At 39.4% G+C, this 103,601-nt stretch overlaps 1 protein-coding gene and 1 long non-coding RNA gene across 2 annotated transcripts in view; one reads left to right on the forward strand and one right to left on the reverse strand.

Moving 5' to 3' along the window:
• Window positions 1–23,644: 23,644 nt before the first annotated feature.
• LOC144316234 (uncharacterized) lies at window positions 23,645–78,121 on the reverse strand. Its single transcript, XR_013382088.1, has 4 exons — window positions 77,726–78,121; window positions 68,411–68,670; window positions 25,803–25,865; window positions 23,645–23,815 (listed from the first exon to the last, which is right to left on the reverse strand). It is a non-coding gene; the product is annotated as an uncharacterized LOC144316234 (long non-coding RNA).
• Window positions 78,122–97,618: 19,497 nt separating this feature from the next.
• The window catches only part of IVNS1ABP (influenza virus NS1A binding protein), a 20,751-nt gene continuing 14,768 nt past the window's right edge, over window positions 97,619–103,601 (forward strand). The window contains exon 1 of the mRNA XM_077901925.1: window positions 97,619–97,919. The gene's annotated coding sequence lies outside the window, so the exon portion shown is untranslated. The remainder of the gene's footprint in view (window positions 97,920–103,601) is intronic.

Genomic DNA, 103,601 nt, shown 5'->3' on the forward strand with positions numbered 1-103,601 from the left:
TTACTTCTACCATCCTGCTCTGAAATTCCTGAAGTTCCTCTTACTTCCTCTCTGGAGTCCATTTCCTGTCACAAAATATTCAAGAATGAATCTTACACAATCACCTCTCATTTACCCTGATCCTCTGACTCTGCATCCAGGGTTTTTTCCCATGTCAGGCTGCCCCTCAGACCCTCACTTATAGATAAGTTTCATTTTATGCTAACCTGTATATGTCTTTTGCATGAGATTCTTACCCTCCATCCACACTACCCCCCAAAATAATTGAGTATCCATACATATGATTCCATAAAACACTAACAGGCAATTCACTATGGCACAGAGAAGTTTATTTTTCCAAACAAGTAAGACAAAAAGCTTAAAAATAATAAACACATTATACTCATGCATATGAACAATATAAAAAATAATATATGTGTTTTCCTATTGTTTTCCTTTGCAATAATTTCTTATTATGTCATATTTCAAAACAAAAGCTAGTTTCCATAGGAAGGTAAAACAGATTAAGTCAAACAATGAAGAAAAGAGTAATGTTCACCAGGTTTAGATTTGAAATCTTACATAGCTTTTCCAAAGATACTGATGTTTGCTGGCACTTTACTACTTTTAATCTTTAGCATGAAATTTAAACTTCTATGGAGATAAAATTATATTTAAAAAAACAACACCCTGGTTTCTTCCTGGTGTGATCCTTGGATAAATTTCTTCTGCAATTCTTTCCAATGTGAGTAATATATCTCTTTCTTTAGCTTTTTAAAATAGATTAGATTGCAAACTGTCAGGAAGCATCAAGTGACAACTAAAGCAAAATAACATATGAAGGTTTATTTCATGTTTCTCAAAGTATGTTCCACTGACAATGCATTCGTTAGTAATGATGTTTATGACAAAGTCTATACTTTTGTTTGGGTTATGAATCATTTATTTATGACCTTTAATAAGAACCAGACATTGCCTCATTACTGTCTAAGAACTATGTCTTGCAATGAATTCTGGTAAGGTCTATTTTTTTGTTCATTTGTGTGTCATGTGTGTTAAAAATTAACAGTGAGATTATTAGGTGACCTGTTCAGGCCAGTGATCCTAGGACTATAAATCTGGCTAGTAAGCATTAATTAATTTTTATCAGAAATTTGGGTATTCCAAAGGAAGAATTACTGAAGTAGTCAGATTCCTTAGCTTTACTGGCCATCATTAATCACATAAACCACAAAGCAACTATATTCCAACTTTGGTTACCTTAACTGCTCAGAGGATATAGACACAGATTAACTAATAGCACATTCATTTGTTACTTGTTCTTGGCATTTAAGGTATATTCTTGAACCAAGAGTTCGATTGATTAGTGAACTATTACAAGGGCAGGAATGACCCTGAGTGGCCTAAACAGTTTGGAGCCAGGCAGACCTGCATTTCAATCTCAGCTCCACCTTGTGCCAGCTATGTGACTTTAGGCAAATTGATTTATCCCTTAGCTTCAGTATCTTCTTCTGAATATCAGAGTGCTAACATGTAACCTCAACAAAACTGCAGTCTGGATTTATTGATGTAAATGTAGGTACAGTATCTGGTTCCCAATGTTCCTTTCCCTTGAACAATTTTACATTGGGAATCAGTGGCAGACTCCATCATATCACAATTGCTAACTGATTTGCTTAGGTATTCCTAGAGTATTTGCCTATATGTTGCCTCTTAGAGACAAAAAAATTTCTAGGGCTTTGAAGCTTAATGATAAAACCATCTGATAACCTCTGTCTGATGACACATTTTATGACTAGAACTCCACTTGCAAATGCTATTGAGCTAAAATAATAAAAATATGAAAGTCTTTATGAAAGAAAGTAATACCTGTGGGCCCAGCTAGATTTTTTTTAAACTAAATTTAGTCAGTTTGTAATACCCACTGAATTCACTAAAGTATATGCTTCAAAGCAAGGAGAAGGAAGTGGCTATCTCAACTACAAAACAAAACAAAACAAAATGATGATGTTGAGAATGCAGAAGAAATTAAGATGAGATCAGAATAAACACATATTCCATCAAAATGTTCCTCTGGCTTCGCTGATAAGTACATGGTAAATGCCACACTAGTCAAAACAATGTTATTTCTGACTTGGTCCCCAAAATAGAGAATCACAAATTAAATTAGGTTACATTCATACAACAAAGTTGTATGCAAACATCAAAAATGATATTGTAGAAGAATATTCAATTTATTTATTAGAAGCATATTTAATAACATTGAAATATGTTAATAATTGATGAATTGATGATATTAAAAAAGAAGCTATGAAACAGTATAGGTAGCATTCTTCTAATAAAGAAGGAAAGGATTAACAGATGGAAGGAAGGAAAGAAAGAAGGGAGGACAGAAGGAGAAAACACCAATATATTAATAGTAGTTTGGATCATAGAAATTTGGGTGACTTTTTATTTTTTTCTAGCTTTATTGAGATATACTTGACATATAACAACAGTTAGTTTAAGGTATATAACATTATCTTATACACATACATATTGTGAAGTGATTAGCACAAAAAAGGTTAGTTAACATATTCATCATTTCACCTACTTGTAGTTTCTGTATGTTTTTGTGCACACACTGGTGAGAACATTTAAGATCTATGCTCTTAGCAATTCTCAATATACAATACAGTATTACCTATAGTCACTATACTGTATATTAGATCCCCAGAATTTATTCATCTTATAACTGAAAGTTTGTACCCCAAACAAATCAAACTGGAAATCAAACGCAATATTTTTTGTAGATTTGTAAAATCAAACTGGGAAATCAAACTCAATTTATTTTATTTCAAAGCCCAACCTCCTAACACTCTATGTATAACTTTCAGATATTAGAATAATCACCTCACTAAGTTCTGCAATAAACTGGCCACATATGAGGTACTATATTTAATTCTACACAATTTAAAATGAATCAAGAGGAAAGTGAAAAGAATTCTATAAAGTCTATGGACTAAGAAAATCAAGAGAAAGAAAGGTTGGTTTAGGTGGAGAAGTTAAAACTCATGAAGGGCACAAAGAGAGGGGTAAATTATTTTCTCTTACTCCTGTCTCATCTACTCTGGTTCCTCTAGGGAACAAGCTTCCCACCACCACTCATGGAAAGCTACATCTAGCCTTTCATGACTATTATTGGACTTAGATATTGAACTCCCAGTCCTCATGGTCTTTATCACACAAGAGTCTTCTTGGTCTTTGTAGGCTCTCCTAGAACTTCTAGATAACCCTTCCCAAGATCATCTCTGCCTCTGACCATACCATCTTCACCATGATGTTTTCTTAAGTTCGTTTCCTGGTAACACACCAACCAGACTGAGCTGGCCTCAGACACTTCCCTCTCCTCTCTACAATGCCATAATGAGGAAGCCCCTCTATACCATAAACATGTATTTTCTTACCTGGCCTTGCTCCAGAGATCAAGGGCTAAAACTGACAGGATTTAATCATATTTTGGCTTGCTAAAGAGATATTTCTAATAATTTTTTTGTGTGAATAAAAACTTTCACAGTTCATCATACAATGAAGACACATCCCTGGAAGCATGGTATGTATACTGCAGAGTGAAATCCTCATTATGTGATTACTCAGGTAGCACAAGCTGCTGAAATAAATACCAAATTTTTAGTAGCTTTAAACAATATAATATTATGTCTCTTGTATTAATCAATGAGAATGTTTCTAATTGACTGGTAGCTTTCCTGCATGTGATGATTCAAGGACCCAGTTTCCTTCTATCTTGTGCCTCCACCATCCTCAGAAACACATAGGTTTGTTTTGTTTGTTTGTTTATTTAACCCAGCTAGAAATGATAGAACAAAGAAGATGTTTCTTAATGATCTCAGACAACAAGTTATTTGTGCCAGATTCCAAAAGTGAGAGCTAGTCATATACCCCCACTAAGGTAAAAGGGGAACTGAGAAATGTAATCATTGGCCTCTGCCAAGAAGCCACTGCCCAGTAACTATTCCTCACTATGGAAGAGGAGTGCAAATCTTTGGTGAGGAGCCCATCACTGCTACTGTCATTGAATAATAAAATAAATGGGCTCTAAGTACTGTCTTTTTTAAAAATATTTTTTATTTATTCATGAGAGACAGACAGAGAGAATGAGAGAGAGAGAGAGGCAGAGACACAGGCAGAGGGAGAAGTAGGCTCCATGCAAGGAGCCTGACGTGGAACTCGATCCCGGATCCTGGGATCACGCCCTGAGCCGAAGGCAGACGCTCAACTGCTTAGCCACCCAGATGTTCCTTTAAGTACTGTCTTAACTCTAATTTTCATATCCCTCAACTTTCATAAAGGTTCAGCATACAAGAAATATCCACTTGTATTTAACTGCAAACTCTTCAAATTTCTAGAGTTTGAACATGTTAATCATAAGCTCTTGTATTAGCCTTTAAGGACTTCGAGGGCAAGAATTGACTATTCTAAACGTTCTTTACTCAGAGCCTTGCACTCTCTCCTGCATGTAAAAACTGTCTAAGTATTTGTTGAGTAAATGAATGGAGCATTATATTACCCAGAGCTCCTTATACAAAATGAACCTGAATTCATCCTTGAATTCAATGTTAGGTATGTTTGTTTCTCAAGATAAATTGCTATGTCTGTCTGCTCCTACCATATTAAGCTAGTCATGATTCTATGAGTATAAAATACCGTGGTATTTCATACATTTGCATATAGATACAGCTTCCTCTGCTTGGATTACCCTATCCCCAATATTCACCTGGAAAATGCCTTCCTCTCCCTCAAAAACTGGCTCAAGAATGACCAACCACCTCTTCTCCACACAATCTTACCCAATTCTCCCAAAAGACTTAAGTGCTTCTTCCCCTGTGTGTCCATTATACCCATTACAATTCTTATTATAATTTATGATAATTATATGCTTATTTTCTGTCTCTCCATTAGATTATAAACAATCTAAATGTAAGAACTAGGGGCACCTGAGTGGCTCAGTTGGTTGTGTCTTACCCTTGGTTTCAGTTAAAGTCATGATCCTGGGGTTGTGAATTCAAGCCCCATGTTGGGCTCCTCACTCAGCCAGGAATCTGCTTGAGATTCTCTCTCCCTCTTCCTCTGCCCTGCCAGCTTCTCTCTCTCTCTCAAATAAATAAATTTTTAAAAAATAAATAAATAAATTGCTTTTTATCTTTATGTTATCAATATCTTGGGCACTATCTTATATATCAGAGAAGCACAACTAATATTTGTTAATTTATATATTGTAATTGTTTTAATGTATTCCATGCTTAAATAAAAACGTATAGGTACTTAAAGAATGATATGCCTTCCTCTCTCATTTCCTTTTCCCCAAACACACAGTGACCTGATTTGTTGAAGCAAATCAGAGTAGATAATGAGAGCAGATAATCCTCAATATCATATTTAATGTGGAAAACCTTGGGGCACCTAGGTGGCTCAGTGGTTGAGCATCTGCCTTTGGCTCAGGTTGTGATCCCAGGGTCCTGGGTTGGAGACTCACATCAGGCTCCCTGTGGGAGCCTGTTTCTCCCTCTGCCTTTGTCTCTGCCTCTCTTTCTCTGTGTCTCTCATGAATAAATAAATAAAATCTTAAAAATATATATTAATTTGGAAAGCCTCTGATTCCTCTCATATTGCAATACTTATATATCTCTAAACAGAAGAATACAGTCTTTGTTGCATGACATTACAGTTTCATAGTGACTGATCCCTAACTGGATATTAGCCAGAATTTTGTCGGTATGATAATCACTTCAACAGAAATGGTTTTCGTATTTTTTATTTGTAATGCAATATTTACAAATTTCAAAGGCTTGCTTGCCTTCAAACTGAAATCTTTAACTTTCAGATATTATAAGAGAAGGCAGGAAAAAATTAACATTAACTGAACACTCATGGGGTCCTTGATGCTTTACATACTTTATTCATCAAAACCTTCATCAACTTAGAGAGAGATAAGCATTGTTATCAACATTTAGACATGAGCAATCAAAGGCTTAGAAAGTCTAAAACAATGTTAGAATCAGGATTCAAATTCAGATGCATCAGGCTCTGTGGTAGGCCAAATAATGACCCCCGAGATGTCCATAACCAAATCCCCAGGACCTGTGAATATTACATATGGCAAAATCAATTTACCAGATGTGATTAAGGATCTTGAGATAGGGAGATTATTCTGGATTATCTGGATGGCCCTACTTGTAATTGCAGAGTCTCTGTAGGAAGAAAGAAGAGAAATTTTGACTATGGTAGAGGAGAAGGCAGTGTGACCATGAAAGCAGAGATCAGAGTGATGCATCCAAAGACTACTGGGGTACTTTGGAAGTGGAAAAGGTAAGGAACAGATTCTCCCCTGTAATCTCCAGAAAGAACCAGCCCTGTTGACACCTAGATGTTAACCTCTTAAGACTTCCTTTGGACTTCTGACTTCTAGAACGCAGGAAAACAAATTTGCTTTGTTTTACATCTGTGGGATTTGTTGCGGCAGCAACAGAAAACTAATACAGGCTCCAAACTTAAAACCTATGTAAAGAAATTGAGTGCAACAAAGACTCAGTGCATTCTCAAGAACAAGTCCTGCAACACCACCCCATCAGGAAAAGCCAACAACTGGAGCCATGTCAGACCAGATAGGGAAGTTCCAAATATGAACACCCTCCAAGAACACTTGAGCCGTCATCATGACTATTCCAAAGTAAAATCTGAAATTCTTTAGCCAAGTGCTCCAGGCAATATTCCCAGCTGGGAGGAAGGAATACTGTGAGGGCCAGTCTCTCAGGTAGCCAAGTCATAAAACCTGTAGAACTAAAGAAAAAAATTGAACTAAACCCACAAGCCTGAAGTGGCCAACACAAACCTCAGTAGAACTAGTTGTACTTCCAGTAGCAAAACACTTTTAAACAAGGGCCATATTACATTTCCAACTCTTGGGGCAAAGCCTTGCATATGTCCTACAGTAGCCCCAGGACTGGAATTTACCAGAGAATGAGTAACTTAGAAAAAAAGCTTGCAAACTCTATGCCTAGCCCAGATGGAAAAACAAGCCACTAGCTTTGATGCAGTACAAACTCCAGACCTCATGCCAGCAATAGCCTCCTCCAGGATTACATTTGGCATCAAAATGGAATTATAGTAGTTTGAATTACACATACTTTCCAATGCAAAATAAGTACTACCGTGAACTGAAAGAAAGTTTGTTTATCTCTTCTGTTGTTCATTGAGACGATTCTCACTGGCTCTTGAGGCTGCTGTCCGGTGCACCCCTCTCAGGGGAAGTGACTAAACAGGAAACCACCAACACGGCCAAGAGAAAAGAGAATCTTCTAAATAAAATTAGCTTTTGTGTTCATGAACCCTTTTTAATGTTGATGGATATTTCTGCCTGCAAAATTTTCAGTGTGAGTCTTCTGAAATATTCAAAAAGGTAAGGCTCAAAGGTATAAACAACAAGTTGTCCATGTGGTAAGGCAAGTTTTTCTGGTGGAGGTGGGCTGTAATCTGATTGAGGACAAAATGTAAAACATCATGAGAACTATCATGGGAATCTATAGGGGTTTTAGAAGTAAAGGTTTAAAGTAGTAAAAATATTTTCTAGAAAGCCTTAATGAGACATCTATTCTCAAATTTTAAAATTTTATTTATTCCTTCACCAGTCTCCTCAATTTCTGACATGGTGGGTACAAGAATTGTCAGAAGTCCAGCAAACCGTACCTTAATGCTTTAAAATGATCTTGACCATTTCAGATCAACTACCTCAGAAAATATCTCCCTAACACTCATTAAAATCAAATCAATAGGTAGTAAATGAACATCAGTGATCTGTGAATTGCTGTGGGAGATATGGCAGTCACAGTCGCTACCCTCTCAGGGCTTACAATCTACTAAGGAGAAAGAACACAGGTATGTAAAATATTGACTAACAAAGTTTTAAATAATGGGTAAAAAATAGAAACCCGTAACAATGTAGTACATGGGTAGACAACACATGATTCTATAGACAAAGACCACCATAGGGGTTTAAGGAGAAGGGAATCATATTAAAACAGCAAGGCTAGGGGACTAGGGAATTCAGTTGTTTCTATCATGTTATGGTATGGCTAATGCACAGTGAATAACTGATATGATGGAGAGGGATGCAGACACTGGAGTCATATAGATCAAGTATCAAACCCCAGCTCCACTACCTGCCACGTATCAGATCTGGGCAATTACTTAAATACTCTGAGCCTGCTTACCTTCCTCTGTAAAATGTAGATCAAGCCTACCTCCCAAGATTGTACTGAGGTTAAAGTGAGAAATGCATATAAAGTTCCCAGCAGATAGCGGATATTCAAAAATATTAAAACCGTTTTTTTTGGCAGGAGTTCTTTAGTCTTCAACAAAATTTTTTTCTGAAATTGTTATGACACCCTATTATTCTTGTAAAGACACATTTTATTTCAGAACTCTCCTGCACAGGTAGTGTCATGAGCTTTTGTGATTGCCCAGTAAGGTATGGATTTACAGACTGGTCATCATGGACACCACTCAGAAAGTGATTCTACCCTCAGAAACCTAATTCCATGGGGGCCTGACTGGCTCAGCCAGTAGAGCAATGTGACTCTTGATCTCAGGGTTACAAATTTGAGCCCCACAATGGGCATGGAGCCTACTTTAAAAAATAAATACAATAAAATATTTATCTTAAAAAAAGGAACACTTTAATTCCGGCCATTGCCACAGGACACAGAGAAGCTACATATTTCCTCAATTCTGTGACGCACATTTTCTACATATTAATACTTCTGAAATAGGAATGTGACTTATAAATGACATCCAAGGAAATTTGCCAGGAATAGCCTTTTAAATAAAGTGTTGCTATTAATACAGTAGTTTGTTTTAAAATTAACAGCATCTTGGTCTGGAGGAAATACAGTCATGGCATTAGAAAAAAATGGAACTTCCGTGGAAAATAGAGGTGGGCTCAAGTGTAGAGGCAAAAACCACAGGCTTAATGTACACTTAAAAATTGTTAAGAAATACTTTTTGTTCTACATATGTTACTACAAGAAAAATAATTTTAAGCCACAGAATATGTAACCATCTCCTGGACTAAGAAGTCATTATTGTGCAAGAGAAGAAGCATTGTACATGGCATATTAGAAAAGAACAAAGTCTTCCACAAAAACCAACTAGTTCTCTGCTCTCCAAGCCTATCTTTATGGAAAAGCATATGCATAGCCTAAGACATCTCTACAATTAGTCATCCGAGCTTTATAGCAGCATGTGTTTGCTCCCACGCAGGTGGATCTAGACCCATTGGAGATAATGGTGAACACTCATCTCTTAGTCATACTCAGCGAAGTTCACTTAGTGCAGAAGACCTAGGGAAGGATATTGGAACGCACCAGGGATTCTTCAAAGTGCTCTAGGGCTATGTTATAGCCCTCCAGACCAATATGCTCTATTGGTTCTTCAGGGCAGAACCAATCAGTCCAACAGGTAACTTCTCATCCCATTCACTGAGTCTTGCTGCTGTTTCCAAAAAGTGATACAGTCCTGGTAGTTCAGTATTCCACAATTGGTGCTGCTGGGTCAGAAGGGGTTCAAAAAGGTGGCTCATCCCTCCACACCTCTCTTGGCATATGTTGCCATATGAAACGTCCAGGATTGGGCATTGCCTAGAAAACTTGGCATTCCAAAAGTCTAATGGCCAAGTCAGTCTTTGGAAGGAAAATAATTTTTTAAAGATTTTATTTATTTGAGAGAGAGAGAGAGACTGCATGCAGAGGGGCAGAGGGAGAGGCAGACTCCTTACTCTGCAAGGATCCCAGCCCTGGAACTTCAGGATCATGACCTGAGCCAAAGGCAGATGCTTAACTGACTGAGCCACCCCGGCACCCCATGTAAGGAAGAATTTTGTTTTTGACAGCCCTGTTGTTAGCAGCATCCAGACCTGACTCCTAATTTGTTCACAAAACATTGCACAAGCACCAGCACAGCTGGGGAAGAAGCCGAGTGACATCCACAGAAGAGCTCACCATGCCCACCCTATTATGGAGAGTTGCCTCTGGAGTAGATGCTCTTTGATCAGTACTCTTGCAGGACATACCCTAGAGCCCAATGCAAGAGTATCATCTACGGATTCTCCCCAAACCTCCTTGCCGTCAGTCCTCAGATCTTCTCTCCCTCCAGGCAAAATGGAATACAAGGTAGATTGCTCAAAACTGTCCATTGGGAGGATTTGCCTCCTCCTCCAACCTCTGGAGCAAATGGCTCTGCTGGCACCTCCGTGGTCCATGTCCAATGGGTGTCAGCAGACCCATCTGTAAACTGCACTCAAGCTTTTCCCCTTTGCCTGAATGAAGTAAACAAGCCATGAAACCACAGGTGTGGATGCTACAAGCATTATGGCAAAACCAATGAAAGCAATTGAAATGCCCAGAAATGGGGGATGGTTAAATAAAGCATAGCATATAAAATGAAATAATATGCATCTATTTTAAATGATGCTATATATATTCAATAAGATTTTTTTCTTAGATTAAAAAACTGGTTGCTTTAAGATTATGAACATGCACATTAGGAAACAGCAGTTATCTCATAGATGCAAAATTATGAGACGTTACTTTTTTTTGCTTATTTTAAATTGCGTGCTATGAATATGTATTAGTTTTGTAATATACCTTTAAAATAAAAACCTTTGGTAGACAAAACACTGCTAGCGCTCCTGACAACAAGCATGTTTTGAGTATCACTGAATAATAATGCTAACGTCAGTGGAATGATTTTGCTTGCTATGGAGAGTAAAATAAGCAGGGGGGAAAGTCATCTTCTGCAGAAAATTGTGTAAAGTTATTTTTCAAGAGATGCAAGGTACTCAAAAGGGACTTTCTAAATTTCCAGAAAACAAATTCAGTCCTTATTAAAATGTTAATTCTAGTTAGCAAATAAATTTTTGATACATTAAAAGTATATCTTTATATCATATCCTCTTCTGTAATCAATATATATGCTATACTTAAATCTATTTTATTAGGATTTAAAAAATACACTGACTTATTTGAATACTATATGTTTGCTTTTATAACATACTGTTGACCATAGCAATGACTTGTTTCAAAGTTCAATCCTAATATTGTTTCTATAGAGAAAATACAATTTATATACAATCTCCAAACTGATGTACTTTATTAAAGGGTTTAAAACATGCTACAGAGAAAACTATGCAAATAAAATTATGCAATGACTTTCTTGGCCAGAACCCCCTAAAGATAGATTCTCCTTTATACTCCTGTATGAGGGTATTATTTGCAAATCTTTTACTGTATCCAATTTAGGTGGCCTCTCCAACAGGTTAACTGCCAATAGACAGGCCCACATAAATGCATTTACAAAGTTCATCTTTGTCATTTGGGCCAGAGACTAAAAAGAATATGGTACAGATTCTAAAAAGATTTTCTCCCAAACTGTTATTTTTGTGTTTGATCGACAGTCCCAATTACCCTTCACAAATATACATTCAGTTTCTTTGGGGAAGTGTTGAGGTTATGTATTTAAAGAGAACTGCAACATTACCAGAATGACATGCAATTTAGTCAAAGCATTTTTCTTCTGCATTATTAATGGCTATTTCTCTCCCACCCATGAGTACAGACACTGAGGCTGAGGGGGGCATTTTTCACACTCTTGTATTTGACCACTTCCTATCTAGGGGCCATACATTGACTTACATTCCACTCTCATGTCTAGAAAGAAGAAAGAAAAGTGATTATCATTCAAATAAAATGAAACTCTAAGGGAAATGGCATAAAAATAATTACCTACATAATTTCTTTCCTAGAATACAACATTTCCTATAACATATAACATTCTATTTGACCCAGGATAAAGTGGGATGCAGGTTTCTTATGCTTCTAGAAGGCTTCATTCATCCATATGCTATCACCATGTTTCTCCCTCCCAGCATTCTCTATTTCATTCACCCACAGAATCCTCACTGATTATAGAGACTAACCTACTACAAACTTTGGGAGGGCCTTCTGCCTCTCAAAATCTCCCCCACTGGTCAGAAATTATACCCTTAAAAATTCATTTGGGGGAGTCTTGAAGGCTTTTTTTTCAGTCTTCAACAATTTCACCCCCCCAAAAAAGTAAATACTGTTCCCTAAGAACATCTTGAGGGTGTTGAGGGTGGGGAGGAGCCTGGGGAAGGAAGGAGAGAGGGAGGCACAGAGAGAAAGAGAGAGAGATCCAGTAGGCAGGAGCAGAAATCTTACTGGAGGACAAATTTCATCTGACTTCAAATAAAAAAGCATTTCTATAAGCTACTCAGTTTATTCTGCTGCAGACTCCTTTGTGTTCACATTGAAAACAAAATGATGACAAATAAAAATACCAAAGTTGTAAACTATACCACACTAAAGTCAGAAGTAAGAAAAACGGGAAACCTTAAACACTTTAGTGGAGGGCAGGAGGCAGGAATGAGTTCTGTCTTACTGAGCTATGGCCGGGGTGTTTTGTTTTGATTGTTCTCCAAACTTCCTTCCCCAGTTGCACCGCATCCCTTACACTCAAAGCAGATATTTCTGATCAGAATGTTGCAGCTAAAAGGCCAAATGACGGCCCTCAAAGAACAGCCATCTCAACCACTGAACCATGAAGCAATCACCACAGCCCTGTGCTCCCCCAGGCCCAGAGAGGCTCACATTCTGGGAAGGAGGCACCACCAAGGAAGAAACAGAACTCCACCCTTCTTCCCACAAACCAGTCAGAGGTTCTTCCAGGCTGGTGTTGGGCAGACCAGGAGGGAAAGGATCTGATGATCTGTGTCTTTCCATCCTTTCCTGCACTGCCCCTTTCCTGGAATCCCTCAAATCCCACATCCCACCCTGACAGTCTACCAACAGCATCTCAGTGACCTGGTACAGGCTCACTTTGTCAGGAGATGCTGAACACGGTGAAAAACGTGCTAAGGGACCCTACCTCACAATGGGAGTTGGAAAGCCATGAAGGGAGGTGTCTCACACACACCACTCAACACAGCGTGCACAGTCCAGCCTGAAGAAGGCAGGTTCTCTCTCCACCCAGCAACAGCAAGCATCCCTCACCTGCAGCTCAAGAGAAGCCACAACCACTTCAAACTCTCATTTTCTTCCAAATAACTTTTGTTCAAAACAACCCCTCCCAACTGCCCCCTTTCCTCTATAAAAGGCTACACTCCTCCATTGTTCTTTGGACTTGCCTGCAGTTCACCATAGTTTGCTTATCTCAAATTGAGATTCCTCTGCTCTTACCAAATAAACTCAATTTTCCTAGCTGAATCACTTACCTTTTCCTTTCAAACGTTGACAACACACACACACACACACACACACACACACATACAAAAGCCTTCAGTACTTCCCTATAAATTGCTAGTGATATAATTTATAATCTGTGGAGAAAGATATTTCAGATGGACAACTGTTCAACAGGGTGCCTTCGAAGTAGCCAGTTTTTGTTCTTCCACTGACCCTTGCAAACCTGAGACCCTGAGGGGCCCGGCAGTGACTACTCTTCCTCTAACCCAGGCTTTACTAGAGCGTGCCTTGAGTGCAGTATCTCCTGCTTAAAGACCACCTGAAGACCATTTTACGTGCAGTAGCTGGCTAGGGCTGCCATTACCAAACACCACAAACTGTGCGATTTGAACTACAGAGATACCCTACTATTCTGGAGGCTAGATCAAGGTCTTGGCAGGTTCGTTTTCTTCTGAGGCCTCTCTCCTTTTGGATGACTCCCTTGTCACTGTGTCCTCACATGGTCATATGTCCTAATCTCCTCTTCTTATAAGGACACCGGTCACATTGCATTAGGGCTCACTCATATGACCTCATTTTAACTTAATTATCTACTTAAAGGCTTATATCCAAATACAGTGACGTCCTAAGGGGTACTAGGGGTTAGGGCTTCAACATATGCATTTTGGAAGGACACAATTCAACCCATAACACTATCCTTCCATCTTCAGAAAGGAATTTCAAAAGCCACAGAAGGGTAAAATCACTGTTTTGTGATTGAGCTAGAAAAGTTCAGTTAGGCTTTCTTTGAAGAAAAAAGGTCCTAGCAATCTGAAATGCGGAAGAGGTGTTTCAAAATGGAGAAATCTGTCAGAGATTTATTTCCCTGTTGAGGTTGTCCTCAAGGAGGACATACATCCAGGAAAGAAACCAACCTGACCATGAACCTGCCATGACAGTACCCAAAGGAAGCTGAAGGGTCTCCTGTGTTGTCAACAGGTGGTACAGGATGGGGATTACAACTAAATTGGATGCATTAGTTACTTTGGATAGCAGGCCATGAATGAGACCAACTGAGATCACCCAGGCTTGATGACTTGAAAGAGTAATCTGACCCAGTAAGAGTATCTGGCACTACCTAGATTTGTTTGCCACCTAACACACCACACCTTTTTTTGTTTTCTTTTCTTTACTTTCAGTAACAGCAACAACAATACTAGCAATAGCAATACCACATATTGAACTTTCACTGCAGAACCAGCATTGGGTTCATTGCTCTTTTATACATTTTCCCATTTAATTCTCACAACATTGTCTCTATTAATAGGAAGAAAATACTAAGAAAATATTAATAGGAAGAAAATATTCCCATTTAATTCTCACATTATTGTCTCTATTAATAGGAAGAAACTGAAGTACATTGGAGTTAGATTTACTATTCAAGGTGCCACACCTTATAAGAGGAAGAGCTGGTGTTTGAACCTGAACTCTGACTCCAGAGCTCTTAGCTACTTCTTTTCACTGATGCAACTTCACGAGGCAATACAGTTTGACTAGAATAGTGTTGTGGAGAAACACAGGTTTTAGCCTTACAAAAGGCAGTGTTCAATCCTAGTTCCATGACCAGGGGCAACTTATTTAATCTCTCTATACTCAGTTACCTCCTATATGACCTAGGGATAACTTATGAAACAATCCAATCAAAGTAACTCATAAAGAGTATCATTTTTATTATTACTATTATTATTTTCTCTCTGAGTTCTATTCTATGATTAAACTGGTAATACTGTAAATCAATAAAATGGCATTAAAATACAAAATAAAGTAGTAAATGGGAGTTGCCAGGGGCTGGAAGTAAGGAAATAAGAAAGATATTATCTAAGAGTACAACTTGCAATTAGTAGATAAATAAGTCCTAAAGATCTAATGTACAGTATAGGGATTATAAACAACAATATTGTGGTATTAAATCAAGCTTGCTAACAAACTGGATCTTAATTTTTCCCACCACAAAGAAATAACTATGTGACATAATAGAGCCATTAGCTAATGTCAACAGTGTCAATCATACTGCAATATGTAAATGTATCAAATCAACATGTTGTATACCTTTAACTTTATACATTATACACCAAATATATTTTAATTAAAAATAATAATAAAATACAATTTAAAATAATGTCTTGCATTGCAAGTTCATGTCAATTAGTACTACTAATTTAAAATTACCCTTTTAGCTCATTCTTTAGCAAAGGTGAAATTTTAATGGGCCCTTCTTTTTTACCTCCCTTTTAAAATCACTATGGATTGCTTATTAAATTGCATTTTCATTATCCCTACAGCATCTCAATCTCTTAGGAAGACTCAATGAATAATTTAAAATTTATGTTTAATTTATTATACAGGCTTATAGCAATTCTTTTCATGGACTGATTCTTGTTAAAGTTCTCAAGGCCTCAAGGCACGGGTGGCTCCATTAAAAATGTATTTCTCAGTCTTCTTGAGGGATTCTCTTTAAAAGTGCTGGGATGGGCACATTCATAGTTAATTGACAATAGATTACATGCTACTTTATTCACCACATTTGAAGAAACATTGCTTTTTTGTCTGATAATTAGTTGTGTGTCAGTACTTTCCATTACCTGCTTTTTGGATTATAATTAAAGCATATGACATAAGACAATGTGACTGATTCAACTATTTCCTGGGAAATGGCTGAAGGCAGAACTGCAGGTGTGAATCTGGAGTGGGAGAAAGAGATGCAGAGTGGAAAATCTGTTCTTCTAAATTGGGCCTTAGAAAGTTACAGAAGAGTGGTACACAGTGGGGAGGCCAGGATCCTTCTTTGGCATCAAGCAGATGCTCTGAATGGAATAATGAAAAAGATGTGGGACTCTTTTCTCTGGTTGTGACCACCTGTTTGGAGCCACTTATGCATCCCCATTTCCTGGAACAGAAATGAAGCCAAAACATGGCATGTTTTTCTGCTGAACCTATTTCCATACACTGTCAAATGGCTTATGTTTTATTTACATGTAGCCTGAGTTTGAAGTCTGCTAAGACCTAAAGGGGGCCTTGTTATGTAAGACTTTGATGCATTCTATTTACTGAGTCAAAAGTGTTATTCATTGGGATGCCTGGGTGGTTCAGTGGTTGAGCTGCTACCTTTGTCAGGTCCTGATCCCAGGGTCCTGAGATCGAGTCCTGCATCGGGCTCCCTGTAGGGAGCCTGCTTCTCTCTCTGGTGTGTCTCTGTCTCTCATAAATAAACAAAGAAATAATCTTTTTTTAAAAAAGCGTTATTCATTTATAGAGATATGAAAAATGTGAATACAACCAAGTATAAATCCAAAATAACGTCATCTGAGAGGCATTAATTCTTCCCACATTAGTATGTATCAATATTTTTTTAGAAGGTACTTATGTATAAAAGTTTCTCTTACTTTATTTTGTTCAATAAGGAGTCCAACCAGCCTTGGGAAAACCTCTCCTTGTCTGGCTGAGAGGTTCAGGGAAGCCCTACACTGTTAACAAATGTGGTTTTCACTCTACTTGCCAGACAGATGGACCATCTGATTTAGGGTTGGCTCTAGCATTATCTATTAAAATAACTTTTTTTTTCCCAAACAGATGAAATTATTTCTATTAAGTTCATATGAATAATGGCCCAGGATTAAATACAAAAAAAATTAGGCAATCTATTTGTAAACATTTCCTGGGGGAAAAAATATGGCTATTTTTACTTAGGCCTTATTTAGTGCGGACTATTAAAAGCAGCTGTTGAGAGGCTCGATGTTGATTTCACTCATCATTATGTCTCCAATACCTAGCACAGAATCTGTTAACACAGTAGATTTACAGTATGCGTTAAATAGGCAAAAAATATGTTTTTAAAAGTGAACAGTCCTCAGCATCCTGATTTATCTCATATAATACATTCAGATAGAGAATAAATGTGTTTATTCTTCAAAACATCAACCGCTTGTAAGATATGCTTGCCAGGAGGTCAGTTTCCTTTCAGAGAAGAGAAGCCATTAGCTTTGATGAAGACCTTCTTGGATGCAAATCACAAGACCCAACTCAACCTTGGGAATGGGAATAGGCCTTTCATTTGCAAATTTCCCGATAATCCATTTTTAAAATAAGCTATTTTAAAAATAAGACCCTGAGGGGATCCCTGGGTAGCTCAGCGGTTTGGCACCTGCCTTAGGCCCAGGGTGTGATCCTGGAGTCCTGGGATGGAGTCCCACATCAGGCTCCCTGCATGGAGCCTGCTTCTCCCTCTGCCTGTGTCTCTCCCTCTCTCTCATGAATAAATAAATAAAATATTAAAAAAAAATAATAAGACCCTGGACTTTCAGCAGTACTACTTCATTTTACAGATGAAGAATTAAAATCCAAAGGCTATAATACCTGACATTAATTGACATTATGTATTTAATGCTTGAGGCCCTAAGGTAAATCTGTAAGTGTATTATCAATCCTCACACTGCTCCTGTGGAGAAGGGGCGAATTTAGCCCTGTATGATGCTGGGGGAAACTGAGGCCCAGAGAGGTTAAGTGACTGATCTGATTCCACATGGCTTCAAGTGATGAAGACAATATTTGGACCAAGGTCTGTCTGGCTCCAGAGCTCAGGCACTTAGCCAGTGTCATTTATAGTCCCTGTGCTCTCTTGTCTTCTTCTGAGAGTCACAAAGGCTTTTGTAATGTCCATTTCTAGAATTGGCACTTTCATGAAACAGAGTCTTCTAAGATCTCACTGCAGAACCAGCAAAAATTCTTTAAAAAGAAATGAGGGGTGCCTGGGTGGGTCAGTTGGTCAAGACTCTGACTCTTGATTTCGGATCAAGTGATGGTATTGGGGTTGTGAGATCGAGCCCTGCGTCCAACTCCATGTGGAGCATGGAGTCTGCTTAAGTGTCTCTCTTTCTGCTTCTCCCCCTGTTCTCACTCTCTCTCTCTTTTTCTCTCTCTCAAAAACAAACCTCCCCTTTATTTTTAAGATTTTATTTATTCATTCATGTGAGAGAGAGAGAGAGAGGCAGAGACACAGACAGAGGGAGAAGCAGGCTCCACTCCTGATGTGGGACTCGATCTCGGGACTCCAGTATCACACCCTGGGCCAAAGGCAGGTGCTAAACTGCTGAGCCAACCAGGGATCCCACAAAACCCCCTTTAAAAAAAAAGTAGAAATGATAGTGAAAATGAATGAAACTGAACCCTTTGAGGCAGTGGCCAGGGTGCAGGCACTGAGATTTACTAATCTCATATCAGTGTTTTGGTTCTAGGCTTATAGCCCTTGGGTCCCCCAGGCAGCCTCCCCTGGTTGATTTCCAGATGCTAACAGGCCTTCTTCTCTATTTTAAGCAGGCTGAACTCCTTAAAATTCTTACTATGAAGTCTACATTTTCTTGTCTCTACTCCCTTACAGAAACTGTCCTCCTCATCTGACATGCCGTGCAAGAAGTTAAATATGGCTACGGATTTTTTACAGCAATTCCTATAAAAAGGTGGAAACTGTTTCTCTACTGCCTTGAATCTGGGCTGACTTTGTGACTTGCTTTGACCAACAGAATGTGGCAGAAGTGACATCCTATGACTTCCAAGCCTCGGCTTCCAGAAGCCCTGAACCCTCTGCTCTCATCCTCTTTGGACACTGTGGTCACATGAACAAGTCCATCTGTGAGGATGAGAGAGACCACATGTATAGTCCAGCAGACCAGCCATTACAGGAAACTTTACTGAGACTGAGCCACCAGACTGTGAGCGAAGCCATCCATGACCACCAACAACTGCAAACAACTGCAGAGGGAGATGAGCCATCCTAGCTGAGTTCTGTCCCAATTGTCATGACAAAGAATAGCGACAAACTGAAGAATACTGACAAACGAGTGACATCCTAAGCCCTTAAGTTTTGGGTGGTTCATAATGCAGCAGATCACTGACCCGTGGTCCTTTATTCCGTTCTTCCTAAGACGCCTACCACCTTCTTGTAGACTGAACTTCAAGGTCACCCCTCCAAGAAATTTTCCCTGATGAAAACTTTCCTTGCAAAGCCAGCCTCACTCAGGTTGAAGATGATGCCCTCTAAGGACACACAGACCTAGCTTCCTCCCTCAGTACTTCCCCATCCACTGGCTGATGCCTAGGATCTAGCTGTTAAAGTTTAATTACTTACATAAAAGCATAAATGTCTATTAAATTTTAAGAGTCCCTGGAAGGGATAACAACTTTGTGCTTTTGATTTTGCTCTTATTATAAAAGTATAAGAAATTGAAAGTGACCCTAATGTAAGGTCACTTTCCCAAAGAGAAAAAAAATAATTTTAATGGTTTCTACCAATTTGAATATAAGTCTTTAGGGAGGGACATCAATGAAAGAGTTATGTATCTCATTTCAATGTTTGATTTATTAATTTAAGCAAGCATACATATTTAAAGTAACATTATACAAAACAACATTTGATTTAGAATTATTTCTTTCTTCTACTCTTGCATTCCATGAGGGTATTTGATTCACATTTGCCATATGTGTCTAGTGGCAAGTACTCTCCATATCACTAGAGACACTTTTTGCACCATCTGACAATTTTCCAGATGGAAAACATCATCCTCTCTTCCAACTAATTTGTATGTTTTTTAAACTATAATGCCACCATTGAAGTTTTTATCCCAAGCCGCAAGTACCCACACACAAAAAAACACTAAGACAATGATTTGTCTTAGTCATCCTACAAGTATATATTCATGATCTTCCCAGGGGAACCACTTACAGTATTGCTATGTAAGAGATTTTCAGAAAGCTGTTCATGATGATATCCAAGGCTTGCAATTTAGGGAACAAATTCATTAAATTCATGTTAAATTTCTTTGCTTTTTTTTTTTTTTTTTTTAACCAGAAGACTACCATAATCATCTAAAAGTTCATGATTTCTTTCTTTCTTTCTTTCCTTTTTTTTTTTTTTTTTTTTTTTTTTGAGAAGAGAAAAGGGTGAGGAAGGCAGAGGGAGAGAGAATCTTAAGTAGGTTCCATTCCCAGCCCGACTCAGGGCTCCATCTCACAACCCTAAGATCATCACCTGAGCTGAAATCAAGAGTTGGACACTTAACTCCCTGAGCCACCCAGGCACCCCAAAAGTTCATGATTTCTTAATGTCATTTCAAGCTAATGTGTTTTCTCCAAAGAGTATTTTGTGGTTCAAAAAAAGTCAGAGCATCCCATAATACAAAAGACTCTGAAAGGATCAGAATGTAAGGCAACTCCCTCTTTTCTGAAAGAAATATTTTTGGAGAAAACCAAATTTCCTTATCTGATATAATGTTAATACATTTTCATTCTAGAAATTTCAGATGATACAGAAAATTAGGTAAAAATTAAAATCATTTATAATGCTATAATTAGAGATCATCATTTAAACATTTTGGTTCATTTCCTTCCAGATCTTTCTTTTATGCATGATAATCTATTACATTAAATTCCATCAGCTCTATCTCTACTTAACATTATAACAGAAGCATTTCCCTTATTAGAAACTCTTGGTAAGAAAGATATATCATGCATTCAACCACCATCCTACGTTTATATTGTCTGGGGAAGGTATCTCAAGCAAACCCCAGGCCCTTGTACCCTAGAATACATGGTTTTAGATTCTTTTTCTAAAGATTTTATTTGAGAGAGAGAATGAGAGAGAGAGAAAGCAAAATAGCACACACATAGGGAGAAGGGGCAGAGAGAGAGGAAGAAGCAGGCTCCTCACTGAGCAGGGAGCCCGATATAGGGGCTTGATCCCAGGACCCTGGGATTATGACCTGAGCCGAAGGCAGACACCTAACTGACTGAGCCATCCAGGCACCTCAGATTCTCTCTCTCATTTTTTTTTTAACTTTGTTGGGCATCTACCCATGTAAAATACATTAAAAGTGAATAAAGTTCAGTTCAAAAGAAAAAGACCTGTAAATAGTTGCGTAACATATGATAAAAGGGAGAGAAGGTTTCACAGAGAAGTCAACATTTGAGGATTTGGGGGCTTTTACTCTTTGTTAATTGCTTCCTTTTAGGATAATAAGACTCAATTTTTCAAGTGTTTGCAAAGTCAGAGACACCTACAGGAATCTTTCCCCAGCTAGATTCCCAGAACACCGCGCCTCTGCTCTATAAAAACCAGCTGGACCACACCTTTATTATGTACCAACTGCAGGTTTCCAGGACTGGGGAATTTTCCCTGAGAGCAGGTTGGATAGGGGGGCAAATTACATGAGGGCACCTGGGCCTGCAGGGATGGGCCAACAGAGCAGCCAGGAACAAGTGCAAACAGGAAAGGCCAGAACAGCTCTGCCGCTCCCACACTCATCAACACCTTGCTTTGTGTTTCCTTGTCCCTTGTGCACCACAACGACACCTACTCCCTGTGTGCTCCAGTCCTTTAAAATAGGCAGGCTTCACTTCCCTCCAACAAGCTCTGGAGTTCAGAGGAGATAAGCACAACCTGTACTCATCACGAACTGTACTAAATCTGTGGCCTGAGTTCAAGGCTCAACATCATTACTTACTGTGGGTTCTGTGTGTCCCTGGCTAATTCCCAACCTCCTTAGTGGACACATTCCTGTCCAAACAACCTTACTCTCTCTCTCTGTCAATAGATACAGTCACAGGCAAGTGACAGAGGTGCCACTTCTGGCCACATTGACCCTACAGATTCTTCACCTCAGATCTGTTTCTCCCTTGTACATAGCACTTCGGATTTAACAATTTTCTGACTACCTTAAATGGCTATACTCACTACTCACCACAACCCACATAACTCAGTCTGTTTATTTCTCCATTGCGTGGATCCCTTTCTGAAGCGATCTTTTTTGTTGATTTACTTGTTTATTGTGTGTCTTCCTACTAAAATACAACACGAAAGCAGGAATCTTGCCCAATGCTAACACAGTGTGTGATACTATAGATGGAAGTATGTGAAAGAATAAGTGAACACAGACTAAATGTGGCTCCAGAAGACAGAGAAGTGGGTCCTGGAGCAAGAAAGAACATCTCTGACCTACAAAGCTCACAGTTTAATGAGAAGAGAGAATAAAAAACAAAATAATTGCAATACAGTGTGAAAAGCATAAGCACAGATGTATACGTAGGAACAAAGGTGGTACAGAGGAAGGGACCTAGACATTTTCTGAAGGAAGCGATTTCTGAACTTAGTTTCAAAGAATTAGTGGAAATCTGCCAGGTAGGTAATGAGGGAAATCCTTTCAAGAGGGCCCCTTGGATCTCTATTCTGACCTAAACATTGACCTCATTTCCCTTCCCCAAGGAAACTCAGGTTAAAAATATCCTTAAAGATCACCTAGTCCAATGGTTCTTAAAGAGGACTTTGCATTTTTAAATATGTCCTCAAATTCTCTGATACTCATCTTCCGTGGAGCCTAATTCTCCTCCCCTTACCTGGGCTATATTGACTAACTCATTTCTAACGAAGACTATGTGGCAAAATGGTGAGGTGTGACCCCAGAGACTAGGTCATAAAATGTGGCTTCCATTTTACTCTCTTTCATGGGTCACTCATCCTGAAGAAAGCTACTTGTCATGTTGTGAGTACACACAAGGCAAGGTGCAAAGACCTCTTGCCCACAGCCAGTGAGCCTTTCTAGAGACAGGTTCTCTAGCTCAGTTGGGCCTTCCAGATGACAGCATCAACATCTTGGCTGCAACCTCATGAGACCCAGAGTTCCACACAGACAGAAACTGTGAGATAATAAATGTTTGTTGTTTTAAGCCACTAAATTTGGGGGTGATTTGTTACACAGCAATAGATAATACAAGGCCTCAAACAGTCTGCATTTGTGGGAATAATAACTGTATTCGCCCTGTTAGAGATTGAAACTGGAGAGTTAAAAATATTTATGTGGGGGACCCCTGGGTGGCTCAGCAGTTTAGCGCCTGCCTTTGACCCAGGGCGCAATCCTGAAGTCCTGGGATTGAGTCCCACATAGGGCTCCCGACACGGAGCCTGCTTCTCCCTCCTCCTGCATCTCTGCCTCTCTCTCTCTCTCTTTCTCTCTCTCTCTATGTCTATAATAAATAAATAAATAAATAAATAAATCTTTTTAAAAATGTTTATGTGTTAATTCATTGAAAACAACAGTAATAAATTATATAGTACATGTTAATTCAGAAAACATTTTTATGAAACATTACAATTTTGCAAAGCAAAAATTAGTTACAAGAATGGCATCATTTTACATTTGTATAAATCTCTTTATCACGTTATTTAATGGGAGATATCTGGATTTTTATATATATGTCTGCATTTAATCACTTGTAAAATCACAAATCATGTAACTTCTGAAAAACTCCACCATACACTTGTTGTTGTTTTTAAAGACTTTATTTACTTATTCATGAGAGACACACGGAGAGAGGCAGAGAGAGATGCAGGCTCCCCGCAGGCAGCCTGATGTGGGACTCCATCCCAGGACTCCAGGATCACACCCTGAGTCGAAGGCAGATGCTCAACCACTGGGCTATCCAGGTAGCCCACCATACACCTGTAAGACAGAGTGAAAAAGTCATTGATCTTGTCAAGGCTTTCTATAACACCTGTCACTAGTAGATGCATAAGTCACATGAGAGCATAACCAGTGACTAGAATCCCACTAGTTTCCAAGAAAGCCCACTGCTCCCCCAAAACATCACTGGTGATTAGAATGCTCTTACCTCTGCCACACTACCATTGCTCCCCCATTAGGCTGGTGCATGCTTCTTAAGACCATTCACAATAAGTTTAATCATTCCTTTAAGGCTAAGATGCTTATATAGTTTATTTTAAGGATTATTTATAACTCTACAGTTTACAGGGTACTTTTGCCCATTTTCCCTTAATAAATAGCTCAAAAGAAGAACAGTTCCTGATACTTCCAAGGACCTTATGATCTCTTACCAGACACAAATATTCCTAGAGCGACTGTTTTCAGATTATCAGACTGCCAGAACTTAGAGATGACATAAGGGATGGTAAAATTAAAAGAACACTGAAAACAATCAGTGCAACTTATTTATTTTATTTTAAGATTTTATTTTCAGGGGCATCTGGGTGGCTCAGTCAGTTAGGCATCAGCCCTAGGCTCAGGTCACGATCTCAGGTCCAAGGATCAAGTCTCACATCAGGCTCCCTGCTCAGCGGGGAGTCTGCTTCTCCCTCTCCCACTGCTGTTTCCCCTGCTCATGCTCTCTCTCTCTCTTTCTCTCTCACTGACTCTCTCTCTCTCTCAGATAAATAAAGCAATCTCTATACCCAAAACAGCTCAAACCTACAACCCTGAGATCAAGAGTCACACACTCCACAGACTGAGCCAGCCAGCCAGGCACCCATCAATCAATTCACTTGAAAGCAGAGATTTCTTTTTTCTGCTTAAGGCACAGCTTTCTGATTGCATTAGATATCCAAGTCTTGTGTTTTAAGTTCCTCCTATAGCATCCTGAAAGTTTCATGCATGTTTCCACATGCCTCTCATGCACATTTGGGGTTTAGTTGTTCACCAAAATTGTTCCCCAGGTCCCTGTTTAGAGATGACGTTGGAGATGACGTCTGCTGGTTTGTCAGAATGGAAAGACAAACTTTGTGGCTGGTTCTGAAACATAGAAACAAGCCTGAAAATATTTCCCAAAAAACTATCCAGAATAGAGAATAACGTTTCTCTTCATGTTACCCTAAACTCTGAAGAGAAAGAGCAGTGCTCAGTCAGAGTTAAAACTTGAGAGGAGAAATCCTCTCCTATCCACATCAAAATACGTGGCAGCACTCCTACTACCCCCTTACCCAGAAAGCACACTGTTGATGGGAATGTAAGTTGGTGCAGCCACTATGGAAAACAGTATGGAGGCTCCTCAAAAAACATAAAATAGAATTACCATATTATCCAGCAACCCCACTTCTGGGTATCTACCCAAATGAAATCAGGATCTCAAAGTGCTATGTACACCCCATATTCATTGCAGCATTACTCACAATAGCCAAGACCAACAAACAATATGAGTGTCCACTGACAGATGGCTAAAGAAATGGAATGGAATGGAATATCATTATCCATAAGATTGGATACAATTGAATATTATTCATTCGTAAGAAGGTAGGAAATCCTGCCCTTTATATGGACGAAACTAGAAGGCATTATGCCAAGTGAAATAAGGCAGATGAAGACAGACACTGTATGATCTCACTGATATGAGAAAGCTAAAAAAAAAAAAAAAAAAAAAGTTGAACTCATAGAGACTAGAATGGTGGTTACCAGGGGCTAGAGGGTAGGAGAATGGGGAGATGTTGGTAAAAGGATACAAATCTTCAGTTCTAAGTATTGAAGACCTAGTGTACAGCATAGTGACTTTAGTTGATAACTCTATATTGTATACTTGAAAGTTGCTAAAAGAACAGATCTTATGTAAGCATTCTCACCACATACACACAAAACAGGTAACCACGTGAAGTGACAGATGTGTTAATTAACCTTATTATAGTAATCATTTCAAAATACATACATATATCAAGTCATCACAATGTGCAGCTTCTCTTACAATTTTGTCAATGATACCTCCATAAAGCTGAAAAAAAAAAAACAACAAAGAAAGTGAATATACGGTTACAAAGAAATCATGATGTATACTTAAATAACACAAGTTTATATACTGTCAATTATATGTCAATAACTGGGGAAAAATAAAAAAATATAAGAAAAAAGAAATAAAAGTGAAAACAAAAGGAATTGAATCTACCTGACAGGCATTTGTTAATATTTTCAATGTCCTAATTCAGAAGGCTCCATTCAGAAAAGATACTTCTATTACCTTTCAGGATTTATGGAACAGAACATTGTCCCCCAAAAAAATCTAAATTAATATCACACAATTCATTCAGCTATTTCTTATTCCCCCACTGTATAATAGAGGAAAGTGTAAGATTAGCGATTTACTTTTGATAGTAACAGCTAACATGTATTGGGCACTTACTGTATCAAGGATTGTACTAAGTGCTTTTCAGCTTTAGCTCGTTTAATCCTAATAACTCTACTAAGTACCATTGTTATACCATTTTACAGATGGGAAAACAGTTTAGAACACAAACAGCTATGGTCCCAGAACTAGAAAATGGCAGAGAAGGAATTGAAAGCAATTTATGAAATGCCAAAGTTCAACCTCTGAATCAATGTACTGTACAAATCCAGTAACATGATAAACCTTGAATACATTTGGATTGAAATGGTAATTTTTTTACACTTTGATCTTGGAAATGATGAACTGGGAACTACCTGGTAACACCAGAATAAAAGCTTTTGACTTGTCACAACATGCCTATCATGTAGAAGACCTTGAAATGACCTTCCAGAGCAGGAAAAATGTTCACTTTAACAGTGACTCAAGATATTTGAAAACTAACAAAAGGAGAAAAGAAACAGTAAAAAATTGATTTGAATGCAGAAGAAGGATACTAATTAAAGCCATCTGTGTGGTTCCATGTACATTTATTTACATGGTTATATAGATTTTGTGCATTTATTATATATGTTTTCATTTATAGCAACAAGTTCTTCCCATTGGACCTCTCAGACCACATCTGAATGCTGAGAAGTGGCATAGTATGGGCTTGAGGGCCGTCTTCATGTGGGTCTGAAACCTTCTGCATCTTCTATTGGCTGTGTGGCCCTGGACAAGCCATATAAATTCTCTAACCTCAGTTTTCTCACCTATAAAATGGAGGTAAAAAAAAAAATAGTGAAGGATATGCTTTCAATATAGGATTTAATACATGTAAAGCACATGGTGCTTTGCTTTAATATTTGTACCATTATAATGAGCAATAAGTATGGCCATCTGATCAGTTTTGAACACTTGAAAGAGTTTTGTTTTTTTAATTAGAGGAAAGCACTGTCCTCACCTCCCTCTGTTCTGCTGCTGTGTTTCTAATTTATCATCTCACTTCCTCACCACCTCCCATCCTGGGACTTCTGTATCATTTCAGCAAATACAATAACTTGCTAAAGAGAGGGGAAAGACAATACACAGAATAGAGGACTGGAGTAACAGAAGAATGAGAATAAAAAGTGGAGGCTATTTTTAAGTTTATAAAACAACCTCAGCTGACATGTGGCAGAAATAGATCTACATCGTGAACAGAGAAGGGACCGTTCTTCGTGAAACTTCTTGGAGTGAAAGGGCAAAATGTTTATAGCAGTGAACTAGCCAGGGATGGTGGAGACCAGACCTGACCATTCCACAGGCAACGTTCCTGTCTGGCCACAAAGAAATATCCAGTATCCAGATACAATCACACTGATTGCACCATCAGAACAGCCAAGACATCTAAACTAGGAACACGTGAGCCCAGAGGCATATTCTATGGGATTTTAGAAGACTGAATGGGGAGAACCAAGAGATATCATTCCAGGGCTTGCTACTGGCTTTAAACATATGGTATTAAACATGTATAAATTGGAGATAACACAGACCATCTGCAAAGCGTGCATGAACAAATTAAGTGCTCAGTAATCTTTGGGAAACACTCATGTCTGATACACCTTTTATTAAAGGGGAAGAGAAAGTAGATCACAGGTTCTCAGCTTAGAATGGAGAGTGGGCTCAGCATCTGAGCCTGGTGAGAAAAAAGAAGTTGCTTCTGGGGGCCTGGAGGGCAGAGAAACAAGGAATCCTCCTACGAGCCTGTATTGGGGTCTACACACAGATGTCATTTGTGTTTAGAAGAGTATTTATTATGTTTGAGATTTATTATACAAGAAGAATATTGTCAATGGACCAACTTCTAATGGATAGGTAGTTGGCGAAATACTTATCGTTGACTCACTGTTTGTTCTTGGGAAAGCTATTTAATCTTTGTCATTTTAATTAGTCTGTCAAGCAAATATGGGAAAAACTATGGCCTCCCCCTGCATTTTAGAGAACTGAACCAGAGGGCCACTGCCCATCAGGAGAGCCACCACTCAGCACAGATCCGTTCTTCCAAGTCCCTGATGAAAAACTCTGTTCTGTCACAACCGCCTGTGGAGAAGGGAGGAATGGGTCATGAAATCTCATGTGGAAATTCAAAAGGTGAAAAAGAACAGGTGAGAGTAGTCAGTGGCCTGAGGTATCAATGGAATTTGAGACAAATGGTGAAAAATAAGAAAATATAAGACATAGAAGAAAGCACAGCACAATATCCAAAAAATAGAAGAAAACATCCCCACTGAGTTTTGCAATCTGAAGGCATAAATAAAAAATAACAGTAAAAATTAGGAAGGAAGGTTGAATCCGTGGGGGGGTGGGGGCAGAATTAAAGTAAAAAAGACAGTGTTAAGAAAATTCTAGAAGCTCATTCCAAAAATAAAACCAGGCAGAGTTAAAATGAGGGACAAAAAGTAAAACAGTCATGAATACGGAAGATGTCCTCCTTTTGGGCTCTTTCTTGTTCATTAACTTTTAATTCCTTCCCCTTAAATAAATGATTGCAAGTTATTGTCCATTTCTCCTGGCTTTACAAAAAAAAAAAAAAACTGCCTCACAAGAACCATGAAGCCAGTAATAAGTTGTTTTAATGATAAGTGTAAATTGGCCAACTGAAGAACAGTGCTTCAGGAGGAGTCACGGAAAGTGAGAAGCCAGGAATCTGAGTGTATCTGTATTCTACCCAGCATCAAGCAGGGAGAGAGACACTGGGACTCATTTCTATCCGGACTTTAAATCCTTGCCTCTGGAACCCATGTGAAGTGCATCAATGAAATGGATTTTTTTTTTAATGTGTAAAATTGAGTGTAAGATCCTGGATCCCCTGTAAGGGAACACAAAGTAATCTTTGCATCTCCCCTACCATGCTAAAACTAATCCCGTGCAGGTCTACAGGGGTGCCTGCCAAGTGTCCTTGCCAGGCCCCATCACAGACCCCAAATGGAGTAGGAATTTCTTCTGACCCTGAGTGGCATTCTTCAATTGTGACTTTAGGAGAAACAAACATATTAGCGATGTGTTTTTTTCTTTCTTAAATCACAATCTAAGCAAACTAATAAACTAAATTTATTACACAATTAGTTATAAATATCTCAACTGATAATGGTACACATTTCAACTCTGACCGCCCATCTCTCTGGCTACAGGTGGCTTTGTAGCATCTCAGATCAACTCCGTCTTCAGGATTTTTTTTTCTGATTCTGGATATTTTTTACATGTACATGAATATTCACATGTATGTGTATAGTTTACATGCAACACACATACACAGCCGATGTATATCTACAATACTTTCTAGATGACCTCTGAATTTCCTTAATAGCCAGTTATTCAATTATAAGTGTTTATTCCCCTTGCTAAAAAGGTGTTTTTAAACTATTCCTACTATCCTCTATTCCCCAGTGCTGATCTGCAGAATACATAGAAAAAACTAGTAGGGATCAAGTTAAAAATGCAGATTCCTGGGACCCACCTCTAAAAATCCAGGTTCAGAAGCACTGGGGTAAGGCCCAGAAATCTATATTTTTTAACATATTCCCTATTTTGAGACAAGAATGGACATAACTGCCTGAGCTCCAATATCAACTCCCACTTTTCCTCTGTATTGGGCAGATTACTTTCTCTCTGCCTTCCATGCCCAATTTTGGGGGAAGGGAAAGTAGTATATGTGGCACTAGCATGAGGATTAAGTCAGTTAACAACGGTTAATCCTTGAAACCGTATTAATGGGTACTCAAACATCTTAATCATTTCTTGTCTTATGCACATTTATATAATTGTTTTTGAAGGTTTGGGGTTTTGCTTTTGTTTTCAAATAAGTATGCAACTATTTTTGCATGCAAAAAAAAGAAAAAGCTAACCCTCCTTCCCCCTGGGGGATGGGTTTGGGGATGGGTATGAACATCCCCAAGGCTACAGGAACACCAGTACCCCTTCCTCCCCCATGCATTTATATGTAAGCTGTGTTGTGCAGACCTGCAGCCCACCCCTCACCCCACCCCATGCTCCTCCTGCAAAGGACCAGGCAAGCTTCCAGTCTCAAAGTGGCCCTTCCTCTTAGACTCTTGCTCCTTCAGGGCATGCCTCGACACTCTCGGGAAATTGGGCAACACCCCATAACTGCCTGCCTGGCCACAAGGCCACTTCGCTGTGCCTTTTTTCTTCCCCTTTAGGCCCCTAGCCACCCTATTTCCTGGGTTCCTGCCCTGCCCTCCCCCACCACATTTGCTCTGTGACAGACTCCTGTGCCTTTCCTTTCTGGTATTTAGCACAAGTTCTAATGATATATTAATTTACTAAAGTAATGGAGGCAAGAGCCATGTCTACTTGGCTCATTACTATATTGTAGCTCCTAATACTGTTCTTGGCACAGAGATGGCACTCGGTAACACATTTTAAATGGATGGATGAGCAAACAACTGCCCCCATCTGCCAAGCCACTCCATGTTGCCTGACCCCAGGGACTGTCTCAGGCAACCCGAGTCAGGGGCAGCCGGTCTGTTGTCCCTAGGGCCTGGCGGAGAAGAAAAATTGATTTATGAGGTGGGTGCCCCCAGCAGGACTATCCTCTAGGAAATAAAGCAGCCCCTTCTTTGGGATGGTTCCTGTGCTGCCACTCTGCAATTGTCCCTCCCCAGATGGCAAGAATAGGAATAAATCGCCACTCTTCAAAAGGAACCCCCTCTCTTGACCTACCACCCCCTACCAGAAACACCTCCAAGCATTTTAAACCCTCCACTCCTTTTCCTGCCCACTCCCCCATGCAGACAAACCCTGCCTGAGAGACCGATAGACCTCTCTTAGTCCTCTGTGGTGGCAGGTCCTCTTCAGATAAAATGAAATGGCAATACGTTCAAGTTAATTCTACAAGGATTCTGGATTTTGTAGTGATTTCTAATAAACTAGTGTTTACTAGAAAAAACCATACCTGTTTTTCCAACCAAAATAATCCACCCCTAACTAATAAGTTTCGAGGTTCCTGGATGAGATGTGTTAAAATAAATAATACTTTCATGCTAGTGTGGCAGTAAAGGTGAAATGCTCCCAATACCAATCCATTAAAACATAGGAATTTTATCCAGATACTGCTCTAGGTCTTTATTTTCTAGATCTCCTTTATGTTCATCCTCAAGAAACATATTCACATTACCTAGTAAAAGGGAGAGAAGGTCGGAGTGAATTTTTCTAATTACTTTGCCACCTATGACATGGTTGCTTCCTCACCAGTTACATTTTCTATTCAAACATATTGAGTTCATTTTTGAGTTTCGTTGTCTGGGCCTCAGATTTTTACATAATTTCTAGGCATGGAGCAAAAAAGAACAATTAAAATATGTGCTGGCTCACAGGTTATTCTGATCCTGAGAATTGTATTTGCTTCTCTTTAATCCTCCCTTATTAAGTATACTTCTAAGAAGTGACTTCATGCATCTTGCAACATACCGCACCCTTTAAAGTGGAGGCTTCCGTTGGAGCGCTTCCTAAAACCCTGTGCTGCTTTGCATAATGCTCCCCAAGCCCTTATATTAGAAAAAAGATAGGCATCTGCCCGGTGCCTCTTATCCTATCAGTTCCCAAAGGCACAAAGCATGAGCTACATGTCGTAGTCTCTATACAAAAGCAGGAAAAGTCATTGCCATGGAATCGTATACATTTGTTTAATGTCATTTTAAACTGTCATCAACTTCACTGTCTACTTACAAATCCACCTTCCTACCACCACAGAGGATGCCCAGGACTCTAGGACTCAGACCTGGATCACTCTACCCTCCATTGTTACTTCCACACCTGTGGAAAGCATCTTAGCAAAGATGCTTCTGTGTGAAGTCACTTCTTCTCCTTCTCACTACCACTTTTATCCAATATTAATCCGTCTTTTTTTCTTTAGTCTGAGGTAAATCTGTCTAGAAAAGCTTCAAAGTTTTTCACTTGCTCCAAGAAAAGCTTCCAGAACAAGATTGTCAACCTGGATTGAGAACATATTTAAGCAAATGCAAATTACATGATTTTTAATTTCTTTTACCCAACTTTAGCTAGGAAAAGCACAAAGGACTCACAAGATGAAGATTATACTGAGTTGTGTGCTGGAATTCCAGGATTCCTCATTTTTTTCCCCCTTAATCCTGGCCACTTCTCAAATATCCTTTACTAGTTCCTCCTCATCTGTTTGACACCTTTTTTAAATGTATTTTTAAATAGCTAATGCTGTTAAATTGAGACATGATTTATATGCCATAAACTTCACATGTTTTAAGCATTCAATTCAGTGATTTTGGGGGTAAATTTAAAGTTACACAACCACACTACTACAATCCAGTTTGGGAACATTTTCATCACTCGAAAAAGGTCCCTTGTGTATGTTTCTTAGCCAGGAGCTTAGTCTTGGACCACTGCTCTTTATACTCACATCCTAGATGATCGCATCTGGTCTCCACATTTTAAATACCAGATGCATACTGATGACTCCCAAAATCTATATCCCCACCCTGAACCTCTCCCCTCATCTCCTCTCAGATGTCTAATAGGCATCTCAAACTCAGCATGCCCAAAACTGAGTTTTGATCTTTCACTAAAACTGCTCCTCCCACAATCCTAACCAGTTAATACTAATTGTTTAGTCCAGTTGCCCATGCCAAAACCCTAGGAGCCATCCTGACGCCTCTCTTTCTTCACATCCCAACACCCAATCCACCAAGAGGTCTTATTGGCCCTACCTATAAACTATAACCAGAATCCAGCTACTTCTCATGCCGACACTGCTACCAGCTGGGCCTAAGCCACCACATTTCCCTGCTGGATTTTTGCCAGAGCCCCATTACTGTTCTCCTGCTTCTGGACTTCCTCCTTACTTTCAGAAGCCCAAGTGATTCTTTCATTTTATTTTTTTAAGATTTTATTTATTTATTCATGAGAGATCCAGAGAGAGAGAGAGAGAGGGGCAGAGACACAGGCAGAGGGAGAAGCAGGCTCCATGCAGGGAGCCCGATGTGGGACTCGATCCCAGGACCCCAGGATCACGCACTAGGCCAAAGGCAGGTGCCAAACTGCTGAGTCACCCAAGCATCCCCCAAGTGATTCTTTTAAGTTTTAAGCCAACCTATGTCACAACTCCGCTCAAAACCCTGCAATGGCTTCCCATCTTACACAGAACAAAAGCCAATATGCTTACAGCGGCTCACTGGTCCCCAGAGGCACTCCCCAGGAGCACCTGTGGTTCCCATAAGGCCTCAACTCCTAGCGCTACTCCCCTTGTTCTCTGCTTCAATTTCACTGGCCTCCTTGTTCTTCCTCAAACACATCTGGCTCAGAACTTCGGCACTGACTATTCCTTCTGATCGCAAGACTCTTCCCCAGGAAACTGCCTAATTTCTTTTTATCTCCTATAAGTCTTTCCTCAAGTCTTACTTTTCAGTGAGACCTATCACTATCACCCTGTTTAATACCATAGATTCCCCCCTGCATTCTCAATTCCCCTTACCTTATTCTACTTCTTCTTATTGCATGGAATTTCCCACTCTTTAACTTGACAAGCTGCTTTAAACACTTGACAGGAAAATGCAAAGGGCAAAGAAGAGCCAAGATAATTTGGAAGGAGAATGAGGAAGGATATTACCTCCACCAGATTTGTTTTTAAAGATTTTATTTATTTATTCATAAGAGACACAGAGAGAGAGAGAAGCAGAGACACAGGCAGAGGGAGAAGCAAGCTCCATGCAGGCAGCCCGATGCAGGATTCTATCCCTGGACCCGGGATCATGCCCTGCGCCCAAGGCAGATGCTCAACCGCTGAGCCACCCAGGAATCCCACCCCTAGTAGATATTAAACTCACTATAAAGCCACAACCATTAAAAGGGTACAGCAATGGTGCAGAGATGGAAAAAATGGGACCAATTAAATAGGACAAAGGGCCCAGAAATAAACCCATGTCTACATAGGAACTTGGCAGATGACATGCTAGCATCACAAATCATTGAGAACAAAAAGATTATTTAATAATTTGTGCCAGGGGCATCTGGGTGGCTCAGTGGTTGAGCATCTGCCTTTGGCTCAGGTCCTGGAATCAGGTCCCACATCAGGCTCCCCACAGGGAACCTGCTTCTCCCTCTACCTATGTCTCTGCCTCTCTCTCTGTGTCTTTCATTAATAAATAAATAAAATCTTTAAAAAAATTAACTTGTGCCAGGACAATTGGCTTTCTATTTAGAAAAAGATAAAATTAGATATCTATTTTACATCACACACAAAGTAGATTCCAGAGGGATTAAGGGGCTAAACACAAAAAGAAAAACTTTCAAACCTTAGAATAAAATATAAGAAATATATTTATGGGGGATCCCTGGATGGCTCAGCGGTTTAGGGCATCGAAGGGCATGCCCTTCGGCCCAGGGCATGATCCTGGAGTCCCAGGATCGAGTCCTGAGATGGAGTCCCACATCGGGCTCCCTGCATGGAGCCCGCTTCTCCCTTTGCCTGTGTCTCTGCCTCTCTCTCTCTTTCAGTTTGTGTCTCTCAAGAATAAATAAATACAATCTTTAAAAAAAAAAAAGAACTATATTTATGACATCTGAGTACAGAAAGTTTTCTCAACAAGACAAAAAATGCACAACCATAATAAAACTAAAAGGCAGCCTATGGAGTGGAAGAAGATGTTTGCAAATGACATATCCAATAAAGGGTCAGTATCCAAAATATATGAAGAGCTTATAAAACTCAACATCCCCAAAACAAAAAATTCAATTAAAAGATAGGCAGAAGACATGAGCAGATATTTCTCCAAAGAAGACATACAGATGGCAAACAGACACATGAAAAGATGCTCAACATCACTTACCATCAAGGAAATGCAAATCAAAACTACAATGAGATTTCACCTCACACCTGTCAGAATGGCTAAAATTAACAACATAAGAAGCAACAGGTATTGGCAAGGACGTGGAGAGAAAGGAACACTCATGCACTGTTGGCGGGAATGCAAACTGGAATACAGTATAGAGGTTCCTCAAAAAGTTAAAAATAGAACTACCCTATGATCCAGTAATCGCACTACTGTGTATTTACCCAAAGAATACAATACTATTCAAAAGGATACATGCACTTCTATGTTTATAGCAGCATTATCAACAATAGTCAAGTTACGGAAGAGCCCAAATGCTCATCAACTGATGAATGGATAAAGAAGAGGTGCTATGTATGTGTGTATATACATATATATATATACACATACATACACACACATACACACATTATATACACACACATTATATATATATATATATACACACACACACACTTACATACTATGAAATATTACTTAGCCATAAAAAGAATGAAATCTTGTCATTTGTAAGGACATGGATAGAGCTAAAGAGTAAAATGCTGAGCAAAATAAGTCAGAGAAAGACAAGTACATGATGATATTCATATGTGGAATTTAAGAAACAAAATAGAAGATCATAGGGAAAGGAGAGAAAAAATAAAATAAGATGAAATCAGATGGGGATACATACCATTACAGACTCTTAACCATAGGAACCAAACTGAGGGTTGCTGGAGGGGAGAAGGGTGGGTGATGAGGTAACTGGGTGATGGGCATTAAGGAGGACACTTGATCATGAGCACTGGGTGTTATCTGCAACTGATGAATCACTAAACTCTACCTCTGGAACTAATAATACATAGAGGGTTTAAATAAATACAAATGAATAAAATAAAATTTAAAGGCACCTGGGTGGCCCAGTCAGTTAAGTGACTGACTGGCTCAGATCATGATCTTAGAGTCATGATATTGGCTCCACAATGGGCTCCATGCTGGGTATAGAGCTGCTTGAGTCCCTCCCCACCCCCACACTCATGCATGCTAAATAAATAAATAAATAAATAAATAAATAAATAAATAAATAAAATGTAAATGTTAATATATATGAATAGGCAGAAAATTTACTAAAGAGGAAATTTATCTGGTCAATGTACATATGAAATATTTTCAATCTTACTAAATGATATATAATTAAAGTGATAATGATTTTCAACTGGGTTCACAAAATATAAAAGTAAACCTGATAAGGCAAAGTGTAATTCATAAGAATATAGGGGGAAATGAAACTTTTACACAATAATTTGGTATGTAAGTTGGTCTAACTACTTTGGAGAACAATTTGACAATATCTAATAAAGCTTGAAATGTATGAATGGTACAATCTTATAGGTTCATTTTTAGAAATGTACCTGGAGAAACTCTCTTATATGCACACAAAATTACATACAACAATGTTTATTGCAATTTTGCTTGTGATTGCAAAAAATAATGGGAAATAATTTAGATGGTCATCAACAAGAGAATGTATAAATAATTGTGATACTGTATGCATTGAACTAATCATAACAATAAGTTTCAAAAACATCACTATTAATTTTTTTAAAAGATTTTATTTATTTATTCATGAAAGACACAGAGAGAGAGGCAAAGACATAGGCAAAGGGAGAAGCCAGCTCCCTGTGGGGAGCCTGATGCGGAACTTGATTCCAGGACCCCAGGGTCATGACCTGAGCCAAAAGCAGATGCTCAACCACTGAGCCACCCAGTGGCTGTGATTTAAAAAAAAAAAAAGTACAAAATCATATATTGAATAGAATATTCATTGTGTTAACTTTTATAATACAAGATATTTTAAATATAAACACATCTATTAAAAATGTAAGCCACATACAAGGAAAAAATATATACACTTGTAGATCACAGAAACAGACAAAATCTTTCCTCCCCTCCTAGAAATCTACTCCCCCGTATAATATTTACCACTACTTTCAGTGGTATTTCCCTTTTTTTTTTTTTGAATGTCCAGTGGTATTTCCAAGAAGCAAAGTCTATTTTCCCATCTCTTTAGTCTGATGTCTTTGTTGACACTCATTTTCACCAACAGAATGCAGGGAAAGCAATGTTTTGCCAGAGGCCTTATACATTTCCATTCCACTTTCCCTCTTTGAACCTCTCTGTTGCCTTGTGAATAAGCCAGAGCTAGGTTGATGAGTAATGAGCAACCCATGGCCAGCCAATTCCATCACTTCAAGCCTACAATCAGCTAACCACCAGACACATGATTAAGACCACATCATGATGAGCTAGCTCCCTGCTGACCTGCCAGTTGACCGTAGACACATGAGCAAGCCTTATTAAGATCAGCCCACTCTATCTCATATCAATAGAACCACCCAGCTGACCTATAGACTCATGAATAATAATTGGTTGCTGTTTTAGGACTCTAAGAGCTTGGAGTAATTTTTTACACACAGCGATAGGTAAGTGCTGCATACACCATCTTCAGAACAATGACCTCTTAGGAGAAAGGGAAGGAAAGAGTATTAAGGAGAGACAAAGACCTTTACCTTTTACACTGAATTTTTTAAGAATTTAAAAACTCTCAAATCCTTTGTAAAATGTGGATTGCAGTAACTTGAGTCTGTTATATTATTTCCAGAATTACTCTGAATACTTGAAATGCTGCCTAATTTGTTTAAAGAAACATGCTACTATTGTTTTAATTTTTGACATATTCATATGAATAGAGTAGAACAAGACATGACTACAAGATTTGTTTCATCACTGGGATCTCATGCAGACTGGCTACATAGAAACTTGGAGATATTAAACTTTGACTTATGTTCTTGACCACATGAGCCACCATGACTCAGACTAACTAAGTATTATGGTCACACCTAATTCTGCTAGTAGCACATAAAAAAGAGCTAAGAGAAAAAAATCAAACCCTCAATTAATCATAACTCAAGAAGCACATTCTCTTTCATGAAAAAATCTATTTGGGGAAACAAAGACAAAAATGTTATCAAAGATATTCTTTGATTTTCAGATTAAGCGTTAGCATCAGCGATGAGTCATGCTAATCTTCTCATGTTCAGTATTAAGGTAGGAGAGTAGCTGTACACTTCTGAGAAATATTTTCATCAAAGGCTGGGGGTTTCTACTTGATCTTCATTCTACCAAAAACTTAATTTCACTTTGCTTCCCATTCGGCATGCTCCTTTTATTGAAAGAGTTGCTTCTTTCCTCTCTTTCTTTCTTTCTTTCTTTCTTTCTTTCTTTCTTTCTTTCTTTCTTTTTTCATTCTTTCTTTCTTTCTTTCTTTCTTTCTTTCTTTCTTTCTTTTTTTTTTTTTCCCTATATCTTGCTAGAACATACACTTCACAAAGACAAGTGTATTTGCTGAATCACAAGGAAGAGGGTTTTGGTGAAGATGAAAGAATGCATGTGAAGCCCTCACAGTTGACCATGGGTGTTGCTTAGTTAAATGTAAGATTGAGTTCACCTGCCAATATAAGTATCTAGCAAATTTGAACTTTTGCATTGACTACTGTCAGGTGTAAATTTTTTAAAACTTTTGAATAAAGTTAATTATAAGAAAAAATAGCGTGGTTTATTTCATTTTTGCTGCAATGTAATTCCAAGATTTAAAAAACTCACACTGTAAGAGGATTGGGAGAAGACCTTAAAAATAATCTATGCAAAACTAGGTCTATCAATCATGTTTCAACTATACAATAATTTAAAAATTAAAATGAAAAATAAAAATTTGGGATCCCTGGGTGGCTCAGCAGTTGGGTGCCTGCCTTCGGCCCAGGGCATGATCCTGGAGTTCCGGGATCAAGTCCCACATCAGGCTCCTTGCACAGAGCCTGCTTCTCCCACTGCCTGTGTCTCCGCCACTCTTTCTTTCTGTGTCTCTCATGAATAAATAAATAAATAAATAAATAAATAAATCTTTAAAAAAATAAAAATTGTTACTATTATTTAAAAAAAAAAAAACTAGACTCATCCATAAATCCCAAGTCCCTAATGCTGAAAAAGTTCCACTAATGTTTACGTGCCAAGAGATTTCTAAAGAGCCAGTATCCCTGGTTTTGATAGGATCCTTTCACTCTAAACCCCATAATCTAATTAAATGAAGAACCCAGTCTGTACCTAATACATTGGGTGAAAACATAGCAAGCAATGACCAATCTCTCTGCCATTTGGAGCCAGGAATACAAATACTTCCTTTACATGGAAAGTAATGGATAGAGTGAGACCAACATCATTCCAGGTGGCAAGAGATGAGAAATGGCATTTGTGGCCAAAAGACAAGGTCAAGGGAGGGGATTTGGAAGAGTCTGAGGTGAGACAAACAGACAAAACAAAGTAGGAAGTGTATGCTCTGTGGCAAGTCAAGTCACATATGAGCCAGGCCAGCAGAATAAATTAAGGCTACCCAGAGCTAAGAATGAATCAATCTCATTTATAAACGGGCTAACCCTTTCCAACTTACTTATCTATTAATATATTAAATGCCCTCTTTTTTTTCTGCTGCTTCTACCATCCATAAGTGATTAAGATATAGTTTGTTATCAGTTGTTTAGGTTTAATTTCTAATAAAGAATGATGATACAGCTTCAAGAATAGTAAATCTGAAGGCCAGTATGGCAGAGTTAACCAAATAGCACAATCACCTATTTTAATATTTGAGGAAATAAAAATCAAAAATATGTATCAATAATATTTAAAATATGAATATTGCTTACTATACTTTACATGGCATAGAAGTTTATACATATTAATTCATTTGATAATATAATACCTTTGTGAAAACCAATACTACTATCATCCCCATTTTACAGATGTAGAGATTGAAGCACAAATCCTAGCTAGTACTTGGTAGACCTGAGGTTTGATCCCAAGCAGTCTAAATCCAGAGCTTATATCTTTAACCACCATATGATTCTGCTCCCAAATAGACAAAATAGGTATGTGAGCAATGTGAAAGCAAAAAGGAATAAAAGCCCTCAAGCACTAGACAAGAAGAGTCTAAACTTATGTCATAAACTTTGAAAAGATAAATCTAAAAAAATAGAAATAAAAGGAATTGAGAGTGTCTATTAGTCCTGTTCTTAGTTACCAGAAACAATATTGAATATTTTGAGTAAAACAAATCCAGAAAATTCTTGCTAACACATCTCTCCTCTCTCCCCACTCCACCCCCAGAATTTAGAGATATGTGCACCGATGAGTGCACGGCAGTATCAGGAGGAGTTAACACTCCAGGCTTTACCATTTTCCAGGGCTCCATGAAAAACTGGAAAATGAACTAAAGCCTGAGAGAATCTGTCCAAGAATAAAATGCATTCCCAACTAGTTTAACTGATCTTCAGTATAAAATATTTAACAAAATCTCAGATGAGAGAATGGGGATCAGGTCTTCCAATGAAGACTGCATGTAGTTCTAACCTCATTATGTAGCTCATAAACCATGCTCTGAATGAAGAGAAACAAATCTCAGATGAGGTAGAAAGTGTCCAGAAGAATGCACCTACATCAGAGCAAACTAAAGTTCAGTCCACATTGAAAATGAGCAAGATAAAAATTAATGACTTAGCAAGGCAAACACATACAAAGGATAAAAAAAATAAAATAAGATTAAAAAATAATTTTTTGAGTTCAGAAAACTAATTGAGCACCAAAACCGTACCACTAGAGTAGGAGTGTACAAACTGGAACAAATCCAGGATACCACTTATTTTTATAAAACTTTATTGGAACATGTATTGTCTGTGGTTACATTTGCACTACAACAGCAGAGTTGAGTAACTACAACAGAAACCATATGGCCTACAAAGTGTCAAATATTTACCAAAGGTCTCTTTGCAGAAAAAGTTTGCCAACACCTGCGTTAGAAAATTAATACATCATAAACGAGCTGGGCCTCCTGTCCTGGACTTTAGTCCCCCATCTCTGTGCTTTGGCTTTCTAGTTATACTTTGAAATCATATGTACATTAGTGTAAAATCTAGTATGAGATGGTGGCTCACACTTTGGGCCTTCAAACCCAGCCCCTGAGAACTACCACAGTATTACATGATTTTAAAAATGTACACTTCAGAACCCCAACCTAAGCCAAGCATCTTTGATAACATAGAATTGTAACATCCAACGTTTATTTAGCACTCTATGCTAGGTACTATCGTGCCTTCATAAAACAGAAAAAAATGACAAAAGTGGAATGCAAACAAATAAAATTTAGGTGATATTACCTCAGTGGATAATACTCCCTTCTTTGACAATCCTTTTTTTTTTTTTTAAGATTTTATTTATTTATTCATGAGAGACACAGAGAGAGGCAGAGACACAGGCAGAGGGAGAATCAGGCTCCATGCAGGGAGCTTACGTGGGACTTGATCCCGGGTCTCCAGGATCACACCCTGGGCCAAAAGTGGGCACTAAACCACTGAGCCACCCAGGGATCCCCTAACAATCCTCCTTTATTGATCAATCTAAAGATGAGAAAATGAGGAAGCAGAAAAATTAGGCTCCAAGTTTAAAACACTTTATTCTACTTCTTTAAACATGTTTTATTGGAAGCATCTTTGCAGTAAACATTTTAGTGATTCATCTACGTTATTAATGTTCAGAAAAAAAATGTCAGGCTGCAACCCTGATTATGAAGATTGAGAATGCTTTCAAAAAGTTACAAAGTACAGTGCAAAATTATATGTTACTACTTTAACCTTGGTTAGAAATAAAAAGAAAGCACATTTTATTCTCACTGGAGTTGGATTGAAATTTACAACTTTGAGGAAAATACCCACTGAACTAGCCTACTACTATCTCTTTAAACCCCTAATTCAAGCTTTCACAGTTCCCCTGGGTGTTTCTTATTACTGAATAGATCTTAAGTTAACTTATTTGAAAATAATTATAACGTCTCATATAGAAAGTAATTTTTGTTCAGAAATAAAATTTCTCAGGGCGCCTGGGTGGTTCAGTCGTATAAGCGTCTGCCTTCAGCTCAGGTCATGATCCCAGGGTCCTGGGATGGAGCCCCAAGCTGGGCTCTATGCTCAGTGTGGAGCCTACTTCTCCTTCTCCCTCTGCCTGCTGCTCCCTGCTTGTGTTGTGTGTGTGTGTGTGTGTGTGTGTGTGTGTGTGTCAAATAAAAAAATAAAATATTAAAGAAAAGGAATAAAATTTCTCAACATGCACATACATCATTATAATACTGTCACTATTTTTTATATTCTCTCTGGTCACTGCATTTTCAATTTTAATTGCATTCAAGCACCCAAGATATGTCAGAATATAGTTAGACGTTGTTAACTAATCAAACATTTTATCATTTGTTCTTCAAATATGTATCCAACCCAAACCATGCTCTCCAGGCACTGGGCAAGGTGCCGGAGCCTCTAATGACTAAGCCCCAGGATTTTTAGAACTAAAGTCATGACTACAGATGAGCTCTACTGAGATGCATATGTAAAACAGGTGTAGGAAAAACTTTTCTTCTCATAGGTGAACTCTGATCATTTGGTGATTTCCTGCAGCATTTCTGAGATTTCTTGGATAGTATCGGGGATGAGAGAAAATTGCCAAAATCAGTTAGCAGTGTCTGCTATTGGGCACACGTGATTTGGTTCTTTTTGTATCTTCATGATTTATTTTTGCATGAAAAAAGGACCAAGTAAGGAATACTGGATAACAATATTTATGATATGAGTGAAGGAAACAAAAAGGCAGAAGAAAACTACTCCACAGCAACAGCAACATCATAGAAGCTAAAAGGAAGAGAGTATACAGGAGGAAGTAAACAACAGTGTCAAATGTCATATTCCTTGAAGAAGGACATTTGGCAAATTGCGATTCATTAGTGACTTTCCTAAAACCAATCTCAGGAGAGTGAATATTTCTTTATTCACAGCTATCTACCCTGAAATTGCAACATCTAGGCTGTGTTCATCTGGTATATCCAAATCTCCATGGTATCATTTTTCTCTACAAACACATAATTCTAGGAGCCTGTCTTAATGCCATTCTGATGCTACACTCATACACCTACAATGCCTTTTTTTTACTAAATTTTTTACTTGATTTTTGCTAAAAATCATCTTCTGATTCAATAATTTGAAATATGCCACTACTATACAATATCTACAACCCCCATGATATAAGATTAGCTCTCATCAACTAAAGTTCAATAATGAGTTTTGAAGGGCACCTGGGTAGCTCAGGGGTTGAGCATCTGCCTTCAGCTCAGGTCATTAACCCCGGGGTCCTGGGATGGAGTCCCACATCGGGCTCCCTACATGGAACCTGCTTCTCCCTCTGCCTATGTCTCTGCCTCTCTGTGTGTGTCTCATGAATAAATAAATAAAATCTTAAAAAAAAAAAACAAAAACGAGTTTGGGGTCTCTAGTATCTAATCTATTAATCAATATTTTAGGCTTTTAAGTATATATATTTTTAGTATTTAGGTTTTTAGAATATATATAAATCCTGAATTTGGCTTGGGAACTGCAGTATAATTAATTCACTACAGAATACTTTATCTAAGTCATATTGCAATGCAAAGGGAGAAATAAACATGATTTCTCAATGTGAAAATTCACTAAAACTGGAGACAATTTTGCACACGATTTATAAGACTCACAATGCCAAAGATACAATAGGATGAGTACAGCCAAATCCAATAGCATGTCCATGGCCAATCTGCCACACCTCAATGGTGAGAATCTTGAAATACCAGTATTTCCATTCACACATCAAGGCTTGTTCTAGAGAAAGGACTGAACATAATGTTTCAGATTAATCAAATTTACCCACACTTTTATAAATCTGAAGCAAAAAATAAAAAAATAAATCAGGAGTCAGAGGAATGGAAAGAACCTGAGTTGGGTAGAAATAAACCACGAACAGAGAGCTCAGAGTTGTGACTTAGTCTATTCTCTACTGTGAAGCTGATGAAAATGATTGACTTGCCTGGTCATAGTTTTTACATGTAAAAAATGAAGGAGAAAAGTTAAAAGATCACTGAGGTTCTTTACTGTTTGAATACCCTATACCACTATGAGTCTACGATGATAGGAAAGCAAAGCAAGATATGAAGAGAAATTACAACACAGAAGATCGGCCTCCATCTCAGGCAATAGAAGAGCCCCTGTTTTAAAGATTAGGTTTGTACTTAGGACATTTAGAAAAACTGCATTCAAGTTTACTCAGAAACAAATACTGGTCAGTCTCTGGGGCATTTTTCAAGCTGCAGGGCTATTATGAAGGTAAGCTATGATCAGCTGAAATGTGCCTGTATAATCAAATCATCCTTGTACAAGTAAGGAAGAAGGAAATGCCAATCCATTGCATCATGAGTCATTAAGTGAGTCACTTAAGCTATGTCAATAGCTTGTGTAACAAGAAAAAAAAATCCGTTGTTACCAAATATTAGGGTAAGACTTGTGCCACATAGTTTAAAAGTCAAGATCACAACTTTGTTGTGGCACATACAAACTACCAGCTCACTACTTCATGACTGTACCTTATTACATTAAAAATATTTTTTCCTTTTATTTTTATGTCTGGTAAATATGAAGTCTTCATTTGGGGGCAGTTCGTAAACCTACAGCAGTCTAAAACAGTCTAGTAAAAAGATCCATTCTAGCAAGCTAGTCATTATTCATTCCCGACCTGAATGTTAAATCTTTTAACATCTTTCTCAAAGACCAGTATAAAAAGGTTAATCATATAAAAGACATAAGGTCAGGGGTGCCTGGATGGCTCAGTAGGTTAAATGTTCGCCTTTGGCCCAGGTCCTGGGATCAAGTCCCACATCGGGCTCCCTGCTTCTCCTTCTCCTAGGCTTGTGCTCTCTCTCGATCTCTCTCTCTCTCTCTATCAAATAAACAAATAAAATCTTAAAAAAAAAAAAAGATGTAAGGTCAAACCACTTGGTTTTTTAGAATCATCAGGTGAAATCCAGTTCTGAACAGATAAAGTTGCAGTTTGTACTAACCAAAATGTTGAAAGAGTACCTCACCATATTTGCCATTTAAGTATAATCATTACTCAGTTTTTACTATATTTCAACTGCACTAAGCACTTCACATAAATTGTCTCATCTAATCCTCACGGTAATTTGGGGGGTAAATATCCTCATCCTTATTTCACAGATGAGGAAAGGAAGGCTTAAGGAATGGAATGTCAAAGTGGCAAAGCCAGGCTTTGAAGTCACTTCTCTTAACCTATGTAGGAATGAAAGTGTCACAGAGAGAAAATGAGCACTTATTGAATTCAGGAGAATAAAAACTTGTACTTTCTTGCAAAATCAAGTGAAATTCTACTTACCTGATGGCACTCTGGGATATCCATCGGGCACTCAATAAGTGTGTAGTGACTGACAGCTAATCGATCAAGCCTGCAATTCTATGAGATCATCATCAAAGATGAGAGTTTGGTTGTGATAGCAATTGGGTCAGGTAGGCAGGAAAGGTGTTACTATCCCTTGTCTTACAAAGGAGCATTTACAGAAGGCCAATGAGGATAAATAATGTATAGAAGGTCACACAGCCAATAAGGAAAGAAGCACAGACATACATGTAGGTCTCCCCAAACCAAGTCCAGTGTTCTTCCCAGAGTGCCACACAACCTTCCCAAACAGGGTAATCTCTCTAATCCAGTGAGGACCATTTACCTGTTGTAGTTTATTGCTTAGATTCTTAATGATATACCAAGACTATCTTGAACTTTCTTCCAATCCCAAATATTCTGTTAAGCTACATATTTGTGACTTTGAGTATAGCCTTGAACTGGATACAGCACCACTCTACTGCCTGGAGGAGATGAACTGAACTCTCCCACCATAGAACCCAGAAGTAACAAAGTGTTTGCATATGATGAAGTAGTGATGTTATTAGGGCTTCAATATGACAGGAGATGGTCATCCACAGAGAAGCCTTGGAATCATTGCAAGGAACTCTGTAAATGTTTGCTTAATAGGTAATTCAATAAACACAACCATAGTGACCACTTACAGTTTGGCCAGTGGTCTCCAGGTTGGGGAGTATGAATCCCAAGGGGTATGTATATCCTATGATCCACTAGGTCATTAGAAGCAAATATTAAAATTTTTACATAAATTTTTATCATCTTTTTTAAATTTCTATTTTGTTTTATAATCTATATATTATATTTAACATGATGATACTTGTAAATTATTTGTGAATAAATATAAACACAAACATTAGTATTACATTATATAAAAGGTTTTATTAATGAGGGTACAGAATAAAAAAATTTTTGGAAGCTTCTGATTACGATCAATTCAGCTGCCTTGCCCTCTATGAGCCCCACAAGGGCTCCATAACACCTCCTATAGTGGTTCTGAAATTTTTAAAAATCATTTGGGTTGCTTGTTAAGAATGGAGATTACAAGGTTTCATCCCTAGATATGCTGATTCGGGAGATCTAAGGCAGGATCCGCACTTTTAACAACCAGGTAATTCTGCTGCAAGTAGTCACAGGGGAAACACTACCTCACAAGCCTGCAGGGGACTGGGGAATCACCCCTTCTCCAACCATCAACTTCCAATACTTCAGTGTAGTTTTGAGAAACCTCAAACCCCCTTGAGAAGGGGATAAAAGTTTTCCCTGGTAGGAATAAGTGCCATATTGGTTATAAGCTTAATGCCTTGAAGAAAAAAATATAATGACAATAATAATAGTAACAATAATAGAATCAGCTACCGCTTATTGAGCTTAGTGTAAGAGTATTTCTAATCATCACAATAATCCCAAAAAGTTGCTGTCAACAGCCTCACTTGACAGAGAGGCTCTCAACAAAGTTAAGCAAATTACCCAAGATTTTCCTTACTTCTTCTAAAAGTTTCGAGGCCTAGCAGAAGAAAATTTGTTTACAACAAACCACTGTCCCACTTGTGGTGGGGGGGGAGGACAATTAGGCTACTATATTCATCGTTTTTCTGCATTCTAATTCACATGATTTAAAGGTTGCTGAGAACCACATTGCTGGTGCCTTCACTGCCAGTCTCTGTCTTGTCTTTGTCCACTGTGAACAATCATCTCCTTCCGTCATCTTAAAGCACTAATAACATCTACCTCATCGTGTGTAAACATTTTGTTATGAGCTTGGAAAGTCCACAGGTGGTTTATCTATACTGTACTGTATAATCTACCCACAAAGGTTAATTAAAGATGACAAGTGTTTTAAATAAAAACATTCAAATATTTATGTAGAATTTCACTTCATGCCCTCATCTTTAAAATGAAAGGTTTGGGCTAAACACTTGCTCAAATCCTGTATCCCAAATGTCGAAGAAGAAGAAGAAGAAGAAGAAGAAGAAGAAGAAGAAGAAGGAGAAGGAGAAGGAGAAGGAGAAGGAGAAGGAGAAGGAGAAGGAGAAGGAGAAGGAGAAGGAGAAGGAGAAGGAGAAGGAGAAGGAGAAGGAGAAGGAGAAGGAGAAGGAGAAGGAGAAGGAGAAGGAGAAGGAGAAGAAGGAAGGATAATTTATCACCACTTTCAGCAATGCATAATAGTCATTTATTTAAAAGACTTCTGATTTTGATGCCATAGCCACCTCCTGTCTTCCATGTCTTCCAATGTGGATTCATTTTCTTCCCAAGTTAAAGCAATTTAGACAGTCACCCTGAGAAATACACACTATCCCCAACTACAATGGCTGTTAGGTGAAGAAATGAAGCAACTTAGTGGTACGAAGACTATGTAAATCTCAAAAGTCCAATTCCAAAAGCCACACTAATTACAGTCTTATCTCCTCTCTCCAACTGCTCACTTTGATGGAAGCTAGCTGCCTTATCATGAAGACACTCAAGTAGGCCCACAGAACTGGCTGAAGGCAAAACGGAAGAAATTGAAGTCTCCAGCCAACAGCCATGTAAATGAGCCACGTTGAGCCTGGGATGCACAATCTTGGAAGCAGACTCTGGAGCCAAGCCTTCAGAAGACCTCAGATCTGGCTGACCCTTAGGCTACAACCTCATGAGAGATCCTAGGCCAGAAATATCCAGCTAAGCCATTCCCAAATTCCTCTCCCTCAGAAATCATGTGAGATAATAATGTTTGTTGTACTGAGCTTAAACATACACACACACACACACACACACACACACACACATACACACACCAGCAATAATATTTCTAGGACTTGCTCCTGAAATACATTGCCCAAACCACCACCCCCTCAGAGATTTGCCCTGGAAGGAAATCTGGTCTGGACACCAAAACAGTGTTTTATAGTTGTGCTTTGTCGACTCCTGTTACTATTTCATCAACTCCTAAATGGTTATCAAGAACTAACATACCTCTTCCTTCTCACTGCTCTCTTAGATCTAATCTGGAAGGGAATGGTAAGTGCTGAGGCACCCATGGGTCTGATCTTTAACCATAAACTCATTGTTGAGTGTTGGCCTCTCATATCAAATCATTCTGACCCTGTTCTAATCACCAAGCTTGTATTAAAGTGGCCTACAGCTACAGATGGAATCTGTCCACAATAAAGGTAGTGTGACCACTGATATCTAGCTTCTAGGAGATTCTTAGAGTCTGCAAGGAATTTAGTTGGTCTATGTCGTCTGTTGGTGTGACATTCATGCTATAGGTCCATTGTTTCTATCCTATTCTGTTGAGATTCCTAGGAATTTACACAAACAGGTGCCAAAGATGAATTGTATTTCATTTTGGCCCAGAAGGAAGCAAGGAGGGTTCTAATTATTCAAACAAGGAATCTGTGAATCTTTGGATCTTAATGATAACTCTTTGTGACTATAAATACGAGCAGTAAGTCCTTTGGCTGGTCCAGGATGCCAGTGTAATAAGATAAAAATCAACGTTGTTTTCGCTTGCTCCATATGGCCCTGGGGGCATATCCTCACCACAGAGTTCATTCTCAGACTTCAAAGCAAATTCTGTTCTGAAGAAGTGATGCATTTGGAATTGAAGGATGAAGCTAAATATATACTGGTGTATAATGATGGTTGGAAAGACTTTTTTTTTTAACTTCCTTGTCTATGTTTTTCAAATCATAGGTTTTGACTTTGAAATGTGTGCTGCCCACATGAAATGACCCAGATACAACCCAGTACCTTTCTTAATAGGGGAATTCTCCTATTTTACTGTCCTTCATTTTAAGCAATTTGCACTAAGTTTCAAAAAATAGGAGCATTTAGTGATTTATTATCATTTAATTTCATAAACAAAAGGCAGAGTATAGCTTTTATTGTTTTTAGATTTTAATGGTTATGTTTCTTTGTGCCACAGACCTTTGTTATTTGCTAGAAATAAAACGTAGAGAAGCCACGTTGCCTTCCTTTATCATGCTACTGGCACCCATCTACACCATTCCAAACAGATCCAGTTTGAACCATTCTGCCAGTAACTAGCTATGGGCTACTGGACCTCCATTTCCCCAACACTGGAAGTTTTGGACTACACAGTGTTTCAGGTTTTTTTCCATGGTAATATTCTGTAATCGCCCCCCCTTTCAAAAAAATTTTTTTAAGAAAAGCTTGTGAAAAATCAACCCTTGTAGTTATAGTTACAAAACTTAGACTAAAAATAGTCTAGCTCAAGGCACTTCTAGATAACCTTCCAACATGTCCTTTGATTGTCTGCATTCTTTCAGGGAACACAGCCTCTTCCTTCCACCCTCTGGATCTTCTACTCTCCAAGGAAGGGCTTTCTCCCCAATGGGTTCCTTGGTTCAACAAATTTCAAAGTGAACAGCTGAAAAAAAAAATAACACTATAGCACTGCAACCATTTATTACAGTAGTTTCTAACCTGGCCATGGCCATCCTATATGACCTGTCGGAACAGAAGTGAACAATTGGATGTACTCTGGTTCCTGTATATGTAGTCCTCTGTTCATCAAATATCTTCCCCTCCTTTGAAAATGTGACTGTGTGAACCCTATTCTAGCTTGCTGTCCTATTCATCAGAGACCATAAACTGACCGCCTACAGACTTTGTTCAGCCTACAGAGATATTTTCCTTATCCTCCACATTCTAGAAGGACCAAACATCCTAGTGTGTCCAGAACTCTCTCAGTTTTAGCACTGAAGGACCCATGTTCCAGGAGACTCCTCAGTCCCAGACAAACCTGGATGATTGGTCACCTAATTAAAAATGTTGGCCCAAGGGGTGACCCAAGTGGCTCAGTTAGTTGGGTGTCCAACTCTTGATTTTTCCTCAGGTCATGATCTCAGGGTTGTGGGATCGAGTCCCACACTGGGCTCCACCCTCAGCATGGAGTCTGCTTGAATTCTCTCTCCCTCTCTCTTTGTCCCTCTCTATATATATATAAATAAATAAACAAATAAATACAATATTTTTAAAAATAAAAGTGTTTGCCTGAGAAGTTTTTTTTTTTAATTAGTTGCCAAGATATAAATACCAAGTGGTTTCATAGAAAAATCCAGATTTCTTGGCTTCTCTTTAAAAAAAATGAAATGTCTGGCACCAAGTGGTCCTCTTTCGTGGCAACAACCAGCAGGAGCTGAGTAATCGCTGCCCCATTAGGTAAGTCATGTTATTTCCAGGGTCCCACAGGCCTTGGCACTCCACGCTACTTCCCCAGAGGCTGAACACCAGCCATTCATCACTGCTCTGGGGCTATTGCTTTTCCTGTGTTAAAGAAAAAAGTGAAATGTTCCTTCTATCTCTGTCTCTCTCATAAGGGGCAAAACAAAAGACCTACCAATAGAAGAAAACATATTTTTATGTGTAGAAGTGAAGAATATTCCCACCTGTTAATAGACCTGACCCTCCACACCCAGTACATGACCAACTGGACTGCTAGGCACCGAAGTCCTGATGTACATACTAGGTTCTATCATTTCTAGCTGATGGCTGGTGACTTTAGCACTTTTACTAAAATCCGGCGGTGTTTTCCTATGTGCTCATGCTGCTAGCACCCCAGAAACATTATTAAACCATGTTTCAAATATTTGATCTTTTGTGACAGGAATTCAATTTCTGTCATTGCTTCTGCCTCATATAAAAATCAGATAAACCTTATTTTCCTCACCAGGGATTTCTTGAGTTTCAGCCTCTCTAATTAATTTCTGTGCTTCATTAATCTTGAAGTCATCAAGGACTCTAGGCAAACACATATAACCTGGGGCTGGCAATCAATTTTAATATTCTTTCACACGGGAATATTTATAAAATGGTCATCTCCTACATAAAACCTTCAAAGAGGTCATCTTTACATTCTTGTCTATTTTTGCAGGAAGTTAATCCTCATCTATAAATCCTGAATAGGGCACCCTGGGTGGTTCAGCGGTTTAGCACCGCCTTTGGCCCAGGGCGTGATCCTGGAGATCCAGGATCGAGTCCCGTGTCCGGCTCCCTGCGTGGAGCCTGCTTCTCCCTCTACCTCTCTCTCTCTCTCTCTCTCTCTCTCTCTCTCTCTCTCTGTGTGTGTGTGTGTCTCATGAATAAACAGATAAAATCTTTAAAAAAAATCTATTTAAATCCTGAATAAGCAACTAACCTGGAGGGAGTAGAGATTCTCAGCTTCACAAAGGCAGGGATAGTGCCCCTTTTTTGGCTCACCATTTTAATCCCAGCAAACAGTACATGTCTGGCCCATAGTAAGCACTGGAGCAGCATTAACTGAATAAATGAATAAAGGCATGAATAAATAAATAAATGTTGCAGAAGAAGGAGTAAGCTTTGAAGTTGGGAGGATATGCAGTCAAATCCCAGTTTGTGATCCCAGCTCTTCCTAGCCAGGTGTCTTTGAACAAGCAAATTCCCTGAGCCTCATTGTCCACGTTGGCATAACAGAAATAATATCTATGCCTTAAAGGGAAGCCATGGGGATTAAACAAGAGAATGTTCAAGGCCCAGTCCCCAGCAGGTACTCAAAAAGAGAAGCTGTTTAAAAAGTTCTTCACGAGGAAAATTGGAAAGAGTGGAAGAAATTCTTCAGCTATCTTTAAATATGAAGTAGTTAAAAGGAAGAATTTAAAAGTTGTAGACAGTTTTAAGTTTCCTAAATGTGAAAAAAAATAAAAGTGACAAAGCATATTCTAAAATCTTGCTCAGGTTTTTCTCTATCTCGATATTTTTAGTTGAGCAAAGACTCCCCAGTTATCACTTCATACTGATTCTATTTAAAGTTAGATTTTTAAGTGTGTAAAATAGATAAACCAATGACATACATCTATCAGAGCAATGAGGTTTTAAATCTTGAAAAGTATGCTGGTGTAAAGTTAATAATAAGAATTTGTGGGTTTTATTCTTCCAATAAAATGAATTAAATAATACACATATATTCACTGCATTGTGTGAGATGATTGATGTACACAATATATTTTATAAGAATGGATTCATTCAAATAAATAAACCTTTATGGATTTCAAATAATAAAAAAGAAGTAATGGATTTCTTGCTTAGCCAACACAAAAACTGACAATCTGAGATTCTGTGCCATTTAAGCCTTTTCTAAGACTTGAGTTTAACCACTGCTCTAACATGGCCAGCTCTGAAAACAGTGCTCAGGCTGAGCAATCGCACACTTTTCAAGTTGCAAGGTATCAAGAGTTCTACTCTCCAGGAGATCTCAGATCATGGTTTTCCTGAGCCTGGTCTGTCTGAGACTGATGCTTTAGGACCGTGATGCTATTCATGGTCACAAACATGCTCCTGCAACTTTGGGGGAAAGTAATTATTTCTGAAGTGGTGTGAACACTCCACATCAGGACTGTGTACAAGAGACTCTCTACTATTTGGCTGGATTTTTAGTATGACCTTATTGCCTGGCAGATGTAAACTTGAAGATTCATCTACTTTTTTATCACTCGTCTCTCCATCCTGCCTTGTCACCACACCTGTGTTATAGGTGGACTGACCCTCAGCATCCATTCTAACCTCCTTCCAAAGTGCCTTCTTGAGCAGCAGAGACTGGAAAGCAAAAAGCCACATCTCCCAGACCTCTTAGCAGCCAGGGTTTTAGTTTTAATTTGTTTCATTAATCAGAAGAAAAGCACAAGAGCTGGAGGATCAAGTAGGCTGAAGGACAAGCTTTGGTCGCTTAGCTCTTTCTTTTGGCCAACGCTGAGGTAGCGGTACCTGGTTTCTCTGGGGCAGTTTCCTGATCTTGACAGCTCCTGATGGTGCTGACCTTCTCGTGCTAGCTTTGTGATCCTGACACTGGTGGTTTGGTCTCAGAGCCAGCAGCTGGCACCTCAGCTTCCCAGTTCAGCAGGAGAGAGGTCTCCTGAACAAAGGACAGTCTCTCCCTTGGTGGTCCAGTGCGTGTGTGGCTTTCCAGGTTGTTCTTGAAAGCTCAACCTGGAAGCTGTTTCTTCAGCCCTCTCAGGGATTCTGTAAGCCACATGCTGTAGTTAATCCCTTTCTGTTTAAGCCGGCTAAAATGGATTCTATTCTTTGCAACTGAACCCTGACAGACACAACCCTTAACTCCTAACTACTGAGAATCTCATCCCGGCTGAAATTGCTTAGGAGATGAGCTTATTCATTCAATCTGCACATAAACTAGGGGCCTGGAAATATTCTCATTATGAGGCTGCCATGACAAAGCAGATAAGTTGAGGCTCAGAAAGCATTCTTTTAAGAGAGAAAGACAGAAATTCACCATGTAAGGAATAATTCAACATACACAAAACAAATAGTTTCAGAGATAAATGTAATGAGGAAACTAAATCACAGTAATGTGATGCAGAGTAACTCTGGCCGGCAGGGAGAGGCATGTTGGAAGGAGCCATCAGGGAAGGCCTCTCTGAGCAAGTTACATTCAAGTAGGGACCCAGGGTCCTCCCTGTGATGACTTGTGGATAGAGCTTTCCAGAAGCAGGAACTGAGAGAAAAAGATGGGACGTTGAGCCTGAGCTCAGGATGTAAAAGAGGCAGAAGGAAGGCCAGTATGATTATAGCTTAATGAGGACAGAGGCACAAGGTAGGAGCCCATTTCATTTGTTCATTCATTCATTAGCTATTTGCTAAGCACTTACTATGCAGCGAGCTCTCTTCTGGGTGCTCACAGTATAGCAGTGAATAACAGAGACAAAAATTCCTGATCTCATGGAGGTTATATTCTAGCAGGGGGGAAGGGAGTTAAATAAATAGGTGAAGGTCTCCCATGTCTAGAGATCTTTTTGGTTGTCAAAACTGGGAAGAAGAAAAGAGTTGTTAGTATTTAGTGGACAAGAAGCCAGGGATGCTTCTAAACATCCTACAAAACACAGAGTAATCCTCAACAACAAAGAATTATTCCAAAATGTCAATAGTGCCAAGGGGGGAAAATCCCGGTATTATGTGGTAACAAGAATCATGGAGAAAAAGGTAGAGAAAGGTGATGGGGGAAAACAGAAGCAGGGCAGGGAAGCAGTTCAGGAAAGAACACGTAAAAATATAACATCTGAGGGGCATGCTCAGTGGTTGAGCATGTGCCTTTGGCTCAGGTCATGATCCTGGGGTCCTGGGATCAAGTCCCTCATCAGGCTCCTTGCAGGGAGCCTGCTTCTCCCTCTGCCTGTGTCTCTGCCTCTCTCTGTGTCTCTCACGAATAAATAAAATCTTTAAATAAAAAACAATATAACATTTGAACAAAAACCTGAATGAGGCGAGGCAATGGGGCGTAAGAATATCTACAGGAAGAACATCACAGGACGAGAACAGGAAACAGCAAATGCAAAGACCTCAGGGACGAACAACTGGGAAGCTCCAGGGAAAGGGATGGGGCAGGGCCTCATGAGCAAGGGGAGAGGAGCACAGATGAAATCGAGTTTCTGCTTGTGCTCTGAGTGATCGAGAATCAATTACCAACTCAGATCAGTTAAGGAGCTTTGGGCAGAGCAGTGACATGATTTCTGACTTTGTTTATAAGTGGATCACACTGGCTGCTGTTTGGGAAATGATTCATAGCAGAACGAGGGCAGAAAGCAGGAAGACCAATTAGGAGACACTTAGTGGATTATGAGAGCAAGAGACCAAACTGTGCTGTGAGCAAGCGGAAGGTCTGAGTTGCTGCGCACTCTGATGGGGAGAAGCAGGGGCTGCGGGGCAATCTGGGAGGCAGTGGAGATCAGGGATTCCATGCTGGACCTGTTCAGTCTGAGATCTCTACTAGAAATCCAAATGAGGATGTCACTGATGGTAGAACAGGAGTCTGGATTTTAGGAGAGAAGCCTGAGCTGGATATGTAAATCTATTGGAATCAAGGAATAGATGGTATCTAAAGCCACAGGTATACAGTCACTAAAGAACAGAGTATAAAGAGAAATCTGAGGACTGAAGAGCTAAGCAGGTGGCCCAGGTTATGCAGACCATTAATCAAACTGCTAAAAATACATAGTCAAATATTTTGCTAGAAAAGACAAGTTACAGGGCGCCTGGGTGATCCCATCAGTTAAGTGACTGGCTCTTGATTTTGGCTCAGGTCATGATCTCAGGGTCATTAGATCGAGCCCTATGTCAGGCTCTGTGCTCAGCACAGACTCTGCTTTATTCTCTCTCTCTCCCCCTCTGCCTCTAGCCCAGGTCACGCTCCCTCTCTGTCTCTCATATAAAATAAATAAAATCTTTTTAAAAAGGCAAGTTATAATTTTAAATATTTAAAATGTATTATTTCTGTTTAACCTTCATATGCTCATCTTTCAAATTAATTCTCAAAAGTAGATAATTATTGCTATAAATTCCTCAGGAAAAGACTAAAAACAAGTCATGTAAAGCAACAGTATCATAGATTACTGAAATTGTTAGAGAACTCCATATTTAGATAATAAAAATTACTCATCTGATTCTAAAATATTAGACATGGCAAAACTGACACCCCACATGGCCAGGTCATAAGCTAGTAGGACTTTAGAGTACCATTTGCCCAAAGTCACATGTTAATTAGGGGCACAAAGTTAATTAGGGGCACAACCAGAATAGGAAGCTTAATCTTTTCTTATTCTTATGCTCTTCTTATTTCACCAGGCTGAGAAGTCAACTCAAAACAAAGAAGAAATTCTCCTGCAATATTAATTCCAACTAGGGCAGAAATTTGACGTGTTTCCAAATAGTTAATATTACCAAACTCATCCTATAATAAACAGTCTGTAGCATAAAGCAATGCATCTCTCTGTGGAAGAGTGAGAATCTATCTTGTACACTGAACTCAAGGATAAAACACCAACCCTGTTTGGGGAAGGCAAAATAAGCCCTCTGGCACCTGGCCCTTTTGCTCTAGCTACAGGAGGAAGGTAAGGAAGTGAGTCAACATGGAGATATAAGTTGGTCAGCCCAAGATTTTGTTCTTACCGTGTAATGAACAAGGCAACATTGAGAAAACTGTTATTTATCCTTGATGGAATACTCCATGAGTGTCGTTGGTGCAACAGTAATAGAATTGAAAGTGATTCTCTGCTTTGCCTACTCTCCTTCCCATTCTTACCTCAAAAAAAACCCACTCAGAAATATACACATTATACACATTTATTTCCGTGGAATGAAGTGAAGATTGCTATGTGTCCATTATACACAAAGGAACAGAAACATCAGAAGGGGAAGTGAGCTGGCCCAGTCACCTTGTGAGTCAGTAGTGGAAGAGGCAGTGTTCTATCCCATGGCTTAGCCACTGACCATATCCCTCCTCTGTGTTCAGTAAGCAAGCCCAAAGAGACATAGCAGATCTGGGCGTGCACTAGCCCAGGGAAGGGGGAGATGCACAAAAGAGCTTACATTCAGGCAGTGAGTAACCCATATGGCACATCCAGAGAATGCAAATCAAAAAACCTCAGACTTCAAACTTCTGCTCTATAAGTAGATGGCATTTGTATTCTATAGAACAATATCTGGGCTACTTGCTTTTTTGTTCCTTTTTTTAAAAAAAATCTGAATAAAAGTACCTTTAAAATGTCTCCTTTGGATACTTTTTTCTAGATAAATATGTTTTAAGGTTGCTTTCTGCAACTCTATTTACTTCCTTTCTTCTATTCAGTATAAAATAACACTGGAAACAGGAAATATGATTTAGTAGGAACCTTCTGTTGAAAAGAGAACTACTAACATCATCTTTGAAAAATCAAAGGGTACAATAATCTACATTTCCAAAAACAAGTCCTTTAATGTAAAACTCTCCCTTGCTGTCTTCTGGGAAATAGAGTCCTTAAGCAAGTAACCTGACTTCTACTGCATTATTCTCCCATGTGATAGAATTTTACTTATTTTCTAGGCCATTCTTGGAAAAGACTTTCCAATTTTACCCACACTTTAACACTAAGCTCACTTAGCATCTCTTCTTTGAAATTTTCTTGATTATTACTCCCAGGCAGAGTGCATCTTGTGCCTAAATTCATCCACTAGACTGAAATGTCCTTCAAGCCAGGATTCTATTATATGTTATTCTATCCTGTACTCTCTTAGAGTATCTAACATGCACTTTTGCACAATATAGGGTAATCTAGAAGGAAAAGGTTATGTGGCTACCATACTGAAAGGGATGTTTCTAGGTGATTATAAATATGTGAGGGGAATATGTGAACATGCCTAGAAATACTACTAAAATGGGTATTTACGTGTATTCCATGTCATGCTAGGTGTTTAAGCAGAAAGTGGATGGTAACTCTTGAGAGATGCTATAGAGGAGTTCTTACAGCAAATGGGGAGGTAGATCAGATGACCTTTAAAGCCTTTCCAACTCTAGATTCCAAAATGATTTTTAAAAAGTTATGCCTTAACCGAATAATTCTGTTTAACTATTGCTTCCATGGACACTGCCTCTTCCATAGATGGTGCAACTCTTGGCGCTTTTCCAAACAGCATGATTAAAACACCCCAGTTTACAGTTTCTAAGGTAAGCTTCCCAGGAGGCTTCCTTTTTTTTTTTTTTTTCTTTTATTTACGATAGGCACGCGGTGAGAGAGAGAGAGAGAGAGAGAGAGGCAGAGACACAGGCAGAGGGAGAAGCAGGCTCCATGCACCGGGAGCCCGACATGGGATTCGATCCAGGGTCTCCAGGATCGCGCCCTGGGCCAAAGGCAGGCGCCAAACCGCTGCGCCACCCAGGGATCCCAGCCTTCTAACTTCGATGTAATTCCATCCTCCCTTCACTTGATCATCACAGAGGCCCAAGGTTCAGGAAGTCCACAGAGTGGTTGGAAGTTAGACTCTGTAACTGTCAATCCCAGAGTCAGAAATTTAAGTTTATGTGCCAGTTTTGTGCTTACTTGCTCAGCATGCTTGACCTCTGCAAGCATTAAGTCAGATCCAGAAGAGAGTGTGAGAATGATTATCTCAACATTTACCACTATTGCTCTTTCTTATCTTGTCAGTTGGGAATATTGAATGGACTTTTGGTGGGCAACCCAGGTGGCTCAGTGGTTTAGCGCCGCCTGCAGCCCAGGGTGTGATCCTGGAGACCTGGGATCGAGTCCCACATCGGGTTTCCTGCATGGAGCCTGCTTCTCTCTCTACCTGTGTCTCTGCCTCTCTCTCTGTCTCTCATGAATAAATAAATAAAATCTTTAAAAAAAATGGATTTTTGGTTATCACCATTCTTGCCCAATAATAAGCGCTGATGAAAGGCACAGAGCAAAGAAGAAAGCATGCTCCTTGAATATGCCACACTTGCCATGATTGGTGCTCCTTATGATAGCATTACTATCTGGAGCACACGCACAAAATACTGCTGAAAGGGACTATGCCCAACTCTATGGAGTAAGGGGGATTTCGGGCATCAGTGGGGTTTGAAGACTAAGTTAGCAAGAGTACTTCATTGCTGTCTGTCTGTCTATCTGTCTAAGTTCTAATCACAGCATATATCACAATAATGCTAGTCCCTATGTGTTGCAAATGTAAGCAGTCGAACTGATGCAGACTAATCCAGACCCAAAAAGTAATGTTACAATATGGTAAGCTGTTTCTTTATCTTAATTTTTTTACTACTTTGAAGGAAAAAGCTGATAAAGCAGAAAATACCTCAACAGACCTGTCACAGGTTTCCTTTTACCAATATATTTCACAATATAAATCTTTTTTGTGAGGTTAGTACAATCTTCCCCAGCTAGAGATTATTCTTGTCAATATAAGGATAAACACCTGTATATTAAATTCGGAAGCACAATTATCAGAAATTACATGAAGTAACTTCAGCTAATTGAAAAATATGTTCTCCGTTTAAAACTGATCCCTGGTGTTTTCAAGAGCTTCTTTGCCTTTATCGGGAAAATGGGATCTGCCTTGGTACTTGTGGAAGTAGTAACAGTGCAAAGCAATCAAACCACCTCCTATGGTTAACAACCCAACACATGAGAGCAAGGCCATTATTGCTTCTAAAAAGGCTTCTTCCATGATATCATTGTCAAGTGCAAGAAGATTACGTTGATGCATTGCTTATATATAAATATATGAAAAAGCATGTCCTAAGAGGGTTCTAATGAATATGGCAAAAATGCTCAAACCCATTCTATGGATTAAAGATTTATGTATGTATGTATGTGTTCATTCATTCATCCATTCATCCCTTTATTTATTTATTTATTTTCTATGTATTTCCAAATTTCTCTGATTTCCTTACAAATACCAGTCTTCTGTCGCCTAGCACATGTTGGTTATTTATTAAATAGTTCCTAGGGTGAATTAAATCAAATATCTGGTTAATCAAACACTATAAATTCACTCTTGCTGACCAAAAAAAGAAAGAAGGCAGGCATCTCATCTCAGTTGCTATAAATCTGGTGAGTTTATTCTGGGACAAGTGACCAGAATCAGATGAGTTACAGGACCCTCAATAACTCATTGCGAGGCTAGAAAGGAAGAATCCCATCCTTTCACTTTTCTGCTGAGAATCACTGACCAGAGCATGGAAAAACCCCAAGCTCAGCACCTCTGCTTTCTTTAACCAGTCCTGCTGGCGTCCTGGCAGACCAATTTGGAAACCATGATTAATCCCCTGGTAAACAGAAAATAGGCTCTGGAGCCAGGAGAAGCCAAACCTGAGTCACCCTCTGGAGACTCTACTCTTAGCCAATTTAACTCTATCTCCTCCTCCAAGAGCTGGCTAACTTGCCTGGTGATTTTCAGCACACAGAAATGCCTTTCCTTGATGACAGAGGAACTCAAAGAAACAGAGACTGAAGTGTCTCTGTGACTGACCACAAGCTGGTGTAACCCACATATAAGCGGGGTTACCATGTCCTGTATGGTTCACATGAAATTGGCAGGAACACCAAGCTCCATAAAATGGAAAGTCAATATCCTTCACAGTTTCTCCAGGGGTTGGGGGGAAGAAGGACAATGTACCTAGATTTCTCTTTGTCATCAGTGGCGCAACTTATTTTGGTCTGCCATCCACTGTGCCATTGCACGAGAGCTACGTGGTTGTTGCCTCATGCTAGACATGACCCTGCTTCCTTCACACACATACCTCACTGGTGCTTTCCCAAGTGTCACTGACTCAAGGCTCTGGGTCTGACTAACTTTTGTGCAAGATCCAAAGCAATGGTGACGATATACATGGAAGCACCAAAAATTAGTTAAAAGTAAAATTAAATAGCCCTGTACTTTTTTTAAAGCCCTGTTCTTAAAAGCCCTTCAACTGCCCTCGCTCCCAAAGGTTTCTTACCTGCTGTTCTTTCTCCTCAGGCTCTGCTCTCCTCTGTTCTTACCTTCCTTCTCTACTTCCTCCCTTCCCCTCTTTCTCCCGTTAACCCCTTCTCCTAAATTCTATTACTTTATTATGTGTTACTTTGGTTTCCCTATTTGCAGATTATGTCTTCACCTTGCATGCCGAAAACATTTTCCTAAGAGGAACTTTATGACCCAGTATTCAAATACATTTACACACACCTACACACATGGATAAGCACACTCACAGACACATAAACACACACACAAACACCTGTGACCCTCAGAAAACACAGGAGCAGAGCTGTGAGTTCCCAGGAGCTATATCCATAGGACTAGAATAGGAGAATTGAACAGAATGAAAAAGAGATTTTTAAGTTGTGTTTTAACTCTTAGATATCAGTATGGATTTTCCATTACTTTTCTAGGGTGCAATGCTCACTGGAAATATTAAAGATTCTCAGCTGCTGTGTAACTCTGAGGATAGGTGGGCACCGAGAAGTCTAGCTTCTATTGTTCAGCACACAACCTTGTGCTTCTTTCTGATAGTTCAGGTGATCACTTTCCCCAGGTCCACATACTGTTTCAGCCTCTACACTTTTGCTCCTTCCCTCTCAATCCCACCACACACACACACACGCACGCACGCGCGCACGCACACACACATCCAGTTGCTCTTGGAATGTTTTTCCACATTTCACCTCTCTGAATCAGATCCATTCTTCAAGATTTTCTGCATAAAGTCTCCCAGATTGTAGCCTTTGATTTTATTCTTTCTCCCACCAGTCATTTCATTTACCTAGGTATTCCTCTCAAAAAGTAATGTGCATTCTATGAGGGCAAGGACTGTGTCTAGTGCTTTCTACAAAGGACCCTGTATTAACTAGCCACAGTTCTAGACATGCAATAGATGCTTAGCTAATGTCTGTCAGATGGACAGACCACAAGACCTTTAAACTACAGTGTAATTAACCATAGCATAGTTAACCACAAATACTAATACGTCTTGATGAGGACAGCTAAGAAAACCCAGATCCCTGGAAATAGCATAGTACAGATTTTGGTAGCTCTCATCTCAAATCCAATAGCTAACCTTTTTGTGACCTTAAGCCAGTCACTTAACTTTTGTGAGCATTACTATTTCCTATTTGTAAAATAAAAAATAAAAATAAAAATACCTGCTCTCACAGCTCATCAGTAGTTGCAAGGATTAAATGGGAATACAGTATTTCCCCCTTATCTGCAGGGAACACATTCCAAGACCCTCAGTGGATGCCTGAAACCGTGGATAATACCAAGCCTTATATGCTTTCCTATACATACACAACTATAATAAAGTTTAATTTATAAGTTAGGCACAGTGAGAGATTAAAAGCAATAACTAATAATAAAATAGAACAATTATAACAATAAATGTAATGAAAGTTAAAGTGCTCTCTCTCTTTCAAACTATCTTATCGGATGAGATGACGCAAGAAGCAGTGAATGACACAGACATTGTGATGTAAAGTTAGGTATTATTGACCTTCCAATGATTCATCAGGAGGAGGATCATCTGCTTCCTGACCCATTGATGATGGGTAATGAAACTGTAGAAGCGAAATCGTGGATAAGGGGGGATTACCATGTATATATATATGAAAGTGATCTGAGAAGCACTGTACACAAGAGAAGTACATTATTACAAGTATTATGATCCTCTGGGTATTTTTAAAAGAGCTTACATACTTTATCAAGCAGCATAATTATAGATAGAAAATCTCATATTTATTCTGAAGCATTGCCCAAAAATAAATGTTGCTATTATTTTCTAAGAACATTTTCTTATCCATAAAGGAAGATTTATTACAGTTCTATAACTCATGCAAATATATAAGCAAAATGTCTCCTGTTTTTTTTTTTTTTCTTCAACCCAACAGAATTTGTTTCATTTCCTGCAGGATTAGCTATCATAGGAAAATCAAGGTATATAAAAGCCATCTTGGATGCTAACATTATGAAAATTATTACACTTTAACTCTCAATAGCAGACTGTGTTAGGAAAATATTTTAGATGTGGCAAATTTTACTAAACACAAAAGAACAACTATTTTTAGAATTTTAAAATAATAGCAAGTACATTTTCTTATTTTAAGAATCTAGTGAATTTTTAAGTATCTTATCCTACAGATTTTTCTTATTTTAGTGTGTATTAGTTCCTGTGGCTGCTATAACAAATTACCATAAACTTGGTAGCCCAAAACCACAAAAATTTGTTGTCTCACTGTTCTAGACACTAGAAGTTTGAAATCCATTTCATCAAACGGAAATCAAAGTGTCTGCAAGGCTACCCCACATTCTACCCACAGGCTCTGAGGAGGAGTCCATTCCTTGTTTCTGCCAGCTTCTCTTTGGTTGTGAGCATTCCTTCACTTCTGGATGCTTCACTCCAGTCCCCTCCTGAGCACAGGACAACCTCCTCTTTGGCATAACTTGTCTCTCTCTTATGAGGATGCTTGTGAAGGCGTTTAGGGCCTACCCAGATAATCCAAGATAATCTCTTCTCTCAAAATCTTTAATCACATATGTAAAGACCTTTTTTCCAAATAAGGTAACATTTACAGGTCCCAGGGATTAGAACATAGATCTTTCGGGGTGTCATTTTCAACCTAGTACACCGAAGTTCTCAAACTTTAGCATTTATCAGAATCATCTGGAAGATTTACTAAAACACATACTGCAGGGTGCCTGGATGGCTCAGTTGGTTAAGCATCTGCTTCAGCTCAGCTCACATGATTCTGGGGTCCTGGGATCGAGTCCTACATTCGACTCCCTGCTCAGCCAGGAGCTTGCTCTACCCGTCCCTCTGCCACTCCCCCTGCTTGTGCTCTCTCTTTCAAATAAATATATAAAATCTTTAAAAAAAAACAGATGAATAAAAATAAAACACATATTACTAAAACCCAAGCCTAGAGTTTCTATACAGTAAGTGGGAAATAGGCTTAAGATTTTGAACTATTAGCAAATTCCCAGGCGCTGCTGCCGCTTGTCTCAAGCTCACACTCTGAGAACCACTAGATTATGTTATCCAGTGCTTTTAAAATTATCTTCTTATTTCATTCCCCCCCCCAAACAATAGGTCATCAACTTTTTAAAAAAAGATTTTATTTATTTATTCATGAGAGACACAGAGAGAGAGAGAAAGAGAGAGAGAGAGGCAGAGACATAAGCAGAGGGAGAAGCAGACTCCTCACAGGAAGCCCATTGTGGGACTCCATCCCTGGAGCCGGGACCACGCCCTGAGCCAAAGGCAGGGGCTCAACCACTGAGCCACCCAGGTGTCCCGGTCATCAACTTTTTGTAGGCCTTTTGTACCTAGTCTAACATCAGACATGTTGACAGTAACAGTGCAGCTGCTACCTGTTTCTCCTTCAGATAGTGCCAGGCTTTCTTCTCACTAATCGAGCTCTGCAGTGAGACATATCCAGAGATCAATTTTTTTTTCTTCCATGGATTCATTTGGTGCTCCCATTGGTGAGAGAAAGCATAGGATTTATTAGTTCACATTCCTTAGCTCAGCAGTCAAGGGCCATCATACTATGACTTTATATCATTCTTCCAGCTTGTAGCTAGACTCCTTGCAGGTCCCCAAACACCCTCTGCACACCCTTCCCAAGTAGGAGACTTCCACATGAAGTTTTAGCTACATGAATTATCTGCTAAAGCTCCATCTATGCTTATCAGAACCCCGAGTATTCCAAGACCTAAAAAATAATATGCTAGGCTTTTCTGGTACCTTTGGCCATATCTTGCTAAAAGATGCACAAGATAAATCAATCACAGATGCTTACAGGGGTAAGCACCTGCCTCTCCAAAGTTCCATCTATGCTTATCAGAACCCTGATGTTCCATGAAGTCCAAACCAACTACCTAGTCTTTCTTGTTCAAATCAGTATGGTCACTCCCTCTGCACAGAACTTTCTATAGCACTTCCTGTGCTTTTAGTGATTAACACTATTCTCTCTCTCTTTTTTTAAAAAAATTGTATTTACTTATTCATGAGAGACACAGAGAGAGGGAGAGAGAGAATGGCAGAGACACAGGCAGAGGGAGAAGCAGGCTCCACGCAGGGAGCCCGACATGGGACTCGATCCCGGGTCTCCAGGATCACACCCTGGGCTGAAGGTGGCGTTAAACCGCTAAGCCACCCGGGCTGCCCTACTATTCTCTTTTGAATCATGATTATCTATGCAACTTTTAATGCCTCCATGTATTATAAACTTCTTAAGGGTAAAGATTATTGCTTGTTTATTTTCATTTATTTTGTGGCACCCAGGACTGTGCTAAATATTTGTAAAATTAGCAACAGAATATTGTTTGCTGTTTAGCACTTCATGTCTGCTCTATTCTCTCTGCAGTTCAGATGCACAGGTGCAGCAGCTGTTTTTTGCTTTGATGGCTCTGTATCACACTTTTTGGGGGGAACTGCTTCAACTTCACCCCAACTATGTGGCTCTCACAAGTGCTAATCACAGCACCCTCTCACATAACCCATATTCCTTCCTACCTTTCCCGTGGATGTGAGCCTCTTTCTTAGGATTTATTAACTAAAGTCTAGAGAAATGAGGCTTTTCCTTTCAGATAGAGAAGCTAGGGCTCTGTCATCCCTGTGAGGAAAATAGGCTTAAGAGAACGAGGTTAGCATGCAAAGAGATAAAAGCATAATTAGAACAGAGATGGGACTCCTTATGCCATCAAATCCCCAGGCTCTGTGGTTCCTGCTACCTGGCAGTTTCATTATATGAGCTAATATGGTCTACTCTGGTTCAAGTTAGATTTTGTCACTTGCAGTCAAGAGTACTGACTACTGGGAAAGGTAGGACTCATAATCCTTTCATAATTCTTGTGAGAAAAGTAACACCTCCATTGTCCTGATGAGAGTTTCTAACTCCCTATGTATATTACACCAGGCACAGACCTTGAAGATATTAGGTAGAAAGGAAAACTATACATAAGTAATTGTTATGAGTAGAAAAATAAAAACAGAAAAGTCCTACTCTTTCCCTTCACGAGAAATTTTCACAGGACTCCTGGTGAGGGAAGCCAATGTTACCAGTTTTACATGTGATAATTTTAAAGAATAAGAGCCAGAGAGGTCAAATAGCCTGATTCTCTCTTTTTAAGAAGCTTAGATATAATAGAAGCTTATAGAAGCTTCTATTATAAACAAATTAAAAATTTGTTTATAACAAATTAAACAAATTTTTAAAAGTATACAATTAAATTGTAAACAATTTATTGTTTACAATTAAAAATAAAGTATATGTAAACAAATTAAACAAATTAAAAATAAAGTATATATTAAATATACTTAACGTATATTTATTTAACGTTAACAAATTAAAAATATATGACTACTGAGGTAGAAGGATGAACAATGTGCACCGTGGAGGCACAAAGGAGTGGATATTTCAACCTGGAAGCATTAGAGAGAAAGGACTGACTTTATGGAGGTAGTAACACTCGAATCCAGTTCCTTGGGGCAGAGACTGGCTTACAATATCAAACTTGTTCTTGCTAGACTTCTACTCATCCATATGAGAAGCACTTGTGACTCAGTCAACAAGGAACTTATAAGACACCTATATAGGTGAGGTGCAAGCTAAGTAAGACAAGCATCCTCTTTTCAACAAGCTCATGGTTTAGAGAGAAAAAGAGAAAACCTCAACTTTTATTTTTTTAAAGATTTTATTTATTTATTCATGAGAGACCCAGAGAGAGAGAGGCAGAGACACAGGCAGAGGGAGAAGCAGGCTCCCCACGGGGGGCCCAATGAAGGACTCGATCCCGGGGTCCCTGGGCTAAACTGAAGGCAGACGCTCAACCCCTGAGCCACCCAGGTGCCCCAAAATCTCAACTTTTAAAGTACAGCATGATCAGTGGATAAAATGATATGGTGTCTAGGATTTTCTTTCTCCAAAATGGATGGGTAACAGGAAGCAAGTGGAGGAACTGATGAAATAAGGCTTGCAGGGGGATGATAATTGTTGCAATGAGGTGTGGTGGTTTCGCAGTGTGTCAACTTGACTACACTGAACCTCATTTCCCATAATTCTCTTCCCCCTATGTTTCCGGTTACAGTGGTCTGCCAGACCCATTCTTGTTTGGAATTGGGGGAATAGAAGCAAAGTTACAGCTATTTTTATAGCCTTACATATTGTTTACCTGCTTATTCACCAGCTTGGCTGGTGACCAGCCTACCTACCTCTGTTCCACCTACCCCTGGAACTTCCTTCAGCTTCTCCAACTCCAGGGCAAGGTGTGTCTACCTGGCTCTTTGATCATGGGCTCTGAGTTGAGTAGGACACCCACGCTACCGAGGTGAGAGGCAAGATGAGGTTCAGTCCATCCTCCAAGTTCCCGGCTCCAGGTTGTTCTTGCTTCTCCACTTTACAATCCTCTTCCCTTCCTGATTGCCCATCCCGGGCACCCAGCAGCAGATGCAAGGACAACAGCCTTACAGACACTATGGAATGAGGTCCCACAGTTGCAAGACTGTAGAAACCTACACACATGTATATGTATACAGGTGTCCCCCGCTTTTGAAAGTTCACATCATGCCACTTTGCTTTGATGAAAAGACCTACATTAGTACCTGTTCTGGTTAAGCAAAAGAAATCCTAAGAGGATTTTCACTTTTCAAAAGAAAAAAAAAAGGGAAAAATAATGTTCAGGGTTTGCTTTGCAGTGAGCCTTTATAGAAGCAATGAACACCCCAAGCAGCGAGCGCTCCTTCCCTGGGGAACTACATTCAGCAACTCATCGAGCTGCCATGGCTTTGAACTGTGTCTGTAAGAATCTGATTTATCTTGTGCATCTTTTAGCAACATGTGGCAAAAGGTACCAGAAAAGCATAATATATTGTTTTTTGGAGTCTGGGAACACTCAAAAAAATTTCCATATAGGGGCGCCTGGATGGCTCAATCAATTAAGCATCTACCTTTGGCTCAGGTCATGGTCCTGGGGTCCTGGGGTCCTGGGATCCAGCCCAGCATCAGGCTCCCTGCTCAGCCAGTAGTCTGATTCTCCAGTTCTGCCCTTCTACCCCCACTAGTGCTCTCTCTCCCTTTCTTTCTTTCTCTTAAATAAATAAAATCTCTTAAATTTTTTTCTCCATATAAATAAATGGGATTGATTTTTTGCTTTACATCATTTCAGCTTGTGAATGGTTTCATAGGAATGCTCTACTTTGGGATAGCTAAGGAAACCTATACTTAGACCCACACATATCCTGGTGCTTCTACTTTACTTATTAAACTCTGAATACTGGGTGACTAGTACATCGTGTTCATGTTCTTACTCTCAATTTTTTGGATACATTTGACATTTTCCCAATTACTATTTTCAGTTCTCTATGGGAGAATTTGGTGATAGATGTGTACAAGATGCTGTAGAAGCACTTGAGCACAGCCATCTCAGACATGGAGGAAGGAGCAGAAGGGTCCTTCTCACGGGCCAATCTCCCTGTTTGTATCATCAGCTCCCTTTATTTTCTTTCCCCCTAAATGCAGGTCAGGTTAATCCCTTGATCCTCTTCTCTCTAAGCATCCACTCCCAAATTTCAGGCAGCCTACTTGTGGCATAATTCTTAATTTTCCATAAATATCTCAGTACTCTTACTGAACTTCCAAACTCTCATTTCCAACTCCATGTTCCATATCTCCTTATTCACAAACAGCCAAATAACATTACCTTTCAGAAGTAAAAGCTAATTCTTCTGACTTCCAGTTTCTCTTGGTCATTCATTTCTGGTCTCTAAACACCAAATCTGGAGTTGGCTTAGACACCACCTCTCTTCCGTACAGTCTTTGGCCATATCTTGTCAATGTACTTCCACAGGTCTTCTGCTCTAGGCCATCAAAATAGACTTTCTTCTCTTCATTATCTCACTCATCTGATCACTCCTTTATTCATTCAACAACAGTTTTCTAAACACCTATGATGTAGAAAATCTTGAGACAGAAAGGAAAAAATATATCCTTATCCTGTGTCATTGCTTAAAAACTTACAGTGTATCTCATTACTTATAGAATTAAACCTGTGCTCTTGGACTTTAAAGCCATCTAAAATCTGGCCCTGTCTCTGGGAGATGTGACTGCTCCCAGGGTGAGCAAACTGTCAAAGAGGCTTTGGGGAAAGACTGTCTCCAGAACAAGAGCAACCTTGGAGATCAGACTGGGAAAATGTTTGTCTTCCTGTATCATTATGATTCTGGCTGAGAATTAAAAGCACACAGGTTTCAATTTCTTTCTATGTTAAAAAAAAAAAAACTGTGATTGTACAAATGATATGTGTCCTTTTTTTTCTAATTTCAAAGTATTTTTCAAAATATGAAGAAGCAAAAAAAAAAAACAACAACAACAACAATGACCTATCATACCACCACCCAGAAATAATCATTTTTTGTATTTTGGTGAGTTTTCTTCAAGAATACTTACAGCTTTAATTTATAACACTATAAAATTTATAGCTTTAATTTGGATAACACTGTACATACTGTTTTCTAATCTATATATTTCACTTAACAATTTGTTGTGAGCAAATTACCATGTCAATAAATATATTTTTCATCTATCATTTTTAAAGGTGCTGTGCTATTCTATTGCATGAACATAACAATTTGTGTACACCCTTTCCTTTTGGGGGACATTTAGGTTATTTAGGACATTTAGGTTATTCTGATTTTTTTTCTACAACAAAAAGGTTTGCAATATCCTTATAGACGAATCTTTCTCTGCATTCTCAATGTTCTCCTTAGGATAACTTCCTAAAATAGGATTTCAGGATCACAGGGAATATATATTTTTAAGGGTTTTGATAAGAGACCATGTCTTTTTCTGAGGATCATTTGAAACATTCATATGGGGTTTCAGCAACATGCCAATGATATGGAGTCTGAAAGTGACAGAACTAGGGATCCCAAGGTGGCTCAGTGGTTTAGTGCCGCCTTCAGCCCAGGGCGTGATCCTGGAGACCCGGGATTGAGTCCCACGTTGGGCTCCCTGCATGGAGCCTGCTTCTCCCTCTGCCTGTGTCTCTGCCTCTCTCTCTCTCTTTCTCTGTGTGTGTGTGTGTGTGTGTGTGTGTGTCTCATGAATAAATAAATTTAAAAAAAGCTTTGAACGTGGCAGAACTATACATAAAATGCCCTTAATCCTTCACTCTCTAAGGATATTAGAACTCTTGGGGGCCAGTAAGTTAATTAATTCCTTGATACAATATATATTATCTTAATAGTTTGAAAGACAATAGTTTATGTGTAGATAATACACTCTGTAAGAATTTTACTCATCATTTTATAGTACTACTTAATTTCATCCAGGGTTTGTTTCTATGAGTAGACATTTGGGTTGCTATTGTTATTTTTTTAATAAGTAGATATTTTCTGTTTTAGCACAATAAGATAGTAATAAGTTTGTGATGAGATGATATGGCAGGACACTTCCACTCTACCATTCTATAACAATAGAACTTACCTACGGAACTGAGAGCTATGTATCTTACCTCCCTTGCAGCTAGGTATGGCCATGTGACTAGGTTCTGGCCAATGATATGTAAGCTAAAGGGATATGTGCCCTCCCCTCTGCCCTTCTCTACTTCCCACCGGTTGCAATGCAGATATATGGCAATTGCAAGGGCAGCCATATCAGACCACAAATTGAAAACTTCATGTTGAAGATGATAGAGCAACTAAATAGAAAAAGCCTAGTTCCTTCTTGTACTGTGAAACTACCAAATCAGCCCTAGTCTACCTAAGCTTGACTATTTTGTAAGAAAGAAACAAATTTCTATCTTGTTTGAGACTATTATTTTGACTTTGTTTTAGGAGCTGACTTGGTATCCTAATACATAGGGAAGATTTGGGGAGCTTGATTATTTATTTTAACTGGCCACTAACAAAATAGTTCAACTGATGGATCAAATTGTAAAAGAGACAATTGTAAAAGAGACAACCTTTTTAGGTTAAGGGGCAAGGAATATTATTAATAGTCAAGTAAGTAAAAGCCAAAATATTTTACCAGAAAAATGTGTACAAACTCTTTTACCATCTAATGAGCTTTTTCTTTGAATCAGAAATCCAGTTATGTAAATGAATTATTTGGCATACTGCCTTTTGGTTTGCTTCTGCATTGTGTAAAAAGTTATACTTAATAATCTTGGTTTAATTTTATTCTTGATTTAATCAATTCTTGTTTTAATTTCTGTGATTCAAAGACTTCTTCACTGTCCTTGATATTCAGCGATAGTATAAAGGTAAATAAGTCTTCAAATCATAAAAATTAACTTAAATTGCATATGAAAATATGCAAACATTACTGTTTTATAAATTCTAACTGTATTTACATATTATCTCTCTAAAATGACCTAGATACCACCAACTGAATGATAATTTTATAGTACTAGTAAATATATGAAGCTGATGATCTTTTTAGCACTTTAGAATAAGGAACATCAGAAGACAGAAGCAATTAGGTCACAGATAAGTTGATTTGTAGACCTTGGAGACTTACTATAAGTAAGTCTTATATATTTTCTAATATATTTAGGAAGTTATCCTAAGAAGAACATTGAGAATGCAGAAAAAGATTCATCTATAGGCATATTTATTGCAAAACTTTCTGTTGTAGAAAAAAATCACAATAACTTATATATATGTATATATGTGTATGAATATACACATATACACACAAATATATATTTATTTATATATGTATATATGTGTATGTATATACACATATACACATAAATATATATTTATAGCCATATATACATCTCCAACATTCATTTTTTTCTTCTTAATAGCACCTGGATTTATTTTTGGGAAAGAGAAGTCTCCTGAGTAGTGTTCAGTCCTATAATTCCAGTTGCATATATCCATGGAAGTTGAAAAGACTAGATCCTTTCCAGTCCCCTATTCACCCCAGCCAAGGAGCAGGCATATGAGGAATTAGCCATCAGGTGCTGTCCCCTGGACTTTTGAAGCATTAAGACAGAAGGAAAGAGCAATGGCCATAAGAAGTATTCTGAAGTGCCTAAAAGTCCAGGACATTTCTTAGACTTATTCCCTAATATTCTATCAATCCTGAGCTCACCATCAACATGACCAAATCCTTTCATTCCAATAAATACTCTTTAGCTTTAAAGTCAGTATTTCTTAGCAGCAGACAAGGGACTCTTGCCACCATATAATCTCTTACCACCGTATGATGTGACCTCTCTTTTCCTACTGAATAATCTGTGCTAAAAATCTAAATAAATGAAGAAGGGGCACTTGTGTGGCTCAATAAGTAAAGTATCTGCCTTCAGCTCAGGTCATGATCCCAGAATCCTGGGATTAAGCCCCACATTGGGCTCCCTGCTCAGTGGGGATTCTGCTTCTCCCTCTGCTCCTCCTTTCTGCTCATGCTCTCTCTCTCTGGCTCTCTCTCTCTCTCTTTCAAATAAATAAATACAATTGAAAGGAAGGAAGGAAGGAAAAAAAGAAAGAAGAAAGAAAGAAAGAAAGATAAAAAGAAAGAAAGAAAGAAAGAAAGAAAATCATGCTGAAAGTTTTATAAGGGTATAAACATTATTTTGTTAGCTATAACTTGAAAATTCAGTATGCGTATTTTAGTTTTCTTCATTTTTGTTTTAAGATGCAAATATTTTGTCTGAAATGTTAAACATATTCTTCAAAACTTAGGTAATTTTTTAATTCTTGAATTATTCCTTTTTATACACTAATTTCACATCTCATGAATCAATCTGTGTTCTTTAAAAAGAATTAGTAAATATCTGATACAGTTTCCATCTCATATTTTATATTTTTCACACAAGGAACCATAAACAATTAAGTTGGTAGCCAACTTAATTGTTAAAATCAGTTAACTCAACACTCCTAATGGACAGAATTATTTGCCTCTTATTTGCATGGTATTTTACACATCAGCCAAGCAGAAACCACTGGTTGCTAAGCAACAGCTTTCCTCTCAATGACCAGAAATAGAATACATAGAAGGGCAATTTCTAAAATACAATATACATATATATATATGAAGTTAAAGAGAAACTCAGCCCTAGTTTGGCTGTTCACCCAGAATGCTTGTCATGAATATTGAATTCATACTGACAGTGTGTGAATTCCAAATATATTTGATCATGAATTCTTCAGTAACTACATAATCTTGTATTTTTCCCCATATCTTTCTCACTACTGAGAAACCATGAAGTAATACAGAAACCAGGTTTTGAAGCAAATTTCCTTAGAAAAACTACTTGTAAACTGTACACTTAGGTTTTGTTGAACCAAGTCATTGCTAACATAGCATTAACATTTCTGTTGCAATACTTCTTTTTTTGGTTAAAACTACACATTCAGGAGAGCCTGGGTGGCTCATTCAGTTAACTGTCTAACTTTTGCTTTTGACTCCTGCCATGATCTCACCATTGTGAGATTGAGACCCACATATGGCTTGGTTCAGTGGGGAAACTGCTGGAGGTTCTCTCTCCCTCCCTCTCCTTCTGCCCCCCCTCCACTCATTCTTTCTCTCTCAAATAAATAAATAAATCTTTTTTCTTAAAACTACATATTTAATGCTCTGGGAGGATATACTCTAACCAATTAATAGTGATTACCAGAGGGAATGACCATTTGCTTTGTCCTCAATGTATTCTTTACAATAAAAATAATAATTGCTAGTAGTTGCTGGGTGTATGTGAAATGCTGGGCCCTGTTTAAGTTTATTCTGTGTATTGTTACATTGGTATCCCCTTTTGGCAGATAAGGAAAGGAGGTCCAAAGAAGCTGTGTGACCTTCTCAAGGCCATGTATCTAGAAAGCAGTAGAATTCTAATTCTAAAGCAGAATTCTAATTCAGGCAGAGACACTCCAGGTCTTCACTTCACTATTCTTCCTTTTCTAAGGCAGTTCATAAAATACCTTTTTTTCTTCATTATACTATCTCAGGATGCACAGAATTATATCTGGGTCCAATTCATTAACAGCTTTTCACCTATGGTTTAAATCAGTTTCACATCATTAGGAGTTAAGAACATAACAAACCTAACAAGTGTATAAGGATCAACATGTGGGCTGATTTCAGTCAACAGAGAATTGAAATGGTGCCAATTCAACTGAACCTGGGGCTTCACACAGTGTTTACCCAAGTAGACCATGCAGTTACAGAACTTTCTAAAGAATTGCTTTAAATAAATAAGACTTCTGGGAATTGGTTTTCTTCTCAAATGTATACTTAGTAACTTTTAAAAAGATTGACTTAGTAGACAAAAAAAAAAGTAAAAATTAAAGACAAATTCTTCTCAGTTAGAGTACTTGATAATAACTATCTGTTCAAGATGTAGGAAAAGTATTTGACAAAGTACAACATCTATTCATGATATAAAAAAAAAACCCTCAACAGGGATCCCTGGGTGGCTCAGCGGTTTGGCACCTGCCTTAGGCCCAGGGCGTGATCCTGGAGTCCCAGGATCGAGTCCCACATCAAGCTCCCTGCATGGAGCCTGCTTCTCCCTCTATCTGTGTCTCTGCCTCTCTCTCTCTCTCTCTCATGAATAAATAAATAAATAATCTTAAAAAAAAAAACAAAACTACTGATTGGGAGAGGATATTTGCAAATAACACGTCCAGTAAAATGTTAGTATCCAAATACAAAAAAACACCTTATGCCAAAAAAATAAATAACCCAATTAAAAGATGGGCAGAAAATGTAAACAGACATTTCTCCAAAGAAGACATACAGATGGCCAACAGATACATGAAAAATTCTCAACATCACTCATCATCGGGAAGATGGAAATCAAAACTATGTTGAAATCACCTCATGCTTGTCAGAATGACTAAAATAAAAAATAAAAGAAACAAAAAGTGTTGGTGAGGATGTGGAGAAAAATGCTCCTTTACTTTTGGTGGGAATGCTAACTGGTGCAGCCACTGTAGAAAACAGTATAGAGTTGCCTCAAAAATTTAAACATAGAATTATCATATGATCCAGTAATTCCAGTACTGGGTATTTACCCAAAGAATACAAAACACTAATCTGAGAGGATATATGCACCCCCTATGTTTATTGCAGCATTATTTATAGTAACCAAATTATATTGTATCTATGCAAGCAGCCCAAGTGTCCATTGATACATGTATGGATAAAGAAAATAGGGTATATATATATATATATATATATATATATATATATATATATACACACACACACACATACATATAATATATACATATATAATACATATATGTATTGTAATATATTATACACACATATAATACATATATATGGTATGTATGTATACATATATCGTGAAATAAGTCAAAGAAAGACAAATACCATATGATTTCACTAATGTGGAATTTAAGAAACAAAACAAATGAACAAATTTTAAAAAAGAGACAAGCCCCAAAATAGACTCTTAACTATAGAGAAGAAAGAGATGGTTATGGGGCCAGGGAGGGGAATGGGTGAAAAGGTGAAGGGGATTAAGAGTATATGTACCTTGATGAACACTGAATAATGTGTAGAATTGTCAAATTATGGTATTTTACACCTGAAACTGATACTGCTGTATATTGGCTGGAATTAAAAGTTTTAAAAATACAAAAATATAAATAAAATGCTAGTGGTTTGGAAAATAAATATCCTTTCAAAGTAATTTTACCTTCTCTTTGTTCTGTCATTTGAATTTCTAAAATACTATATAATGATAGAAAGCCATGTTTTAGTGTATGTTTCTCTTTTTCTTCCTCACTTTTGAGCTCAGTGCTGAAAAGGTATTTACCAGCAATCAGCAGAAATCATTTTCTCCTTCAATTACTCCCATCCTAAGGAGGTAAATAAGGTATTCAAAGTAAAGAAAAACATAAAACAGGCCAGGAAGGAACCACTGAAAGTTTTGCTGACTAAAATCTGGATTTAGGAAAGAAAGAAAATCCCAAATGCAGTGTTTGGGATTAGAACTTTTTAAAGACTTTTTCTCATCCATTTATTCATCCATTCATCTAATATGAGGACATGACACTGAATGAAATGTCCAATTTAATGCTTACCTACAAAGAGAGGGCACGGATGCATAAACCTGAAATCATAGTTTAATAGGTAAATGCTATAATGGAGGTAGGAAGAGAACCACAGAAGTCCATGGAGTTGACCACCCAAGAAACTGGGAGTCCAGAAGGCTTCCATAAAAGGGTAACATGGGAGCTGGGGCTTGAAGCATGAGCAGGAATTTGCCATGGAGTTGAAAGGAGTTGATTTCCAGAGTTAGAGTTAATAAATGTGCAAGGTCCCGGCAAGATTAAAGGGGTTATGGTGTAATAAAAACAGTGAGATTAGGCTAGGGAGATAGGATGGGCCAGGTGGTTAAGGATTTTATTTATGGTAGAGAATTTGGACTTTATTCTGTGGGCAACCAGGACCTGATAGAGTTGCTAGAAGACAAGGAAGCATGTTATAAATATGAATGTTATAAACTATGGCAATATAAAAATAAAAGTAGAACTAAGGAAAATTGGGAGGAAAAAGAGTAGAACAGTGGATACCTATGCAAATTTCCTCAACTTTCATAGCTAGGAGTCAACAGATACATCTTAAAATCAGTCAGAAAATAGGGGCCATCTATATTGTCCAGTCATTGAAGGCAACCTCTAGAACTGAATATATTATTGAAGGTAACAAATATCAGAATATTACAAAAGATAGTAATTTAGATAGAACTTTCCATGAGAATCCTTCCCATTCTTTATGGCAAGTAATCAGTACATATAGCTCAGAATTGATACATCAAAAATAGAAATTAGCAGCAGAGCTTAAAATAGTTGCCTTTGCAGAAGGAGACTTGGGTGGAAAATACTTTCTGGGGACACCTGGGTGGCTCAGCGGTTGAGCATCTGCCTTTGGCTCAGGTCATGATCCCCAGGGTCCCAGGATTGAGTCCTGCATAGGGCTTCCTGCACGGAGCTTGCTTCTCCCTCTGCCTATGTCTCTGCCTCTCTCTCTCTCTCTCTCTCTCTCTCTCTCTCATGACTAAGTAAATAAAATCTTAAAAAAAAAATAAAAAGAAAAAGAAAATACTCTCTGTTGGTTTTGATACCTAGAATTCCCTGTATTTGACACAAAAGACAAAAGTAGCATAGATGCTCTTTCTTCCTCTTTCATCACTTTCTCCAACGGGGTATTTTTTACTGCATTACCTTTATGATACAACCTCTTACCTCCTCTCTTAGGAGAAAGTCTCCAAAGGGATGTTTATTGCTTTTCTGGGTACTGTCCTCATTCATATAATGAGAAAAACAGTCTTTAGCCCAAGCACTAATGATAAAATACAGACTCCTAAAGACTTCAATGAGCTTAAAATAGTCACTACCAATATCTCTTCTCTAGGTACAGAAAACATAAGGAACAAGAAATGCAAAGATTTTCATCATAAGTTAATTGAGAAAAAACTGTTAATCGTACCATAGGTGCTAAATTAACATTTTTTCTATTTCTTCATGGTTTTTCATGCATATTAGGGAAGCTTCAAACCTTATTAAAAACCATCTTAATTACTTAAATGGAAAAATGTCACAAGGGTTTTAACACTCGTTTGGAAATAACATCTTTGTGACAAAATTCAAACTAATTTTTTAAAAACCACATTCGAAAAACTCAACAACCTGCCAGAAGATTATGCTAAAAAGGAAAAAGCCAGTATCCCTTAAAAAGAAAATGTCTGTGTTACCGTTCTTCAGACAAAAAGAATGGCATCCACTAGATCATATGCAAATACAATTTTTTAAATATTTCTCATGGTAGGCTTATCTACACAAACATTGAGGCATAATCAATAAGTCTTTCCTTTTCTTGTGCAAAAAAACGTATATATTTATGAGGTCATACTTTATAATACTCAGAAGTACAGGGACTGACTCTGCAAGACTTGGATTAGAAACTCAACCTGAAACTCAATCGTAACCATGGACAAGCCATTTGATCTAAGTCTTAGTTTTCTAATTCTACTTACTCCAAGAGTTGTGATGAGGGATTACCCAGAAGAATGGATGTAAAGTGCTTAGAGGTTAAAAAGGACCTTTTTAAAATAATAATAATAGTAGTAGTAGTAGTAATAATAATAATCATCATCGGGGATCCCTGGGTGGCCCAGCGGTTTGGCGCCTGCCTTTGGCACAGGGCGGGATCCTGGAGACCCGGGATCGAATCCCACGTCGGGCTCCCGGTGCATGGAGCCTGCTTCTCCCTCTGCCTATGTCTCTGCCTCCCTCTCCCTCTCTCTCTCTTTCTCTGTGACTATCATAAATAAAAAAAAAAAATTTAATAATCATCATCATCATCATGGCTGGAGTTAACATATAATAAGCAAAACATTAGAATTTTGTTTAGTTAGGTGATATGGATCCAATAAGGGACACCCAAACAGTGTCCTAGGAAAAAATAACTAAAACTCACAAGGCAGATTATGACATCAGCCAGTCCCTCAATGGCAGCACAATCTATTCAGGCCACCTCCTGCTGGAGGTGAATCTCTTCCAAGAAATGACTTTTCATTGAGAACTATTTTCTCATGAGCCAGAAAAGATTTGGTTACCATCTACTGGAGTGAGAAGTGTAGTTATGTGATCAAGGGTAACTCCTACAAAACACTTCATAAATCCAAATGCTGAATGCCAACAGGATTTTCTTCTGACAGTTTTATTCAAACATGTTGACTGTTCCAAGGTCAGGCAGTCTTCTCTGGGCAGGGAATGAGGTGGTGAAGCAGAGGAGGTATTGAAAATATGCACATGGACAGAGAAAATATGTAACCTGAAAAGTCAAAAATAGTACTATCTGTCCCTTTATGGAAAAAGTTTGCTGATCCCTGCTATGGAGTCTAGACACTGACCTTTGAGAACCTCTGCCTTAAGGATTTCAAACTCTAGAGGCAATAAGATCAAAACCTTGACTCTTGCATAACTAATGATATAACCGCATTCCTCTAGTCTTGGTTCTAGGATACTGAATAGAAAAGGACATTTTCCTTCCTCTGTCTTTTTGCTTGAATTTTTATATATGAAATCATTCACTATTAGACAATCAGTTTATTGGATGACATTGAATTGTCATTCAATCAGAAACTGTCATTTGTTCTATCACTGGCATTGAAACTGAGAATAAGAACAGGAACTTCCCTGAGGCCAATAACCCTCTGGTCATGCAGCATGCAGTGTTACCACCCAGCAACAACAAATAATACTCAAAGCTAGAAGAACAACTTGAGAATTCTGAAAACCATTTTTTTTCCACGCATTTTTTTTGGCATTAGAAGGACTGTGCAGGTGCCACTACTTTGAAGCCAGCAAACTTCTTTTACTACCATGTTCCTACATAAAATGCTCCTCCAGTATTTCAGTGTTTGCAAACAGTATAAAGCTAACATTTGTTCCAGCAAAAAAAAAGTGAATACATTGTACTAATAGTTTTCTCTTTTATGGATTGTGTACAAAGCAGTAATGTCTGGGTTACAAACATTATGAATACAAATGTAACTATTCTTAGAGTGGTACTCCCTATTCTCTCTCCACTGTTATCACGCCCACCTGGTTTGAATAGTGAATTTAATACAGGAAATTATTTTTTGAGACTCCACCATGTGCCAGACAGTAAGTTGGGTACACTGTTGAACAGAACATAATCTTCTTCTATAAGAAAATAATTATTTGAAAGTGGATATACAAAGGGTGCTTGGGTGGCTCAGTCAATTGGGTATCTGCCTTCAGCTCAGGTCATGATCTCAGAGTCCTGGGATTGAGCCCCCTGTTGGGCTGCCTGCTCATTCCTGCAATGAGGAATCTGCTTCTCCCCCTCCCTCTGACTCTCTCCTTGCTCATTCTCTCTCTCACTCTTTCTCAAATAAATAAAATATTTTTTAAAAAGTGGATATACAAGAGTTATCCATTGACTCATTCATTTATCCAACAAATAAATATATTGAGCTAAATGCTATACAAGGGGCTGGGATTTTAGCAGTGAAAAAAAAAATCCTTTTCATCTTAAAATTTACATGTTAGTGGAGGGAGATATATATTAAGCAACATAAGTAAATAAAATAAATTAATATAAAACAGAGAATAAAGAATGACAGAATACGAGATGAAATTTTAAACAAAGGGGACCATAGAAGGCCTCATTGACAATGTATCATTTGAGAAAACTGGTAGAAATGAGAGTATACATTACAAGGTGGGAAGTGTTCTAAGTAGAGGGAATGGTAAATGCAAAGGTCCTGAGGTAGGAGGGTACCTTGGCAACCTGAGGAATAACAATGAAGGCAGTATGCCTGGAGCAGAGTAAATAAGGAGAAAGAGTAGTAGGAGACAAGGGAAGTGGGAAGAGAGATCATGTTAGATAGTGTAGGCCACTGTGAAGACTTTGGGTTTTAGTCTAAATGAAATAAAGAGCCTCTGAAGGATTTTTTTTTTTTAAGATTTTATTTATTTATTCATGAGACACATTGAGAGAGAGGCAAAGACATAGGCAGAGGGAGAAGCAGGCTCCCTATGGGGAGCCTGTTGCGGGACTTGCTCCCAGGACCCTGGGATCATGACCTGAGCCAAAGGCAGATGCTCAACCACTGAGCCACCCAGGGCCCCAGCCTCTGAAGGATTTTGAGCAGTTGTGGAACTGACAGATATTTTAAAGGTTAGTTCTGCTATGAAAGTATTAAGTATGGAAGACTGTATAGTAAAGGGATTCACCTAGGCTAAAAGGTCAATGAAGGCCTCCTGAACAATGGTATTTGAGCCTGAAGAATTTGTTTACTGTGGGGAGTTAGTGCTAGGGCAAAGGGAGGTGCTCTCTTCAGACAAGATGGCCAGGTGATGAGAGAAAAGAGCAAGTTGGAGGCTTTTAATGCCACAGTGAGCATCTTCTACTTTCTCTTAAGTCTAATGTGGGGAAGGGAGTGACACAATTTATTCGAAGTTTTCTAACAACTATCAGATTGTTATTTGTAAAATGGAATCAGTAGTGGTTTTTCAAACCACAGGTCGTGACTCATCAATTCAGGAGATCACCAGATGGCGATTTTTAAAAAATGAAATAGAATAGAAAATATCAGAATGCCCCTCAGGTTTTAAGGGTAAGGATAATTGCAGGAAACTTTTGATTCTGTATTTATATATACGTGTGTGTGTGTGTGTGTGTGTGTGTGTGTGTATGCGCTTGCATGTGTGTGTCATTGCCCAAAGTTTGAAAGTCACTTGATTAACAGGAAAGAGATTTAAAAAAATAAAAGGGAAAGCAGTGGAGGGAATATGCTGGAATCTTTTTAAAGGTATCTCTGATCACTGAGACAAGAGAGAAATAAAGCAGCCTATAAAGCTCTTGCGGACCCACCTAATGGATCCTAGGGGCAAATGAATGGTCCAGGGCAATTGAGCAATTGGATGGATGGCTGAAGTTGAGATTGTGGGTACGTAAAATAGTTTAGATTTCAACATAATACCTGCAAGTCATCACAATGGAGATACTCAGTTTAGAGCACATGATAAGACTGGACACTGAGATTTGGAACTGGTCAGCACTGATAGATCTAAAAAAAATGTTAAAGATTTTATGACCAGTAATCCCATTTTACCTTACAGTGATTCCATGCAATATTTGGGGGCAAAATATACTAAATCTTTTGGGACACAACATTTACCCCCCAAAAAATTATTTTGCATCTCTGGAATTCACATTTAACCAGGACTTCCGTATTTTATCTGGTGATTCTAATCAATGTTCAAGTACTCTGAGAACAGAAACTAATATACCAGTTAGGACACAGTGACTACAACCCAGCAAGAGATAAGGAAGCCCTAAATTTAGTGTTTCATGAGGGATTCTTTGCTTGACTTATATAAATGCAAATTTGAAATGTAAAACTGAATTCTTAACCTTGGAATTAATTACAAGCACAGTGATGTCTTGCAGAGGTTCTCCTCCCTTGGGCTCAGGACTCTGTAGCTCAGATTCCTGTTGTGCTCCACTGTCTGCTCTGGCTCAGCTGGGGCTACAGTATCTCATAGAGCACATACCCCTAAAGAGGAATCTAAGAGCTAACACCTAGTTGGTGGAGGAAAGTTCTGTCTGCATTTTCACTTGCATAGATCTTGTTTATAGTGTTGAAGTTGACATAAAAACAAAAACTGAAAAGCTCTATTATGGATATAGCTTTCCTTCAGGAAAAAAAAATTTTTAACTACACACACTTTCAATATATTGAAATGACTTCAGTGATACAGCTTTTTAAAATAAAGTCAATGAAAAATGACATAAATACAAATCCAACATCTCAAGATTATTTCAAAATACATATTTTCTTCTTTCAGGGCAGCTGTGCCCCTACCATTCTGAAGTTTCACACACTATACACTATAAACTGAATTCCTTGGCCTTGATTTATCAGCAAACACTGAAGAATTCATTGTCCCCTGAGCTCAGACTCCAAAGGGCTCCATGGAAGGGAAGGAGCAAGCAATTATATACACACATACATGTTCTCAAAGTACATTGGCAGATCTCACCCTGATAGCTGCTTGGTTTTCTGCAGGCATGCATTCCATGATCATATACATCTATAAAGGAATTCTTTAAAACTTATAAGGAGATGTGTAATAGAAATATGACTAGAGAAACATGAGTGACATCTGCCATGTAACCATATTACATTTCAGCATCAAGATTCTTTTTTCTAAAAATATTATTTATTTATTTATTTATTTATTTATTTATTTATTTATTTATTTAAGAGAGAGAAGAAAAGAGAGCAGGGGGAGGGGCTGAGGGAGAGGGAAAGAGAGAATCCAAAGTAGACTCCCGGCTGAGCATAGAGCCTGACTCTGGGCTCAATATCTCCACCCTGAGATCATGCCCTGAGCCAAAATCAAGAGTTAGATGCTTAACCAACTCAGCCACTCAGGTGCCACTCAACACTCAGACTCTAATGTAACTTCAGTAAGGGCAGGAATCCTACCCTGTGCTCTGTTTGCCAATGTGGTTTGCAAAAAAAAAAGGGACAAGATCAAGACTCTACAGAGCCCATCATTATGCTCAGAGGGATGCAGAAACTATTAAAAGTTTTCATTTTTAAATTTCTCAAAAGCAACTTAGCAAACAAAGGTAGACACTTTGTTTCTTTCACTCAATACATGTCCACTGAGAACCAATAAGTTGGGGATGCCTGGATGGCTCAGTGGTTGAGCACTGCCTTTGGCTCAGGTCATGATCTTGGGGTCCTGGGATCGAGTCCGACATTAGGCTCCTTGAAGGGAGACTGCTTCTCCCTCTGCCTATGTCTTTGCCTCTCTCTGTGTGTCTCTCACGAATAAATAAATAAAATCTTAAAAAAAAAAAAAAGAACCAATAAGTTGCCAGGCATTCAAGAATATACAACGGAAAAAGACAGTCTTTTCAACAAATGGTGTTGGGAAAACTGGACAGCAATGCAAAAGAATGAAACTGAATCACTTTCTTATACCATACACAAAAATAAACTCAAAATGAATTAAAGACCTAAATATGACACCTGAACCATAAAAATCCTAGAAGAGAGCACAGGCAGTAATTTCTTTGACACTGGCTATAGCAACGTTTTTCTAAATATGTCTCCTGAGGCAAGGGAAACAAAAGCAAAAATAAACAATCAGGACAACATCAAAATAAAAAGCTTCTGAACAGGAAAGGAAACAATCAACAAAACAAAACAAAGTCCAACCTACTGAATGGCAGAAGATATTTGCAAATGACACATCCAGTAAGGAATTAATATCCAAAATATGTAAAGAACTTATGCAACTCAACAACAACAAAATAATCCAATTAAAAATGAGCAGAAGATGTGAATAGACATTTCTTCAAAGAAGACATGCAGATAGCCAACAGACAGGTGAAAAGATTCTCAACATCACTCATCATCGGGGAAGTGCAAATCAAAACTATGTTGAAATATCACCTCACGCTTGTCAGAATGGTTAAAATCAAAAATACAAGAACCAACAAATGTTGGTGAGGATGTGGAGAAAAATAATTTGCTCTCTTGCTTTATATACAACGTCTGATCTGAATAAGGAGAATCAGCAAATCCAAGATTTTGAGGAAAAGACTGTAAAGCATGAAGATAGTATAAAATAGATTCTTGGTATGTGTTCAGATGTTAACTTGAAAATGTGCAAAGAGAGTTTCACAGAATTTTGAAGACCATGGTTTAAAGAATTTAACCCAATTCTAGCTCTTACACACAATACAGCAACAAGCACAGGCCTTCTACGGGGAAAGGTGATTTTGGATGCATTTGGATGATTCTCAGCCCAATCCTCAGGAATTTCTGCCCATTCCTGGGGAAAAGACACCTATAATAGTGCTGGTAAATAATAACATGGGGCCACATTACCCAGACATATTTGGGAAACCGCTCAAGGCAGTACTGTTGGAATACAGGCTACAACATAAGTGAGGAGTGAGGTACTATCTTCATAATCATGTACGTCTCAAGAGCCACAGGGCCTGGGAAATATCTGAAACCACAAGGTAGCCAGAGAGACCACAGGCCAAACGACTTGTGTGACAAAACTTCAAGATTTCCTGTGGCAGGCGGGAGGGGTCAGGAGGGCTCCTTCTATTTTCTCCAATCTGTACAATCAGCATCTCATTGCTTGTTCTCAGGAGTCCATGGGTGTGGTCTAGGGAAAGTAGAGAACTCTTTAAATAAAATGTCTAGGACTCATTAAATATGAAATCTCCTTCTTCACTGTCTCTCTGTCTAGCCTCCTGCTCTTACCAATTAAAAATAAAAGAAAACCGAGACCCAGGGCGCTGAATTGTCAAAGATTCTGAGCTCTCCTAATTTCAAGTCTAGAATGTTAGCTACAGATCAGACACTACTGGAAACCGACTGTCTCGGAAGGACATAGCTTTATATTTTCCTCAAGTTGTTTTTTATGTCATTTGGCTAAGAAACAAAATAGGCCCGGGTTTGGACAGGAAGCTGGGTATGAAGTTGTAACTGTCCTGACTCACCAGGTGCGTCAACCTCCGTGGGTGGCAGGCAGCTCTTCCACCAACAGGACAGGCCCCACTGAGAGATGCGGACTGGGACATGCCTGGATGCGGCGTGACCAATAAGGACACGTCACTATTTTTCTTTCTCCATTTTCAATGAAGTATCCCTCAATTTGACAGTGCCACCCACCCATTGGAGGGACTTTGGGATCGCTGTGAATAGCAGAGGCCCCATTTGCTAAAGGAAAGAGACCTCTTCCCTCTTTTATGTTTAGAATCCCATTAAAGATTTACAGCACCAAGTCGCAAAATAGATAATGAACATGAATTTGATGTACTCACAGGAAAGATCAGCTATGTAGTCTCTCAACAGAAATTCTCACACTTTACTAAATTTGAAGACTTAAACTTTACATGTTAAAAGAGATTTGTAGACTTCTTTGTCAAGGACCTCTTTCTATGGGTCTGGTGCTATACCACGTTTCTGAAAAGTTCACATTTCTTTTTTTTTAAAAAAAAAAACCACTAATTCTTTTTTTTTTTTTTAAGATTTTATTTATTTACTCATGAAAACAGAGAGAGAGAGAGAGAGAGAGAGGCAGAGACACAGGCAGAGGGAGAAACAGGCTCCATGCAGGGAGCCTGATGTGGAACTTGATCCCAGGTCTCCAGGATCATGCCCTGGGCCAAAGGCAGGCGCTAAACCCCTGAGCCACCAGGGATCCCCAAAATTCACATTTCTAATCCAAATTGGTGTAATATGGTTCCCTTTCAGACTTCTATGGTTATATACACTGGGTGACTTGACAAGATCTTCTGAATCATTTTTTAATGACCTATATTTCCCAAATAGTTGTTTCTGACCCAATCCAATTCAACAGCTACCTTTGTGACCTAACACACCTCCAAGGATAACTTAAAAGAGGGATGGCAAGCACAAGGATGGGGAGCTTCAGTCTCTCTCTCCCCACACAGGGCAGATATTGCTCGTCAATTTCCATGCTTGTTCCACTGTAGAGACTTAGTCTTGATTCTTCACAGCCCAATACTGCAAACAACACTGTCAACTAATTGGAATTGACATATAAATTGAAATTTATTAAATCACTAGAAAATCTATTATTGAGAAGTTTCTTTGAACACCCTAAATCTTATGTGTGGCAACCTAATGTCACATTCCTAGTGGTAATGTTCTTAAGAAGACTCAAAAGTTCCATCTCTTTGTTTGAAAACATTAGAATTCTAACTCCCATTCTGAGTTTCGAGTTGTTGGGATCCCTGGGTGGCGCAGTGGTTTGGCGCCTGCCTTTGGCCCGGGGCGCGGTCCTGGAGACCCGGGATCGAATCCCACGTTGGGCTCCTGGTGCATGGAGCCTGCTTCTCCCTCTGCCTGTGTCTCTGTCTCTCTCAGTGTGACTATCATGAATAAATAAGTAAAATCTTAAAAAAAAAAAAAAAAAAAAGAATGTATACTGAGTTTCGAGTTGTATCAGAGAATAACTTCAGGTGGAGAGATAAGGAACAGATTATCTATACTCTATTTTAATTCTTTAAAATGAGTAGACCTCTTTGATTTCCCAGATTGTCCCTGGAAAAAGTCCATCTTGAGAACTATGCCAGGGCTGGACATAGCAGCTCTGATGACAATGCACAGGCAAGGATTTAAGCTGATAAATGCTATAACAGCCAGCACTGTTAGGCTGCAAGTGATGAAAAGCCAAATCATGGGGCTTATGGGGAGAAAAAAGGAAGTTAATTGACTCATATAAAAAAGTCTAGGCATTGACTTCAGGCATGGCTGGATCCAGTGCAATATCATTGCACTTTGGTCTCTTTACATTTCTCACATCTATTTTCTTTTTTATTGCCTTCACTCTGAAGCAAGTTCTCTCCCTGTGATGGCCCCAGCAGCACTAGCATATATCTTCCAGGTTCATGTCTAGCCAATGTCCAAGTATTTGTTCTAATTGGACCAAATTTGGTCATACATCCATCCATGAACTTTCATGGCAGCCAAAGGGTGCTAGTCCAAGAAGAAAGAAGAGTGAATGCTACACTGCCAGAACCAGTAGCTTTCCACCATAGTAATGTGTTACCAATTCTATATTGCTTTTGAGCTTTGTAAATGTCTAGGTACTTGTTTTCTAAAATTTGGACATCTTGAATTCTTAGAACTATCTGCTCATATCATGATGATTACCTTAAATTCAAATGCTCTTTTTGTTATAGAACACACTAGTTTGTGAGAAGGTTCTTATCTACTCAGTATGTTGCTTCTATATTTTCGCTGAAGTTCCAAAGCTTAAAATAATAAGAGACAATTCCACCACCACTCCCTGCCTCTTTCTAAAGAGAGTGCCTGAAACATTCAGGCCAGACTTAATAAAAGAAAACAAATCCGGGGACATCTGGGTGGCTCAGTGAGTTGAGCAACTCTTGATTTTGACTCAGATCATGATCTCATGGTCTGGGATCAAGCCTTGAATGGGCTCCCTGCTCAGCGGGAAGTCTGTTTGGGATTCTCTCTCCCTCTTCTTCTGCCCCTCCCCCCACTTGGTCATTCTCTGTAAAATAAATAAATCTTTTTTTAAAAAAAGGAGGAAAAGAAAACAAATCAGTCTAGTATCTATGAAACCCTCACTTACAACTTTTATAGGACATGGTCTAATTGTGAAAGATCAAGGAGGACAAGAACTCAAAGGAGTGGAGAGTGTTTGGCCCTTTTTCTTCCTCTCCTCACACAGATAGAAAGGTATGCCACCTCCCAACCTCTCCCGTAAAGATGGAAGGAGTCTGCAGAAGGGGAAACAGGCACCTTGCTTCTCAGCAGAAGTATAACTTATCAGATGGTGAGATGAGAAAAATAAAGCAGAGGAAGTGATGGGTGTGGCTGTGTCTCACTTGAGATGGAGTGATCAGGGAAAACCTCACTGATAAGAACACGCTGGGGCCAAGGCCTAAAAGTAAGGACAGGAGCCATGCAGATAGCTGGGGGAAGAGTGTTTTAAGCAGAGAGCATAGAAAACCCAAATGCCCTTAGCAAGAATGTGTTTAGTATTTTCTGGGGTGGAAAGGAGCCAACAGGATCGGAGAGAAATGAGCAAGAGGGAATGTGGTAGAAATAAAGGGTGGAGATTAGAATAGAGTTGCATTCACTACAACAGGTGGAGGGTAATGGAAGAGCGAGAGACAACACAGCACACCCTTCGTGCTGTGCATGCCTGAACTGTGGTTCAGACCTAGGCTGGGGGCCGGAGGAGGCCAGGGAAACTCTGAATTATATGTGATATTAGATGTAATTGGATTAGAAAATTAGGTATTAGGTTTGGATTTAGACTGAAGTGTACTTATCTCTTAATACCTGAAAGTAAGCTTTACTTTTCAGATATTAAAGTGGCTAAAAAGCCATGAGATCTTTGGGAAGCATTATCTACAGGGCAGGAATGAGAAGGTAAGTGCATGCTTAAAGATTAGAGAAAAATAAAGCCATTCCTTATGTGTACCTCACAGAGTTTACCTTATTCAATAAACTGATTACTTTCTAAAAGAATCAAAACCCTTGTGATTCATCTGTGTATATGTATACAACATAATATTTTATTTATTGTGTGTAAACTCAGTAAATATTTGCTAACTATCAAGTAGTATAATATGCTATATGAGGGAAAAACGATGTGGCACTAGATAATAGTCAGATCAGGGAAAGCTGGGGTGGGACCTAACTTTTTAAATTGTATAATTCAAAACTTGAGATTTTTTTTGTAGGGTTCACATGTGGCCTCCTGAACTTTCATCAGAGTCAGCTACAAAGGACTCGCTGTGAACTTGTTAGAGAGGATCAATACCCAAATAGCCTATGACACAGAAAATATATTTGCTGCTTGCTACTCTTAATGTTCAATGTAGGGTCCAGGAAGTAGAAACAGCTGCAGGATTGTAAGATGAAATCAATTGAACAGAAACAGAATTACACACAGAAGCAACACTTTTTTAAATGATGGAAATCACTAAATTGGCTATTTCCACTTCTATTTTGGGCTTAAACAAGATGATAGTTTCTTATTCTTTCACAGAGAAGAAGTCCAGAATGTGCCAGTCCTGAGTAGAAATGGCAGCTCAAAGGTCAGCATGAGCTAGACTCTTCTTACGGCTCTGCTTTGGTCAGTACTGGACCTGTCTCCTCATGATCCACAGTGGCTACTTGATTTCAACCCATCACATCTGCATCCCAGCCAGGCAGGAAAAAGAAGGGAGAAGAGTAATCCTCTTTTCTTTGAAGGATACTTCTATGAAGTCCTCACACAATTCAGTTTGCCAAAACTAACTGCAAGGGAGGTTAGGAACTGTGCCCTTCAGTATTATGTTTCTAAGGAAAAAAAGGAGAATGGATGGAAAACATAGTCAACTAGCCATTTCTGCCTCATCTTGTTTCTCTTAAAAACCTGTGGATGAACTTAGATTGGATGCTTTTTATCAAGAAGAGTTACTCCCTTATGTCTGCATGTCAGGTTATTGTGTGCATAGCTCTATTTATGCTCTATTTATGGTTATATATCACCTCGATTAGCCTTAATAGTTAAGTCCACTAGTTCCAAAGACAATAGTTCAGTTATATAATCTATCAGCATCCTCCCTGTCCAACCCTCCACCAATGAATTAGCTGTGCCTGATGATTCACTTGTCATCTATGGAAAATTATTAATAAATTGATTCAGTAAGCATGTAATGAAAGGCAGAGTATGGTGGTGGAACAGGGGTGGGCTTCAGGTCAGACACTCCTGGACTGAACTCCTGTCTCCAACATTCAAGTAAAATGACTTTGGGTAAGCTTCCAGCCTCTTTACATTCCCATTTCCTTCTCCATAAGATAAGGATGATAATAAATACCTCTTGAAGCTACTATGAGGAATGACTTAAATAACATGAAAAGTGACCATATGCCTCTATATCACTCAAAATTATTATTCTGTAATTCATTCACTGTTCCTGGAGCATCTGCAATATGCTCAGTATCATGATGGCTACTGTGGTTGTTAAAGCATAAAGAAGCATGCAGGAAGCTTGTGGCGTAATGCAGGAGCTTAAGACACCCAGAAACAGGCTCTGCAGAGTAGGAGAGGTTTTACATACATGCCACATTAGAATGATACCTCTCTTGACTGATATCAAAATGGTAGATACATTATCTTCCAGAAAATGGGATGATTCAACCTGTTAAGAATCCATGTGCTTGATTTGCTGTTTGGTAACTAATGCTGACTTGTGGGTCACCCGATGTATGTAAGTAAGGTCACATGAAAGACTTGCAATGGCCCCATTGCTACATTTTTCTGAAAAGTGACAGAGAAGTTCCTACCATGCATGGTACTCTCTTGACTACTTTGTGAACATCACATAGTATGTTAGGTTAGAATTTGAAAGCTAAAACAAATTGATCACACTACCAAAATTCAGGCAAAAGTCACTTTCTTTACATCTGTATGTCTTCAAAGCTCAAGGCAATAGTAACAATGCACTATCCAGTCCCCCCTTCCTTTGCAGAGATGTGTCAAAGATCTCTATGTGCCTGGCACTGGGGTTGCAAGGATAAATAGGATGGTGTCTGCCCTCTCAGGATGTAGCATACAGAAGGGGCACAAACAAGTGGAATTTTCATTACCATATGATTCATGGCTGGAAGAGGAGCGCTCTCCTGGAGTGCTACATAAGTTCTATTGGAGGGGACAGCCCACCCAGCCTTGGCCAGGCAGGAAATGGTGCCTGGAGGAAGCGAGCTCTACACTGAGGCCTAGAGGATGAGTAGATATTAACCAATTGAAGGGTGCTTCAGTCAGTGCAAAGGCCAGATGGAAAGGGCATGGTATATTCAGGAAGGGAGGGATTCAATGTGGCTAAAGAGGTACATGAGAGATGAGATTTGCTAGGTCCAGATATTGCATCCTGGTATAGATACCTACTGTGAAAAACTTTGATCCCCACTGTGATGATTCAGTTCATAGGCTTCTCCTAATTTTCTAGGAAATGAAGAGAAAAAAACAAACAAAACAGGATTCATAATTTTTATTTTTTATTTTATTTATTTATTCATTAGGACAGAGAGAGAGGGAGAGAGAGAGAGAGAGAGAGACAGAGAGACACAGGCAGAGGGAGAAGCAGGCTCCATGCAGGGAGCCGGATGCAGGACTCAATCCCGGGTCTCCAGGATCACACCCCCGGCCGAAGGCGGCGCTAAACCTCTGAGCCACCAGGGCTGCCTCATAATTTTTACATAAAAATAGTTTCATGTAAAAATCTGAGAAACAGCTACATAATGTCACTTTTCCACTGAGAAGAAACACAGGAAGCAGTATATCATTTGTGTATATATATTCTAAACAGCTTTCCAATTCATTACAAGTGCTCAACTTTTAGTACCTTGGGTTTCATTCTTTATACCACTTCAAAAACAACACAGTAGGGGGCTGCCTGGGTGGCTCAGTGGTTGAGTGTCTGCCTTCCACTTAGGTCATGATCCCCAGGTCCTGGGATCCAGTCCCACATCAGGCTCGCCGTGGGGGTCTGCTTCTGCCTCTGCCTCTGCCTGTGCCTCTGCCTCTTTCTGCATCTCTCATGAATAAATAAAATCTTAAAAAAGAAGTAACACAATGAGGGGGTGCCTAGTCGGCTTAGTTGGTTAAATATCTGCCTTCGGCTAGGGTCATGATCTCAGGGATCTAGGATGGAGCCCCAAGTTGGGTTCCCTGCTCAGTGGGGAGTCTGCTTCCCCTTTGCCCTCTGCCCCTTCCCCGGCCCCTCCTCATGAGCGGGCACGCAAACGTGCATACACGCACACACACACACACACACACACACACATACTTTCTCTCACACACACAAATACATAAAATCTTTTAAAAAATAACACAATAGAGAAATGACCATGATTCTGCTGTGTTTTTTAAAAAAATTTTAATTCAGATTTAACTTCTTTCCTTGATGTAGACCCTCAAAGAAGTTCAGGCTACTTACATACATATTACTATCCCTCTGGGTGAAAGAGCCCATCACATTTCATAAACTTAATGGGATGAATAAGAACTGATGCAACACTAAGAGATTACCCAGAAATTTCTACATAGTGACACACTGGCCAATTAATGAAGCTAATTTCTCAGTAGGCAATCTGGTACCTTTAAAAAATGCATATAACTAAAGGATTTTTCTCTTTCATTCATGGTTAATATGTAAATCGGATATCCATAATTTCATTCCAGATAGAGGAAGAGCAATAAAATTTTCATGATTTGGCAGACTTTAAATCATTTACAACACTATAATAAGTTATTAAAGAAAGAATCTTAAAAAATGACAGAATTATTTTAATAGCAAAGAAAATGTTAGTACTTTGCAGCGAGAAGATTCTCAAATTTCCTATTCAACTGACAAAGAAAATAATTTCCAAAAGTTCAACTAGTAGATATTTTCAGAAGACAAAAATCATTCACGAAAATACTAGGCGAGGTGCTACAATCAGACAAAAAAAGGAACCATGGTCCTTATCCCCACAGAGCGAAGCACAAAGTGGAATAGATTACCTTCTCCCCATAACAGTATGGATTTTCAGGCTTCCACCACTAATGGAATAGAACATTCCTTGAACGTGAACCACAAAAAGTGGAGGTGACAATCCTACCTCCCCTTCGGCGTATTTGAGACCTCTTTGAGAAAGAGAAGGAATGTTAGGTAAGGAGATCCAATGTCCTTGTTCTAAGTCATCTGAAGTATCTTTACTCCCTCTGTTATGTGCTATGCCTCAATAACCACTCCCTTTCTCATTTTCCTAGTCCTCTATCACACCCTTGTCCTCCACTGACCACCTTCATTATTTAGAAACATCCATTTGACAGAAAGAGCCATGAAAAGTACATGTGACTTTGACGTTCATTCTTCCAACACTTCTAAGATGCCTGAGGGCAGAGGAACAGCATACTTAAGAACCTGAGTTACTGTTATATATTCAAAAGTTCAGTTCATTCATCTCTTAAGTCTGCAAGTATAAAAGTGTCATGTGGTGGATTCAGTAAGTGTTACAAGTGATGTGCCTGGGCTCAGGAAGAGAGAAGAGAAATTATGTATGCCAGAGTAACTGGGGGAGGCATTTAAATAAATACATATATACATATTTACTTGTCACCCACCACGTGCCAAGTATATAACTCTGTGAAGCAAGTATTATCATTCCCACTTTAAGGATTAAAAAACACAATCATTAAGAAGACAAGAGATTTCCCTTAAATAGTCAAGGAACAGAGACAAGATACAGGCCTAGAACTTCCAGTCCAGTATTCCTTCCATAACACTTGCCCACTTCTTGGAAGTGGCAAGGTACAAAGTCTGTCTTGAAAGATAGTTAAGAGCAAGGTATTGAGAAGAGAGGAGTGTGGAAGGAAGAGAAGTGTGTCTCATGCCTGGTTACCCTTAAGGATAGTGGTAGAACACACCGCCACTGCAGATTTTCCTTCACATTTTTCTCTCTAGTAAGACATTAGAGACAAGACGATTGGGAAAGAAAACCTTACTTGACAATTCTGTCCCTGAGGGTACCAATTTAGGAGGACCATAGCCACGAGGGATCATTTGCAGGGGTGGGAACCCTTAGATAACAAGTTCATGATGTTCCATCTTCAGTAGTTTTGAAAGCCCAATTCACGAGAATCTTGTAAAATTTCATCATGACCTCATTGCCCTTCATTCTGGTCTCTTCCAGACAACAGGACAATTACACAAAAAGGGGAACTGATGTTATAACCCCACTACTCTGTCTTTTCTGTTTCTTTCTCTAAAGAAGTCTCTTGGCTTCATTTGTTAAGTGATCAGTTTACACTAGCAACAGTTGGCTGCTAGGCCAATTGAACTACAGCGTGTAACTTTCATCTATTCTGGTATCAAGTTTTGGATGTGAACACAACAAAAGATCTCTCCTGGATTGATTGTGCTTTATGTTACCACACTTTTGTTTATACATTTGATTGTAATGTTTACATTAAAAACTCAGCTTAGTATAGAGGCTGCTTATTCCATGCCTTGCTTAATTTCAACAATTAAGTTAATTTTTTAAGGTGTTTTGGTTGAAGAAAACCTTAGGTTACACATTAGAATTCAAGAGCTGAATATACAGTTGTTGGCCACATAGTCCAAAAAGGTAGTAGGCTTGAAGGTCATATAATGTCACGAAGAATGTCTGAATGACATGAGAAGTTTGAATTCCTAAGCAATTGTTGAAAGAGAAAGAAACAATTAGGGGGTTTTGGTTACTGGAAGGGGGGGCTACAATTGTTCTCAAAATTTTACCAGTGATGACTTTAGAAAACAGCAAAAGGTCATTAGTAAAACAGTTGGCTTGGATAATGTAATAATGTAATAGTCAATGAGACTAATAATGAAGGATCAAAATATTCCGATTATATAATCTGTTCTGATGCAAACTCTCTATGGAAGTCTTACTAGAAATACGGAAGATTCTCTCTAAAAAGGAATACTTTTTTTTTTTTTTTTTTTTTAAAGATCTATTTATTTAGGGCAGTCTGGGTGGTTCAGTGGTTTAGCACTGCCTTCAGCCCAGGGTGTGGTCCTAGAGACCCGGGATCAAGTCCCACATCGGGCTCCCTGCATGGAACCTGCTTCTCCCTCTGCCTGTATCTCTGCCTCTCTTTCTCTGTGTGTGTGTGTCTCATGAATAAATTTTTTAAAAAAGATTTATTTATTTATTCATGAGAGAGAGAGAGAGGCAGAGACATAAATCTCTTGAGGGGTTTCTCAATCTGGGCATTACTGATATTTAAGAGATGATTGAGATGGTTTTCTTGGTGTGGGGACTGCCCTGTGCCATGCAGGTGGTTGAGCAGCATTCCAGGTCCACTAGATACCACAGCATCCTTCCCCAGGGCCTGTTTCCAGATATTGCTCAATGTCTCCTCAGGGCAAAAATCACTCTCCTTCTTGGGGAATCACTTGCTAGGGTGAAGCCTAGAGACTGCATTTCTAATAAGAACATCCAGGTAGTTTTGACAAATATGGCCAGTGGACCAAACGTGAGAAACACTGAACTAATGTGTTGAATTATGTTCCCCCTCCAAATTGATATTTAAAGTCTTAACCCTCGATACCTCAAAATGTGATCCTATTTGGAAATTGTCATTGCAGATTTCATCTGATGAGATCATACTGGGTTAGAATGGGCCGCTGATCCAATATGACTGGCATCCTTATATAAAGGGATAATTTGAATCCAAGAGATAAGGACACAGGGAAAATGACATGCAAGCCAAAGAACTACCAGAAGCCACGAGAAAAGGCTGGAACAGACTCTTCCCTAACTCCTACAGGGAGAGAGCATGGCTCTGCAAACACCTTGATTTCATACTTCCAGCCTGCAAAACTGTGAGACAATAAATTTCTGTTGTATAAGCCACCCAGTTGGTGTTACTTTGTTACAGAAGCCCTAGCAAACTAATATATAAAGAAAAAAATAGGAGCCAGAGTTTTAGCACTAGGATGCTTGAAGCAGGATCAGAGAGAAAAATGGAAAGATTACGGACTGGTACCAATTCCTAATTTATCTTTCTCACTGCCTGACATAAAATAGAAGTCGATAGCTTTCATTTTTATTAAGCACTCTCCAAATATATCTTGTCTAAGTTAAATATTAAGAATAACACAATTTGTTACTTTTTAAGGTTGAAATTGCCAGCGTTCCACTTTCAAGTTTTCATCTAGATTATAGGGTACTTGGATAGATAGGCTTGAGTCTGGAGTTGCCTAGAAGATGAATTGGAATTTATAAAGTATGCCATTATTATTATTTTTTTTTAAAAAAGAAAAACCTTATTTGAGAGAGACAGAAACGGAGAGAAAGCACAAGCAGGTGGAGGGTCCGTGGGAAAAGCCGACTCCTTGATGAACAGGGAGCCCGATGTGGGTCTCCATTCCAGGATCCTGAGATCATGACTTGTCCCAAAGGCCAACGCTTAACCGACTGAGCCACCCAGGTGCCTCTAATTATGCCTCTATAGAAAAGGTAGTATGTAAATGTGAAATTCCATCTAAGGCAAAAATGCAGGGACTGATCACACTGTAGCTTTAAGAAAAGTGTTGACGGTTTCAGGTCACAAAGGCACTATTTAGAGTACAGCAAGAGGGACCATGTGTCCAGCAGGCCACGCAGTCATGTGCCTCCCCGAAGTAGGCAATTCGTACTCTCTCACTGAAAGAATGAAGCCCATGATATTAAAAGACCTTAAGAGGCATGTGCTCCAACAGTTCCATTTGCAACAAAAGTGAACACTGCTGTCACTTAGTAATTATCAGAAGACAAAACAAGAGCCCCGTCTGTGGCAGATGGTAGTCTTTTTCTCCTCGAGATATAGGAAGCCTAATAGATGTCTCAGTTCCTGTTCCCTCCCACAATTGAATGGGGGTGGTGGGAGACAAGCCTCCTTGCCTTAAGATTTTAGAAAGAAAAGTTAGTGACGTTTCTATTGCAGGTGAAGGGCCCCGACATTTATTTTTCCTGCTCCCATAAGCATAAATGGTTCATGATAAAGCATGGCAGGCTCCTGGGGACGCCTGGGTGGCCCAGGGGTTGAGCGGCTGCCTTCGGCTCAGGTTGTGATCCCGGGGTCCTGGAATCGAGTCCTGTGTCACGTTCCCCTGCACGGAGCCTGCTTCTCCCTCTGCTTGTGTCTCTGCCTCTCTCTCTCTCTGTGGCTCTCATGAAGAAATAAAAATCTTAAAAAAAAAAAAAAAAAAGAATGGGAGGCTCCTCCTAGAAAGGTGGACAAACTAAGCGGAGGGGTCAAAGACAAACAAGGTCTGGCCTAGACCGCTTCAGCGTCCTCCCCAAATCAGGATAAACTAACAGGACATTAGCCTGGAAGCCTCTGCCAAGCGCTAGACTTTACCTCAGCAAATCCCCTCACCTTTAATCTAGGAAACTTTCCAGCATGCTCTTCAGAGTCACATGAAGTCGCTGTCAGAGCCCAGTATGACCTCCGGTGTCCCCTCTTGGGGGCCAAGCTGCCCCGTGGATCCCTAAGTTTGCCATGTGGTCTCAAAGGCCCCCACGAGGTTAGGATAGCTCTCCAGGCTGCTTTTTTTCCAAAAGAGGGCAAGGCCGGCCAAGGAGCGCCACGCTCGGACCAAACAGAAATCCGGGGGACCAAAAGCAGAAGTAAACAGCTTTCTTAGCGCAACGCTAATACCACGGAAGGCCTTCTCCGACCTCTCCAGTGGTGGGTCTTTTTTTCTTTTTTTCCGGATTCTGAATCCTTCCACCCCTTCCCCCAGCCTGCCCCTCCCCCCAGCCCCCCGACGAGGGTTAAGGGCCCGCGGCCAGCTGCAGACTCTAAGGTCCACCGCGGCCCGCTCCGGCCCGGGGCAGTGGCCTGGATGTACATTTGACGTCGGGAAACCTAATCTCCCACGTCTGAGCTCCGGCTAGTGTGCCCCTAGGGGGAGGCAGAACAGGTGAAGGCGGCCGGAGGAACCCAGTTCCGGCACAGTCCGAGAGGGCGAGGAGAGGGTGCGAGGCGCGGGAAGGAGACGACAGCGCGATAAGTCGGGCGAGTGGCGCCCGAGCACCGCGCCTCTCCCCCCGGGATCACCTTGCCCTGACCTAGTTGAGCCGCGCAGGCAGGAAGCCAGGCGGGCGAAGGAGGGGGCGGGGCCGGCAGCGGGGGGCGGGGCCGCGAGCGGGCGCTTTCTCGTGCTCGCGTGTGATTGGCCGACGGGTTCGGGCCGGAAGCTGCCGGGAGGCTTCGGCGGCGGCGGCGGCGGCGACGGCGGCGGCGCACGTGGTGACGTGCGAGGGGGTGCGGCGGGAGCGGGCGGCGGCGGCGGCGGCAGTGTCTCCGGGACGCGCGTGGAGGTCGGTCGCCCAGAGCTGCTCGGCACAGTCTCTCCGCCTGCTGCCTCGGCGCGGCAGTGCCAGCGAGCGAGCGAGCGAGCGAGTCCCCGCGAGCCCTCGGCGGCGCGGCCCCCTCCTCGCAGCCTCCGCGGACTGACCGCTCGTCTTCCCGCGCGCCCGCTCCCCCCTCCGCGGCCTCCAGGCGCTTTCCGAGGGGCCGATTCCCGCCCGCTTCCTCCTGCTCCCCATCGAAGCTCCAGACATGAGTTTTTCCATCTCTTCAGAGATGAACCAGGTAATATGCGCAGGTCCTGGTCGGTGGAGGGGGAGGAGGGCGCGACCGGAGTCCGCGCCGAGGGATGGTGCGGCCGGCCAGGGAGCCGGTGCGGGGCGCGGAGCGGCGTCCTGGTCCCGGGGGAGGACGCTCCGAGCCGCCGCCGCCGCCGCCTTCTGGGGGCGAGGAGCTGGTGCCGCGCGGGGCCCGCGCTCCCGGCGCTGCCATGGTTGCCGCGTCGCGTCGGCGGCCGAGGCCGGTACGGGCCGCCCCGCAGAGAGCTGGGGCGGAGGCAGTGGGGCGGGAGTTTTTGCCCGGGGGGTCCGGGGAGGGGGGCCGGGTCGCGGCGCCGCGGGGCAGGGATGCCTGCCAGGAGGGGGACGCGGGAATCTCTTTTCCCGCTGTCAGGATCCAACCGAGAGTCTGGACTCTCCTCCCTGGGACCGTGGGGGCGGGGAGCCGGCCCCGGGCCGCTTGGGCGCCTCGGGCCTGGGGTGGGGTGGCACCGCGTCCCGGATCGCCGTGGGCCGCGGGGTCCTTTGTTCCCGCTCCACGTTGCCCGCTTTTCTTGCCAAGCGCGGGGAGAAGGGGGCGGGAGGAGGGAGGGAGCGGCTGCCCTGACGTGTCGGCGCTGAATGACTGCGTGGCCGGCCAATCCCAGCCGGGGGTGTGCGGGCGCCGGGCTCCGGGCGCCGAGCCTTGCAGCCTGGGGAGTGGGCGCCCTCCCGGCCGCGCGCGGAGGAAGGCCCGGGGCTACCACCCGGCGCTTCAGTCCACTCGGAGGCCGTCGCTACTTTGTTTTTTTTGTTTGTTTGTTTTTACAAAAGAAATCGGCGGAGAGGTTTGCTCGTTTTCCATTCTCACACGCATCTTGCAAACCGATGTTTCGTTATAACACATTCTTGAAGGTAGGAAAGTATCAGGGAGCATGTAGGAGATGGAGAGCTGAATGTGAGAACGCTCGGGCCACAAGTATTTTAGAAACAGATTTGCTTTTTCCTCCGTACGTACCAGCCAGATCTATTGTCTGAAGCCGCTGACGTTTCAAGACCTATAGCAAGTAGAAATCCGATGCCTAAAGGGCGCGTTTTTGTTTGCTGATGGCTGTTGCCCGCGATGGAGGATTAGGATACCCTGGTATCAGGCTGTTCCTTCAGGACTTTGTGATGATCTTCTGCCTAATAATAAGTAACCAGTCTGGAAGCCTAGTCCTATTAACAGTTCAACAAGTCCAGCGTGGACCAGACTACCAGAATCCGCATTTTCTTTTAATAATGCCCGCGCTGGAGGTTGATTTAAGGATAACAACATAATGATGAATAGTTTTAGCCATAATCGTGCTGAAACTTAGTGTCTTAAAGATGTTGGGGGGGGGGGCAGTTGTGTATCTGGAGAGGCGGCAAACACTAAGAATTGGATTAACAATTGTATCATTAAATGCTAGCTGGCAGCATTTATCAACTGTCTGTAATTTGGTAGTTGGTGGTAAAACTGTACTAGAACAACAGACCCAGAATGATTTTCCTCTGAATTTTTCTAATACATGAAATCCCTATAGTTCATAGATATTAATTTCTTGATTTATCTTAATTTGCAGTTTTGTTTTTCTAACACCCCCCTCTCCCCCCCACCCCAACACCGCCAAAAAAAAGCCCGAGAGGATCTCAGGTTTTCATTTTAGTTTTAAATTGCTGTCTTTGGGGCTACTTAACTTGGGAGTGGGATTTTTTTCTTGCTTAAGGTATATTTTAGATGGCAATTGAATAGTTTTGCAAATGTGGTTTTTTGATGTAAGATGTTTTCTTACTAGGGAAATGTCTTAACCACTGATACTAAGATGAAGTACTGCTGAAAATCATTCATTGACTTTTCAACAATATGATTTTATAGGGCAGCCCGGGTGGCTCAGCGGTTTAGTGCCGCCTTCAGCCGAGGGTATGATCCTGGTAGCCCCAAGATCGAGTCCCACGCCAGGCTCCCTGCATGGAGCCTGCTTCTCCCTCTGCCTCTCTCTCTGTCTCTTATGAATAAATAAATAAAATCTTGGAAAAAAATATGATTTTATAATCAAATCTCCATGAAGGAGTTCTAAAAGGTTGGAGATCCTTCCACTTTATTATGCTAGAGAGTGTAAATGGAGGAATTAAGAACAAGGGAGTGATCTCTGGGTTTTTGTTAACACATAAAATATATGCTTATCTGCACTTGTAAACTTGAATTACTACGTTGTAAATGATTTCTAAACTTATCAGTATTTTCCCACCTAGCTGGTCAGTATTCTTACACTTTTGGTATCAACCTGGATACCCAGCAGATACCTGAGCATTATCATGCCCCAAAGCAAATTCCTTTTTTTCCCTTTTTTCCTAACATTAAGCATGCAGCAAACTAAAAATAAAGGTTAAATCTTTTTGGAATTCTAATTTTGATACTGATTTTGATGGTGCCACATAAACCAAGCTAATAAGCAGGGGGATATAATATCTTAACGTCCGTACTTACCATATTTTATCTGTTCCTCTAGACCCCCCTCATCCCCCCAGTTCTAAAAGTGTTCTTGCTATAATCTCTTTCTGCTCCAGCATTGTTTAAACCTTAGCATTGATCTTTATTTCTTCTCCCACTATTTACCATATGCATCCTGCAGACCATAATCCATTGAAACAGAAACAGCTTCAGTTTCTGGAATATGTATGCTGTCATACCACTTTCCTCTTTTGTTTGAACTATTTTCTTTCTTTTTTTTTTTTTTGAACTATTTTCACTGCTTGATTTATCTGTCTTTCTGGTTGGTCTGTGAAGTATTCAGGGCTGGGGAATGGAGTTAACTCTATTGGTATTATGAGCATCCCATTCCAAATTGTGCCTGCCATATGTTTGGTGCCATAAATTTGAATCTAAGAATTTCAGAACAATGAGGATGGAGCAAGCAAGTTAGTGAGTTTGGTGAGTTTTTTGATATAGATGGATAGTCGTGGTAGTTTGAGAGGGGACATGGGTAATGTTTATTTTTTTAATTTGTATTTATTTATTTGGGAATGTTTAACTTCTAGTTTTACAAAGATTAATTTACTTTGTATAATTATAAAATCTGTCTTTAAAAAATAAAGTTCATTGCTATTTTGTGAGTTGGCTGCCCTCAAAAGAGTGCCTTGAAACTTAATATTTGTAATTTGCCTTGAAGTTTTAAAGATGCTTTGAAAGTTTGAAGATAACATTTTATCTTGCACTTACTGAAGGCCCAAGAAGAATTTGGAGGGGAGACCATATTGTGCCTATCTTTTTTTACAACTCTTGGGTAAGACCTGTTGAATTGTGTTTCGGTTAAGCTAATCTTTTGGGGGCCTGTGGTAACATAAAAGTGAACTTCTGAGTGTTACTAAAGCAGTTTAATTACTCATTTATGAGGCTTGTGTCTCCATTTTCTTGCACTGGCCATACTAAGGAACTTAAGTGTATTCACCAGACTATATTGTATTTGACCCCAGTTTTAATTTTTAAGGTGGATTAGCTGAGTGTGTATTTTAAATACCAAAGAAAATTTTGTAAGGCTTTAATTCCAGTGTAGTTAACATACTGTGTTATATTAGTTTCAGTTGTACAATATCATGATTTGACAGTTCCATATATGACTCAGTGCTTATTAAGACAAGTGTACTCTTAATCCCCTTTACCTAGTTCACTCATTCCCTACCTACCTCTTCTCTAGTAACCATCTCTTTGTTCTCTATAGTTAAGGTTTATTTGTCTTCTTTTTTTCCCATTTGTTTCTTAAATTCCACATGAGTGAAATCATGTGATATTTGTCTTTCTCTGCTATATTTTGCTTAGCATTTTACCATATTGTTGCAAATGGCAAGATTGCATTCTTTTTTTTATGGCTGAGTAATATCTCATTGTGTGTATATATATGTTATATAATGCCACATCTTTATCCTTTTATCTATAGATAGATACTTGGGCTGCTTCCATAGTTTGACTCTTGTAAGTAATGGTGCAGTAAACATAGGAGTGCATATATCCCTTTGGAGTAGTGTTTTCATATTCTTTAAATTCCAAAGAAAACTTTTTAAGTTTTATACTTTTATGGAACTCTAGGATGTTGGGGCTTTTGGCTTGGTTTGCCTTTTCAAAGAAAAAAATTCTGCCTACATTTTTATTCTACCAGTTACTGAGGTTGAGTTTCATAGAGCCTCATGAATTTTTAGAATTGGTTGAAACTCAATTTGCCCATTGCTTACTTGAGTGAAAGTGACTGTGAACTTTCAAAGACATGATTTTGCAGGGAGGAGTTAATATGACCTCCTCCAATTTGGGGGTGAGGGGGAGGTGAGAGTAGGGACCTATAGCATATAAAGACAGTAAATGAATAAACTAAATTTGCTGCATTAATTTAAATGTCAGGTGGATCCGGGCTTATTCTTAAAATCAAGTAGAGTTGAAATGATCATTAAAGAACATTGAAGAGATGAAATTCATACTAAGACCTTGATGTACTAGAAAGTCCTCAAGTTCTAAATGTAGAACTCATTCTATTGCAAAACTAATATTGTACACATTTGTATGCCTAGAGTTGCTCCAGAAATTCTCCAGTGTTTTCTTCCAGTGGACTGAAGTGGCCAAAAACAATTTAAGTTAGAAGTTCCAATTTATGAGCAGCCTGGGTGGCTCAGTGTTTTAGTGCCTGCCTTCATCCCAGGGTGTGACCCTGGAGACCCTGGATCGAGTCCCACGTCGGGCCCCCTGCATGGAGCCTGCTTCTCCCTCTGCTTGTGCCTCTGCCACTCTGTCTCCTCTCTGTGTATTCTCATGAATAAATAATAAAATGTTTAAAAAAAGTTCCAATTTATCAAATATAAATAGATGTCATTTTTATTTTTGGTTAGATGAAGACTAGTTTACAGATCAACACTGAATAAATAAAACTGGTCAGTGTTTAAGATGTTCATAAATCTCTATATCATAAGTTTATGATTTTTCAAAAAGCATATTTTAATTATAGCAATATAATTGGTGTGGAGGGATTCCGCCCCCCCCCCCAACCCTTCTTTTAAGAACAGCTTATGAAACTGAAGTGAGGAGTTACCAAGCATGTCTGTGGATTGGCGACCCAAGTATATACCATATATACAAAGATTTTCTTAATTTGCGTTGGGTCTTGGCTAAAAATGTCTGAAGGCTTCCTTAGGATGGAATGTACTGTGTACATAGAATTGTGTGGTACTTGGAAATCATTTGTTAGAACTGATTTCTTAAAAGCAGAACTAATCTAGATGCAGCTGTAGAGCAGAAGAAATCATTATTACGTAATGATATGATACAGTTTCGTTGCAGGGGTAAGCATTGACTGCAGTCCCAACCTGAGTCAGTATTACTCAGGCAGGGTATCCTTGAAATAGAACTTAAGTTATGGAGAAACCAGTTAGGGCATGTGGTATCCAGCTACATTACAGATTGTGCGTGTTGAATTTAACAGTTTGTTCAATTAGAGTTGGACCAGCCTTCAGTGGGTTCTTGATTAAGTGATTCTTCATTCACCTGAACCTAATTGTTAGAATTCTGGGTTTGATTGATGTATAAGGAAAATCCAGGAAATTTTAAGATGTCCATTTTAAAAACTATGCACATCTTTCAAATTATTTATTTAGTTCTAGTTTCCTGAATTTGACACTTATAGTTGATGACAAATGAAAATGGGGGGAA

Source organism: Canis aureus, chromosome 6 (assembly GCF_053574225.1).
Source record: "Canis aureus isolate CA01 chromosome 6, VMU_Caureus_v.1.0, whole genome shotgun sequence".
Classification (NCBI taxonomy): domain Eukaryota; kingdom Metazoa; phylum Chordata; class Mammalia; order Carnivora; family Canidae; genus Canis; species Canis aureus.